Source organism: Adiantum capillus-veneris, chromosome 12, assembly GCF_014529385.1.
Source record: "Adiantum capillus-veneris isolate H3 chromosome 12, ASM1452938v2, whole genome shotgun sequence".
NCBI classification, from domain to species: Eukaryota; Viridiplantae; Streptophyta; class Polypodiopsida; order Polypodiales; family Pteridaceae; genus Adiantum; species Adiantum capillus-veneris.
In genome coordinates this window covers 46,272,427-46,397,605 of record NC_140942.1, presented here as the reverse complement: position 1 = coordinate 46,397,605, position 125,179 = coordinate 46,272,427, and the positions used below count along the sequence as shown (strand labels likewise).

General features: G+C 42.7%; 1 protein-coding gene across 1 annotated transcript; it reads right to left on the bottom strand.

Annotated features, from left to right (window-relative positions):
- Positions 1–5,619: 5,619 nt before the first annotated feature.
- LOC147445691 (uncharacterized) lies at positions 5,620–66,404 on the bottom strand. The gene is made up of 5 exons (XM_086525128.1): positions 66,282–66,404; positions 6,808–6,908; positions 6,685–6,721; positions 6,549–6,600; positions 5,620–6,462 (listed from the first exon to the last, which is right to left on the bottom strand). Exons 1-5 carry the CDS (start codon positions 66,353–66,355, stop codon positions 6,208–6,210), a joined length of 519 nt encoding a protein of 172 aa, XP_086381254.1. The 5' UTR covers positions 66,356–66,404; the 3' UTR covers positions 5,620–6,207.
- Positions 66,405–125,179: the final 58,775 nt, after the last annotated feature.

Below are 125,179 nucleotides of genomic sequence, written 5' to 3'. Positions count from 1 at the left end.
TTGAAGGGAGCCTTGATGAGTTCTCCTTTGTTTAAGAATTGTCCTCCTTTCAAAATTCTAAGTATGCAATCTTCAACCATGGACACTGGGAGATTAGCTAAATATACCCAAGTTTTGCTAAGGATTGGTGCCAAAAATGCTTTGTTGGGGAGGACCCCAAGCTGATGGTCCACACCAAAGGACTCCACTTCAATTTTTATAGCTGGTAAAAATGAAAATCTTTATGTACTTTAGACACCATTTCTAAAAGGTTAGAGTCACTGAGGAATTAGAGGTTGTTTTGAAATTCCTTGACGGCTTTCAAAGAAGCACTATCCCTGCAAAAGATGCCCCCCGTTTGAGGGATATCATGAGTAGTGGGGGCACTTATGAAATTTGGGTTGAGGCCATATAACTTCTTGAGAAAGTTGGATAATGCTGCCCTTGAGAAAGAGAACTCAGCCAACTCTTGGTGGTATTGCAAAGAAAGTATGGATAGTTGGGCAATGTATTGGGCAATCATAGCTACCCCATCCTTGTCTAAAGTTGCCTTTTTTATTGTTTTTATTAGTAGTCTAGATGCATAAGTCTGGAACATATCTCCTACTTAGATTAAAAACAAAAACATAAAATGATTTGGGAATAAATTAAGTCAAATGTTAACTTGAATCCCAATCAATTCATTGACATACTGGACTCAACCAATGCATAGACACCCAAGTACGTAGCATTAGGCACAGACTAGGAAAATGTACGCAAGTATTGAACTCCAAATCATAGCAAAATCAAGGAAACCAATGATCAAATCTAAACGTTCTAACCAAACAAACCAGTGAGCTAATGGACTCCAAGTGCTACCACATGTTTCAAATAAGTAAGGTAGACCCTAAGGAGCACAATAAACCTAAAAAAAACTCAAATGTAAAGGCTTTCACATTGAGCACAACAAATAACGATAAAAAATCTACCAAATTGAACATAAGTTGCATAGGGAGGTATCTATACTAACTCCCATCAGAAGGATCATGCAAAGGAAACTCAAAAATGCCTACTAGAACCCACCATAAAAACTCACAAAGCAATAAGAAAAATAATTGATGAGTGGTTTTCCACACTAAAAGAAGTCAAAACTACGATAAACACACTTACAATAGAGTGGACAAGCAAGAAAAGGCTTAGGTCCTTCAACAGTTGAGTACACTATCTCAATGGAGTTCCCAAGATGTAGCATAATTCAACTCTCACTTTTTGTATGGTGAAATGACAAAAGACAATTATATAATTTCAAATTTGGTATCTACATTTTGGGTTCCAAATATGACTCTAATCTTTGAGTTTAGGAAAAATGGGCCATTCTCAAAGAGAGACATCAATAGTTACAAAATGCAAGCTCATATCATGCTCAAAGGGACTCAATATATAATCTATAAGATACCTTAGAGTATGTCACTGGATACTTCCTATCCCAATCCACCAAAATTTAGTCAAACTAGAAAATTTATGATCCTGGTTTGGAGCTTCTTGCTATTATTGGAATCTTCCAACAGCGCCCCCCCCCCCCCCCCCCCCCTCTTTTCGCTCGTAACACATTTTTTTCCTTCCTTGATGTGATGGAAAGAAAATGCCTCAGCATTGTGTACTTGGAAGGAATGTAGATTTTGTGTATTTCCATGGCCTATTGTAGTCTCATAATTCGCTCCATCATTGTGTTGTGCATTTGAAGCGTTTCATGAGCTGCTGGAGGAGAGTGGACTTTTATGCACTATTTATCCTACAAATTTGGCTCTCAAGTCTTTTACTCAAGGTAGGAAAAAATGAGTTTCAAATCCAAAGAACCCCTTGTAGAAATCTTTCTCAAGAGTGACATGAATTGTGCATGCCAAAAGATCACACATGCAAAGAATCCATATAGTTATGTCATTGAAAAATCCCATGAGAATTATTGAGCACCTTCAAAAAAGGAGATCCATTGGGACTTGTGTTTTTTGAAAATGTGAGAGTCTCAATGTATGGCATAAACATCTTGTAGTTCTTTACCATCATCAAGGAAGCAAAATTTGGCATTCCCTATAATGTGTTGATAGCATCTATTTGATTGTGAATCATAAAGGTTTCTATGATCTCACATCTGACAAGATTTTGCAAAAATGAAAGTTGATGTTTGGGCCTAAAAGAATGTTTGTGAAGGTCTCCTCCACACCACAAGGAGCATATGAGAACTGCACAGTGAGATATCTTCATATACTTTCTTTGCCACTTTCTACCATTTTTTAATCTAATAATTTGCATCGCTTGCTCTGATAATCAACAAAATGTCCAATTTATTTTCCCTTCTATTGCCAAATTTATGATTTGGTAAGATCCAATCAATCTAATAAATCATTTAATGTAATAGCTCAACAAAGGTTCCCTGCAATAGACCAAAAAATGTCCCTACATATTTATGGTTTGGTAAGATCCAATTAATCTAATTAACAAACAAAATTAGTCATACATATTTTGTTGTGATCAAAATGCAAATTTGAGCATGAGTATCAATTTTCTCTTCTAACCAGCTTTGGAATGTTCACAAGCTGTTGAGACTCTTAGAAAATATTGGTGGATCTTTTTGAGCACAAAATGCCATGAAAATAATATTGCTATGGTATTTTTATTGCTTGAGAAGTCCTTTTAGCAAGGAATATGGGCAAGAACTACAAAATTCATACACAATCATTTTAAGATGAAGAATCTTTTAAAAGACCCAAGATAGTCTTTTTGGGATCCAAAGAAATGACCCTCAAAGCATGATTTATGTGCCTCAAGACTTCTGCAACAATTGTTCAAACTGTGTGTGTATGACTTGATGCTAGGGATGAGAGGGTAAGTCTAAAAGAGACCCTTTATTGTCACTCAAGCTCCAAAAAGGAGGAGTTAACCCTAGAAATTGGGAAAGTGGGTAACAAACCATAACACTGGCAAAAAGTGTATGCAAATCTATGTATCTCCTTTCTCTCTTCATGAAGACTCAATGGCACCATCTATTGACTTATTTATGTCTTTGTACGTGTGCAGATGTGTAAGTAGCCACGGTGTGATTTTGATATCTTCAAAAAACTCCTAGAGCTATGCAATCTTCCATCTTCTAACTATTACATATATGAAATCGTACAGCAACCCAATGAAAAAGTAGTTGTTTAGCCCAAAATGTTTCAAGCACAGCTAAATTATCATATTTATTTCCTCATATTCCACATCTAGCTGCTTTGAATGGCTACCTGATTTTCACAATCACATGCACTAAGAATGAGCTTAGGACTACAAAATTACAAAGGCCTTAAAGGAGAAGTGTATGTGTGTGTGTGTGTGTGTGTGTGTGTGTGTGTGTGTGTGAGAGAGAGAGAGAGAGAGAGAGAGAGTGTTCTTCATGTGTAACATGCATCTACAATAATATTTTGCTGATGTTTCCTAGTGTACAATTCAAAGGCAGTGTGTGCTTTTGTGAAACGGTTTTCTTACTTATGTCGTATCAAACTTGATGCTTTCTTTCTGAGGATTTTTTAAATGCTCAAAAGACCTAGGAGAGACAAGAGCCTTCCATTGAAGTCCGCATTCCTTCACAAAAGTTCATGCGTCCTTTGGTAGAGTATGCTTGAATGCAATCATTCTATTCATTTCAAGGATTTCATGAAGTATTGCTTGCAAATACTAACACACATAATATCTTTTTGGAAATCTTGCCTTCATTATTCAATACATAGATAGCATGTATTTCCTAGGGTTGTGATCAAAACCTTTGTTCAACATTCTTCTTGCCATGCTTATTTCCTCTCTCAAAAGGGAATCAAGTTTATTGAGGGCGTGATCCTTGATAATGGACACTCTTAACATTTCCAATGGCTTCTAGAAAATTTGTTTCGGGTAGGCATTGCAAACACCTTTGGCATATAATTTTTGACGTGGTTCATCTCTTATGCCCAATTCCTCCACTTTCAAGTGAGAATAGATTGTGAGATTGGCAATTTCATGGTTATGTTTACAATTAGTGCTAAACAAGTGTATGCAAAATTACAACTACCCCCTTGGATTGGTAATGCACTATGGGAAAATGCATAAAAGAAGTGTGATGGCAAAAGGTTGTCTTGGGCATCTCTCTAAATAAGCTTCATTTAAAAGAGCGCCCTTTTTTGTGAAGATAGTCTTGTTGGTGCTTTGCATGTAGCCATCCCTCCATGCTCGAAGAATTGCAAGTTATTGTTGTGTTGAGTGTTTAGTTACACACCAAACTATTTCTTATTTACTTCAAGTTGCAAACAAACTAGGGTCTTAAGTCTCTCAAACTTCTTTATGTCTTTGCATTTATTTTGCAAGTGAAGTTTTTCAAAAGTATTTGTGTTTGGTGGTCTCTACTCTTTATCAGATATATGCCTTTTTTCGCTTGAGCCAAATTTTAGATGTTCTGGATAGTTTGGAGATCTCATAATTTCCACACGTTTCATCAAATGGATACACACCATATTGGATTCTTAAAGTGTACTCTACATAAAAATCACTTCACTTAAGCTTTGACTTGAATGATCTCTCCCTTAAATTCAGATGGATAACACTGTTTTGCATTCTTCAACATAAATCACTTGATTTAAGCTTTGGCAATTGGATGTCCAAAGAAGCTAGCTTGGTTGGTTGAGTACTCCTCTGTGACCCAAGTCATGTGTTCGAGTGCGGCCAAATGACCTTGTGCTCACGGACGTCCTTCGCCCAAGGGGTCCACCTCGAACAAATATGTAAGTGTACAGGATTACATTTACAAAAGGATATTAAAATAGAAAATTAAACAAAAAATTACAGGTTTATAAAGGAAGAGGGTTCTTTTAATTCGTGGTGAAAGGTGTGTAAATACCTCTTGAATGCACATGCTATAGGTACTTTTGAAAGGTGAACCCCCCGAACTCCTTTGTATCATCACAAGCGAGAATGCTTCTATAGCTACAAAAAAAACTCCGATGGATACACATTGTTTTGGATTCTTGAAGAGTACTCGTACATAAATCACATCACTTAAGCTTTGACTCCGATGACTTCCCCCTTATAAAATATAAGGTTTACTTTTAATTCCTTTTTAGTCCCATACTTCCAATAGTGATCCTCATGGGTTTTCCTCGTTTGGAGATTTCCCATCAATAATAAATTATACATTTACTATTTAAAACAAGTGAAAGAATCACGGTGGCTTTCTAAAATAATTAGAACGCGATAAAATCATTAGGTTGAGTTTAAGTAGAATCAGTGTTCAAGAAAGGATTACCTCAGCTTAGCCTTGAGCCGGTTGAAAATGAAGACTACCTGGTTGCAAACCATAGTGAAGGGAAGAAAAATTGGTGAAATATGTGAGAAAATAGTTCAAAAATCTTCTTCGTGGGAAGGAAACTCAGTCGACGGCCACTTAATAAAAGAGACTTTCTTGAATATTGACTAGAATTAAGTTATAGAATGTAAAAAAAATCAAGCCGTGTAAGGCTGTGAAATGAAATGTGAAATTAAAAAAACTCATTAATATATATATGTGTGTGTATCCATAGAATCTACTAGAATTATGCAAGTTAAGTTTCACTTTAACATTCTAAAACAATAGAATGTAAGAAAAGTCAAGGCATGTCAGGATATGGAATGAAAGTGAAATAAACATTTATGGTAAATCTCCATCATGGCACTGAAAACAATGAAAGTCTCTCCAACCCAACACAACACTAAGGTTTCTTTCTTGTATACCAACAATTTTTGTGTAATGCAAAGGGTACAAGGTCCATCTTTTTCACACAAAGAGAGACACAACCTCACAAAGATCTAGATTTAGTATATTTGCTGGAGACTAGACTTAATCAATGGACGAAGCAACTTGGGTCTTAGCCTTACCATGATCCTCTCTTTTCCAGAAGAAACTATACTTCTAATTGAACTCAAGGGGTAGAGCACTGGATTAGTCCATCCACACCTCCACCATATGTGAGAGCAAAGTACCGTTTTTCTCATGTCTGTTGAAAGATTAGAGCCCCAACTTCCAAGAAACCGGACGAGTAGAAGCATCCATTGCTCAAAGCTAACTTGCAGAGCTAGCTTTGTTAGCGCTTGCTTGTCATGGACTTCACTCTCACATAGCGCTCTAAATTATTTCGCCGATAATGAACGCCCTCCATGTGCTACTGTCTGATGAGGCCCATGCAATTGTTTCATAAGATCATTGAGGCTTTGTTATGACTTCGCCAAAAATTGCAAGGGGATTACCGGAATCAAAAAATTATTGAACTCTAAGTTCACACTCTTAAAGTTCCCTGTTGCACCTGCCTGCTTTGCCCGGAGGAGGGCTGCTTTTTGAGCTTGATTTCTGGCATCTTTAGCATTCCCTGTTGCACCTGCCTGCTTTGCCCGGAGGAGGGCTGCTTTTTGAGCTTGATTTCTTGCATCTTTAGCATGCTTCTGTGCAGGCCACTTGCGCTTTCCAATCCTCTACAGAGAATTAGAAGACTCAAGTTTTCAACTAGATCTTCCGTAATGCTCAAGTAAATGTGACGTAAAAGCAGCAGGTCACTTACATCTGCCTTTCGGCCCAACGGTAACATTTCGACATCCAAGGAGCTTTGCATTCTGAAAAAAGAATTGGAATTTCAACAATCTAGACAGGAGCATGCCCTACTACCCAAAGCTTATATGACTCCGATTATAGTGTACCTTCTAGTCATGGAACCACCGGAAGATTGGATTGTATCTGTCATATCCAACATCAGAGACAAAAGCTTGTGAGATTGCAAGAGCTACCATAGAAAGATCCTCCTTCACAGCTGTCCAACTCACCTTTTTGGCTTAGACTCTCAATCTTATCAAGCCCAAATGATCCAGGCGCTTCCAAAGGAGCAGTTGTCATGTCCTGCTTGCTTGCATTGTTCTGTGTGAGCCTGGAGAAGTCCAGTCACAGACACAAAAAGTTAGAAGTGATTGCTTGCACACCATTGCAATTCTTCTGAAGTAGAATAAGACCATGTGAGAAGATTACTCTGTATTATTAATATCTCTTAGCTGAGCATGCATACAATTTATGACCACCTTTTTAGCATATACATATATATATATATATGGTCATACATATACATATATCTAGAAGAAACCAAAAAAGATGGTCAAAAGAGATAATTGGGCACCATGAATGCTAAACGCTTTTAGCCCAGGAAGCCTGCGTTCACCACACTTTTGTTTGGCATCTAATGGGCATGCGAAGCATATTTATCAGTTAGTTTATGAGATAGCTATGCCTTATGCATGCACGGTCACACGTGCACCAATTATTTGTCATTGTGTAACTATGCGAGTCATCTTGCAACTATCCCGATTGGCATAGTTGCACCAGTTATATCTTACTCATAACTGGTGCCTGCATTACCCCATCCATAGTCTTTTCGTGTATATTAAGTGAAAGTGGCATGATGTGGAAGCAAAGAGAGAGAGAGAGAGAGAGAGGAGCAAAGGAGCTGCAAGCCTCAAGGTCGCTGTCAAGCAGATCTGAGCACGAAGACCCTCACGGGAAGACTACTGATGCGATAGCTGTTTGCAAAGGGGTTCTCGCAAGGTGCATTTGCCTCTCGTATGTTTCCTGCCCGCAAAGCTGCTCTGCCCTGCCCACCAACTACTCTGCACTGCTCGCAACGTCCCTCACTTCTGCCCGTGAAGCTACTCCTCTGGTGTGCACTGTTTCAGCTTGCTGTTTCATGGCTGCCTATCAGGTGCTGCAGTCGAAGAGGCCGGCTTGAGGGTGCTGCTGCATTTCAGGCAGAGGTGCACCGAGGAGTTGTTTGGTTCTCTCTCTCTCACACAAACACACTCATTCACATTCACCCTCACCACAAGGGTTGCTGGCTGTGGTGGTGTGGGTTCGATCTTCACGTTTTATCTTCAGCAGTGCTCTAATGGTGATTGATAGATTGATCTCTCATATAGTGCTACTTGGATTTTGACATTGTCCTATTTGAGGACAGATGTCCAGTATCGAGATTTCTAGTGAAAATTGCCTTTCCAGATCTGTGAGAACCTTATAGACTGCCCTACATGCTTAGACCGATGAGATCTATATTTGGCAAACCTTTTATGTGCTCAGTGCAGCTCCAAACATCTGTGCCATCTATAAAGGTTGTATTATATCCACATATGATTGTGGTCACAAGTAGACCACATTGATGCTTTAGATGTCGTATCTTGCAAGGATCACCATGTGAAGAATTGTCCAAAAGGAAAATAAGTATGTCTAGGCTCAATTCAAAGTCATTTAGGCCCCACGCGACACTTATGAGTTGGTGGGTACCAAGAAATTAACTTTAAAAGAGGCGAAGTGGACACTTGGCGGCTCCAAATCCATTATGAGTTAGTGGGTACTAGGAAATTAACTCAAAAGAGGCAAAGTGGACACTTGGCAGCTCCAGAGCCATTCTGCTTGACAACTCAACTAGGACGCCCATTTTGAGAGAGGGGGTTGCCTTTCTCCTTCATTAAGTGCTCCACAGTGTGTGTGAGTAGTGGGTGCACGTTTCACAGCTTTAATGGAAAGCTTGCCTTCTCCCTTGTCTTATGTAGCACGATGATTCCACTCTCGTGCACCTCCCCCCCCCTTTGAATACAGAAACGTGATGCCCCGCTCAAGGGCTTTTCATCTGTATGTACAATTGTTTGGGTTCATGTGCGTTTGCCGAGGCAAGGCCTCTTGCACAGGTATTGGATTAGCTAATTGCTAATCCCCCGTAGGTACAGGTGAATTAGGAGAGATTTCACGCGAGAAATCTCGTCCAATTCAAAGGGCAAGTAGGCCTACAGGTGCACGAGCTCGAGGGCTTGCTACGGATGCAACCGACACGCAAAACGAAGCTTGAAACAATAAATTAAAGCCTGCTTTGTATTTTTGTAGGTTTAGGGTTTTGACCCTAATTGATCCCTAATACCCCCAAGAGCTTCGGGGAAGCTAGGGGATCACTCTATAGATGATCTGGTGCATTTTTGGGGCAGAAAACAGAGAATTCAGGATGCTGCCGATTCTTGCCAGGCATGGGAAAGTGCTCGAATGCACCAGGAAAGTCACCTTTTGCACGCGGATTTTGACTGTGAAGCCTCCTACTGCCATTATGGTGCCAAAATTGGGCAAGAGCACGTCATTTTCAGTCTGGTAAAAGCGGGATAGCTCGTAGGAATTTGTAGGTTTTCTCCAAGTCTAATCTAATAAGAATATAGAAATACCGAAAGGGACGCCGGTCTTTGGGGCCTACAAGGTGTCGCTATCTGCTTGGAAGCACTCTAGCTCCCAGGCCGTGTTTTGTTTGAAGTGTAATTTCTAGTCACAAGCTTATTCGTGAAGTTTCTCTGTGTTGTAACGTTCAAGTAAAGAATTGGATAAAAGCTCAAGTCTACCACCGTTTCATGGTTCCACCGTCGAATCAGAATCACTTTTTCCTTAAAAAGTGAGCCTTGGTTGCTTTGCGGCGAAGACACAGAGCAGAGGAACTTGGAATTACACCATGGCTGACAGGACAAACGATGCTAGGGAAGAGGGTTCCTCTTCACTAAACAGACAGGTTGTTCCTCCTCTAGTGTTTGAGCATGGCGAAAGTTCACGGCCACCCTTGTCCGTACCTTTTGTTGATTTGAATGCTCCACAAGGTCAAGGGTTTAACATTGGGCAACTAGGCGAGGATGCATTCAGGACACAGTTGGTTGTTGTTGTCAATGTGTTTTCTCAATTGGTGCAAATCCTAGGTTTATGGAATTTCTGCAAGCGCCACGAGTGTCACAGCAGACAAGGCAACTTTCTCATACAAGAGAGCATGTTGAGGCTCAAGCCCAAGTCTCTTATCCGTCTCAGCAAGGCAGGGAACACTCGCATGTTGCGGAATCAATTGGGACTCCAAGACAAATTCCTTCTATCCACGAACAAGTGGTTAGGACGCCGATTCCACAGGTTGTACCCGTTCAGCCAACCACCTTTTAGAGTCCAAATGTTGCATTAAATGGACAAGGAACTAGTTTCCAGGCTATGCAACAAGTTCTTCCACCACCCACAGTACATTGTCGGTATTTCGGGGGTGGATCTGTGTTTCAAAGCATGGCTGGTTATGCGCCTGGAAACCAACAATATATGCCAGGAACAATCTTTGGGGGTATGCACAACATGATGCAAAACCCCATGTATCGTAATATTGGCATGCAGCAAGGGTTTCGGCTCGCTCTTCAGGGAAAGTACCTCTAGGATCAACTCTTTCAAGCGTTGGTCCCGCTGCGTCTCTCGCTCTAGCTCCATAGCCGCCCGTGTGTTGAGCTTCGCGTGCTTACTCACACTCGAGCTAGTTGCCCTCTTTTCTTCTACCACTATGCGTTGAGCTTCGCGTGCTTTCTCATGCTCGAGCTCCAACTGTCCTCCGTTCTTCACGTTCTCTGTCCATGGTAGCGCGTTGAACCTCTTGTTGTAGAATCATCTCCATCATAGACTTGACATGGACTTGACCAAAGTCTCCATAGGGTTTGGTGCAATCCGCGACGTAGATGGGGATGGAGGATTTGGAAACCGTCCTCCTAGTGTAGGGACTTCTTCTCCGGTTCCACTCTTATCACCTTCACGCAAAGTATCCATTCCCTCTCCTGGTGATGACCATGCACTGAGTACTTGGATACTTGGGGTACTTAGGGTACTTGGGTATTGTAGAGTTTAGGGAGGGAATATTAGAGAGCCATCCATGGTGTTAACATGCCAATGACAATGTTAATTACACAATAGAGAGAGTAGAATGTAGATGCAAAACTATATTGATTGATTCAACTAAAGTATGTACAAAAGAGCTCATTATATAGGGCTAGGCTAAGGCATCTCATTTGGTATCACTGATGACATCATACAAAGGCTCCAAATCAGCCCAAGTTGCAAACTCGTGGGTGACCTTTCAGGACACTTTAGGAGTCCATTAACTAACTCCAGATGAGTCCACACCCTCTGGTAATGACCCCCATGGGTACCCACACCCTTGAGTACCTTTTCCACATGCTACCACATGGTTTTGTGCCACCTATGCATCCCAGTAGAATAGAGGAGATACACACCAACATAGGACAAAACCCAAAATTCCCAACAACCCTTCCCTTGGGATTTGGACTATGAAGAAACTGACATCTCTGGCACACTCTAATATCCAGGAGCAAAAGAACATCTCCAATCCAGGAGACCATCCCCAATCCAGAAGACAAACTACCCCTAATCCAAGAGACATTGAACAACTCCCCTCAAACAGATGTATAAAATTGAGACCAAGCTATCTCCAAACAAATACAATTGAAGGGGAAAGGCAAAACAAAAGCTAGAGAATGTCGTCGTAAACTAGAAGCCTGTTACAGCCTTCTTCTTCGTCTTCATCTTTGTCTTCTTCTGCCAAATAGACTTTGGGCCTTGGATTTTTGTTGGTGCTGTCTTTGTCCTTTTTGAAACACTTGGAAGGAAGATGACCCTTCTTCCTGCATATGTGCAAGTCTTCGATGCTAGACAGTCTTGTCCAATGTGCCCTTCTTTGCCATATTTGAAACAAGTTGTATTACTAGAACTATATGCAAAAGCTCCTCCCCCTGAAGTAACATTCCTCCCTTGCTTCTTCTCCTCGGACATTAAAGAGTTGATTACACCTTGGAAGTCTGGTGTTGAATCCTTCTCCATAATGATGGTCACTATCTGATCAAAGCTAGGCGGTAAGGCTGCTAGAAGAACTACAGGTTTGTCCTCCTCTTGTACTGAACTGTTGACATAAGCTAATTGTGTGGTCATGCTTTTAAGGCGATTGACCCAGCTTGCAATATCTTCGTTGGGTTCCATTTTTAATTTGTATAGATTCTTCTTTAAGCTCACTTTGCTCTTCTTTTTCCTAGCTCCAAAGTTTTTTTCTAGTGCTTCCCATGCAGTTGATGAGGTTTCACAATCATCAGTAAAGTATAGTGCAATCAGGGCCAGTTTGGGATGCCACAGGGCAATTTTGGCATGGCTAGCTTTTCCGACCAGCAGGCACATATGGCACTAGTGACTCAAAATGTCAATGGCCAAGGGACGTCGATGATCGCTATTACAGTGCCCATGTTGCACACAATTCCCAATGATAATTTGGGAGCACTGGAAAAGCCAAAAGCATACAAAGAAGGTGGTGCAATTGTGAAGCTTGATACTTTCAACGGCTTCGAGGATAAGACGAAAGCCCTCACTTTCCTCCAACAATTTGATAGTGCTTATGCACGGGGGGAATTTTACAGAAGCCTCCAAGGTCAGGAAAGTTTCCACTTTCTAGAAAGGCAAAGCACTTACATGCTGGATGACACTGTTGATGCAAGGGCAGGCACCCGCCACATGGGTATACTTCAAGCAAATGTTTACATCTGCGTGGCTGTCAAATGAATTCAAAGATGATATCACGATGGATTGGCACCAACTCACTGCGGCTACTTGTAAGGGCCTAGAGGAGTACAATTGGAGGTTCTGTCAAGCGTTGCTCTCAGTAACCTCCTACAGGTTTGTGCCACTGACAGAGCAGATTGAGAAGTATTGTTGTGGGCTTCCTAAAGGGCTTCGATACTACTGTACAAAGGCCAAGTAGAGGAGCTGTTAGAAAAAGGGATGATTCAACCTAGTTCTTCACCCTTTTGCTCCCCAGTGCTTCTAATGCACAAAAAGGATGGCTCTTGGCACATGTGTATTGATGTCACGTGCGCTCTTCACTTGCACCACGTAGACATGCTTCTGCCATAGTCTAGCATGAGTTTTAGAGTAGGACCTAGCCTCTAGCAAGACATGCATATCCAAGCTGGTCATAATTGCCTACCCTCTCTTGCACAGGACAGTTATCCCATCATGAGCATTTTCCAGAGCATAGAACCCTTTTTTCCAAAGTACACATTTTTTACTTATTTATTAATAAGTGACTTCTGTTGGAAAAGTAGGTAGGGCAAATTGCTAAGAAACTATAAAAGAAACCCATTGGGCACTTAGTAGAGGCAGAGGAGGCAGCAAAAGATGGTGCACCAAGTGTTGCACCTGGCAGGTAGCCTCTCTCTTAGAAATACCCCAACAGCACTAGCGTTTTTGGAGCCAGATTTCAGCCATCAGCGTTTTTGCAACAGTACCATCCCTTTAGCCTCGTCGCATCCCCGATTCCATTCCCAGAAGCAGATCCTTGCCGAAAATTTCATCGCAACAGATTTCAGTTTTCAGCCTTAGCGTTTTTCAGCCTTCACGTCGTCGTCGTCGTCGTCGTCGACATCGTCATCGTCATCGCAAGTCCCGGACTTGACGACCGCCCATCGTAGTCATCGTCATCGTCCCATCGTCATCATGGTCATTGCCACGACACAGTACCGTACTTTCAGCCCTTACATCAGCGCCAGTTCTTAGCCTTACAGATCAGCCAGCGTTTTCAGTGTTCAGCCCTTAGAACAGCAGTCGTCGTCGTCGTCGTCGTCGATGTCAGCACAATACCCGATCACAACAGATTCCCAACGATCTCAGTTTTCAGCCCTAGCGTTTTCAGATTTCAGCCCTAGCCTCGCATCATCGTTGTGTCCGTGATGGTCGTCGTCGTCGTCATCGACATCATCGTCTTCAACATAGACCATCAGCACCTCATCGTCGACATCATCGTCTTCGACATAGAACCTCAGTACCTATCATCAATAGCATCAATATCCATTAGCATCAGCATCTAAGCATTTAGTCATTGTATCAGAATTGTGCAAGAATAAAGAAAGTACTTGCTCTAGCAACAGAGCAAGGGGGCCCTTGAGGGTTGGGACCCAACATCCCTGTGTCGTCTCTTTTCTCTCTCTTGTCTCTCTCTTTCTTTCAAGTGAAGTAAAGTGTCCCTTGTGTTTGTGTGCGGAGTACTAGATCTGAGCAAAATCCTTATTCTCTTCCGCTACACCTGACAATTGAATACCGTGCACTGAATAAGAATATCATCAAGAACGGGTTTTCTATCCCAAGGATTGATGGTATTATTGATCGACTAGAGGGTTCTGCAATTTTAAGCAGGATAGACCTTAAGAGTGGATACCATCGGATTCGTATCATGCTAGAGGATGTGCACAAGACTGCAGTTAGGACGACATTTGGTTTGTATGAGTTCTTAGTGATGCCGTTCAGTCTTACAAATGCTCCTCCTATGTTCAATAGGATGATGGATCAGATCTTTCGTCCACATCAAAAGTTTGTTGGCACGTTCTTTGATGACATGATAGTCTATTCAAAGAATAAAGAGGAGCATTGGCGTCACCTAATCATTGTGTTCGAAGAGCTACGCAGTCACAGGTTACTTGTCAATCCTAAGAAAAGCAAATTCTTCTTGGAGGAGATCTACTTTCTTGGCCACATAGTGTCAAAGGATGGTGTTCGAATGGATCCTGCCAAGATTGAAGCAACTAAGACATGGCAGAATTTGAAGATTGTGCACGATGTCCGTAGCTTCTTGGGCTTACGCTCTTACTACAGAAGGTTTATAAGGAACTTTGTCGAGATTGCTTCACCCCTTCATGCTCTGCAAAAGAAAGAGGTCGCGTTCAAGTGGACACAAAAAAGAGATTTCAGCTTTTAATCTCTTAAAAGAAAAGATGACTTCGGATCCAGTAATTGTCTTACCAGATCTTAGGAAGTCATTTGTGGTCCAGTGTGATACGTGTGGCAATAGTATCCGGGCAGTGTTAATGCAAGGTGATCGGATAGTAGCTTCTGAGAGCAGAATCTTGCAAGGACCAGAAAATACTATGCAAATCTATGAGAAAGAGCTACTAGCCGTGATTAGCCGTGATTAGCCGTGATTCATGCACTTTCTAGTTGAAAGCACTACATGCTAGGTGCTGATTTTGTTGTCCAAACAGATCATCAGACCTTGCGATACTTCTTGACACAGTCAAGATTATCCGAAAAGCACATGCGATGGGCAAACATTCTCCCTAGGTTCCACTTTCAGATTATGCATGTGGAAGGCAAGAAGAATGTTGTGGCTGATGCGTTATCAAGAAAGCCACAAATTTCAGCTATGTCAATTTCTTATCATCAGAGCTTGAAGACATGAAGAAACAGAAAGTTACTGATGAAGATTTTGCAAGGATCTTTGAACAATTGCAAAATAGACAACACCATGAGCACTATCTCCTCAAGGACCGTTTTATGATAATGCATGGCAGACTATGTGTCACTAGGCCATTGCGACAAAAGGTTATTGTAGAAAGTCATGTCTCACCATATGCAGTGAAAGCAATCGAGACATTCTTTTATTGGCCTACTTTGAGGAGAAATGTGGATGCCTTTGTGCGAGCATGCGGGATTTGCCAAAAGGTTAAGTTTGACGGACAAAAGGCACCACGATTGTTACAGCCATTGCCTATTCTAGATAAGCCATGGGAAAGTATTGCTATGGATTTTATCTTTGATCTTCCAAGAACGCCGATGGGGAATGATGGTATATGGACCATTATTTGCAGGTTCAACAAGTAGGCCCATTTTATTGCTGTCAAAAAGAAGATAAAATCTGATCAGATGGCACGATTATTTATGTACAATGTTTTCAAGTACCATGGTATGCCTCAGTCTATTGTTAGTGATCGTGATCCTCGTATGGCGTGCCTGCTTTGGAGAGGCTTATTTAAAACATGGGCACCATGCTAAAGTTTTCCTCCTCATTTCATCCACAAGCTGATGGACACTCAGAAGAGGTTAATTCTATTGTCTTAGATCTACTGAAATACTATGTGTCAGATAATAAGGGCAAGTGGGAACAGTATCTACCCATGCTTGAGTATGCGCACAACAATACGTTGCATTCGTCAACAGGCAAGACACCTTTTGAGATTGTTGAGGGTGGCAAAAAGGTTCCTTCCATTTTGCACACAGACAAAATTTTCGAAGCAAATTGATATGTTGAGAATATGGATGAAATGTACTAGAAAGTCAAGCTTGCCTTGGAGAAAACTCAAGCAAAGCAAAAAAGGGCTACTAATTGTCACCGTCGTGAATTGTTATTTTCACCTAGTGATTGGGTCTCTTACGGTTTGAAAAGGCAAGGTTAAAGAAGATGAAGGGCAAGGAAAGGTTATTTCCCAAGCTCAGTCTGTGTTACTATGGGCCTTTTCAAGTACTTGACAAGATAAACGATGTTGCTTATAGGCTGAAATTGCCTGATACTTGGCTTTAAACACTCTGGTGCAGTTTGTTTTGGCAAATTTGTCTCCTGCTAGGCCCTAAGACATCAAATGCGTATGATTTTTGTTGATACAAAATTGCAATTTTCTCATCTAGATATCTCTTGTATATGTGTTTTTTTATGCCCATCATCGTCTAACCATGCACAATTGTCCTTTGAACTTGTTTTTTTGCATGTTTATCCCAAAAAATAACTTTTCAGAGATCACAAATGCAAACAAGCATACAAGCAAAACTCGATGAATATCTCTAGATCACAATCACATGTCCTATCTACAATTGCTCCTACTCATCATGTGGATTTTGTGATCTTGGATAAAAAACACTTTACTGCCACACACGACTAGTAAACACTTTTGGACACCCCCAACCACTCAAACACCAACACTATACTAATCTACCAAAAACTAACTACCGCGAAAGACCCAGCAAGACACATGCTCCCTAGAACCTCTCTAAGATCTCGAGAGTTTTTCTCTTGGATCCTATCTAAAGTAAAATAACAAACACTGGCAAACTAGAGGAGTTTTCACCTCATAGGACTAGTCTAAGATCACCTACCTAGGCTCTCATCCCTGACGGTGGTGCCAATGTTGTCGGGCAGATACATTGCTCGCAGTTGCTAGCAAATGAGAACTAGGCCAACAAACAAGATGTCAACCAAGGATGGATCTTGACCCATAGGTGCATGGAAACAAATAGATGGTGTCAACAATCACCTACTCAACCTTTTAGAGACAATCACTACCAAGGGAAATAATCTCAAAGCACACTATGTATACACAGCCACTACCTTACCTACGATGTCTATGGTCTCCAAAACATGACCTATTTTTTGTCAATTGTCACAAAACTCAAGGAGTAACCTCTACACACTAGAGGACACTATCCTAAATTCTCTAACCCAATTTACTACCTGCAAACACTTGGTGTGGAAAACGTGTATGAAGATAGACCAAAAATTAATGGTCATCAATTCTCAACGTACTTAGGCCTAAAGTGTAGTTTAACTCCTCATAAACACAATGATATAAGCAATCACAAACGATACACGGTTAGAGAGAAAACTCATTTTGAAGCTCAAGGAGATCTCTTCGCGAGCGAAGAGTAGTTTCCATGTGCACGTAGAGAGAGAAGAAGACATTTACTCTCTCACACAAAATACATAGTCATGGCACGCTTAGTTGAAGCCAAAAGTTGATAAAATTAAAATTTGTCCTCGGGTTATAAAAATGGCTTATATACCTCAACATTGGAGGTACTAACTCATCAAAATTACTCCTACTTTCTACCATGGGTTCCATTGATCTGCATATTTAATAATTACAACTTGAAACTCCATTGAGTCCCAAAAATAACTACAATTGAGTTGATAAAATTAAACAATACAAAAAATGGTGCAGCTTTCCTGTGTTCAGCTGTCAACACTTACCTGTGAGTTCAGCTAGTTCCTTGTGTAGCCTTGCTCTTGATACCGTAGATACCTGTACACAAGATCAGCACTTTTCCTCTTGGCCTTTTGAGTGATTAATTCAAAATTCTCTCAAGAATTTTTATTGAAATTCAAATTTTAAAAAACATTCAAAACCCTAGATCAAGAATTTGACAAATCAAAGCCTAATCCTTACAAGCTCTTTGAGAGTGATTCTGCAGTCTGTTTGGTTTCAACCAAGATATTTTTGGAGTCTTGGCAAGATAGCCTACAGGCTAAGTAGGGTCAAATTCTCACTAGACCTTGGGAATTTTTTGAGTCTAGTCACTTTCTGTTGGGGCTGTCTTTACCTAGTGAGTCTTTTGACACCCTATATGAAATGTTTTGACACTTTTGATGCCTACTGGTGAATCATAAGAAGTTGTTATTGGGCATTCAATTTTTTGGGTGATTGAGGGGCTTTTATCATCCAAATGAGTTAAGGAAGGTATATTTGGGGTCCTTGCACTGTTAGAATCAAATGTACCATCTGGTCCAATCTGGCACATATGGCAACTATCACGATAATTAGATTTTGTGGAATTTTAAACTTCTAACACTTCCAATGGCTTCCCAATCACTTGTGTATCTTTTGCACTTATGTGTCACTCCAATTTTTTATTTGGACCTGTCAAAAGTCAATTTAACTCAAGGCTTGGTCAATTAAGTAGTTTTGAAACTTTTCAATCTTTTACTTGTGGAAGGTGATTTGGCAAGTATGGAGTTTGGGTACTACTAGTATGCCTTGGCTATGAAAAAATGATAGGTGGCAGCAATCGTGGGTACTACCATTGGGTTTTTATTGAGAATGGTCACTTATTCTGGTTTCCTTACCTTTGGGCTTCCTTGTATACTTGAATTGATCACTTTTTGAATCTGTCCAAATTTTCAAGTCCGAATTGGTCATTGCAAAATTTGCTTTAACTCACAAACTGATGACTCGAATTTTAACCAAATTTCTAGATAGAGTGTATGCAAGCATACAAGCAAGAATTTCTCAATTCACACACTTTGTCTCCAGTTATGCACACTTCTTGCGAGTGTAGTCACTTTTGCCATCAAAAGTTGCAATATAGCATTCAAAAGAAACTTTGGCTCATCCAAGAAACACCAGAATGTAATGTTAACCTAACTACTACTCCTACAACTAAACTAATCAACAAAATACAAAATATAAAACAAAACAAAGTAAAATAATGATAGCAAGTAAATAATAATAGAATCCTTGAATCTAATCTCTACTTACAAAAACGCCTACCAAAAATAGCTTACAACAAGACCCAAAGCGCGGGCTAAATTCACAATACAAGGTAGCCACAGGAGAATGCACAGCTCTTTAGTCTACCTAAGAAATCATTAATCCTCACTGAATCTCTACCTAAAGATAAATGCAATGAAATGTAAAACTTGAAACGTGGTAAAGAAGAACATCATGCGACCTCCTCCACTAGTGTAAGTCCTATGTCCCCGCCAGAAACAACGATGCCAATGTTGCGGATCACCATGATTGGATGATGCAGCCTAGCAAGAACTCAAACCAACATAAATATGTCAATTCGAGGATATATCCAACCCCATTAATGCATGGAAACATCAAATGCAAAGCCACAATGGCAGTGCATTGAAAGAGGTGCCACTCTCAAGCAAGGAAGCAAACTAAGTGGAAATGCCTACGTCTCTCGTGCGGTCTAACTATACTCAATTGGTCATAAGAGGTCAATTGAAATCCAAATGACATGAAACTTGAGATTGGGGGTCTCTAGGCTATAGGCAATAGGTTTCCAACACCAAAACCTACAAAAGTAACAGCTGGATAGCTGAGGAACCGCAATCGTTTCACCTCTCAACATTACCAAAAATGATGAATGAGGGTCGTTTGACTCCTCTTAAGGCCTACTTACCTTTGTCCATGCTTAGTTTGCTGCTTGAACACCATCAACAACACAGAACAAGCATTTGACACACTAGGAAACCTAGAGCTAAAATCATTCATTGCGTCGTACACACTCTCGCTCTCTCTCTCTCTCTCACACACACACACACACACACACAAACATAGCACAAGCAACATGTACATGATTCCAAGAGCATGAGGAGGAAGCAACACATGAAGTTTCATTGGCAATGCTTACCTTACAAAGAGTAGTGTTGTGCAAGCATAGGTGTACTCTTCACTACTGAGCTCCGAAGTAAAAACAACTCCCATAATTACAAATTTTGCTTATATACCTAATGTGAGAAAATTGGGCTTTTTGGCTAGAAGGGATACTTATTTTAAAAATGTGATGGGCTCTTGCATCTAGCTCTTCATTAAGTACATAATGTTCAGAAATAATTAGACTCTTTTGATTGATGATTTTCAACGCCGGCTTAGGAAAAAATAAATAAGCACGGAAAAAGGTTTTGTTGGCCCATCCAAATAGTGTGATTGGTCTCCTTTGCTTCAACACGAGTGTCAACCATCACGTGAAATTTGATGTGGACATTGATTGCCGTCAATTTTGATTCCTAAGCTGACCACTGTATCCTTGTTGGCTTCCTTGAGCTCAATTTTATTTGCGACATATTTCATGTGACAGCTTGAGATACGTCAAATACTTCACAGCAATGACTTGTGCACCATATCCACAAGTGCGCTTTCCATTGATCCATCTCTAGATGGATATTGATTCATACATCCATATCTCCATGACAATATGACTTGATCTAAATTTCTTTGATAAGAGGAGATGTTGTTCCAGATGTCTAATTGGAGCAATGTTTTGTCATTCTTTGTGCTTCAGAAACCCCAACTTAGCTTCCTCCTTGGCACGGTCTTGATAGCTAGAGCTTTTTGCTTTTGTTCCTTTACTTGATGAATCTTGTTTAGCATGTTAGTAGTGAGAGGTAAATGGTATTTCTTCAATGTGTAGCCACTGATCCAACTAGACATCTCCTCTCATTTAATGCTGCATGTTTTACGACTTCACTATGATATTTCACTAGTCACAAATGGCCCATTACCTTGATTTTTAATTTTTTGGAGTGTTTGTTCAAGGTATAGACTAATACATAATCTCCTTTTGTAACTCCTTGTTGATCACATGCTGGTCACAAAACTTTTTCATTTGTAATTTTTGCGCATATATGGCTGCAACAGATTTAGTCGCAATTCATCTAACCTAGTCAATTGGACTTGTCTGACAATTATACTCTGTCTGACAATTCATTCTAGTCCATCCTAAATCATTCACTGCTCATAGTGTGGGAGCCAAAAGTTCTAAGGGCAATATGGCATTGATCCCAAACACCAAATTCAAGGTGTTGTACCAACTTTTTTTTGTATGCTACCCTATATACCCAAAGACTGAATGCAACTTTTGGTCATAGTTTTCTCTCAACATGTCTACAATTTGGTGACCACAATACATAAAACCTTGTTTGTGCTCTCTACTTGTCTATTTTCTTGAGAATGATATGGCATTGAATTCAAATGAATCATAAACCTTGCATAGAAAATCAATCATGTCATAAGGAAGTGCGTCCCTCGATCATTCACTATCTCAATAACGAACCCCATATCCTAGTAAAGATGTACTTGTCTAAGCGAACTATGTATCATTTTGGCATCATTTTGTTGTGTTTCTTTGCTTCTATCCACTTGGACACATTCTGTGCCCCTATGATGTATTGACTGTGTCCTATAAATAGGTGAGATAGTCCAACAAAGTCTATTCCACTTGACAAAGGCCCTACTTCGGTAATCGTTTGTTGCTTCTCCATAGGTGCTTGTGCATTGCAATTACACATCTTGCCTAGCATTCTGGTCCCCAGTACTATGTCGATCTTCTCACTCTCTATCTCTCTATCTCTATCTATTTCTCTTTATATACTCTGGCTTCAGTAGTAAGTGATAAATTCTATTTATCCGAATATATTTTATATTGCTATGCGCTCCCGTTTGTGACAGTACCCGCTAGGAGCTTGATGACGAGGAGATCCATTGCAATAGATCCGAGATCCATTGCAATAGATCCGAGATCTATTGGCTGCCCTCTAGCAGGACGTGGATGTCCAGGCCAGTCACAGCTGCATAGCCTCCCTTGCACAGTAGAGCATTTCAGCATATAGGCATTTACCGCGTGTGAACCACCTCTTGTCAGGCATTTAATTAATAAGTGACTGTTCAACTTCCAAATCGTGGGGACTTATTGGAGGCTGCCTGACCTAGCATTTGGCACCTATAAATGAAGTCCTTTGGGCGCTAGAGAAGGCAGAAGAGACAGAGGAAGAAGCAAGACCCACGATAGCTGATCAGCACACAGCCTCATCGTCGTCGTTGTCACAGTACCAAGCACCAACAATGCCAAGTACCCACAGTACCAAGCACCAAGTACCCGCAGTACCCAAACTTAGCCTCTCAAGTACCAAGCATCCACAGCAGTTTTTCTCAGCATCTACCGCAGTACCCTTTAGTATCTCAACAATACCAAGCATCTGCATCAAGTAACCATTAGCATCTCAGCATTTAGTCATTCTATCAACATTTGTGCAAGTAATAAAGTAAGTACTTTCTCTAGCAACAAAGCAAAGGGGCCCTCGAGGGTGGTTGGGACCCGACATGCGGTGTGTGTGTGTGTGTGTGTGTGTGTCTCTCTCTCTCTCTCTCTCTCTCTCTCTCTCTCTCTCTCTCTCTCTCTCTCTCTCTCTCTCTCTCTCTCTCTGCGTCTCTCTCATTCATTGTGTTCAATTCAGTTTCTCTTTTCAAGCGAAGTTAAGTAACCTTGTGTTTGTGCGGAGTACTAGATCCGAGCTAAATCCTTAAACCCTTCCGCCGCACCTGGCAAATCTATTGTCGAACATCAAAAGTGCCGCCCAAAAGAGATCGCAAACTTGGCCCACAACTGATACTGATAAGCTCACAAAAGGGCATAGGAATGACCAAATATGTTGGGCCACACTACCATCGGTGAAGACAGAACATGGAGATAGGAGTCGTCGGCACTCCAACAAAACTTCCTCGAATTGTCGTCATTGTCAGCTAAGCATCAGACAACGTATACTCCACCTCAAAACCTCATCGATGAAGTTGGATGATCAAACAAGTGGTTCTGGAGATATATCCCCCTCTGCCTATCAAAGCCAACTCCACATATGCACCAGAACATGCACCCGATCTGCTACATACGGGATGAACAAGAGTCAATTGAAACCAGGATTGAATCTTCCATTGTCATGTGCAACGGAAGTGTTTAAGGATTTAGCTTGGATCTAGTACTCCGCACACAAACACAAAGTTACTTTACTTCACTTGAAAGAACTGATCTGAACTGAATGAAAGAGAGAGACACAAGAGAGAGAAAAGAGACGACACCGAAAGTTGGGTCCCAAACCCTCAAGGTCCCCCTTGCTCTGTTGGCAGAGCAAGTACTTTCTTTATTTCTTGCACAAATGTTGATACAATGATGCTAAATGCTGATGATGTTGAGACGCCAATGGGTTCTTGAGGCTACTGATATTGGATATTGCTAATACTGGGGTACTGCGGGTATTGAAGGTACTGATGGGTACTGAGGGGTACTGGAGTACTGCAAGGTTCTATGTCGACGACGATGATAACGACGACGGAGGACGAGGTACTGATGGGTCTATGCCGACGACGATGACGAGGATTATTGCTTCACAAAGGTACAACTCCCAAGGGTCAAGCTCTCTCCCAGAATCTACGTCTAGATGCTCTCCAAAGTGAGGCCCCAAGGGTCCTTATAAACAGTACAAGAGATGCCCAAAAGCAAAGCCCAAAAAGCTCTAGTCCAAAAGCACTAAGTACCAAAAGCATCTGCTTTCAAAAAGCTTGCACAAATCAGCCGACGCAATTTGCGGGAATCCGTACAGGTTGCCACGTCATCATGTCAACGCAAATTACGGAAATTGCAACAGCTCTTATGCTTTTTGGTCTTTTAAGGTTTAGGTCCCTCGGCCGGTGTCAACAAGTTGGCAAAGGGTTAGGTTTTTCATTCCTAACCCCTTAGGCCCGTCAGCCACATCTTTTGGGTTCAGATCCTTAGCCCTTCGTCTTCTCAACCAATTCCTTCCAGTGGGGCATGCCATGTCACTAACTTGTGACATTTCCCTCTCCTGAAAGAATTGTAATCGCCCTCGATTACACCTGCAAAACCGCAAAAGGACAAAAATTGTCTTCAATATACACTGACTATATGCACCCATGCACTAGACTCCACAAATCCAACACTTTAACAAAGACATCGGTCACTCATCAAATCACATTTCTATCAAGGCTCTCAGACACAAATCATAATCATTGTAACATATTTAGCAATCACAACCAGACCGCACTCATCTTTTCACGGATGTCTTGATATACTAAATCTTGTTAATATGAGATTAATAGCCTTTCTTTTCACATTTCAAGCGAACCACGCCCATGACTATTTCCACAAGACAACAAACATGAGAAATTAGCGACTTTATTCAATCTAGGTAATCTGTGACAAAGGAGTGGAGTGGCTACCCTCTTGCGTATACCTTCATAAGTTCAAAATAGTCTGAACTCACGAATTATAAGAGGGAATAAAGCATTCATAAAACTATAAAAGCAAGGGACACAAGAAAAGAAAACAAAATGGGAAAAAAACAACCCTAAATCACTTTATTTGCTACGAAACAAAACTAGATAAAACAAAACATTATCAACTTAAAAATGTTTTTAGAAAAGGCATGCGCAAAATAAGTTGACGCAGCTCACTTGGCAAAAACTTAAAACAAGTACTCAACTTTAAACAAAAAAGGATAAGGCATCTTAAAACCTTATTCCTAGAAATCAAACTTCACACAACAACTTCTAAAGGAACAAATTCTTAAGTCCCTATGTAAAACAAATACGAAATCGAAAAATGGATACTACTACAAACCTACAAAGAAGAGGCTGCAAATAATCAAAGAAGTACAAAGATCCAGACTTGGCAATATGTGACCTCAACTTCGCTGCTTGTCCAAAACAGAAGGAATAAGATTAACACCTTTATCATGCATAGCTTGGACAACAGCTATGCTCACGACGTCGGTGCCCAAGAGTAGGTGCAGGTTTGTATAGAGATCCTTCATGCTTTGAACGTACTCTACAAAACCAACGAGCTGAGTTTTTATCACCCTCCAGAGGTGATGGGCATACTCAGCCATGATGAAGGCTAGCATTTGTCAAGCTAGAGTCAAAATACTAGAAGCGCTAGAGATCAAAACAACAAAATAGTGTGTTACTAAGTCAAACAATAAGTGGGCTTTTAAGCTACCCACTTTTATTGAATTTACTACTGATTATCTTGAACATTCCAAAGGAAGAAACATTAAAAATAAACTTACTACGATGCAAAAATGAGCGACTGTTTTTCATGATTCTTTTGAATGAGTATCCTTTCTCAACAAGGAAAGAAATAAGATGGCACGATTGAACAACTAAAGTAGATTTACTAGAACAAAGACAAGAAAATCTAAATAATTGAGAGCAAATGACACCGTACTTAGCTAAAAGAGAAATGTTCGAAGAAATATGAGACATACGGATGATATTTAGATTGGCATATTCTAGTTAAAGGCGCTTATCATAGACATCTACTTTTAATCCAAAGAGAGTCTGAAAAATCTTAAGGTCTAAAAAGGCACAACAATCACTATTTGTGCCTTTTTAATCCTTAAGGTCTTAAGGTCTAAAAAGACACAACAATCATTATTTGTGCCTTTTTAATCCTTAAGGTCTTAAGGTCTAAAAAGGCACAACAATCACTATTTGTGGTACAGTTAAGTTCACAAAACTCCTTAGGATAAATTCCTCCACCTATAGAACTCGAATTCAAGTACATAAAATCTTAAAAAGAAGGAACGTCAGGAACAAAAAGATCCTCTACAAAGCATCTTATATTGCATAAGTTGTGCAAAAATATTGGGTAAGTGTTAGCAAGGACAAGACGCTCCATAAAATCAAACGCATAAGTAAAAAGATAGAAATTAGCAAGAAAAACAGCACAATTGGAGCCCATAGGGATACCAATTGTTTGCTTGAAAAGAGAGTCACCGACGATTATATATAAATTGTCCAAAAGAAAATCTAACCAGGATATGATGTCAATGTCATTTACAATCCTGATTAATCTCTTTCTTCCTTTGTCTACATCGACATTCTTACTTTTTAACCATAAGAAGTCAAAGTTCAAGGCTGACTTTTCTACTAGCACTGCCTTGTACCTATCCTTCTCAAGCTTGTACGCAAAAACTTTTGAAACAAGAGACTTGACTCTGAATTTAAGGTCCTCCAAATTTAGCTTCGTATATAGCATTGTAAAGTCAAAAGTTTGGAGACATAAAGGAGAAGATTTCTCCTTAAATCTTCCTGAAGAATTCAAAAACTTTATAACAGGAATCACACCTACTGAATCATTAAAATCCAACTCGAATTGGTAGGTACGTCTGTTTTCTTTAGCAGATTTTTCCACAATTCATTTACGCTAGGTAAAATGGCTTTGAAACAATAGCTAAGCCATTTGGAAACCTCAGTCAAAGAGGTGTTACAAGAAGCAGCTATAAATCTAGGCTTTATAGGGTTCTTGTGGAACTTCCAAACGTATATAAAAAAGGTAATTTAGGCTGGCACTTGAAACCAAAAGACTTACAAAAGTCTTGATTTTTCAAGATAACCTCTTGCATCGAAAGATCACAACCATTGTACGTCTAAGAGTTTACTTCACCTAACAAGCATTATAAATAGAACTTTTTGCACGTAACAACAAAGTTATTAGAGCACTTATCTACGTAAGAGATTACAAAATCACAATGAATTTCCTAAGAGCATCACGATCAGAAGAAGCTATAAGCTATTCCTTCCTGAAGAAACGTTCCTAGAGTACGATGCTAAGTTCAAAGAAGCTTTCTTGAGGACTACAAACTTCCAATGGGTGAAAACATCTTGAACTCCTAAAGACTCCTCAAACTTTACTACGAAACTAGAAATTCCTTTCTCTATGGCTTTGAGAAGGGAAGAGTCATTCAAGAAAGGGAGCCTATATTTAGTACCTTCTGAGAAAAGGTCTTTCAAGGAATCCAAAGGAAGAATAGAACAATCGGCACTAACTACATGACCCAAAGCTCCATTTACGTAAAAAGAAAAGGCAATTTTATGAAAAGGGCAATCAATACTTGAGATTGCTAGCCTTTCTTGCTTTTTAAGATTACGACCGATGTCACTATAGTTGAAAGCTTTTCATTCGCAGTAGCATTCACTTTGTTTATCAGCATTGCACTCTCTCTCTCTCTAAAGGATCAAAAGGCTCTCCCTTCTATAAGTAAAAGGAACCCTTGAGCACAGTTCGGAGCACTCATCTTGAGCAATATCAACATTCACTTCCGCTGCACCTTACATTGGTATCAGAGCTTTTTGGCAGTGTTCTCTATCACTGAAGGAAAGGACCACTTTTTTCTTGTTTGATTGCACGTAATCCAAGTCCACTTGGGCGTGTCGATTCCTAATCGTGTTTTTGAAGAGTGACAGGTAACCCAAGAAAGAAGGGCTTGTCCAGCCTCCCCTTGTTCCTCTTTTCACTCATTGAGAGCGGACCTTGCACTTAGTGGTCGGCCAATCGACGTGAGGTGGGAAAAAGAAACTTCGGTGTGAGCGCAAGGCCGCCAAGGGGTGCGCCCGTAGGAAAGAGTCGAGCTCGGGTAAGAGAAAAGCCTTCTCAAACACCGATTGCAAGCTAAGAACCCAAGTCCCTCAAAAACCAAAGTACCCAAGATCTCAGTGTATGGTCATCACCCGAAGCGGAATGGATACTTTGCGTGAAGGTGATGAGAGTGGAGTTGGAGAAGAAGAAGTTTCTACACCAGGAGGATGGTTTCCCGATCCTCCCCTATCCCCATCTACGCCACGGATTGTACCAAATCCTAAGGAGGCTTTGGTCAAGTCGATGATGGACATGATGCTACAACAAGAGGCACTGCGCGTTGCAATGGATCGCGACCGCGAAGAAAGAAAGGCAGCCTTGGAGCGTGAGCATGAGCAAGCGCCCTTGGCGGCCAAAGAAAGAAAGGTGGCCTTGGAGCGTGAGCATGAGCAAGCATGCTTGGCGGCCGAAGAAAGAAAGGCAGCCATGGAACGCGAGTGTGAGCAAGCGCGCTTGGCGGCTGAAGAACGAAGGGCAACTATGAAGCTTGAGTGCGAGCAAGCGCGCGAAGCTCTACGCATAGCGGCCAAAGAGAAGCGAGCGGTTGATCCAGCCATACAGGTAAGCGATTTCAGTATTCAGCCCTTAGCCATTGCAGATTGATCCCTTAGCTTCGCAGATCTCACCTACCCACAGCAGATCCTCACCGTACCATCGAATCAGCCAGCGTTTTCAGTTTCAGTCCACTGTTTTCAGATTTCAGCATCGTCATCGCGTCGTCGCCATTGCCATCCTCGCCTGCACAGTGTCAATATTCAGAAGCAGATCAGAGTTTCTAGATTTCAGCATTTTAAGCCCTAGCGTTTTCATTTTTAGCCCGTCCTCATCGTCGTCGTCATTGTCGTCGACATCGTCGGCAAGTCCATTGCATCTAGACCATTGTACCAGATTTGTGCAATCTATAGCATAGACCTCTCTCGCCATAGAGAGGGGGGCCCTGGGAGGAGGGTTTGAGAACCATCTGGTGTCGTATTCTTCTCTCTCTCTCTCTCTCTCTCTCTCTCTCTCTCTCTCTCTCTCTCTCTCTCTCTCTCTCTCTCTCTCTCATTCTCAACACTTTCATTCACAGTAGCATTCACTTTGTTTGTGAGCATTGCACTCTCTCTCTAAAGGATCGGAAGGCTCTCCCTTCCGTAAGTAAAAGGAACCCTCGGAGCACTCATCTTGAGCAATATCAACATTCAATTCCGTTGCACCTTACACCCTTGGTTGGAAAGAAAGATTTGTTGATACCTATCTTTACCTCCCCTAACTTAGACAAAATTGGTTTAAGCTCTATTTTGAGATCTCAAGAAGCTTTGGATGCTCTCCCTCTTTGTGTCAGACAGCTATGGAACCATCCCGTCGTAGCTTTCAAATATTGTGAAAACTTTAGGACAAATGTTCATGAAGTTAAAAGCTTCTTGGGATTATGTTCGTACTATAGGCGGTTCATTCGAAAGTTTGCAGAGGTTGCTTCCCCTTTGCATATCTTGACACAGAAATGAGTCCCTTCGTGGGGACACACAAAAGTGACTGCCTTTCAGGAATTGAAACAGAATTTGACTACAAGACCAGTTTTTGACTTTGCCGGATTTGCAGAAGTCGTTTGAAGTATATTGTGATACTTGTGGTCGTAGTCTGGATGCGGTCTTAATGCAAGAAGGCCCATGTCATTGCCCATGAGAGCCAATTGTTTTCAAGGCCGAAATTGACAGTACAGATATGTAAGAAAGAGATTTTGGTGGCTATCCAAGCTCTTATTCAATGGCGACATTACCTACTCGGAGCCGATTTTACCGTTTTTCACAAATGATGGGAGTTTATGCTACTTCTTGTCATGGAAGCAGCTACGGAAAAGCAGATGCGGTGGGCAAACATCTTGTCACGGTTTACCTCCACATTGTCCATGTGCAGGGACAAAAGAAATAGGGGGCAAATACTTTGTCCCGAAAGCCGTTGGTTCTGGCTATTTCCGCGATACATCATAGGAACTCCAAGAATATGGTCGGTCAGTACGCCACAGGATAGATTTTGCAGATGTATTCAATTGAATACAGAAAGGGGAGATAGTAGCGGACTATTCCATTCGGGATGGCTACTTGATGAAGAAAACCATGTTGTACGTTACACAACCGTTGAGGAAAAAGGTTCTAACCGAATGCCATTGTCCGCCTTTTACGGGTCACCGCGGCATTGCTACCACCTTGAAAGGGGTAGAGAAATACTTTTTTTGGCCGAGACTCAAGAAGGATGTGGACGAGTTTGTGCGTAGTTGCTTGGTATGACAGAAGGTCAAGTTTGACAAGCATAAAGCACAGGGATTGTTACAGCCTTTGCCCATACCCACCCGCCCCTGGGAAAGTGTTACAATGGATTTCATCTCCCGAGAACACAGTGTGGGCACGATTGTTTATTGCCCAGGTCTTCATATTACATGGCATGCCTAAGACAATTGTCTCCGACAAGGGCCCCAGGTTCACGAGTTTGTTTCGGACGGCTATCTGGGAGAACATAGGCACGTGGTTGCAGTTCTCGTCATCGTTCCACCCGCAGACTGACGGGCATTCAGAGATTGCTAGTTCAGTGGTACTGGATCTGTTGAAGTCTTCTTTGTTAGATCAGAAGACTACTTGGGAAAGGTTTTTACCTTTGGTGGAATATGCCTACAGAAACACGATTAACTCTTTGATGGGGAAGGTGCCATTTGAGATTCTTGAATTTGCTACAAAGGTTCCACCCTTCCTTAGTGCGAAAGATAAGATTTTTCTTTGAAGCTGACCAGTTCACGAGGGACTCGGTCCGGAAGGCTTTGCAGAAATTTCAGGAAAGACAGAAAAAGGCAGAAGATCACCATAGTCGCGATTTGAAATTGAAGGAAAATGATTTGGTACCCTTACATTATGAGAAGGCACGCCCGAGAAAGCAAAAAAGGGAAAGGAGCGGCTTCTTTGAAAGCTTAGCATGAGATAGTGTGGACCTTTCCATATTTTCCGAAAAGATAAATGATGTCTCCTTTGGACTGAAGCTGCCAAAATACTTGGAGGATTCACAATGTTTTTCATGTGACTCTCTTGAAGCCTTTTGAAGGCGATGTGCCTGTTGATGAACAACCCAAAATGGACGAAATCGAGCAGATACTCGTTCCAAAACAGACATTGGCACCGAAAGAAAGAAAGAAGGTAAAGCGAACTGACGGTTCTTGGATTAATTCAAGACCTACTTCGCATTGGATGTGAAGCGAATGGAGGAGGAAGACCTAGCAGACATTCCTCGGAATGAGAATCTTTACCTTGAAGCTTTTGGTTTAGCATAGTCTATTCCAAATGGAACCCATAATTCAGCTTGGCCGGAGATCTGGTGCAGTGGGTTTGCACAAGAGGGGAGATACTCCACTCCTTTGTCAACAGATGCCTCGATTTTTGAATACTACAGTCACTGATATCTCTTTGAGCTTCAGGGATACTGAGAGCTGACAGTATTCTGCTGGATGACTTTATGAAATGGAATTCCGTAATATGAAACTGATTTGTTCTTGACTTGTTTTTAAGTGTAGGAATTGATAGACGAAATGACTGCAACATTTTGGTCTAAATGATCTCCAATAGAAATGGTTGCAATAGGGGTTAGTCAATCGGGCATCTATGAGGTCCCGACTGGATCTAGATGCGATTGCTAACTGCATTGCCGATAAATCATGCTCTAAGATCCAAATGAATGTTGATGTGATTTGTCGTGTGATGTCGTGTGATGTCCTGTGATGTCAAGTGATGTGACTGTCGCTTGGTACATGTGCTAGATGTGTGTTCCTAGTGCGTCGGTACTAACAGTCAGTGTCTGCAAAGGCAGTTTATGGCTTCTGTCTGTTTTGCAGGCGTAATCGAGGGCGATTACAATACTTTCAAGAGGAGGGTATGTCACAAAGTGATGACATGGCTGCCCGTGTGTACACACACACCTTGCACAAGCCGGAAGAAAATGCAGAGTCGCTGAGAATGCTGACGTGGCTGCCAGTCCCGGAAATCGCGGAATGCGGGACACACGTGGTAGGCTGTACGAACGTCCGCAGATTGCGGCACTTTTTGCGGGCTGTTTCAGCGGCAGATTTCGGCATGCTTTTTGGCTACGCATGTTGGGAGAAACAGAGAGCTTTTCTGCTTTATTTTTAAAAGCTAATTATGGACAGCTTTTTGGGACTTGCTTTATTTTTACAAGCAAGAGAGAGAAAGAGCCTTTGCTTTATTTGGGCTTTTGATTTTCAGCTTTTGGGGCTCTGCTTTTGGCATCCCTTGTACTCTTTAAATATGTGGGTAGGCCACTCACAACTCAGAGCATCTGGACGCAGAGTCTGAGTGTGAGCGTCTGCTCTTGTACTTTGAACACAGATTAATACAAAAAGAAATACCGAAAGGGGCGCCAGTCTTCGGGGCCAATATCTCTAGGCATGGAACTCCGTCGGGCCACTGCCAAATAAATTGTGAACTGTGAACTATTTTGAAGTGGTTATTTGGTGTTGTCGCGGTGGATTCTCGACTTGGAGTGTCCAAGTTTGTTACAGTGGTATCAGAGCACGGCCGATTTCTCTTCTACGGGAAATCGAATCCCTAATTTTTTTCTTGCGGCACCTATGGCTTCAGGCAAGGTCGACTCCCTTTGCATCCGGAGATGCGGGAAGGGATCACAACGAAGATTCAGGTAAGGAGTATGCCAAAGGATGGGTTGAGCAGCATCAAAAGGGCCAGCCCACGACCTTACTAAGAAAATGCTGAAAATAACTTATTAAAAAATAAGGTGCTAAGAGGTGGTTCACATGCGACAAAACACCTACATGCTAAAATGTTGTACTGTGCAAGAGAGGGTATGCAACAATGACTGGCCAAGACATGCACGTCCTGCTAGAGGCTCACAAGGTGCCAAGCTAGGTCCTAAGCTAAGACTCATGCTAGATTGTAGTAGAAACATGTCCACGTAGCGCAAGTGCAATACGCACGTGACAGCCCGGGAGAGTCCTCAAAGCACAGAGCACTGATATTACGTTTCCCCTCCTTGGAGGAGGAGGAGTTCTTGAAGAAGAGGCCAACCGTCAAAAAGACAGGTATTTTTCTCGGTGATAATCTCACCCTCTGGTAACCGGCTCGCATGAGAGAGGTGATGCCAGAGATTACAGCAACAAGGGAGAAGGGAAAGATTGCCTTCTACAGAGATGGTCAGGTGGTGATTGTAGAGCGACGCTCTACATGACAGTGTGAGACCTATGGGACCATACTGAAGATGGCAACCTGGAATTGTAATGGATCTTATAAGTTGGATGTGGGCGCCCTTGAGGATAGCTTTCGAGACAAGGACATTATATTCTTCTTGGAGACTCATCAGACCCCTAGACAGATGATGCCACATGTGACGGGATATAGTTGGGAGACAGCTTGCCGGACTCACACAAGATCTGAGCATGGGAGCAAAGGATCGGAGGGAGTAGCGGTATTATTCAGAGAGGAGCTACAGCCACTTCTAGACATTGTACGAAGAGACGATCGTGCTAGATACATATGGGTGAGGTTGAGGGCCGGCACAAACCGATTTTTTTACATTGCCATATGCTACTTTCCCCCTAGTACATCAGTCTATGTTGGGCCTAGAGGCAGTCACCTTTCTCTATCCTAGACAATGACATATGGGAGTTTTCCAAGGATGGTGACATCATCCTCCTAGGGGACTTCAATGCCCAGACGAGCAATGCTCAGATAGTCTTCTGACACTTCAGTGGAGATGCTTAGAGAGTTGGATGTAGGTGATTTGGGGCTTGATAGACATTCACAGCACACAGAGTATGGGAGACATCTCATGGAGATGGCGACTACACATGGTCTGGCGATACTTAATGGCCTACAGCGTTCACCTAGAGTGGCCGTTTTCACATGCTTTCCATACAAGCATGGGGCAAGCACAGTGGACTGTCATGGCACATCCGAGCTTCAACCCTTGCATTCAGGATTTCACACTAGGACCCAGACCAGTGGGTGTAGCAGTGGATCATGCTCTCTTGACACTTTTCGTCTCCTTTCAGTACAATACAGCCCAGGTGTCAAGAGGGAGGACCATAGTTACCCGGAACGTAGAACGGGAACGGCGACGGGACCCCCGCGGAACGCGGAAACAGCCAGGGGAACGGCACGGAACGGGAGGCATAAAAAACACCCAAAGCTCTACATGTTTGAAATTTGAATACAAGTAGTATTAGAGTCCTTTGACTCTAATACTCACAAAACACTCGATTTGAAGACCCCTAGGCCATGGATGATGCGAGAGGGAGAGGGAGAGACTCGAGAGGGAGGGAGAGGGGGAGAGCTTGAGAGAGAGAGAGAGAGAGAGAGAGAGAGAGAGAGGGAGAGAGCTTGAGAGAGTGAGAGGGGGAGAGCTTGAGACTCAAGAGTCGAGAGAGCTTAAGGCTTAAGCCTTAGACCTTGAAGGCATGTATATTTGCTTGAGAAGGGAATGGGTGTGAGGGGGTGCATTTTGAGTACTTGCACACTTTAAAAAACACCTAATGTTCACTACAAATTTGCAAAAAAATACCCATTTCTCCCTATTTTGAGAGTTGGCCGTTCCATTATCAAGTGGTCACCCGGAACGGCAAAACGTTCCGGGACGTTCCGGCCTTGCAGGGGGGAGGGAACGGCGTTCCGACGTTCCAGGGCCTAGGGAACGCGTTCCCCGGTAACTATGGGGAGGACACATACCCGCTACACATTTACACCGGAGACTGACTGTATTTATAGAGGAAATCTATAGTCGTCTATGTACAACAGCCAAGCCAAGACTCTCAGTGGAGGAGATCACCACTTTACTGACTAAGACATTGCATGATGCAGTAGCAAAGGCATACCCACACACTCATCCTGATTGGAGACGTCGTTCTGGGACCATGCCTCAGAACAATTGGTATGACGAGGAGTGTAGAGAGACGAGAGCACAGCTTGAAGAGCTGGCAAGGAGGAAGGAAATGCAACGAGCATTGGAGCAACTTCAAGCCTTGTCTATTGAGGAAACCAAGAGGATGACACAGAGGGTCAATGACTATCACAGACCACATGCCTAGAATCTGGAAAAACCTTACAAGGTCGGGCACGACCACAAAGAAGCCCTCACCCACAAGATCTAGATGGGGAAACCCAGGAGATGACCTCCAAAACTCTTAACACAGATTTGGAGCGCTCACCCAGGACCATTCGAAACTCGAGGTCACTTTAATAGGTATACAAGCAGCCCCACCCTCACCCTAGCGCTCTCATTCTACAAAGACTGAATGAGCAAACATTGGCGTTTTCTAACAGCCCTCTCTCTTGCTGGGGTTTTGGAGCAAGCCTCGCCCTCTAGGTCTGGTCCATTCCCTCAAAATCAAAGGCTGCTTCCCTCGAACATCCCCATCTCTTCCCCATTATCTCCTGCCCTTTCTGCTGCATTTGCAACCAAAGACCAAACGTTATCAAAAGAACTAAACTTTCCTGTTTAACTCTTCTCCCAACACTAAAGATGATGATAGCTTCAATTATAAGGGAGCTATGTGACACAAGTTGTGCTTTTTCAAGCTGGTTGCCACATGTCGTTTTGCTGAATGGCCAAGGCATGCAAAGAGTGCCATCTCTTTTTTTACAGGTAGATATCTATCTTGAAACCTGAGTTTTGCTAAAGCTACATCTAATGGACAACTTCGCTTCATAATTCACCATCACCTCAAATATTCCATTATTCAAAAGACCTGGGCAAAGCTTTAATCAAAAAAGAAAAGCTCCATACTAAACATCAATCTCGTTACAAAACAAAAGCTTGTGCTCGTTGCTGCTGCTCACACCCACGCTCGCCATCGCCATCGCTCCTATCCCCTTAGCTCCCCCTCGCGCTGCCCTGTCCCTGCCAGCGCCCCCCCTTCCCCGCCTCAGCCCCGGACTGCCCTGAGCTGTCCACCCACCCCTCACTCCCCCCTCCTCGCGCTGCCTGCAGCCTGCCCACATTCCCCCATCCCCACCTTGTGTCTCTTTCGGTGTTGGTTCACAAAGACACCAACTCGCTTCGCTCGCATCGACGCCCTCGAATCCCCTTCGCTCGCCTTCGCAGCAGCAGACACAGAAGGAGTCGTCTGCTCCGCCACACAGGGACTCCACTGAAGCCCCCTCGCCCGACCCCGCAAAACCCACCATCCGACTTGCTCTCTCGCCAATAGAGCAAGCGAGCTTAGAGGCAGAGGTGGCGCGCCTTCAGGCCACCTCTGTTATCTGCAAGATTCTCGGCACCAGACCCAGCAGAGGGGAAGTGCGTGATCTCCTTCAGGCCCACCTTCTCGCACATGTGAGCAAGATCTACTCCATGTTCGGCTTCTCGGATGTGGCTACTACCAGATAGAGTTTGAGACTCCCGAAATGGCGTCCAAATGTCCATCCAAGAAGTTCGAGCTCACTTTCGACAATGGCGTCACGACTTCAACCCAGCTACCGATGTTCTTGTCGAGGAGGCAGACCTTCCCATTTCGGTCTGCTTCCCCGGCTTGAGAAGAGAGTACCTTCCGCTCCTGTCCAGGATTGGCTCAGAGATTGGGACCGTCCTGGAGACACCTCATACGGCAACCTTTGTAGCTGCCAAGGCAGCTGCCATTTCCACAATACGTGTTTTGGTGCGGGACACCCACACCCTCCCGAAGGTCATTCTTCTACCTCGTGTGAGTGGTGGTTGGCTCCACCAGAGCGTAGAGTATTTGGGCCTTCCGAATCAGTGTTTCATTTGTCGCCAGATGGGCCATCTTGCAAAGGCCTGTCCACGGAGGAGGCCCCGACCTTCACCTTAGGCTCAGCCCCAGCCTACTAGGGCTGGCCAGCAGCAGCAGACAGTGTCACAGGGTACTTAGGCAGCCTCACCCTCCGAGCCTGGGGCTCACGCAGAGGAGGGCTTGCAGCAAGTTCGTGGTCGGTGTCCACAGGGGCCACCACGCCAGCCTGGCCCTCCGGGTGGTCACCAGGCTCCAGGCCCGCAGTAGTGGGTTCCCACAAGGAACCGTTTTGACCCTCTTCAACAAGACGAGATCCCCGCTCCTCCCTCCACCTCAGCCTTTCTTGCGTACCCCCCTTCAAGTGCAAACGTCTCCCTTTGCAGCAGTTCCTCGTGGACTTACAAGCTTCAACATTCGTCGTAGGTGGGACTTCTTCGCCTATGAGTTCACTCGGTTTCTTGGCAACCCTTCACCTGACTTTGAGGCAGCTTGCTTCAGAGTCCGTGTACTGTTCCTTGCAGCTAGGGGAATAGAGGCCCTGGACACAACAATTGGCTTCTCGTTTCCCCTAGGTGGCAGGGACCAGTCAAAGTGGACGCAGGACTCAGTGTTGGAGTGGCTGCAAGCACAGGCCCTCGAGTGCTCTCACCACATGGGAGACTTGGAGGTTACAAACCTAATACAGACTTTGTGGCCGTTGGCCAAATTCTCAGTGACACCTCCAGACTCGACAGGATGTAGACACATTGTGGTACACTTCTTTGTTGACACGCAGAGCCCACCATGCTATGTATACATACATGAGGACTCCTAGACAGAGGAGGTTGCCCTGCGCACAGCACGCTCTTCTTGGGCCTGGGCCAAACACTCTTTGCAGTCATGCCTATCTAGGGGACGCTCGGATGCGGACTATTCCCCATCCAAGCCAGCCTCCAAGATAGCGCGGTTAGATGCTGCTGCAGCATCAGTTCTTTCTCGTTCCCCATGAGGATTGTCTCATGGAACGTGCAAGGGTTAGGTGGGCCCCAGTTTTAGCGCCGGTGGGGTCGATTGCGTCAGAAGCTTCAGTGATGCCTTGTGGGCGGCGAGATTGATATTCTTATGCTGCAGGAGCATCATCTTTGTGAGAGCCGCATTAGACGTTGTGGTCATCTTTTGCGTGGACGATATGAGACATTTTGGTCAGCTGCATTTGGACCTGGTGGTATCTAGGGAGGGGTATGTATGACTATTGTGGACTCTTGGCAACAGGCCATTGTGGACAGAGGCATTATTGTGTCTGGCAAGGCTCAGTGGATTACTTTGCAGGTTCAAAGCCGCCTCTTGGGCTTCCTGAACATCTATGCGCCCAATGTGGCAAGTGCATGTGCTGAGTTTTGGTCTCACATTGTAGAGTCTCTGCCGCATGCAAAGCAATGGTGCATTGGGGGTGACTTCAACATGTTGGAGGACCCCTCTGACAGGACTGGAGGTAGCCATGCTACTGTGCACGGGGTTGGGTTGGCAGGTTGGGAGAGGCTATGTATGACTTTGAGGGTTTCAGATGTTTGGCAGCACTCTGGCTTTGTGAAGCCCCCAGACAGCTTGGCCTTCTCTCGCTCAGACCGCAAAGTGGGAGTAGTGAATCTATCTAGGATAGATCGCTTTTACGCCAGTGACCGCTTCTGTGACTTGGGTGGGTCAGTTAGCATTCTGGCTGGGACATCTTTTTCGGACCATGCACCAGTGATCCTCACTGTGACAGATAGACAGAGGAAGGGGAGCAAGATGTTGCGCATCCCTGAGAGGATCTTGTTGGATTCACAGCTTAGAGAAAGAGTGGCAGCTGTTTGGGCAGAGAGCTTGGACACGCAAGACTCTCCTGCTGACAGAGTGGCCTCTAGACTTGCTCAGCTTAGTCGACTCTTTCTTCAGGAGTCTATACCTCGTCTAGCTGCAGCGAGAGAGGAGGAGCGGCCTCTCCGATGGGGCGTTGCTTCCTAGCACAGGATGCAGGAGCAACACCACCGAGACAGTCCTTGGTTGGAGAAGCAGTTGCAACAGGCTTGCCAGGAGCTTGCCAGCATAGAGGAGAGGCGTCATGAGTTTGCTTTCCATTGACAGGCATCTAAGTGGACCCAGGTTGGGTGACAGAGTGCCGGGGCCGTTCTTTGAGACACTGGGACACTAACATGCGCATGCCAGTGTCAGCCAATTGAGGAGGCCTGATGGTCAGTTGCTTCAAAGCTACAGGACATGCGTGCAGTTGCTACTGCCTTTTACCGTGACCTGTTGTCAGCAGAGCGTCAGGATGCTTGCAGAGAGCAAGTTTGGGCAAAGAAGCCTTGTCTTGTGACTGAGGAGATGCACCAGAGGCTTGAGCTGCCTCTTCAACTAGAGGACCTCCATGTGGCCCTCAGCACTTCCCCGTGGTAGATGTCTCGCTGAGAATGGTTTGACTCCTAGTTTTTTCCTTGAGTACTGGGACCTGCTTTGCTCATACCTCTGCAATGCTTTTCAGTACATCTTGCACATAGGAGAGATGCCTGACAGCATGAGTGAGGGCTTGATCTACCTCATTTCCAAGGAGGGTGGCTCCTTGAATGAGATTCGGCAGTGGCGGCCAATCACCATCCTCAACTCAGTCTACAAAATTCTAGCCAAGGCTCTTAGCTTGAGGATTCAGCCACATCTAGAGAGCATTATACATGGGACACGGATAGGTTTTGTCAAGGAGTGCAATATCCTTGACAACGTCTTCAATTTTTGGGAGGCATCTGCCCTCGCGCGCCTCCGTGGTGAGGATCTGGTGATACTTCTTTTCGATTTTGAGAAGGCCTATGATAGAGTTGACTGGGATTTTCTGGAAGGCACTCTACACAGGATGGGCTTCTCAGATGCTTGGATCATAGGTGTGTCAACTCTCTACAGACGTGCACACAGTCAGGTGCTTTTGGTAGGAGGTAGAGGAGACCGTTTCATGCTCACACGTTTGTCAGACAAGGCTGCTCTCTTGGCCCCTTCCTCTTTCTGTTCTATGCTGAGGCGATGAGTAGATTTTTGGTTTCACAGCAGGTTGGTCTACGTGGCTTAGCGCTCTCTATTCGGAGCGATGAGCTACTGGATGTTGAGTTTGTAGAAGACTCAGCTTTGTATGTCACGTGACACATCCAACCCTACGTGTCTGTGGACAAGCTACAACATAACAGAGTTCAGTCAGTCTAGATTAGAAGTGATCTGGCACTTTTTGTGAGTCTATTCGTAGACCGTGCATGCCCAGTCACTTAGTGTAGATGCATATCCTCTGGTTGCACACAGCATGATCATCAGTATTCCCATCAAAATCCATCAGATTCCATCAAGAGAATTTTCCACTGCATTTAGCCTATTTTCCCTATTTTTGACATTTTTCACTTATTAATTTAAGTGACTTTCCAACAAAAGTAGGTAGGGCAATTTGGGTAAGAAAATATATAAGCAAACCAAAGTTAGCACTAAATGGCAGATGAGCAAGGAGAACAGCAGGCTTCGGCGACGACACGTTCCTCCCTCTCTCAACAAGACTCGCCAGGATCCCCTTGGCGTTTTCCCTCAAGACCTAGCGTTTTGCATCCTCACCAGCAGCCCACTTTTGGCCTTGGCGTTTTCAGCAAATGCTGGACCGCAGCCCCACCCTTACACCTAGCGTTTCCAGATCTTCCCATCGTCAGCTATCACCTAGCGTTTTCAGCCCAAAACGCAGCAGACCCATCAGCGTTTTTCAGCCCAAAACGCAGCAGACCAATCAGCATTTTTCAGCCCAAAACGCAGCAGTAAATCAGCGATTTTATCAGGCTACTGCAGCGTTTTTCAGCAGCATAAAAACAGCCTCGAAATCAGCGTTTCATCTCGCAGCAGATTTCAGCATTGAGCGTTTTTCGACAGCAGTCAGAAGATGTCAGATTTCAGCCCTTAGGTCAGTGTCACCATCCTCGTCGTCGTCACCGACATAGCCTCGAGTTGCATCAGTCCATGCCTCATCATTGTACCCATTTGTGCAATCATAAGTAGACCACTCTCGCCGACGAGAGTGGGGCCTTCGGAGGAGGGTTTTACAACGTCTCTGGTTTCGTATCTCTCTTATCTCTCAGTCTCATACACTTGCACGCACAGTGTCCACTCACTTTGTTTGTGATCATAGCGCTCTCCATTAAGAACGGAAGGCTCTCCCTTCCATAAGAACTAAAAGGAACCTTGAGCAAATATGGATCACTCATCTTAAGAAAGAACAACATTCATTCCGTTGCACCTTACATTGGTATCAGAACTTTGGCAGTGTTCTGTATCACTCAAGGAAAGAACCACAAGAATTTTTTTGCTTGTGGTGGTCGCACGAACCCAATTTCGCTTGGGCGTGTCGATTCCTAATCGTGTTTTTGAAGAGTGACAGGAATCCCAAGAAAGAAGGGCTTGTCTAGCCTCCCCTTGTGTCTCTTTTCACTCATTGAGAGCGGACCGTGCACTTACCGGCCGGCCAATCGACGTGAGGTGGGAAAAAACAACCTTGGTGTGAACGCAAGGCCGCCAAGGGGTGCGCCCGCTGAAAAGGAGTAGAACTCGGGTGAAGAGAAAATCCTTCTCAAACACGGTTTGCAAGCGAAAGAAACCCTCAAGAACCTCAAGACCCCCAAGAACCCAAGTTCCTCGTGAACTTAAGAACCAAAGATCATAGTGCATGGTCGTCACCCGAAGCGGAATGGATACTTCGCATACAGGTGATGAGCATGAGAGAGGCGACGAAGAATTTTCCCCACCAGGAGATTTTTTCGACCCTCCCCCTTCGCCATCTATGCCACCAAGTGTACCAAACCCTATGGAGGCAATGGTCAAGCAGATGATGGATATGATGGCCAAACAAGAAGAGACTCGCATGAACATGATGGCCCAACAACAAGAAGCTAATCGCAATGCGTTGGCACAACAAGAAGCAAATCGCCTTGCTTTAGAAGGCGAGCACGACGAACGAAAAGAAAGAAAAGAACAAAGAAAGGAGGAAGAGGCAGCACGAAGCTCGGCCTTGGAGGCCGAGCGTGCAGCTCAAAGCGCGGCCTTGGAGGCCGAGCGTGAGGCTCAACGAGAACTACGCACTCAAGAATTGATTCGACAAGTACTTGCCTCGAAATCCGAACCAACCAAAGATCGTGGGAGTTCCTCAAGTGGCGCAAGCCACAATGCGGATTCCAACAACCCAGTCACAGAGAAGTTGACTTTAAGTAAGTATGATGGTAAGATGGATGCTGCGGTTATTCATTCTTGGTTACATCAATTTAATGCTTATTTTGCGACAACTAAGAAGACAGGAAATAGCAAAGTTTTGACGGCAGCCATGTACCTTGCCAGTGATGCCATTAATTGGTACCACGCATGGCAAGAGGCAAAGCTAGCCGCACACCTAGAGGAATCCGACGAACTCACGCCCCTTTCCTTCAATTGGGTTGATTTCCAAGACAAGCTCAAAGCGCGGTTTATGCCACCTCAGTACCTTGCACGTTTCAAGGACAATTGGCGCGCTCTCAAGCAAAATGGTATGCCGGTTATGTCTTTTTCTAATCGTGTTTTGCAGCTAGGTACCCAATTACGCAAGTCGGATGATGAACGCAAAGAGGCATTCCTTTATGGATTGGACGAGTATATCAAGTACGATGTCGAGGTGCTCGATCCAATCGATCTCAACAAGGCAGTAGCGATTGCTCTCGCACAGGAGATGAAGCACAACAAGGGAAAGCCTAAGGAGAACAAGACGTCCACAAGTACCTCGTAGACTTCTCAGAACCCTCAGAACGGTAAGAATGGTAAGAATGGTGACTCTTCTAACCAATCTTCCAACAATCTCTCAGAAAAGAATTCTTCCAATGAATCTAAGGGTAAGGCTAACACAATTGCTAAACCTAATCTTACTCCATATGAAAAGGTAGCACAAGGAATTGTAGGAGGATATATCACGTCGGAAGAGCAAAGCACTTATTCTAAGGAAGGTCGTTTTCATTGTCACATTAAGGGTCACATAAAAAGAACATGTCCTAAGCTTGAATCGAATGAATCTAAAGAATCCACAGAACCCACTTCCTCTGTCCATGCAATTAATGATATCACGAGTGTGCCCCAAGTTTCTCATGACCCTCCCATTGATGATTCTCTCATTAAATGTTATGGTCATATGACGGGGCAGCGTTTTGTCATATTGTTTGACCCAGGTAGTATGCATGATGTGATCAGTCCCTTTTTTACTTTTTACTTTCTTGGGCTAGAGCCGGCAAGCCAGCAAGAAACTGCCTTTGCTTCGCGTGCATGCAAACGAGTCAAAGACAAGTTATCTTGCGGACTTGCCGACAAGGGGAAAAGCGCCTCCATGCGTATCGTGGCATATCAACGGGGAATGGAAGCAAGTTTCCCCCTCGGGGAGAAAAAGTCTTTTCATTCCATGTTAGTCAGTCCATGTTCCCTTGTTAGTCACGCCACCCGAGGGTAACGTCGGGAAATCACCAAACGAATTCAGTGATGCACTTAAGGACCAAGACTGAGAGAGAGGGCCCTCTCTTGTTGAGGAGCCCGCCTAGAAGTTAGTCAGAGATCTCCTATCGAGGTCTCTGGCTTTGTTCTCGGTATGGACGCTCTCATCACGGAGGAGTGCCTTGATGTGTTGTTTGCATGATGTGATCAGTCCCTCTCCTGTTGAGAGAGCCCGCCTAGAGGTTAGTCAGAGATCTCCTATTGAGGTCTCTGGCTTTGTTCCCTGTATGGACGCTCTCATCACGGAGGAGTGCCTTGATGTGTTGTTTGCAATTCAAAAAGCTGCCTTCACTAGAAGATTTGTTGTCTCTCCTCTCTCAGGATGTGATATGATTTTGGGCATTCGATGGTTTCGTGATGCTAACCCTCTCATTAATTGAGAGGCTAACACTTTCACTCTCAATGCCAAAAGTGATTCTCCCATTGTCATTTTGTTAGGTGCAACGGAATGAATGTTTGCGCTTTGGAGTGCTCCGAACTGTGCTCAAGGTTCCTTTTCGTTCTTATGGAAGGGAGAGCCTTACGTTCTTAATGAGAGAATGCTATGATCACAAACAAAGTGAATGGACACTGTGCGTGCAAGTGTATGAGACTGAGAGATAGAGAGAGAAGAGAAATACGACACCAGAGACATTGTAGAACCCTCCTCCGAAGGCCCCACTCTCGTCGGCGAGAGTGGTCTACTTTTGATTGCACAATCTGGTAGAAATGGTATGCATGAGACTGATGCAAGTCTAGGCTATGTCGACGATGACGACGGTGATGGCGAAGTCGACCTAAGGGCTGAAATCTACAATCTTTCTACTGCTGTCCAAAAACGCTATAGGCTGAAATCTGCGAATGTTCTATCTGCTGAATTTTGACTCTATGTCGATGACGACGATGCGACGACGGCGCGCTGAAAACGCAGATGCTGATATCTGCGTTTCCCGAGCTGAAACTGTAAACCTGGCGGAAACTAACCGTGCGGCAAGGAACTGCTCTGCGGGAAGGTGAGATCTGCGAGGGGTTGGGACTTGATCTGCGGGTACTAACTACTGAAAACTGAAAACGCTGATGTTCCTTGACTTTCCGTCGCGAGGGTGTGTGGCAGATGCAAAAACGCTAGGGCTGAAAATCTGTGCTTCTGTCGCCGTGGCTCTGCAAATGTAAAAACGCTAGGCTGATCTGAGGTGCTGCTGTTGCCGGGATCTGCAAAGGCAAAACACTGGCTGATCTGAGGTGAAAATGCTACGTGATGCCGGATCTGCAAAACGCTAGGTCTCTTGGGGGGGGGGGGTCTGCTGAGAAGTTTCCTGTGAGCGTGGAGCTCCTGCTGCCTCTTCTGCCATTTAGTGCTAACTTGGGTTTGCTTATATATTTTCTTAGCAAAATTGCCCTACCTACTTTCCAACAAAAGTCACTTAAAAATAATAAGTGAAAAATGTCAACAATAGGTAAAATAGGCTAAATGCACGAGAAAATTCCCCTGATGGAATCTGATGGATTCTGGTGGGAATACTGATGATCATGCTGTGTGCAACCAGAAGATATGTATCTATACTAAGTGACTGGGCATGCACGGTCTACGAATAGACTCACAAAAGTGCCAGATCACTTCTAAATCTAGACTGACTTGACTGACTGAACCCTGGTCATGCTGTAGCTTGTCCACGGACACATAGGGTTGGATGTGTCACGTGACACATTCATGGAGAGAACATTGTTCATTCTCCATCTCTCATTGCTAATATGCATGACAAGATTGAACGGATTCATGAGAAGGAGACTCTCTCAGTCTCTTTCTCCAAATCATGACACACAGGATTTGCATGATTGTGAGCAGCATGATGATTTGATTGACGATGATCACGATGATGATTTGAATGATAAAGACAAGCATGATGATTTGCATGATCAAGATGTGATTTCCCACAAGCATGATGAGTTGCATGAAGATGATGTGATTGTTCACAAGGATGATGTGTTAGTTGATACTTTCTCTAGTGAAGCTAACCTCATTGCACATTCGATCAGTCACGAAGACCCGATCTTGGCTCTCGACCCTAGGTCCAAAGAACCCTCACAGCAAGTATTATGTGTTCACATGATTGATACGCACGCATTGTTCGAGTGTTTCATTCGTGACCGTTTCCTGTATTTTAGTAAACATCTTTATGTGATCCCTTTTCCTAGGCATGACATATTGTATGTTGAGCATGTTTCTCTCATTGATGAGCACAAATGTATGTGGATTTTTCATGAAAAGTTGAAAAGTATGTATGTAAGGAAGTCACATTCCATGTCTCTTCTTTGGCATGACACATTCGTAGAACGAGCACATGAAAGTATGAGCACCAAGTATTGGCAATTCCGTTGTGAATTACCACAGTTGATTGCTCTAGATCATAAGAGAAAGATTCAATTCATTGTTTGCGTGTATGTGGTGAACGGTTTGGCATTCCGTCTATTGGTTCATTTACATTGCATGCACGGTCTTTAGAGAAGACAAGATTTTTTCCACTCACTTTACATGGAATGGGTATGTTCATGGTTTTGTGTTGGAAATGATTTCAGGAATTTTCAGCCATGGAGATTCTTAAAGAAGGAAGAAGCACGACTCTAGACGAAGTTGAAGCATCAAAGGAGCCACAGAAGACTTTGTGTCGCTTTCGGCGTGGCCCAAAGAAGCAAGCGTTGCAGACCTTTATGAAGTTCAAGTACCGCACGACCCACACATCAGAGTGGGCCGGCGAAGAGTCCCTTCCAGGATTCCGGATGCTATTGGCGATCTCCCTCGACGCCATACAGTTCGGTACCAGTACCTCACTTTGAAAAGGAGGGGATGTCACGTGACACATCCAACTCTATGTGTCCGTGGACAAGCTACAACATAACAGGGTTCAATCAGTCCAGTCAATCTAGATTAGAAGTGATCTGACACTTTTTGTGAGTCTATTCGTAGACCGTGCATGCCCAGTCACTTAGTGTAGATGCGTGTCCTCTGGTTGCACACAGCATGATCATCCGTATTCCCATCAGAATCCATCAGATTCCATCAAGGAAATTTTCCAGTGCATTTAGCCTATTTTCCCTATTTTTGACATTCTTCACTTATTAATTTAAGTGACTTTCCAACAAAAGTAGGTAGGGCAATTTGGGTAAGAAAATATATAAGCAAACCAAAGTTAGCACTAAATGGCAGATGAGCAAGGAGAACAGCAGGCTTCGGCGACAGGTTCCCCCCTCTCTCAACAAGACTCGCCAGGATCCCCTTGGCAATTTCCCTCAAGACCTAGCGTTTTGCATCCTCGCCAGCAGCCCACTTTTGGCCTTGGCGTTTTCAACAAATGCTGGACCACAGCCCCACCCTTACACCTAGCGTTTCCAGATCTTCCCATCGTTAGCAGTCACCTAGCGTTTTCAGCCCAAAACGCAGCAGACCCATCAGCGTTTTTCAGCCCAAAATGCAGCAGACCAATCAGCGTTTTTCAGCCCAAAAACGCAGCAGCAAATCAGCGATGTTATCAGGCTACTGCAGCGTTTTTCAGCATCATAAAAACAACCTCGAAATCAGCATTTCATCTCGCAGCAGATTTCAGCATTGAGCGTTTTTGGACAGCAGTCAGAAGATGTCAGATTTCAGCCCTTAGGTCAGTGTCGCCATCTCCGTCGTCGTCACCGACATGGCCTCGAGTTGCATCAGTCCATGCATCATCATTGTACCCATTTGTGCAATCATAAGTAGACCACTCTCGCCGACGAGAGTGGGGCCTTCGGAGGAGGGTTTTACGTCTCTGGTGTCGTATCTCTCTTCTCTCTATCTCTCAGTCTCATACACTTGCACGCACAGTGTACACTCACTTTGTTCGTGATCATAACACTCTCCATTAAGAACGGAAGGCTCTCCCTTCCATAAGAACTAAAAGGAACCTTGAGCAAATATGGACCACTCATCTTGAGAAAGAACAACATTCATTCCGCTGCACCTTACATTGTACTTGGAGGGCCAGGAGGCCAACCTGCACAGGTGTGAGCAAGCTCTTGAGATGTTTTGTTGTGCATCAAGCGCACTGATCAACTGGAGGAAGAAAGTGGCTTTCTCGGTTGGCAGTGCTCCTATGCTTGATTGGCTGTCAGGTGAGGGTTTTAGATGGATCCCCCAGGGACTACAGTTCGATACTTGGGCTGTCAGGTTGGTTTAGACTTGTCTCCTGAGCAGCAGATTGCTCCTCTCCTCCTGTCCATCAAGAGAAAGTTGTTGCATTGGAGCTCGGCTCGACTTTCTTTGGCAGGCAGAGTTTATAGTGGCCAGCCAGGTGTTGTCGGCTATGTGGTACATTACATCTTGCTGGATCTTTTCGAGCTCCTGCATCAGCCAGGTAGAGAGACAGATCAGGAACTTTCTTTGGACAGGGCGCGACACTTAGATAGCCAGGGCCAAAGTAGCTTGGCAGGTCATTACTCTACCTTGTTCTCAGGGGGGGTTGGGGATCATAGACCCAGCACAGCAGAGCAAAGCCCTTCTTGGGAAATTTGTTGTCAAAGGAGTGCTTCCAGGGAAGGAGCCCTGGAAGGAGTTTTTGCTTCAGCGGCTTAGAGCTAGAGTGCCTCAGGCAGGAGGCCCCTTGAGACCTTCCATCAGATGGATTTTCACAGAGATGCGCAGAGTTGGTCTGAGCAGGAGACTGGAGGATCGTTTTGCTGTGAGCCTGCTTCACTCCTTGGAGCAGCTGCAGAGAGGCCTAGAGTAGCACAAGCCCTCTTGCACAGAGGAGTGTCTGACACGGCCCCTTGTTTGGAACCCATGTCAGCACTCAGAGAGGCCACTTGGTAGTAGGCCTCATGTTTCTTTGGGTCCCATGGCAGAGGGTCCAGCATACACTCTAGGTGACTGGCGGCAGTTCTCAGAGGTTTGTCAGAGGAGCTTCAAAGCATCCAGGTACATGGCATGAGAGGGGTGCAGAGCATGTGTCACGACATCAAAGAGGCAGTACCAACTGAGTGGCTTACACCTCTAGAGTCAGCAGTGCCCAGATGGATGGGGGCCTTCACGCGACTAGAGGTCCTCATCGCAGTTCGGGCTTGCTCAGAGACTGAGCTACAGGGCGAGGGTCGATTACACAGAGTCTCAGTAGAGGCCCCACAGGTTGCAATGTTGTTTTCAGAGGATTTGAGTAGTGGGCATCTGCGGGAGGACTTGTGTCATAGATCCTAACCCAGCAGCTCTTGAGACAGGCCATTGGAGGCTGTGGGCGTGGGAGAGCTGTCCACTGGCACGAGTGCAGTGGCTCCTGGAGAGTGGTTTCTCTTCAGCCGACCATCCAGGGGTCCCTTTCTTTCAATACATTGTTCGACTGGGACATCACATACTAGTAGCACGGAGAGAGGCTCGTCCTGCAACAGCACCTCATTGGCAAGAGGAGGGTCTCACAGTTGAGTTCTTGTCAGCCTTTTGGGCGAGGTTGTAAGGCCAGACAACCGCGGCGAGTCACTCTGTTTCAGTGACTAGTTGCACATAGAGCTATCGCAGTGGGGAACTCGCTAGAACATAGTAGCCTTCCGGCAGCATGCGCAGCTTGTGACCATCCTTTGGAGAGTCAGCGTCACTGTCTGTGGGACTACCCCATAGTATAGCAGGTTTGGCTTCGGGTCCTTCGGTTGATGCCAGCTCTTTCCACAGCACGACACTACACTTGGGGGGCAGCTGCTAGGTCCACTCTCACGGGCCCTGCACTACAATTTGAGCTATCCTCCACTAGCAGGAGGATAGTGATACAGGGTGGTCGTCCTACACTCCAGTCTGCTACAGAGCTTACTCCACAGGAGTGGTACGGTGAGAGAGAGGTGTGTTGGGAGCTCGTAGGTGGACGGACACTCTGGTTCTGTTGGGTTAAAGGCTTAAATAACCCCTTTTGTACATTTTTAAAGTCGCTTATAATAAAAGTGGGAAAAACCAAAAGTCACTCATTGAGTTTTCCACAAAAACGTGAGCTCTCTCTCTCTCTCTCCCTGCTTCGATCTCTAGCGCTAGCTCTCTGCTGCTCTGTGCCTCCTGCTTCTTGTCCCAATCTTGCACTACATCACGACGCGCACCTATCGGTACCTTCTGCTTCGCGCTTTCAACTGGTATCAGAGCCCTAGGGTTTCAAAACAACCCTGTGCAATCTGTTGGACAACAAGTTAAATTTTCTCTCCCGCGTTCAATTTCGCTTCCATCGCGAAGCCCCTTGCTTCAGAGGTCGAAAAGGTCACCAAAACTGCCAAAATAGTCCAGAACATGCAGTTTTTAGGTCAAAACTGGTGATTTACAACATATTACAGGTCAAAACAGCAATACGCAGGTGTACCAAAGTTGTGGGACCACATGTATTGATGTTTGTCGCGACAAATTGAGTGAAAAGCTAAGTACAGGTGCTTGAAATTGCACTTTTCAGCTGAAATTTCAGATTTGGAAAGTTTCATATAAAGAAATTGTGGTCTATCGTATGCAAAGTCTTGTGGTTGCTCCTATTTGCTGAAATTTTCAGCCTATTGCATCTCTCTTGTATACACACTTGTGGTTGAATTAAAATGGCTTCTTCCTCTTCCGCATCTGACACTAAAAGTTTGATGGAAATCAAACGGTTCGATGGTCAAGGCTTCGACCTTTGACAAGAACGCATGCAAGGTATCCTTTTCTTAAAGGATTGTGAAGATGCATTGGAAAAGAATAAGCCGCCACGTTTGTCTGACGAAGAGTGGGCCAGGTTGAATAAGAAGGCTATGGCCTACATCAAAATGGCTATCAATGATCACATTTTGACGGACATCCAGCGTTTGGACTCTGCTTATGCAATATGGCAAAAGCTAAAGTCCAATTATGAAAACACCACGCCTGTGAACCAAGTGCATTTGATGCGAAAGTTGGTGAATATGCAGCTTGATGACTCAAAGTCAGCTATTGAGCATTGGAGTGCTTTCACAGGTGTGTTGAGTCTGTTGCATGACAATGGGCTTCAGCAATTTGATGATAAGCTGAAAGATATTTTCTTGCTTATGACATGGCCAGATACTTGGGAAACCTTGGTTGTCTCCTTGAGCAACAGTCCCACCCTCACTTATGACGGTGTGAGAGGGTCTATTCTCAATGAAGAGATTACACGCAAGTCTAGTGGAGAAGGTGGCAGTTCTGCCTACAATGCAAGAGGTAGAAATCAAAAGCGTGTTGCAGGTAACAGGACTCAAAATTGAAGCAAGAGCTAACAAAGGATAAGGATGTCACTTGTTATCAATGTGGCTGAAAGGGTCACAAGAAACCCGATTGCAGGTATTTCAAGAAAGAGCAAGAAAGGAAGAAGGAAACGCAAGATAAAAAGAAGAAACCAGCAGGTGATTCCTCCAGGGATGCTGAGAATACACATGTATCCTCTAGTGTGGTCATTGAGGAGTTGTCAGACATTGAGGAAATTTTGGTTGCGGCTTCATGCCCCTCAGATTTGGTGATAGCTAATGCAGAAGACATGCTTATCTCGAAGAAAGATGTCATTGATGCATTGCTTAGTGCTAATGATGGCCTATCCCAGTCTTGGATAGTGAATTCTGGTGCTTCATTCCATGTGACTCCATCTTTGGAGTGTTTTGCTATATATGCTGCAGGCAATTATGGCAAGGTGTACCTTGGTGATAATTTTGCTTGCAATATTGAGGGAATGGGTACTATGCGTTTGGCTCTTAACAATGGTCAAGAGCTTGTGTTGAATGATGTCAGGTTTGTACTAGGCATTAAGAAAAGTTTGCTATCTGTTGGCCAGTTAGATGCACATGGTTATACGACCATTTTTGTTGGGGGTTCATGGAAGTTGCTCAAGGGCTCTATGCTTGTTGCAAAAGGGTCTAAAAGAGGTACTTTGTACTATCTTCCATGCAAAGCTTTGCCTGGCAAGTTTCTTGTTGTTGCTGAAGTTGCTTCACACACGGAATTGTGGCATAAGAGACTTGGCCATATGAGGCAAAAGGGTATTGATGTGCTTTCCTTTCTGAAGAGGGTTGATGTAAAAGGCAAAAATTTGGATTTTTGTAACGATTGTCTTTATGGAAAGCAAAAGAAATCTTCTTATTACTCTGGTGTCTCTCGCAAAGGTAATCCTCTTGATCTTATTCACTCCGATGTATGCACTATGCATGTTAAGTCTTTTGGTGGTGCATTAATTTTGTTACATTTCATTGATGATTGTACTAGGTAAGGATAGGTGCATTTGTTGAAAAGTAAGAGTGAGACTTTAAATGCTTTTAAGAAGTTTCATGCTTTTGTCACTACGCAAAAGAGTACTAAGCTTAAATGTCTCACATCTGATAATGGAGGAGAGTATATATGTATCTGCTGAATTTCAGCGTTTTTGTGATGAAAATGAGATTCAAAGGGAGTTGACAGCTCCTTATAATCCGTCTTCTAATAGTGTGGCTGAGAGGTATAATCGTACTTTATGCGAGAGAGTGCGTTGCATGTTGTCCACCGCTAATCTTTCCCAAGAGTTTTGGGGGCAAGCATTGAAAACTGCAGTTCATATGTGCAATCGCTCTCCTAATAGTACGCTGAAAAATGACATTCCAGAGGAGGTTTAGTATGGCAAGCCTGCCTCTTATGATCATTTGAGAGTATTTGGCTGCGAAGCTTTTGTTCTTGTACGCAATGACTTGAGAACAAAGCTTGATATGAAGTCCATTAAAGGAGTCTTCCTACGTTATGGGGAAGAAGGTGAAATGAGCTATAGTGTGGTTACCACAATTTAGAAAGGTAACACGTAGCCGAGATGTATCAATGAGGCAAAATTGCTTAAGAATGCTACAAAATCTGATGCTGACAAGAAAACAGTCAGATTTCAGCCTTCCGTGCTACCCATTGATATTGAAAAAGAGCCTCATGATGCATTACCGCAAGCTGAAATTGATAATCAGTCAGTTAACCTTGAGCCAGAAGAGGTAGGACATGATATTGATGCTCCTAATGAGGATGGACAGCCACCTGGATTGGTTAAAAATGATTTTCAGCAACATGATAGAGTTGAAAATGAGTTGCCTTATGATGTAGAACCGTTGCCTAAGAATGTAGATCACTGGGTATATAGGCCAACTCGTTTGAGAAGGCAACCACAGAGATTTAATCCCTCTTTGCATCATGTAATGTTGACAGATGAGGGTGAACCTCTTACTTATAAAGAGGCTAAGTCATGTGAGTCAAGCAGTAAGTGGGAGCTTGCAATGCAAGAGGAAATGAGATCCTTGTATGCAAATGATACTTGGGATCTTGTGCCATTGCCTAAAGGGAGAAGGGCTAACAAACTTGGACACTCCAAGTCAAGAATCAACCGCGACAGCACCAAATAACCACTTCAAAACAAGTCACAGATCACAATAGATGTACACTGGCTCGGCGGAGTTCCGTGCCTAGAGATATTGGCCAAAAAGACTGGCGCCCCTTTCGGTATTTCTTTTTGTATTAATCAATCATCAAAGTACAAGAGAGCGGTTAGGGTTTCACTCTCAGACTCTGCGTCCAGATGCTCTGAGAAGTGAGACCCTCACCACTAATTTAAAGATTACAAGGGATGCCCAAAAGCAGAACCCCAAAAGCTTCAAAATCAAAAGCCCTGAAAGCAAAAGCAAACTCTCTCTCTCTCTCTCTCTCTCTCTCTCTCTCAATGAGAGCAATAAAAAGCAATTATGCTTTTCTGGCCAAAAGCTGAGATTTGCGTCGCTCAAAAATATCCCAACAAAAAAAAAAAAAAAATGACCTCCGTGATTTCCGGAAATTAGGGTTTGTGGCAGAAATTAGGGTTTGCAGGTTTTTTTAGGGTTTCTGGCAGAAATTAGGGTTTCTGTTGTCCGCCACATCATCACTTTGTGACATACCCCCCTCTTGAAAGCATTGTAATCGATCGCGATTACGCCTGCAAAACCGACAAAAGCCATAAACCGTCTTAGCAGACACTGATTGTTAGTACCTACGTACTAGGGACACACATCTAGCATATGTACCAAATCGACAGTCACATAACCAGACATCACAGGACATCACATGACATTCAACATTCATTCGGATCTTAGACCATGATTTATCGGCAATGTAGCTAGCAATCACATCTAGGTCCAATTGGGACCTCATCAATGTCCGATTGACTAACCCCTATTGCAACCATGTCTATTCGAGATCAAGTAGACCAAAATGCTGCAGTCATTTCGTCTATCAGTTCCTGTACTCACAAGAAGTCAAGAACAAATCAGTATCATAATCAGGAATTCCATTTCATAAAGTCATCCAGCAAAATACTGTCAGCTCTCAGTATCCCTGAAGCTCAAAGAGACATCAGTGACTTTAGTATCAAAATCAAGGCATCTGTTGACAAAGGAGCGGAGTAACTCCCCTCTTGTGCATCCCACTGCACCAGATCTTCGGCCAAGCTGAATTTCTGGGTTCCGTTTGGAGTAGACTATGCTAAATGAAACCGGCCTGTTCAATCCAAAAAGGACGGTAGACTTTACTTCAAACCTTGATTTAGCTTTCACCCATTATTAGTCGTCTATTTTACCTGTACTTTCAAGACACAACAAAGGGGAGAGGGATACAGGCTGCTAGATTGCACCTATATGAGTAGACCGACACCAGATTGGCCCCTAACTTAGGCGCCCCTTTCAGTATTTCTTTATTGTTCAAAAGAGGGAATAAACGTTGTGGATCCCTACAAGCTGCCCCGCACAAACTCGGCTGAATTTCCACTGTTCCAACCCGATTTCGGCAACATTACTATACTAGAACCCTTCACAGTCAGTATTCCCACGCATTGACTGACTTTCCCGACGCATACGGGCACTTTGCAAAACCTGGCGAGAATCTGCAGCACGCTGAATTCTCTGTTTTCAGCCCTGAAAATGCGCCAGATCGCCTGTACAACGGTCCCCTTGCGTCCCCGAACCTCCAGGGGGTATTAGGGTCCGTTTAGGGCCAAAACCCTAAACCTGCAAAAATACACTGCAGGCTGTAATTTACTGTTTCGGGCTCCGTTTCGCGTGCCGGTCGCATCCGTAGCAAGTCCTCGAGCTCCCGCACCTGTAGGGCTACTTGCCCTTTGAATCGGACGAGATTTCTGGCGTGAAACCTCTCCGAATTCACCTGTACCTGCGGGGGATTAGCCGCTAGCTAATCCAGTACCTGTGCAAGAGGCTCTTGCCTCGGCAATCGCGCATGAACCCACACAACTGTACATTGGTCAAATGAAAAGCCCACTAGTGGGGCATAACATACTGCCAAAGGGGAGAGAGAGGGCAGTGCGTAGCGTGCAGGGCATCACTCCGGCACAGCACTGTGCATAAGAGGGAAAGCAAGCACTCCATAGCTCTTAACCTGTGACAAATTCTGAAAATCAGCCTCTCCCAGCTTAAAAATCAGCGCCCAATTTTCTGCATGAGGAAAGTGCACAGAATTGTGCCACTTGGCACATTTACAAGCATTTTCCCGTTTCGGGGTTGCCGCCTAAAAATCTCCCAACCGGTTGCCCAGTTGACTTCACGGCAGAGTAAGAAAATGTTCTCCTTGTCATTCCAGAGGTAATGACGCAAACACATTTTCAGGTCCCAAAATAGCAGTTCCCTAAATTTTAGGAGATGCTGCCATTGTATCTTTCTAGGTCATCCGACCCTCTTTGTACATTATGGCCACATCCAGAACTGAAATGTAGCCTCTGTAGCAAAGGATTCGCTTTGGCTAGTCAATGACCCCACTTTGGCTAACCATAGTCTTTGTCCAACCTTAGTGCTCTCTTGCCCTCAGGCCTGGACTCCTCTGGACAGTTCCACACTAGCTATGCAATGCAGGGCAGTTAGATTTCCCGAGGGGTGTTTCCAAAAAGTGAAAGTTAATAGATATTAAGAAAGAAATCAACAAAAAGGATAGATAGTAGTCACACGCTGGTGACACTAAACCCTGTACGGAGGCTTATTTGGTGGGCTACTGCCTGGCACCAAATCTATCGCATGGTCCTCGGGTCTCTCTGGCGGTAATTGAGACGGTAATGAATCGGAAAAACAGTCACTGTAGTGTTGTAAAAACATTGACCTTTCTTTATCTAGCACAGATAAATTTGATTCATCACAATCTGACACTTCACGTGCAAAAACCAAGTACGCAGAAAGATGCTTTTTCTTTACAGAAGTAATAGCAGAAGCTGATACAGTGGGAATAGACTCCCCTTTAAGCTTTACATCCAGAATGTGAGTCTTTCCCCTGCTCTGTACAGTGATCTTTTTGCTGTAGGCATCCATGATTTCCTGTACACGAAACAACCAAGGAATACCTAACAACACATCACATCCGTCCAATGGCATGATGTAAAATTCTTCAGCATCTACATAGGACTGGATATGTAGACGCAACTTTCCAATGATGGGTGTCACAGCCTCTGTATGGCCAGGACATGCCAAACCTGCCTCTGCTATATACCCCATCTCTTCAGGTCTGGCCACAACAGTATTTTTCAATCTGTTCTGTCAATGGCACAAACCTATAGGAAGTTACTGGAAGTAGAGCTTTCCAAAAATTCCGATTGTAATTATCCAGATTCTTGCAAGTAGCAGCATTAAGCTGGTGCCATTCTATCATGACATCTGCTTCAAAGTCATCAGATAACCATGCTGCTGCAAAAATCTGCTTGAAGTAAATCCATGTGGACGGAGCTTGCCCTTGAAGCAATAAAGTTGTCCACCATTGTCCTGCATTCCCTGTCAAGAAAGTGGCTGCCTTGCGGACCTTTGAAGCCTCTGTAAAGTTTCCCCCTGCACAGGCCTTGTCAAACTGCTAGAGGAATGAGAGAGCCTTCATCTTGTCATCAAACCCTGTAAAGGTCGTGAATGACACACCTTTGCCACCTTCTTTGTACGGAGTTGGCCTCTCCAGCGGCGTCAAATTGTCATATGGAAGTGACTGAAACATGGGAACACTGTTAGGGTTCATTTGTGTTCTCTGACCGCAATTAAGTTGACCTGGAAACGCCATATTTGGCTGCTGATTTGTAATTCCAGCCATACCAAAATTTGCTTGTGGCATCCCAAATTGGCCCTGAGTGCTCTGAAACCCTGGTAGCATGCCCGTGACACCATACATGGGGTTAGGCATCATCGTTTGAGCACTCCCGAACACTATTCCTGGAGTGTAAAACTGATTTCCAGGTGCATGACCAGCCATGCTCTGGAATACCGATCCACCTCCAAAATAGCCAGGGTGTACTGAAGGTGGTGGAAAGACCTGTTGCATAGCCTGTAGGTTGCTTCCCTGCCCATTAGAACCAGCTATAGGCTGCTGAAAGGTGGCGGGCTGAACTGGTATAGCTTGAAATACTGGCATCTCAGTCACTTGTTCTTGCACCTTAGGCACAGGTTGTGGAGACTACATGTTCTCCGTCAAGTGTACAGTTGTTTCCATTGACTGTGCAGTATGAATCACCTGTGCTCGAGCCTTAACAGGCTTTTGAATATGATCCAGTGACCCAACTGGCTGAGACGGAACAGGAGGTTGCAGAAAGGCTAAAAACCTCGGATTCTGCATTACTTGCGTGAACATAGCCACAGCAGTAGCCAATTGGGTCCTGAATATATCATCCTCCGTCTGTGGTGGTCTTGAGGACTCACCCGCTTCATGTGTCTGTTGACCCTGTGAAGAGGAAACCTCTTCAGTCACATCATCTGGTCTGTCAGCCATAATTGCTATTCCCTGTGTCTGGTCTATGATCCCCCGTGTCTTCAAGCCTAATGACCAAGGCTCACTTCTATGGGAAAAAGTGATTTAATCTCGTCGATGGAACCATGAAACCGGCCTGTTCAATCCAAAAAGGGCGGTAGAGTTTACTTCAAACCTTGATTTAGCTTTCACCCATTATTAGTCGTCTATTTTACCTGTACTTTCAAGACACAACAAAGGGGAGAGGGATACAGGCTGCTAGATTGCACCTATATGAGTAGACCGACACCAGATTGGCCCCTAACTTAGGCGCCCCTTTCAGTATTTCTTTATTGTTCAAAAGAGGGAATAAACGTTGTGGATCCCTACAAGCTGCCCCGCACAAACTCGGCTGAATTTCCACTGTTCCAACCCGATTTCGGCAACATTACTATACTAGAACCCTTCACAGTCAGTATTCCCACGCATTGACTGACTTTCCCGACGCATACGGGCACTTTGCAAAACCTGGCGAGAATCTGCAGCACGCTGAATTCTCTGTTTTCAGCCCTGAAAATGCGCCAGATCGCCTGTACAACGGTCCCCTTGCGTCCCCGAACCTCCAGGGGGTATTAGGGTCCGTTTAGGGCCAAAACCCTAAACCTGCAAAAATACACTGCAGGCTGTAATTTACTGTTTCGGGCTCCGTTTCGCGTGCCGGTCGCATCCGTAGCAAGTCCTCGAGCTCCCGCACCTGTAGGGCTACTTGCCCTTTGAATCGGACGAGATTTCTGGCGTGAAACCTCTCCGAATTCACCTGTACCTGCGGGGGATTAGCCGCTAGCTAATCCAGTACCTGTGCAAGAGGCTCTTGCCTCGGCAATCGCGCATGAACCCACACAACTGTACATTGGTCAAATGAAAAGCCCACTAGTGGGGCATAACATACTGCCAAAGGGGAGAGAGAGGGCAGTGCGTAGCGTGCAGGGCATCACTCCGGCACCGCACTGTGCATAAGAGGGAAAGCAAGCACTCCATAGCTCTTAACCTGTGACAAATTCTGAAAATCAGCCTCTCCCAGCTTAAAAATCAGCGCCCAATTTTCTGCATGAGGAAAGTGCACAGAATTGTGCCACTTGGCACATTTACAAGCATTTTCCCGTTTCGGGGTTGCCGCCTAAAAATCTCCCAACCGGTTGCCCAGTTGACTTCACGGCAGAGTAAGAAAATGTTCTCCTTGTCATTCCAGAGGTAATGACGCAAACACATTTTCAGGTCCCAAAATAGCAGTTCCCTAAATTTTAGGAGATGCTGCCATTGTATCTTTCTAGGTCATCCGACCCTCTTTGTACATTATGGCCACATCCAGAACTGAAATGTAGCCTCTGTAGCAAAGGATTCGCTTTGGCTAGTCAATGACCCCACTTTGGCTAACCATAGTCTTTGTCCAACCTTAGTGCTCTCTTGCCCTCAAGCCTGGACTCCCTCTGGACAGTTCCACACTAGCTATGCAATGCAGGGCAGTTAGATTTCCCGAGGGGTGTTTCCAAAAAGTGAAAGTAAATAGATATTCAGAAAGAAATCAACAAAAAGAATAGATAGTAGTCACACGCTGGTGACACTAAACCAAAAATCGAGGTAAAGTTTCACAATCCGAGGAGTATCTGCTAGGTCCTCCTCCTCCGTCCACTTCGCATCAAATGCAGGAAAGTTCTTGAACTTAACCAAGAACCGCCTTCAGACTTTACCTTTCTTCATATCCGTATGTGCCAAAATCTGATCAAGAACAAGGGTCTCCTCGTTTTCTTCCACTTCGGGTTGCTCATCAGGCTCCCCATCATCAGGCACATCACCCTTAATAGGTTTCAAGAGACTCACATGCAATGCATTGTGAATCCTCCAAGTATCTGGCAGTTTCAATCGGAAGGAGACATCATTTATCTTGTCAGTGATCTAGAAAGGTCCGTAGTATACTAAGCTTTGGAAAAAGCCTCTCCTTTCCCTTTTTCTTTCGTAGGCGTGCCTTCTCAAAACGTAAGAGCACCCAATCATCCTCCTTCAATTTCAAGTCGCGACGATGGCGATCCGCTGCCTTTTTCTGTCGTTCTTGGGACTCCTGCAAAGTCTCATGAACCTTGGCAAAAGCCGTATCCAAATCTCGCGAATATTCATCCGCTTCAAATATCTAATCTTTTGTACTCCGGAAGGATGGAACCTTCGCAGCACTTTCCACAATCTCAAATGGTGTCTTCCCCGTCGAAGAGTGTATCGTGTTACTGTAGGCAAATTCCACCAAAGGTAAGTTCTTTTCCCATTGAGTCTTCTGATCCGAGATACAAGACTTCAATAAATCTAAAACCACTGAATTGGCAATCTCAGATTGCCCGTTAGTCTGCAAGTAGAACGATGACGAGAACTGCAACCGCGTGCCAATGTTCTCCCAAATTGCCTTCCAAAACAAACTCATAAATCTGGGGTCTCTGTCGAAGACAATCGTCTCAGACGTGCCATGTAATCGGAAAATCATCGTGATCATTCTGTGTTCTCGGGAGATCAAAAATGAAATCCATTTCAATATTTTCCCAGGGGTGGGTGGGTATGGGTAAAGGCTGTAACAATCCCTATGCCTTATGCCTGTCAAACTTGACCTTCTGGCATACTGCGCACAGCTTTTCCACATCCTTTTTGAGTCTCGGCCAAAAGAAGTATCTCTCTACCCACTTCATAGTAGTAGCAATGCCGCGGTGACTCCTAAAAGGTGGACAGTGGCATTCAGTTATAACCTTTTCCCTCAACGGCTGTGTAATGCACAACATAGTCTTTCTCATCAAGTAGCCTTCCCGAAGGGAGTATCGAGCTACTGTCTCCCCATCCCATATCCATGTGAAAAATATCTGCAAAATCTGTATACCGATCGACCATATCCTTGAAGCTCCTATGATGTATCGCGGAAATAGCCAGAACCAACGGTTTCCGAGACAAAGCATCTGCCACCACATTCTTCTGTCCATGCACATGGACAATCTGGAAGTGAAACTGTGACAAGATGTTCGCCCACCACATCTGCTTTTCCAAAAGCTGCTTCTGTGGCAAGAAGCAGCGTTAACTCTGATGGTCTGTAAAGACAGTAAAATCCGCTCCGAGTAGGTAATGCCGCCACTGAGTAAGAGCATGGATAACCACCAAAAGCTCTTTCTCATAAATCTGTGCTGTCATCTCCGGCCTAGAGAACAATCGGCTCTCGTAAGCAATGACATGGCCTTCTTGCATCAAGACCGCACCCAGACTACGACCATAAGCATCACAAAATACTTCAAATGACTTCTGCAAGTCCGGCAAAGTCAAATCTGGTCCTGTAGTCAATTTCTCTTTCAATGTTTGAAAGGCAGTCACCTTTGTGGATCCCCACAAGAAAGGGACTCCTTTCTGTATCAAGATATGCAAAGGGGAAGCAACCTCTGCAAACTTTCGAATGAACCGTCAGTAGTACGAACACAGTCCCAAGAAGCTTTCAACTTCATGGACATTCTTCAATTCGGGCCAATCACAGATAGTGTCTATCTTGGCCGGATGCATTTGCACTCCTGTTGCTGAGACAACGTGTCCCCAAAAAAAATTGTATCTCTGAAGCATATGATCTCTGTGGTCCGCTTCATTCTTGGAGAAAACAATGATATCATCAAAGAAAGTGCCAACAAATAGCCTCTACTCTTGAAAAATCCTGTCCATCATCCAATTAAATGTCGCAGGAGCATTGGTTAAGCCAAAAGGCATCACCAAAAACTCAAATAACCCAAAAGTTGTCTGAAAGGCTGTCTTGTAGACGTCTCTCGGCGCAATTCGGATCTGATGATATCCACTCTTCAAGTCAATCCTGCTAAAGCACGAGGATCAATGTAACCTGTCGAGTATATCATCGATCCTAGGAATCGAAAATTTGTTCTTGATGGTGATTTCGTTGAGAGCGCTATAATCAATGCACATTCTCCAAGATCCATCTTTCTTCAAATCCAACAACAGTGGAGAGCAATACGGTGAAGTATTATGCTGGACAAGACCCTTTTCCAAGAGGTCTTTCACTGGGTTCATAATCTTTTCATTCTGTACTCGGCTCACACGGTAAGGTGGCCGGTTCTGTGGCGTGCTTCCAAGTATCAGATCAATGGTTTGATCTTCGGGCCCTCTGAAAAGCAATCGGCATGAGTGTGGAGAAAAATCTTGGCGTTCTTTTGATCAGGTCAAAACATATTCAACCTTTATCCATCGTTCAGTTCTCTCCCAAAAGAATGAGTAAGAAACTGAAATTCACCAAGTACAATCTCTAAGCTCTTCATTTATCAAAGTCGCTTTCTCGGCCCGGTAGTCAGCCACGGCATAGTTCTTGTGGTACCAAGGGATCCTGAGTAGAACGTCACTCGCGTGCCCTGAACACCCCTGTCATTGCCAACGAGGTTTGCCACTGCTCGGTGTAATGGCAACATCCCATCCTGGTGCCAGTCGAACTACCTCCGCCTGTGGCGTCAGTCTGTCGGGCGTAATTCCAAATCGAGCCGCCAATTCCAAGTGAAAAGAAGTTGGCCTTGGCTCCTTCAAAAGAGCTTCCTGATCCCTCACTTTGCCCCAAAAGCGGTAAATTTTGTACTTTCATTCATTATATTTGGTGCAGGTTCCACGCCATGTGGTACCAGTTTTGTTTTTCTATCTGCCTTTTCTGCCACATTCCTCAGCTGCTCTCGAACTCTCAGGCCTGTCGTCGTCTTTATCATTTTGTTCTTTCTGTGCCTTTTTAGGGCACTTCGCGGAGATATGTCCATGTTCCCCGCATCCAAAGCACTTCCCCTCTCTGATGAAGCGAGCTCTCTCCTCAGGAGTAAGCTTGGGTCGTGCATCCTTTTTCTCTGGGTTGCTCTTTTTCTTTCTACTTTCATTCCCAGAAGTTTGTTTGGCTAGTTGTGTCATGGCATCATCTGTGGGGTAGGTCAGACTGCAAGAGTGAATGGCAAAGCCCGGCTTCGCATGACCCATCAACTCCTGAATAGAAGCTGACTTCTGTTCCAAGCAATGATCTCAGATCTCTATAGGTAGACCCAAGGTAAACCGCTCAATCTGTTCTCTGAACGAGATCTTCTTGAATGAAGAGGCGGGTAGAAAACAGCTCCAAAATCTTTCACAGTAAGCATTGATTGTATCTTTCTTGGTCATCCGAAGATGGTTCCAAGCAACTCATATATCTCGTTCATATTCTTGCGTCAACCAAGAAGAAATAAAAAGCTTCTTAAATTTCAGCCATTTAACTGGCGCAGTCTTGTTTAAAGGAAGTGTGGACCACCAAGTACGAGCATTCCCCTTAGAGTAAGAGGCAGCTCTCCGAATCTTAGAGTGCTCTGAATAGCGTTCTCCCACGAAAGCGATGTCAAACTGTTGTATAAAAGACAAAGCCTTCGAAGCATGTGAGTATCTTGAAAAAGTATCAAACTTGATCGAGTGGCCACCTTCCTTAAACTCTCGGACTTTTTTACTTTTATCTTCGAGAAAGTCATACTGGTTAGCTTTGTAAAAAAATTCTTCTTGTTCGCATAAAAGTTTCCGTCATCGGAATCTGAGCTGTCTGTAGACGAGTCCTCAGTAGAACTGTCAGTCTCTGGCGAGATGTAGCCTTCTTTGCCTTTTTCTTTCCCTTTCCGAAGCTTTGTTTCTTGCTTCGCTTTTTACCTTTTCTGTCTTCTTCGCTCGAATATGAAGAGCTAGAAGAACTGTCAGATGAAGAAGAAGAAGAAGAAGAAGAAGAAGAACTGGGTACTCCTTCAAATCGAACACGCTTCTTCCGTTTCTTTGCCTTGTCAAAATTCGACTGACGACCCAAATATCCCGGGAAGTCAGTGCTTTTCTTCTGCTTTTTGCCATGCTTTTTGGCTTTCTTTTGCGGTCAAAAAGCTGAGCAATCCGCGCACCAACCACCTCTTCTATTTCCTTCTCTAAATATTTCTTGTGAGCAGAAGGTTTCTTGAGAGTGGGTGTAGTGGTTTTCTGCCACTGCTCATACACTTCTTGAAAAGAAGTCTCGCTCATATATTTTGCAAATTTTGGGTCCTTCGCAAAATTGAGCATCATCTTCGTTGCATCGCCGATCAACTGGCGACGCTCCATCTCTCCCCGCTCCGCTTGAGTAGGCCGAGGCGGGCCATACTCTGCCGGAATCTTCGTTGTGATCCCTGCTCGCATCTCCAGATGCAGAGGGAGTCGACTGATCCTTGCGTGAAGCCATAGGTGCCGCGGAAAAAAAATTGAGGATCGGATTTCTTGTAGAAGAGAAATCGGCCATGCTCTGATACCATTGTAACAAACTTGGACACTCCAAGTCAAGAATCAACCGCGACAGCACCAAATAACCACTTCAAAACAAGTTACAGATCACAATAGATGTACGTTGGCTCAGCAGAGTTCCGTGCCTAGAGATATTGGCCCCAAAGACTGGCGCCCCTTTTGGTATTTCTTTTTGTATTAATCAATCATCAAAGTACAAGAGAGCGGTTAGGGTTTCACTCTTAAACTCTGCGTCCAGTTGCTCTGAGAAGTGAGGCCCTCACCACTGATTTAAAGATTACAAGGGATGCCCAAAAGCAGAGCCCCAAAAGCTTCAAAATCAAAAGCCCTGAAAGCAAAAGCGAATTCTCTCTCTCTCTCTCTCTCTCTCTCTCTCTCTCTCTCTCTCTCTCAATGAGAGCAATAAAAAGCAATTATGCTTTTCTGCCTAAAAGCTGAGATTTGCGTCGCGCAAAAATATCCCAACCAAAAAAAAAAAAAAAGACCTCCGCGATTTCCGGCGATTAGGATTTGTGGCAAAAATTAGGGTTTGCAGGTTTTTTAGGGTTTCTGGCAAAAATTAGGGTTTTTGTTGTCCGCCACGTCATCACTTTGTGACAAGGGCTCTTCCTAACAAATGGGTATACAAGATTAAGATTGTGGATGAAAAACCAAAGTACAAGGCAAGATTGGTTGCAAAAGGATATGCACAGAAGGAAGGAATTGATTTTCAAGATATCTTTTCTCCTGTTGTAAAGCTTACAACTTTACGTGTCCTTTTTGCTCCCGTGGCGGTGCTTGATTTAGAATTGAAACAAATGGATGTAAAGACGACGGTTTTGCACGGTGACATTGAAGAGGACATATACATGAAACAACCTGTAGGTTTTGTAGTTCCTACACGCGAGGAACTTGTATGCAAACAGAAAAGGGCTCTGTATGGTTTGAGACAATCATCACGGCAGTGGTATAAGAGGTTTGACACTTTTATGCTATCTCAAGGCCTTAAACGCAACCATGCAGGTCATTGTTTGCATACGAAAAGGTCCCATCATTCTTGTTCTCTATGTTGATGACATGCTGCTTGCCAGGAAACATAAGACTAGTCTTGATGCTCTAAAACGTAAGCTAAATTCAGCATTTGCTATGAAGGATTTAGATGATGCAGAGCATATTTTGGGCATGCGTATTAAAAGAAATAGAAAGCTGAAATTGTTGTTTTTATCTCAAGAAAGGTACATTGCAAAAGTACTTGACAGATCTAATATGGTTGATGCTAAGCCTCTTGGAATACCTTTACCTCCATACACTAAGGTTAGCAAAGCAGATTGCCCAAAGAATGAGGTGGCATTGAAAGCAATGAAGGGAATCCCATATGCATCAGCTTGTGGTTCTCTTATGTATGCTATGGTTTCCACTCGTCCCGCCATTGCTTATGCAGTGGGAGTTGTTAGTCGATACATGTCGAATCCTGGCAAAGCGCATTGGGAAGCTGTCAAATGCATTTTGAGATATTTGAAAGGTACACAATCAAAGTGTATTTGTTATGGAAAAAGTGATTCAAAGTTGCAGGGATATCGTGATGCAGACATGGCAGGTGACATGGATACCAGGAAATCTACCAATGGATATGTATTTGCCATTGCTGGTGGTGCAGTCTCTTGGTGTTCTAAGTTGCAAAAAATTGTGGCATTGAGTACTACTGAAGCTGAATATATTTCAACCACAGAGGCTTCAAAGGAGGCCATTTGGTTGGGCAGACTTGCAAAAGAACTTGGCATGCCTACTCATACACCCGTATTGGGTTGTGATAGCCAGAGTGCTGTCTATTTAGCCAAAAATGCCACGTTGCATGCACGTACCAAACACATAGATATGCGGTACCGCTTCATACATCAAGTATTGGAGGATGGTCTAGTCACCTTGACTAAGATCCATACACAGGATAACCCTGCAGATGTTCTCACCAAGAGTCTTGCTAAGAGTCAGCTGGTGGGAGTTGGTTAACTTAAAGGCATCATTTATGCCTTTAAGTGGGAGGTTGTTGGGTTAAAGGCCTAAATAACCCCTTTTTGTACATTTTTATACTTTGTCCAGGTTCAACCTGGACACTTTTTTTTTAAGTCACTTATAATAAAAGTGGAAAAACCCAAAACTCACTCATTAAGTTTTCCCCAAAAACGTGAGCTCTCTCTCTCTCCCTGCTTCAATCTCTAGTGCTAGCTCTCTGCTGCTCTGTGCCTCCTGCTTCTTGCCCCAATCTCGCACTGCATCGCGACGCGCTCCTACCGGTATCTTCTGCTTCGCGCTTTCAAGTTCATTTGGCGGGCCCGCTGCTTCCGCATCTTTGAGGCTAGCCTTGTGCCACCAGCAGAGACTGTTCGAGATTTTTGGTTGGTGTTGATCCACACTCTTAGGGGACAGTTCTAGAGACTTCAGGGCAGCTCCGATCGCATGCGGGAGGGTAGAGAGACGTTCCTTCGACTCTGGCGCCCCGGGCCTTTCTTCACCATGGTCCGGGCTGAGCTCAGATGGCACTACCGTCCACCTTTGTGGCTTTTCCCTCCTCCCATCTCCTGATTTAGCCCTCATTGTACATATGCTGTTTTTTCATTGGGAGAGTCTCCCCTTATGCTTGTTGTAGCCCTCTCTAGTAGAGGTGGTTGTAGCCCTATGGGCGGTTTTACTAACTAATAGAAGGATCTTTTTCTCGGAAAAAAAAAACATCAATCTCGTTTAACATCCATATCATTTACTAGACTCTCTGAAGAATTGCGGCTCACAGTAAGGAGACAAGACTCCAGAGACTAGAGATCATGCTGTACATGTGTGCAAAAAGGCAAACACAACATTGGAATCTTTGACTCTTGAAATATAATTTTTGTAAAGCCGGAAACTCAAGGCCACCCATCAAGTAGCAAGGAGGTATAGCAAGCACATAAGTAATAAGTTTTTCATCCAAACAACTGACAAGCTCCAATGCATATTACATTTTCCACTTGACCACGTTGAAGACTACACACATGTGCTTGTGGTTTTTCTCATCGCTATATTAAGGCTAATGTTCAATATCGGCGTGCTTGCCTGCGTGTAACCGGCAGAGCCGGTCACAGCGCCTTTTGGGGGGGCAGCATATATCACCAGCAGGCTGCCATCTGTTTGCAAGTGCATGCATGTAGCATAGAGGAAAGACAAGTGTCTCGGAAGGCAGAGGTCTCGGGTTTGGGGAGTGTGCGTCAAAAATGCATTGACTATTTGGTCAATTGCTGCCAGCCAATTGTAGTTGACTGACAACCTTCTCTGGCTGCTTTTCCACAAGGTCAACCAGGCCGATATTTGACTAAAACCCTATATTAACCATGCGCATGGCTGAACAAACAAGTGCCACAAAAATCAGACAAGAGCCCTGCACCTTGACCATAATACAACATCTCCTCCAAAATGTACCATGTACTAGCTAGAACCCAGACCATCCACCAAGAGCCATGCATAGGCGTCCCATGATCATCACAATATAGGGTGGACTAGAACAGCATCAGTTACCATGACAAGATCTTCCATCAACAGCCAAGAGCTTTGGCAACGAGCCATGCATGAGTATTTCCCATGACAACCATCTCTCTCTCTCTCTCTCTCTCTCTCTCTCTCTCTCTCGTACTCACGTGCTGGATTTAGCTGGCCGTTGACGCAGTGCAGGACGCACATGCTCGCTAGATTTCGCCTTTACGCTTGCCATGCCGAACTTCTAACTAGAGTGCTTCGTTAGCTGCATTTGTAACATTAAAGAAGAACATAAATTAATTGAGAATGAGAATGAACTATATATATTAATGAAACTGTTTGATGTTTATAATGCAAGTACTCATGTAAAATGACTCTCTCTCTTTGGAACTCACATGCTAGATTTAGCTGGCCATTGACGCATTGCAAGACAGACATGCTCGCTAGAATTCTCTTTTTTGCTTGCCATGTCGAACTTCTAACTAGAGTGCTTCGTTAGTTGCATTGACACGATCTGGCAACCATTTGTTGGTTTAAGAACATTAAAGAAGAACATAAATGAATTGAGAATGGAACTATATATATTAATGAAATTGTTTGATGTTTATAATGCAAGTAGTCATGTAAAATGACTCAAAGAATTAATATAATTTAAAAGCCAAGGACAAATTTAAGCATGGTGTTCTCTACTCTGTTTAGATTGTTGTCAATGCGCTACGAATGTGGTTAACGAGGCAGTTTAGTTATAGTGCGAGGACGAATGTAGAAACATTGGATTATATCATATTGTTAGTAGTTTTTGCTTGCTTAGGGGAGTGTGGTGAAAGAGAGAAAAGAATAAGATTTTAGGAATTGGATGGGGGGGAGAGAGAGAGAGAGAGAGAGAGAGAGAGAGAGAGAGAGCTTGTCCTTAGCATAAGTGTGCTATCCTTAGTAAATTGCAATCTTTCAACAACCCCCCAATAGGGCCTGAATGCATATTTTGATAGACCACTTTTGGCGTGTACAAAGTAGCGTTTATATGCATGGTCATATGTACAAAAGATGTAAATACATGCATTTGAGAGCTTTGCAAAGTGGTTTCAAGTTCGGAAAAAGGTGCAACGTGTGCACATTGTAAATATATATATGCGAGCTTGCGTGTCGGCAGTTGAGCATACGTACATGCCTGGATAGGATATCAGGGCCTTGGATATGGTTCTAGGTGGCTTATTTTGGCTCTATATAATGTGTTTGAGCTTTCTAAAATGTAAATAATGCAAGTGACAAGTGTGGGTACTCTCATCCCGCTCGAGAAGTTTGACACATGCGGTAACTGTCTATTTGCGGCGCCTGATCTGCGCTGATACGTGCATCGCCCTAGAAGTGGTCAAAAATGGAATGTGGGGATGTGGAAATGTGCTTTGGGTATCGAGGATCAAGCGTACGAAATTTGGTGAATTTTGGAGTTCGTTTGGGGTTTTTCCTGCGAAAAATGCCCGCCAAGGGTCAAAACTGGCCAAAACTGGGCCAAAAAAGGTCAAAAAAGGTGTGAAAAGGCATCAAAGTGCCACATCAATGATGCTGTCGTGAGTGCTTGGGCTGAAGGAGCATTTTGGAAGCCAAGTTTCGGCACTTTCACCTCTCTGTGTGGGGAAGGAAGCAGGGTTCCTACAGGTGGTCTAGTGCAGTCCCGTTGCGTTCCCGTCCTGTTTTCGAGTGTATGGAGGAGTGAATGAGAGCTTTATCTCTTCAATTTTGCACTTGAGAGTCTATGGAAGTTCTGAGGTTTCCATGGATGTGTGTGTGCAAGGAATTGAGGGAAGAAGGTGCGGCTTTCTGCAAGACTATGTGACCCTATTTCGGTGCTATTAGGGTTGGCGCTACTCTAAAGAGTCCAACAGAGTGGAGTTTGGTGAAGGCTTTGCAATGGTTTGAGAGTGGCCTTTTGTGTCTGGAGTTTTTGATGGTTTTTCTTGTATATTTTGGTCACCATCAAGCGTGATTTCCAATGTTGATCACCTCGACTCACCTTGTAGTGTCTACGGGCAGGCAAGGGCTTGTAGGTCGAGGCGTTTGGAGTTTGAATTGAGCTTGTGGGTAGAATTTTTAGGGAGCTTTTGAGTGGTGGTGATTGAGGTGAGGAACTTAAGTAAATTCCTTGTATTGTGTTGAGTTTTCTGGGTGTGTGAGTGTGTGCACGACATCTTTTGCTCCATCATCCTTTGGCGATCCCGCTGGGGAGCGAAAATTTGCCGGTTGTGCACCCAGGTGAAGCAGTTTTGTTGTGAAGTTCGAGCTTCATTGAAGAAAAGTGGTGGTTTGGTTGAGGTGCAAGACTTCAACTTTTGTGGAGTTACTCACGCAAGGGAGAAGCGACTCCGAAGAAATGGCTTATAGTCAGCCAGTGTTCACAGGGAAGGAGGATGTGAAGGACTGGATTGCGGATTTCGAGTGGCATACGCTTGGTATGCACATTGTGAATGACGAAGCCAAGCTTCATGTATTTCCTCTTGCGCTCAAAGGAGAAGCTCGGGAGTGGTTTGAAGGTTTAAAGGAAGAAAAAAAGCAAACATGGGAGCAGGTGAAGCTAGCAATTTTTGACAGGTTTGGAAAGAAACTAACCGCAACAGAAGCAACAACAAAATTGAGAGGTTTGCAGCAAGATGTTCATGCTAACTTTAAAGAGTTTTTGCAACACTTCAAAGGGCTTTGGGTTCAATTAGAGGCGGCATCCCAAGTACCTCCAGGGGATTTCTTTAAAGTACGTCAGTTTATGGATTGTCTCCATCCAAGTGTAAGGGAGAAGGTTGATCAAGATGAGCCTGCTATATTTGAAAGAGCTGTGGAAATTGCCGAGGCCAAGAGCAAGAAGATCAAGAGAAGGTGGGAGCAAGGCCTGACACATACTGAGCCAGTTGTGGTGCAACCAATGGTCCCTATGACAACAGATCATAGAGTGGAGCGAGTGGTTCAAGGTCCTGATCCTGTTACGGCCCGGGTTCTACATGATCTTGCCGGTCAGTTGTTGCAAGAATTAAGAATTAACATAATGAATAGAAACCAAAGAGAAGAACGGCCAGCTGGGAGAGGTAGGGGACGAAGGCTACAAGGAAGATGCTACATTTGTGATGAAGAGGGTCACTACGCCCCTGATTGTCCTGAACCACCAAGAGAGAGAGAGGAGGGATATAGCCCCTATATGGACGTGGTCGAGGAAGAATAGAAGAGAATCATCAAGAACGGGTACTAGAAGCACCGCCGCCACAACAACCACCACAACTATTGCCTGGAAATGGAGAAGGTAGGGCTATCAACATCATTACCCTTGAGCATCAAGATGTGGATGTTTGGCCAATAAGAGAGCTAGGCATGATAGGGAGAAAGAGACAGAAGAAGAGAGGGAAACAAGAGCAAGAAAAGGAAAGGCTAAGATAGAAGACAAAACCAGAAAGTAGCAAGAGGCGGCGAAGAAGGAAAATTGGTCCAAAGGACTACCTCCTTGGCCAAGGTGTTGAAGACTATGATATTGTCGACGACATACGAAATCAAAAGGCAAATATATCTTTTGGTCAATTGGTGGCTTTGAACGCTAAATTGAGGAGGCAGTGGACCAAGTGTGTGAGTACGCGGCTTCCTTCCAAGAAGGAAAAGCATCAAAGCATGGTGTCATCTTTGAGGGTTGGTCACCCAGTGGATATGGTGCCAATAGTTGAAGCTATGCTGGGAAAGAAGACGAAAGTGCAAGCATATGTGGATGGTGGTGCCCAGGTGTGTGTCATGACCGAGGCTATCATGAAAGAAGCAGGTGTCAAGATGTCAGTGAATGCTTCGACCCGTATGAGGATGGCCAACCACAAAAAGGCAAGGTGTCTTGGAATAGCTGAAGATGTGAAGATAAAAGTCTTGGGGATTGAGTGCTTGGTTGATTGCTACGTGATGCAAGCGGGTGAGAATGCTTATCCGATCATTTTAGGGAGGCCATGGCTTATAACCCTTGGTGCTAAGCAAGATTGGGGCACAGGCTTGGTCACCATCCCCGACAAAGAGAAAGGAAGGACCATTGTCTACAACATGAAGACACACGAGAGCCGTACACAGCCCCTATTGGAGATGCAAGATACAAATTCGACAGAAACTACGTCATACGATAGTGATGCATCATCTACGACATCAGAAGAAAGTTTAGAGGAAGGCTTGATGCAATTATGTCCTGATCTTTTTGGGATAAGTGTTGAAAAGGAAGCACCGATGCATGATGTGAAGGTCAAGGAGGAGAAGGATAGTCCAAAAGCAATTGTAGAGCTTGCCAAAGTGAATGTAAGGAGCATGCTAGGAGAGGACTTGACAGAAAAAGAAAAAAAGGAGTATGAAGACATGTTCAAGGAATTTCCAAAGCTATTCGACACTGAATATACAGAGTTGCAAGGAGCTAAAGGAGTCGAGCATAGAATCAATCTAAAAGAAGGTGCCAAGCCAAAGGTTCAAAAGCTTAGGAGATTGGGGGTCATTCATGAGAAGGCACTTCATGAAGAGGTGACGAAGCTTTTGGAAGCAGATTTCATCTTTCGAGTGGAGGAGTCCGAATGGGTCTCTCCAGTTGTTATTGTGCCCAAGAAGAACGGAAGATTTAGGATATGTGTTGATTTCAAACCTTTGAATGCTGCCACAAAAAGGAATCATTATCCACTACCCTTTTTAGTTGAAATCCTCAATCAGGTTGCAGGTCATGAACGTTACTCAATCATGGATGGATTTTCTGGCTACTTTCAGATCTTGATAGCGATTGAAGATCGATTGAAGACGACCTTCATTACTCCTTGGGGTTGTTTTGCCTACAAAAGAATGCCTTTTGGGCTGGTTAATGCATATGCTACCTTCCAATGTCATGCCAAGGGTAGGACTAGACGGGCATGGCACGGGCAATGTGCCAGACACACATGCAGTAAAGGGGTCTATATATGGAAGAGGGCCAGGGGCCTATATATAGGATGGTTGGGAGGTTATTCGCATGTCTGTCTACCCGCTGGTCTTACATTGGTATCAGAGCTCAGGGAAGGAGAAGGAGAAAGGGGAAAAGGGGAGGGCATGGAAGCATGAAGCATGGATTCTCTCTCTCTCTCTCTCTCTCTCTCTCTCTCTCTCTCTCTCTCTCTCTCTCTCTCTCTCTCTCTCTCTCTCTCTCTCTCTCTCTCTCTCTGTGCGTCCGTTCATGGAAGCTTTGGCATGAAGGGGTGAGCAACATGCAAGATTGTGGAGCTTATTTGTGCATGGAATTGCATGCGCTTGCATGGCTCTTGCATGGAAGCCGAAGAAGAAACACCATGTGCTGATGTCCCAAGTCGGGGAAGAAGCCGAAGCTTCTGGTCTGTGTGCAGTCCCTCTAAGCTGGGAAGGAGACCAATTTTGAGATGCTCAAAAACGCGCCGGCTTGGGCTTGATAGAAGCACCTTGGCAAGCTAGGGAATTTTCGTTGCTGCAGTGCATCCAGAATCTACTCATAGCACGAGCTCTCATCGCACAAGCTGCCGATTGTCTGCACAGGTCAATTACTGTTGTTTTTCACACCTTGGCCAATTTCAAAACATTATTTGGCCATTTAAATTGTTTAAGGGCATGTGCCCACACCGGCCTATGCTCGTTCAAGACAAGCTACCAGGGAAAATCTCTCTTGGAGGGAGTTAATTTCGGCAAGTACAAGGCCTTGGCAGAGCGCAGGTGGCACGTCACTACACCAAGTCGGAGAAAAATTGCAGAGATTTTCAAAACAAACAAATAATCATGGCCATGGTTCTCAGAGATTGAGCGAGATATGCCCGCCATGATGGTGCCATATTCTCGACAAGCACGAGTGTGGTCGATGATGAATTGCAGAAGTTCGACATGTGATACCACACTCTCACCGATTCAAGGACCGCGGAATGGGGTAACAAGGTTACAAGAAGGTCGTGGTTTTAAGGATTTTCCACGACCGCGAGCATGCAAGGGCATGCAAGACCGCCCTAACTGTGGCATGCCAAGATGATGATGTGGATAATATTCGTCTCTGACCTTCAAAGACAAGGTATGACTATTTGTTGCACTTTTCTTGTTTGATTCATTCTCCGTGTGTAGCTGTTAAATGTATGCTCAAGCACGGTCACTTGGTCTTCAGCCTGTTGATCTGATCATTGAGCAAGGCTCATTAAGTGCGTACGGAAAGAGTAGGCAAGGCCTATAGTTTGTCATGCAAACTATCTTTCATTGGCACATCAGGCAAAAGTGCTCGGCATGGCCGACCATTTATCACAGCCTGCATAACAGATAGGAGTCTCTTTGTTTTCAGTAATCAAGTTACGCAGGTATGCATCTAAGTATTTTTCTACTTTTCAATAAAAGGTACAATTGGACATGGTCCATTATCTGTGCATGGTCGACACTGCTGACTCTGTTCGTTATGACATCTGTCGTCAATAGCATTTATTGGCAATGAGGCCGGACATAGTTATTTGAAGCATGGCTTCTCTTGAGTACCTTGATAGAGCACGCTCGTCAAAGGTTACATTTTGCTTCAAAGGCAAGGCCAAGGGCCCATTTTTCAAGTATCTCAAGGAGATAGGCATGGCTAATTTCAGTTGTAATCACTCGACAAGGTCGATTCTTTCCGTCATGCTATCTGTATCTCACCAGCAACATCAGTTGGCTATCAGCAAGGCTTCAATTTATGTGACACAGGGCTTCAATTTTTGCATCTTGCATTGAGATTCCCCACGTTCGGCATATGCTATGAGCATACAAACTTGGGAAGGATTTGGCAATATGCTTGCAGGTTATTTCATTACGTGACAGAAGGGCGTATATGATACATGGGACATATATGTACATACGACAGCTCCCACCCGTGTAGCAGATATGGCTATGAGCCATTTTTACGTGAGTTTTTGTTTCTTCCACGGAATCTCGAGCCAACTGGTTACAACAACGACCAGGTTAGCCAATTTTATGTTCTTTTTATTTTTCCATGTTTACACCTTTGATTGGAAACTACTGTTTTTGTGCAAAGCAAAGTGCTTTGACGATTTTACATGAAGCAAGGCTTCTCCCTTGTGCCAAAGAACTGCTCAATGACTTGTCATCAAGAGCCGTGGCACACAAGTTTGAAAAAACTGACAAAATAAGGAATATCACCTCACAAAATTCCTATCAGTTTAGATTGTGCAAGGCATTTATGGTTTGGGCTCTTACGTTGAGGCCATCACTTTTGCCAAGGGCTTAAGATTATGTATGCACGGCATGCTAGCTAGGTGGAATCACTTCTACCACCTCAGGAAACACGCTTCCGCTATAACACCAGACCCTTTGTCAAGGACAAGATACGTTCTGGATTGTTTTTGGGTTGCTGTAAAAAACAACAACACTTAAAAAAACCTAAAACTTGGACTTAATTCAAAGGCAAAGTGCTATCATTAAGTCACACTGGTGTAGTCACAACCACATACATGGTAGGTGGGTCAGTCTGTGACTTGTTTGTGTTTTTCTGTTACCTCCCTCGATGAGAGAGTCGTAGCAGAAACTTGTTGCATGCTTATAGGATAAGCTGCACGTTAGGCATAAGTGCACAAGAGCATGGCAATCACCTATATAGGTCATAGTTGTTTAAGAAAAGTTCCTCAGCCCAGCATGCTCTTCTTCTCTCTCGCTCTCTCTCTTTAAGGGAATCATGAAAATCTTCTAAGAAGCTTTTGATACGTGTTATGCTCGTCCGTCAGCCTGAGCCAAGGTGCTCTAACTCTCAGCTAGCACGTGGCTAAGATGCTACTCAAATTAGTCTTCATCGGTTCGTCGAACACTAATTTGCACAAGGGCTATGAGCCACATAGGCTAAGAGCCTTGTCAGGCCAAGGGTAAGACCCAACTATTGGCATTCTTTGGGTGATTGTTTTCAAGAGTGAATAGATCTACCCAGGGAAGTATACATCGACGTTAAGGGACAAGCAAGGGTCTTGTCATTCAGGATGTTTACAGTGTCATTTTTGCACTACATGTTTTCAATGCGACACTCAAGTTGAGTTTTTGATAAATCTTCAACTCACAACAGCTGATCTCTACAAGGAAGTATAGATGTAGCAATCAGTTGAGACAGTATGGATGTCCACAAGAGCTAGGTAGTTCACTTCTATGGATTTCTTGCTCTCTCTATAGCACTACGGAGTGTCTATGGACATCTTGTTTGGGGTACGACCCGGAGGGTGCCTGCTAAATTACCCCATAGGCATTGAGGATCACAGTTTGATCTCTCACAGTTAAACTTTCAAGGAAAGAATTCCGCAATCTACCACACGGTAGCGGACGAATTCAACTTTCGAGTTGATTCCAATCATTATGTACACGGTTAACTCTGTTGGTTACCGTTGCCTGCTAGTTGAGTAGTTTCTACAGAGGGTCTTACCAAGGGGTTTGACTACGTAGATGTTAACCAAAGGGGTTGGATTGCGCAGGCAACACCCACGGTTTCCAGTGCAAGTTGTATAAATATGCTTGAATGTTTCAAAGCCGTGCCAAGGGCATGATGGAACAGAGTATTTTGGACCGTAGCGTCCACTATACCTTATGCTGTTACGAACCTAGTTGTAGGGTTCGATTTGGCACATGTTGTTACATGGGATACAACATGGTCTAGGAACTCAAGGAGTTCAGTTTAGCCCGTGTGTAGCATGATAATGAGGGTCCCTCTCACTCTTGTCACGGAGTGTTTGCAGTTACTTCCACACACAAGTACCAGCTCGTACTTGATGGATGTCGCTTTTCTTGATATCCTTGTTTGAGACATATTCCACATGTGAATAATATGAGTCTCTTGGACTGACACTGGCGCCAACTTTTTACCAATGTGTCGCGACGAAGTCCCTAGGTGCTGGGCGTATCCATTGGTTTCGACCATTTTACACACACAATATCAGGAGCAATTTCAGTGGCCAGAAATTGTCGGATACTAAGTACAAACTTGTTACGATTACAAGTGCTATGAAACCACCTTCATGGAGGGTCGTTTCTACCTATAGCTAAGTATGCTATGTACGTGAGAATGTCTCATGGTTGGTACCTAGGTGTGACTAGGTTGTCACATTCTGTTATGGTCCAACTTTTGTTGCAAAATATGCTATATTCATGAGAATGTCTCATGGTTGGTGCCTAGGTGTGATTGGGTTGTCACATTCTGTTATGGTCCAAAGTCTCGTCATGGAATTGCGGTTCGGATATGTTTGTGTTAAATGCATGCACACTAGGTGTTATGGGCCCTAGTGTTTTTCACACATTTATTCGGAGCGGCATGCAAATTCATGGACATTATTGTCCGACTTTTTACACTGATAGTGCAATCTCTCTTGCAGATTTAGTATGAGTTTACACCCTGCCGTACAAGGTGATGGCTGAGTATCGGTGTTCGTGATTGGCTGCTTGAAACTCCAATCTGCTTTCAACCTCGTTGGTTGTTTACATTCCATATTGAGTATATGGCTGGATACTCAATGATTGTGTCATAGTTTGTTGTCAGTCAAGGGCGACTGTCTGTAAGTGGTTGGGGGAAAGCACCTCACTCTTACTGTTGCTATTCATCCCGCGTAGGATGGGCAGCTTACAAGCATTCTATTTAGTACTAAAGGATATGCAAAGTGCATACGTTAGTAAACCACGCTACAGGATATGCTAAGTGCAAGAACTAGATCGGTTACCTTTCTAGTTTGGAGTTTGCTTCATATGATGAAAGGCATGTTACGGCTAGTTTTAGTCTTTGCCTGTAATTCTCAAGTTATCAACCTTACTCATCAGCTTGGATGAGGTTGACTATTGGCAAGAAACCACAGCAAGTCAAGGACTTGGTTGCTGCTGATGAGTAGGTCAGCATAGTACTTTCATGGAAAGATGAGCCGAGGTTATATTGCACATTCTAGTACCTTCAGAAAGTTTGAACCCTGGGTATGCATTTAAACACCTCTTAGTTGTGATAACTCGTTTAGCATTCTCAAGTGAGTTCTAAATGGATCCTTCACGCTCTTTTGATTATGAGTCGGTTAACCAAGATGGTTGCACAGGGACAACAATGTACAAAATCAAGATGTTACTCTTGATTTCATTGAACCTCCCAATGAACCGGGTTCCGATTCAATGAACCGCTGGATCCATGAGGGATGCCACGGTGGAAAACATTAGTGTTCTTATGAAGATACCACCACTTGTGTTTTCGAGGACGAAAATGCTTCTCCAAGGGGGGAGTAATGTCATGCCAAGGGTAGGACTAGACGGGAACGGCCTGGGCAATGTGCGAGACACACATGCAGTAAAGGGGTCTATATATGGAAGAGGGCCAGGGGCCTATATATAGGATGGTTGGGAGGTTATTCGCATGTTTGTCTACCCGCTAGTCTTACATCCAAGGATGGATGAATAGAGTGTTTGGTCCTTACTTGGGTAAGTTCATTCGCGTTTTCATGGATGACATTGGGTGTTATAGCTCAAGGGTTACACATTTGAAGAAGCTGAGGTTGAGTTTTGAAAGGCTTCAACAAGAGGGTGGGCAACTCAACCCAAAGAAGTGTAAATTTGCTCATGCCAGAGTCCATTTGCTAGGACATGTGGTTTCTCAAAATGAAATAGAAGCTGACCCAGAGAAAGTTAAGGCTTTATTGCTTATGAATCCACCTAGCAACACAAAGGATTTGGCATCATTTGTGCATAAGCTCAGGTACTTGTCACATTTTTTCTGGATGCTATGTCAGTATGTGTATCCTCTCCAGAAATTGAGTCAAAGAGATCAAGGGTTTGAATGGAATAAAGACCTGCAACAGGCTTTTGATGGCATCAAGGAGGTATTGTGTGCTTTACCAATAGTGAGTCCTCCTGACTTGCAGTCCATTTTTTATGTATCTATGTTGAGCCAGCAGAGGATCACACCCACATTTTTGCTCACACTCATCATTTTGTAACCATTGATTGTAATAAATGTCTTTCCGACATTAATTTTGATTAGAGCCATTCATTAAGTAACGGGACTCAATTGAGTTTCTAGCTTGTAATCCCGAAGTAATTTCACTTGCTGATGTAATTAGTTAGAGATGTTCTCACCTCCAAGGCTGAGGTATATAAGCCAAAGTTTTTGTAACCTAAAGGAGGCAGATTATTAATCAAAGTGAGTTTTTTGGAGCGCCGTGACTGTGTCTGAGAGAGAGAGAGAGAGAGAGAGAGAGAGAGAGAGAGAGAGAGAGAGAGAGAGAGAGAGAGAGAGAGAGAGAGAGAGAGAGAGAGAGAGAGAGTCTTATCTACTTGCTACGCGAGCTACGGAGCCGCCATTGGAGAAGTGACACCGCCATTGTGCTAGCAACGACGAGAGCTATGCACAGATACCAAGAGTGCGCGCTATCGGCTTCTATGTGTGGTAAGTTCCTACGAGCTTCGGTGTGAGTTTTCTTCCAACTCGTGTGTCGGAATGGAGCGTGCAGCATATCTATAGAACCACAACGAGTAGAGCTACACATTAGTACCATCGGGGTCAAGTTTCGATCACCTGTATTTTTCGGCCTGTCTTCATACACTGAGGCGGTCCGGGGCAGGCAACAAGAAGAGTGGCCTCTAGACACCCTTCAAGGCTCCCGTGCTGCTCAATGGGACTGGGGCACAACACAACACAAACCAAAACAACAAACCCACAGCCAAATCCCAACTACACAAGGGGCACCACCTAGTTTAAGAGTGAACTAGGACGCAAAAGAGGAGAATCGTTAGAGCAACCCACAAACAAGCAAGGAATTTACACTAACCCTAACACCAATGGAACACTCTTACACACTAAAACACGATAGAGAGAGAGAGAGAGAGAGAGAGAGAGAGAGAGAGAGAGAGAGAGAGAGAGAGAGAGAGAGAGAGAGAGAGAGATAGTGCTCGGGCTGCTTTGAAACGTATCGGCAATGATCAAGCAAACACAACTATATATTTAAGAAAGAGAGAGAAAGGGGGAGGGGGTGCTTGTTGCATTAATACCTTCTTACGAATCTGTCATGACAAATCAAAGTAAGATTAGTATTTGTTCAACATAGCTTGCGTAAATTTCACCACAACACATCACAAGAAAAGCCACCCCAATCACTGTCTTAAGGCCAGGGGAGTCCTCTCCACCCTGTCGCCCTCTTACAGTATGTGGGATTTATGGCTAGATTGATGACAACACCAGAGACAAGCTATCAAGAACTTAACAAAAAACACCAAGACACTTACGCATCATTGTTGTCCATTACTTCACGTTGGAAGGGAGACAAAATATCCAAGCTTAGTCCAAATCCACCCTCCTTGATTCAGCAAATGTTGGGCTTACACTAGTAGGAGAAATGATAGATTTCCTACTCTCAATTGAATGATCACTCTCTCTCTTACAATGGCATAGAGTTCCCTTGCTAATCCCCTATTACAACACATGCACATGCATAAGACAATGAGCTTCCACTCAAGAGCTCCTTCTAGAGAGGTTGAGCTTGGCTTCTCAAGCTATAGCATAGTGCTCTTGCTTAAGGCTCCCCCTCTTTTGTGCTAGCTACACCCTCCTTTTATAGCAATTTTGAAGGCTAGGGTTACTCCTCTAACCATGGTTGGGTTAGATTTTCAGCAATTTATCTAATTTCTTTTGCTTGGAATTTTCAAGAAGTTGGTGGGGAAAGAGAGAGGAGAGAAATGGAGGTGATAGGACTTTTCATAGTGGGTTAGTGTTAGTAGAGTTAGTTATTAATTTACAAATGGAATTGGATATTTACAATGGGAGTATCCATGTAGGATACAAATAAGGAAGAAAACTCTTAAGAGGTAAGAAAAGGTGGATTTCTTACAAGGTTGATGCTCCAAGTGTCTTGAGTAGGGCCAATTTTGACGCTTGTTGACGGTCCACTAGCTTTGACGGTACATTTTTTCTCCACTCTTGACCTTCCTTGAGAGACAAGGTAATTGAAGCTGAGTAATCAACCACCATGATGCTGTCTTTTAAGAGAAGAGGCTGAATTTTGTGGTTTTTTTGATAGATATGGGTAATTTGGAGGAGGAAAAATGAGACTAGGTGGTCAATTTTGGAATGGAATTGTGTGTGGGAGGTATGAGTTCACCATGGTTTCTCTTATTCTTCAAGGTTGAGGAGAAGGTGAGTAGTGTGCAGAGAGGAGTGGTGAGAGAGATGGGGATGATGAGTGGAGAAGTGTGTGTGAAAGAGGAAAATGATAAAGTGGAAGAGAGAGTGTGGCTGCATAGCATGGGAAAACTGGGGTCCACTAAAAAAATCATAGCTCACAGCTCGTAGCTCAAAAAAATATGAAAAAATTTGAGGCAAAAGTTCAGCCCACGAGCTACAACTTTTGTTTGTATCACCTTTTCAAATTCGGAGAGCAAGTGAACTTTAAAAATTCAGCAAAACCGACCGTTTTTTTCCACTGCAAGGTCCTTGTGGGGTCCTTCTTTGGATGATTCTTTTGAATACCTCCAAGAGTGAGCCCTCCATAGTGCATGTATGCATGCCACCTACCCTTTAACTTATTTGGTAGGTCTATAATTGAAGATATTGTTGAGATTAGGATATAAGTGAATAGTACAACTAAGAAAATCAAATATTGAGGGGTCTAAAAAATATGTACATGTCAAATATAAATAATATAAGTGGAAAAAATATAAAGGGGTCAAAAGAAATCTCTCTCATTATGAGGCTACCATAAAAAGATAAATATTTTTGGTGTTCTAATTTTTTAGAAAAAAACAAAATAGATGTAGGAAGGGAAAAATCAAAATAGTGAAAAAATATACACATAAATAAAACTAGTTTTTTTGGATTTTTGTTGGGGTGGAGTTACACCAAATATAAGAGAAGCTTACATGAAAATATTTCTATATGGAATAAAGAGTATGAAAAATGGTAAGAAAAAATTGTGGTAATGGTGAGGCAATGTACAGAGTATAAATAACACACACCTAGGTAGAAATATTTAAATAAATACCAAAATAATTATGAAAAAATCTTTTATTTAGGCCCTATATATAAAGAAATATTTACATACGCATGGGCCATAATATACTTATATTTTTTTATTTTTTTATTTTTTATTTTTTGGCTCAACTAGCCCAATGATTAGCTAATTGAGGGTTTTTTAAGAAGATATGGGAAAAGTCCCGTGACTCACGCACGCCTATGTACAGTGAAATGGTAGGGATAGCCACAGCGTTTGGGTGATTTTGGTAGGGTGAGGTAACTCACTGTGGTAATTACAAAGAGCCGAAAAACGGCTATCATTAGCCCTCCCCCTGGATGATGGTATATTCATGTACCATCATAGAGCATCTTTTCCAAAGAGAGTGCTTCAGAGTCCTTGACAAGATCTTCATTGTTTGGCCCCTCGGAATTTTGGCTAGAGTTACACTCATGCTTCATGTAACAATACTTACATGAGACAGTGGCCTTTTGACAGATCTTTGGTAGATCCTTTGGTAGAAGGCGGCTCAAATAGGGCTTCAAGCGATACCCGTTTACTTTCCTGGAGTGCTCTTTACCATTCAAGTCCATAAGCTGATAGTAACTTGAATTGAAAGCCTTCTTGACTATGTATGGCCCTTGCCATCTAGTTTCAAACTTGGCATCAAAACGATTATCGAGTCGATTGTCATACCTTAGCACCAGATCTCCTTCATTGATGCCTTTGTCCTTTAGTTTCTTGTCAAGCTTCTCCTTCGCCTGCGTAGCTTTCCTCTTGTAGCACTCGTATGCTGCCTCTCTTTTCCACTCAAGCTCAGCTAAGGTAAGAAGTCGATCCATCCATGCTTCTTGATCATCTTGTGCTGATTTGCCATGAAGTCGCATTGTTGGAATGTTTAGTTCAATTGGCTGTAAAGCCTCTTGACCATAGACCAAGTGAAATGGTGTGAACTCCGTGGCTTCTCTATATGTGGTTCGATATGCCCACAAGGCACCATCCAAGAAGTCATCCCATAATTTTGTCTTGTTTTGCACCATCTTTCTAATGATTCCTGCAATGACACCATTAGCCTTCTCCACCAAACCATTTGACTGTGGGTAGTATGGTGTGCTATGACGATGTAGAATGTGAAGCTCTTCACAAACTTCTGTGAGCAAGCCCTTCCTAAACCCTGGACCATTATCAGAAACAATCTCCAAAGGTGTGCCAAATCTGCAACAAATGTGATTGTACACAAACTTGCTAACTGTCCTCTCATTCACTCTTGCCACACTTTGAGCTTCCACCCACCTAGTCATATAGTCTACAGCCACTAGAATGTAGAGTTTACCATTTTTTGTCCTACGCAGAGGACCCATAGCATCAATGCCCCACTTTTCAAAGGGTCCATTTGCAAGCACGATTTGCCTTGGACCATAAATCAATCTTCTATTCCCATTTACCTGACAATTGTGACAACTTTTACACCAATGTTGGACATCCACTTGTAGACTTGGCCAAACATACCCCGCAAGCAAAATCTTCTTCACAGTTAATTCTTGGGAAAAATGACCACCACATGCCTCTTCATGCAAACCTTTTAGAATGGCTAGAATTTCCGCAATAGTTGGTACTCTTCTGCACACTTTATCCTTCCCTCTTTGATAGAGGGAGCCTTCTAGGAAGAGATACATGCTTGCCTTCTTCATGAGTCTCCTCTTTTGAGCTTTTGTGAAGTCTGGTGGAAACTCACCCTCCAAAATGTAGCCAATGATGGGAGCCAATGACTCCAATCCCTGGTACCTCGGTTGCTTCACAGCAGCCGCCACCATGATGACCTGCACTTCTTTATTTACACATGCAAGGGCTTGTTGTGCAAGTAAATCAGCATCTTCATTTTGTTTCCTAGGAATATGATATAATTGCACCTCCTCAAATTGATTAAATAGCCTACGAATGGCATGAACTTTTGTCCTTAAGCTTTCATTCTTGCATGCCCAAATGCCTAAAATCTGTTTAACAATGAGAAGTGCATCTCCTTTTACCATGAGATGTTGTATCCCTTGGCCAATGCACATCTTCAAACCATGAAGTAGAGTGTCATATTCTGCTTCATTGTTGCTAGCTGAACTTGGTAGATTGAACTTCTCTTTCGTGACCACCTCTCCACTTGGGTTGAGCAACACTAGCCCTCCCCCTGCTTTTCCTGTGGCTCAACGAAAAGCTCCATCAAAGAACAAGGTAAAAGCATTAGGAATACTTTTTGGTGGTGGCAATGGTAGGGTCTTTACTTCAGGCACCGTAATCTCCTTTTCGTGCACCCTATAAGTGAGAATCCCTGCCAATTGTGCACGCACACTATCTTCTACCTTGAAAGAGTATTGAAACTCTTGCAACTCCATAATCCACTTTGAGATCCTAGTACTAAGATTCATTTGAGATGACACCCAAGGGAACAAATTTTCTGCAGTGAGAATTACAAAAGGTTTTGGTAGCAGGTAGGATCTAAACTTTCTCACCGCAAACATGAGAGAAAGCATCATGAGTTCTGCTTGTGTGTAGTCTCTCTCCAAAGCATTCATGACCCTACTAGCAAAGTAGATGGGTCGCATCCTTGTACTGTGGGGATCTTGTTGTAGCAACACAGCACCAATTGTTTCTTTCCCAGCACTAGAGCTAACAAAGAATGTGTACTCCCAACAAAGAGGCATGAGTGTTGGTAGCTCTGACAAAATGACTTTAATGTTACAAAAGTACTCTTCAAGCTCATCAGACCATGCAAATTCTACTTGTTGTGTCAACTTTTGCAAAGGATGAAGCAACTCCGAAGCTAAGTGAATAAAGCGTGACATATACTTCACTTTTTGAATGAATGATATGACCTCTTTGAGATTCTTGGGTGAGGGGAGCTCAATAAGAGCCTTTGCCTTTGAAGGATCCACCTCAATGCCTTTATAGGAAACCTTGTGACCAAGCAAGATCACTTCATCCTCAGCTATGTGACACTTGTCGGGGTTGAGTTGACGTCCCATGTCATAGAGCTTCTTTAAACCTTCTTCTACCCTTTGTAGATGCAATGATTTTGAGCTATAAATGCAAAAATCATCAATAAAAACCCTAATGGACTTTCCAAAGAATGCTTGAAACACCATGTTCATGAAGCGTTGGAAAGTTGCAGGAGCATTTGTCAGGCCAAATGGCATGACTCTAAAAGCATAACAACCCCAAGGAGTGATAAAGGTTGTTTTCAATTGATCCTCCAATGCGATACCTATTTGAAAGTAACCCGAGTAGCCATCACACACAGTGTACTTCTCATGACCAGCTACTTCATTTAGTATCTCATCCTGAAATGGGAGGGGAAAGTGATCTCTTTTTGTTGCCTCATTAAGTGGATGATAATCCACACACACCCTCCACTTGCCGTTTTTCTTAGGAGTGACAACAATGGGAGAGACCCACTCTGAATTCTCCACTGGATAAATGAAACCTGCTGCTAGAAGCTTTCTTACCTCCTTGAGTAGAGCCTGCTCCTTAATGACTCCTAGCCTTCGTAGCTTTTGAGCTTTAGGTGTGGCTTCAGACTTTAACTCAATCTTGTGTTGAAAAACATCTACCCCACGCACGTCGGTGTATTCTTTAGCAAAAATCCTAGGAAACTTCCTTAGCACACATTTGAACTCCTCTCTTTCATCCTTTGTAAGTGTTGTTGATAGCATACCTTCCAGCATCCCTTCATCTTGAACACCTTCGTTCTCTTGAGGACCTACCTCCTCCAAGCCTTGACAAGAGGTCTCTTGGTTGCTTGGCTTAAACCTTACCCCCATGACTTCGATGGAAGACTCCTCTTCAGTAATGCTGCCGCTACTTTCTTCTTCTGAAGTGCTATCGGTCCAACCTTCTTCCGTCTCACTTTGAGATGATTCTTCATGGAGCTCCTCTTGGCGTTGCTCCTTCATGTCAAAGACAACCTTCTTATGATTGTCATTCCTGCAAATTAATTTCCCACTCTCCCAATCCTGCAAAGCTCGCATTTTCATTAGCCATGGTCTTCCTAGGATAAATGGATAACCACTTCCCTTGGTCGACATAACATAAAAATCCACCGCTTTCTTAATGCCAAAGGCCTCTACAAAGACATTTTTACAAATGCCTACACACCTAGCCTTGCTATTGTTTGCCATTTTCACTTTGATTTCAGGTGTCTCATGGATGTGCATGCCTAGTCTTTGCATGAGCCCTTCTGTCATGATGCAAATTTGTGCACCCCCATCCACTAGACCTTTCCTAACCAATCTTCCTTTTATGTAACAATCTAGCACAGGTGTAATATCCTCGTTCATTTCAGCATGTGCAATTTTTACAACAGGAAAACTCTCTTTTACCTTTCTCCTAGTGCTAACTGCCTTTGTTAAATCCCTCCTAACTTGTGGGCATAATGCAAGAAACTAAGGCCATGAGATATCAGGACCCTTACCTCGCATGTCTTCCAACAGGTTGTATGGAGCCATACCATGTCCAAGAGGGAAGTCTTGGAGATTGATACGACGTCGAGTCCTCTTAGCTTCCTTGGTCTCCTTTGCCTTCTTGCCTTGTCCATGGTCACTCTGTGATGGGACACCCTCTTTCTCTTTACCTTTTCCTCGGCCACGCTTAATGCCATTTGCTTCCATGTCAACCTCATTTGAGTTTGTCACCTCTACCACATACACATTTGGATCTGGCAAAGGTGGAACTCCTTCTACCCCTTGTGGAGGTGGTCTTGCTCCATTTGGCCTTTGTATAAGCCGTGGTTGCTGACAAGTTCCTTCACCTGCATTCATCACTGGGTAATTCAAGTTAGGTCTCCCTGGCTCCCCACGGGGCCAAGGACAATTATACATACCATGTCCAGACTCTCCGCAATTCCAACATTGCAAGACTCTCCTAGTTCGTGGCTCTCTCTCGTCTGACTTCTTTGCTTGTCCCTTTGGACCTACAGCTTGTGCAAGGTGAATTGACAGGCTACTTAAAGATTCATTTAACTTCTCAATCACTTCAGCCATTACCTCAGGAAGCTCCCTAGATGTTGATGCTTGTGACTTACCTTTGGGTCTAAGACCTTCTATTGGAACCTCTCCCCTTAAGCACTTGAGTTTCCTATACTTCTCAGCAGCCCTAGTTTCCGCTGCATCAAAAGTAGCAGGTGCACCCGCCTCAACTTCTGCCTTAAGGTCAGGAAAGAGTCCGGCTATGAACCTCTCTTTCTTTAGAAATTCTGCACCATCACCAGGGTTAGCAACATTTCGTATCCATAGAGCCCAAAGACGTAGAAACTCTTGCTTGTATAAGTAGTAGTCATCTAAGTCTTTTTGCTTATGAGAAACAATGTCTTGCCATAGTTTTTGAGTGTTTTGGGGATCAAAGAAGTATCTCTTAAAACGATTCAAAACTTCTGTGTAATTCCCCTTAACTTCCTCAGGCAAAGAGTCAAACCAAGTACTAGCATCTTTCCTAAGGACCACCTCAAACATTTCTACACGTTCTTGATCTGTTACTATCCTCTTGATACGGCAAGACATCTTGAAATTTGCTAAAAATAATTCTGCATCCTCTCCAGGCTCTCCAAAGAAAAGAGGATATCCAGACATTTGGCGTTGGCTCTCCATTATTATGAAAGATTACAACACGAGTTACAATAAGGGATACAATAGAGATTTAGAACCACTCGCCTGCAAATGAAGAAGTAAGAAAATACCACTCTAGGTTTTCTTCTTCAGCTATCCAAGCTTCAATGAGGTCTCGATTTGTTTGATCAAAACAAAAAGGTAGACTATTGATGAGCTCTAAGAAGGGTTGAAATTCTTCAAAGCTAAGGCGATAAACAGAAATATCTAGAACTTCATTTTCTGGATCCAAAAGAGCAACCACGTCCCAAGTGATAAATTGCACTTGCTCTACAATTCCCAATGCACAAGCGGTTTGTATAAAAACTAGATCTTCATGCTCGTCGAAGGCCGTGAGAAAGTAGCAATTGACTAGGAGCTCCTTTCCTTCGAGTTCCACACAGTCGGAGTGAGGCAACCTTCTCACAATTTCATAAAGAACATCCTCATCAAGTCCAATCAAGTTTGCAAGATTTAAAGACTCCACTTGTGCTACAAAATTCCTGGACAAAAACTCCTTAGGATTATGGTTAAATCATTCAAAAGCATAAAGAGATTTACAATGTCTCTATGAACAAAGTGTCATAGAAAGTAGAGAAGGATGAGAATTTATACAAATTTGCAATCTTCTCTATGCTCTCTTTATTAAGACAAGCTCTGAATAGCTCTCTATCTCCTTTGTTGAAAGCGAAAGGAAGACTATTAATAAGACGCAAATGAGGGAAAAATTCACCAAATGTGAGTCTATGAAGCATGAACTCTGGCCGCAAGTTTCCTGAAGAGTCTTCCTCAATGGTGAAATGCACTCGCCAAACGCCAAATTTCACTCTATTTACCAATCTTAGGGCACACACTAGTTGGATGAATGCGCGGTCTTCCTTAGTGCCCAACAACAAGAGGAAAATGGAATCCACGCGTAGGACCTTCCGTCTTAACGTCACCACCCTCTTGTTATGAGGGAGACGCCTTACTACTTGCTCCTGCAACTCAATTGGTAATAGAGCTAGATCTCTAAGGATTGAACTTTCACTGCACACACATTCCCAGTTAGAACAAATGATCGTTTTTTTGTTTCTTGTAACAACTTGGACAAAGAAAAAACAAACATACACACTATTTTGCCGGGCTGCACTTCATTTTAAAATAAAATGAACACATGTACATCAAAAGAAGTGTGGTAGTTGATGAGAGGTAGAATGACAGGGTTTGGTGATGCAAGAATTTCTCCTACTCTTTAGGCACCAAACATGAACACCATTCGTTGTTGAAAATGGATCTTTCTACTAATTGCAACGTTTATTCTAATGTGTGGAGTGAAATGGAAGGGAAAAACCTCTATTCCTGGGCCATTATCCATGGTCTATGCATGACCTAATGCTTAAAACAAAACAAAAATATAGACGTCCAAACTAAGGTTGTACCTAATGAGAGGCAAAATAAAAGGATTTACTGAAGCGTTTATCTAGGCCAACCTAAGAGGACCTAAAATTCTACAAATGACACGTTGAAATTGCAACTTAGTACTAACAATTATGTGTACCTTTTGCCTTGCAATGGGAATGAAGGGATCATACAAATTTTCGTGATTCACGCAAACTACTTGACTATGCTAAAGGTTGATTCTACACAAAAATACACAAGCCGTTCCTCCGTGGGGGCACCAATTTGAGGCGGTCCGGGGCAGGCAACAAGAAGAGTGGCCTCTAGACACCCTTCAAGGCTCCCGTGCTGCTCAATGGGGCTGGGGCACAACACAACACAAACCAAAACAACAAACCCACAGCCAAATCCCAACTACACAAGGGGCACCACCTAGTTTAAGAGCGAACTAGGACGCAAAAGAGGAGAATCGTTAGAGCAACCCACAAACAAGCAAGGAATTTACACTAACCCTAACACCAATGGAACACTCTTACACACTAAAACACGATAGAGAGAGAGAGAGAGAGAGAGAGAGAGAGAGAGAGAGAGAGAGAGAGAGAGAGTGCTCGGGCTGCTTTGAAACGTATCGGCAATGATCAAGCAAACACAACGATATATTTAAGAAAGAGAGAAAAAGGGGGAGGGGGTGCTTGTTGCATTAATACCTTCTTACGAATCTGTCATGACAAATCAAAGTGAGATTAGTATTTGTTCAACATAGCTTGCGTAAATTTCACCACAACACATCACAAGAAAAGCCACCCCAATCACTGTCTTAAGGCCAGGGGAGTCCTCTCCACCCTGTCGCCCTCTTACAGTATGTGGGATTTATGGCTAGATTGATGACAACACCAGAGACAAGCTATCAAGAACTTAACAAAAAACACCAAGACACTTACGCATCATTGTTGTCCATTACTTCACGTTGGAAGGGAGACAAAATATCCAAGCTTAGTCCAAATCCACCCTCCTTGATTCAGCAAATGTTGGGCTTACAATAGTAGGAGAAATGATAGATTTCCTACTCTCAATTGAATGATCACTCTCTCTCTTACAATGGCATAGAGTTCCCTTGCTAATCCCCTATTACAACACATGCACATGCATAAGACAATGAGCTTCCACTCAAGAGCTCCTTCTAGAGAGGTTGAGCTTGGCTTCTCAAGCTATAGCATAGTGCTCTTGCTTATGGCTCCCCCTCTTTTGTGCTAGCTACACCCTCCTTTTATAGCAATTTTGAAGGCTAGGGTTACTCCTCTAACCATGGTTGGGTTAGATTTTCAGCAATTTATCTAATTTCTTTTGCTTGGAATTTTCAAGAAGTTGGTGGGGAAAGAGAGAGGAGAGAAATGGAGGTGATAGGACTTTTCATAGTGGGTTAGTGTTAGTAGAGTTAGTTATTAATTTACAAATGGAATTGGATATTTACAATGGGAGTATCCATGTAGGATACAAATAAGGAAGAAAACTCTTAAGAGGTAAGAAAAGGTGGATTTCTTACAAGGTTGATGCTCCAAGTGTCTTGAGTAGGGCCAATTTTGACGCTTGTTGACGGTCCACTAGCTTTGACGGTACATTTTTTCTCCACTCTTGACCTTCCTTGAGAGACAAGGTAATTGAAGCTGAGTAATCAACCACCATGATGCTGTCTTTTAAGAGAAGAGGCTGAATTTTGTGGTTTTTTTTATAGATATGGGTAATTTGGAGGAGGAAAAATGAGACTAGGTGGTCAATTTTGGAATGGAATTGTGTGTGGGAGGTATGAGTTCACCATGGTTTCTCTTATTCTTCAAGGTTGAGGAGAAGGTGAGTAGTGTGCAGAGAGGAGTGGTGAGAGAGATGGGGATGATGAGTGGAGAAGTGTGTGTGAAAGAGGAAAATGATAAAGTGGAAGAGAGAGTGTGGCTGCATAGCATGGGAAAACTGGGGTCCACTAAAAAAATCATAGCTCACAGCTCGTAGCTCAAAAAAATATGAAAAAATTTGAGGCAAAAGTTCAGCCCACGAGCTACAACTTTTGTTTGTATCACCTTTTCAAATTCGGAGAGCAAGTGAACTTTAAAAATTCAGCAAAACCGACCGTTTTTTTCCACTGCAAGGTCCTTGTGGGGTCCTTCTTTGGATGATTCTTTTGAATACCTCCAAGAGTGAGCCCTCCATAGTGCATGTATGCATGCCACCTACCCTTTAACTTATTTGGTAGGTCTATAATTGAAGATATTGTTGAGATTAGGATATAAGTGAATAGTACAACTAAGAAAATCAAATATTGAGGGGTCTAAAAAATATGTACATGTCAAATATAAATAATATAAGTGGAAAAAATATAAAGGGGTCAAAAGAAATCTCTCTCATTATGAGGCTACCATAAAAAGATAAATATTTTTGGTGTTCTAATTTTTTAGAAAAAAACAAAATAGATGTAGGAAGGGAAAAATCAAAATAGTGAAAAAATATACACATAAATAAAACTAGTTTTTTTGGATTTTTGTTGGGGTGGAGTTACACCAAATATAAGAGAAGCTTACATGAAAATATTTCTATATGGAATAAAGAGTATGAAAAATGGTAAGAAAAAATTGTGGTAATGGTGAGGCAATGTACAGAGTATAAATAACACACACCTAGGTAGAAATATTTAAATAAATACCAAAATAATTATGAAAAAATCTTTTATTTAGGCCCTATATATAAAGAAATATTTACATACGCATGGGCCATAATATACTTATATTTTTTTATTTTTTTATTTTTTATTTTTTGGCTCAACTAGCCCAATGATTAGCTAATTGAGGGTTTTTTAAGAAGATATGGGAAAAGTCTCGTGACTCACGCACGCCTATGTACAGTGAAATGGTAGGGATAGCCACAGCGTTTGGGTGATTTTGGTAGGGTGAGGTAACTCACTGTGGTAATTACAAAGAGCCGAAAAACGGCTATCAACGCGTTTACCGCACGGAGTGGTTATAGGTTGATTTTGCAGTTCAAGTCTTTAGGGTGTTGTTCTTACCTAGTGTATAGACTTCCCCTTGAGTTTGAGATCGATTCAATGATTCTTGATCCTGTTTTGTATAGCATTCGTTCGTAGTACGGATTTCAGTCACTTGCGTATTTTAGAACTTAGATTTGATTTCCTTAGTAGTGATTGTCATTAGAAGGTCGAGTAGGTGATTTGACACCCACCTAGTTGTTTCCATGCGCCTGCGGGTCAAGCTCCGTCCTCGTCTGACAAATTCTGTTGTTGGTTGAGTTCTCGCTATTTAGCTTCCACTAGCGGCGTAACTGCCTTAACATTTGGCGCAGCTGCTGGGGATCGAACCCGGGTCACCCGCGTGACAGGTAGGGATACTTACCACTATACTATAACTACTCAGCCTACCTCATCTACTTGGTGGATGCACCAAAGGAGATTCGAGAGGATGCAACCTTCTGCCCGGTGCCAAGAGTCAGAAACTGGAAAGAGCATGGCAGGATTGCAGAAAAGAAGCCAAATTGGCTTAATTATCCCAGGATGCCAGGACCAAAAGCAGGAGAGAGAATAGGTAAAGCCTACATGGTGAAAACCCTAACGGGCACCATCAAGCTCTTTACTGGCTCTTCTGACCTTTCATGTCAGATGCTCAAGAAAATCTGCAGGACTCTCTTAGCTTGCATTGAAGTGTTCGCACCAGATAAAGCCACGACCTCGAGTCTACTATCGACGACCGACACAGTGACTGATATGATGTACGATCTTTCATTGCAGCCTTCTCCAAAAGTGTTACACCTCCTATACCAAAGGATTATGTTTTTGCCTAGCTTCCACATGCAAACATTCGAAGAAGCTTTCTACACCGGCTTTTTCACCCACGAAAGCAAAATATTTGGCCCAACCTTGACCATCGGCAACCTACGATACGAATCACATTTGCAGATGCTCAAGACGACAGGACTTTATTGACCAAGCATAAAAGTCATGTCAGGGACGACATGAACGCGGAGGGGGGGAGTGTTGAGCCAACAGAGGATCACACCCACATTTTTGCTCACACTCATCATTTTGTAACCATTGATTGTAATAAATGTCTTTCCGACATTAATTTTGATTAGAGCCATTCATTAAGTAACGGGACTCAATTGAGTTTCCAGCTTGTAATCCCGAAGTAATTTCACTTGCTGATGTAATTAGTTAGAGATGTTCTCACCTCCAAGGCTGAGGTATATAAGCCAAAGCTTTTGTAACCTAAAGGAGGCAGATTATTAATCAAAGTGAGTTTTTTGGAGCGCCGTGACTGTGTCTGAGAGAGAGAGAGAGAGAGAGAGAGAGAGAGAGAGAGAGAGAGAGAGAGAGAGAGAAAGAGAGTGAGAGTCTTATCTACTTGCTACGCGAGCTACGGAGCCGCCATTGGAGAAGCGACACCGCCATTGTGTTAGCAACGGCGAGAGCTACACACAGATACCAAGAGTGCGCGCTATCAGCTTCTATGTGTGGTAAGTTCCTACGAGCTTCGGTGTGAGTTTTCTTCCAACTCGTGTGTCGGAATGGAGCGTGCAGCATATCTATAGAACCACAACGAGTAGAGCTACACATTAGTACCATCGGGGTCAAGTTTCGATCACATGTATTTTTCGGCCTGTCTTCATACGCGTTTACTGCACGGAGTGGTTATAGGTTGATTTTGCAGTTCAAGTCTTTAGGGTGTTGTTCTTACCTAGTGTATACACTTCCCCTTGAGTTTGAGATCGATTCAATGATTCTTGATCCTGTTTCGTATAGCATTCGTTCGTAGTACGGATTTCAGTCACTTGCGTATTTTAGAACTTAGATTTGATTTCCTTAGTAGTGATTGTCATTAGAAGGTCGAGTAGGTGATTTGACACCCACCTAGTTGTTTCCATGCGCCTGCGGGTCAAGCTCCGTCCTCGTCTGACAAATTCTGTTGTTGGTTGAGTTCTCGCTATTTAGCTTCCGCTAGCGGCGTAACCGCCTTAACAGGCATCCAAGCTTAGTTACAAGAACTTGGCGAGAGTAACGCTCAAATTCAAGCAGGGCAACCCCTAATCTTGGGACCGGCGTTGCAAAATCTTCAACGTCAAATTCAAGAGCTTCAAGAGAAAAGCACACATCAAGCACAAGCTGCAAGATCTAGCTATTCTCAACAACATAAGAAGGAGCCGAAGGTCAACATGCCCGAAAAATTTGATGGGACTAGATCAAAGTTTAGAGGTTTTCTCCAACAAGTGTGTCTCTTCATTCAATGCAACAAGAGCGTTATCCAGATGATGCCTCTCAAGTAGGCCTTATTGGGACCCTCCTCTCGGGTACGGCCCTCTCTTGGTTTTCTCCCTTACTTGAAAAAGAATCTCCTCTTCTTCATGACGTTGAAGCTTTTGTGCGGGAGTTCTCTGCAACCTTTGGGGATACTAGAGCAAGGGTTGCTGGAACCAAACTTAGAAATCTCCGCCAAGGATCAAGACCTGCATCCGTCTATGCATCTAAATTTCAACAGCTCACTTGTGATCTAACTTGGCATGAGGAATATTTCATTAGCCAATTTCAGTGGGGATTAAAGGATGACGTAAAAGATCTTTTATTGACTATGCAAAAGGTTCACACACTAAGCGAGTTCATCTCTCAAGCAGTAGAATGTGATAATCAACTATTTGAGAGGAGACAAGAGAGGCGTCTTGGGGCCCCATTGTGACCCCAAACAGAAGTGACACATAATGGCTACACACCTCAACAGGGCCATGAATCAATCATTGAGCCCATGCAAATTGATTCAGCACGGTTTCAACCTCTCTCAGCCCAAGAGAAGCAAAGGCGACGGATTAATGGCTTATGTATGTATTGTGGAGAGAAAGGGCACATAGTTCAACAGTCTCCAAGGAAGAGAAGGATGAAGGTTCATGGTGCAATGGCCTCAACGTGTTCGAAAAACATGGACGTCCAACCCCAATAGAGACCGACCGGTTAGACAAAAGACAAGAAAAAAAAAAGTCTCTTTCTTCCCTCTGATTCCACTTCAAGTTTTATGCTACCGGTCAAGATCCATATGCCGGGTAGGCACATGGATTGTGAAGCATTACTAGATTCAGGCGCAACGGCGTGCTTCATGGACAAAGAATTTGCAAAAGAACAAGGCATACCACTTGTGGAGAAATCTAATCCAGCAACTGAAGAAGTCATTGATGGTCGTCCCCTCGCTTCAGGGGATGTCACGTATGAAACTCACCCCATAGAAGTAACATTGCAGGAGCATGTTTCAAGAATAGCATTCAATATTATACAAAGCCCAAGCAGTCCAATTGTTATTGGGCTATCGTGGCTTGAATTACATAATCCTGACATCGATTGTAGGGCTCAGAGAATTGAACCACGAGAAGTCCAAAAGAAGAAGGGAAGGCATAATAGGCCTATACATCTTGGAGCCATGGTCTTCATGCGTGCAACCAAAAAGTATCCAACTTTCCTGATATTTGCAACACCAACCGACACGTCGACAACAAAAATCATGGAGGCATTGCCACGTCAATATCAAGATTACAATGATGTTTTTGAGAAGAAGAATGCAGACCTTTTACTGGAGCATCGCCCTATGATTGTGCTATAGAGCTTCAGGAGGGAACCCAACCCCCTTTTGGCCCAATATACAAGCTATCTCAAGATGAATTGGTAGAATTACGGAAAAATATTGACGAGAATCTTGCTAAGGGGTTCATATGGCATTCAAAGTCCCCAGCAAAAGTTCCAATACTCTTTGTAAAAAAGAAGGACGGAACTCTCCGGATGTGCGTGGATTATAGGGGCCTAAACAAGATCACCGTCAAGAATCGCTATCCCCTTCCCTTGATCCCAAAGCTTCTTGAGCGCCTTGGCAAGGCAAGAATATTTACAAAAATAGATCTTCGTGGTGCTTACAACCTAGTCAGAATCAAAGAAGGTGATGAATGGAAGACAGCCTTTTGGACAAGGTATGGCCACTTTGAATATACCATCATGCCATTTGGTCTCACAAATGCCCCAGCTATTTTTCAATATTTAATGAACGATATCTTTCGAGAGTATTTGGATTATTTTGTGGTAATATATTTGGATGATAACTTGATATTTTCCAAGGATCAAGAAGAGCATGAGCACCATGTACGATTAGTGCTTGAAAAGCTTCGTGCATCAAGGTTATATGCAAAGTTGGAGAAGTGCTCTTTTCATCAATCTAAGGTGGAATTTCTTGGTTATGTAATTTCTGAAAAGGGAATCTCCATGGATCCATAGAAGGTTCAAACCATCCTTGATTGGGAGACACCCACCTCGGTAAGAGATGTTCAATGTTTCCTTGGATTTGCAAAAATTATCGTATCTTTATACAGGGATACTCCAAGGTGGTTACAGCACTCAAAAGGTTGACAGGCCGTAATAAGTTTGTATGGGACTCAGAGTCCGTGAAAGGATTTCAGACTCTCAAGCAAGCTTTCATGACCACACCCATTCTAATTCATGAAGATCCTACAAATCCTTTCATCCTAGAAACAGACGCTTCAGATTTTTCCCTTGGCACTATTCTATCCCAAGTAGGAGAGGATGGTCGAGTACATCCAGTGACTTTTCATTCTCGCAAGTTCTCAGCTACAGAAATCAATTATGAAATCCATGACAAAGAGCTCTTAGCAATCATCGACTCCTTCAACACTTGGCGTCACCTACTTGAAGGAGCTCCTCATAAGATCGCTGTCTATACATATCACAAGAATTTGGAATACTTCATGACATCCCACATCTTGAATCGTCGCCAAGCCAGGTGGAGTGGTATCCTATCAAGGTTTTATTTTCTTATCTCTTATAGACCTGGCCGTCAACAGGCTAAGCCAGATGCCTTATCAAGAAAATCCTACCTTGCACCTAGAGAAGGCGACGTAGCATTTGATCAACAAAAGTCAGTGATTTTGAAACCTGAGCAGCTTAAGATAAACTCCACCATGAGACAAGCTCCTGAAGATTCTACTTTTCTTTCTAAGGTGAAGACGCAAATTGCCAAAGACCCACTTGCTCAAAATATTAGACAACTACAAGGACAAGAGTTATGAGGACTTTCAAGAAATTGATGGACTAATTTACTATAAGGGTCTTCTCTATATTCCACCAAGACCAACACGCTTGGAGGTACTTCAGCAACGGCACGATCTTCCATCAGCAGGGCAATTTGGGGTTAATAAGACAATTGAGCTTGTCTCTCGTGACTTTTGGTGGCCTCAAATGTGGAAGCTTGTCAAGGAGTATGTAGGCACTTGTGACACTTGCAATCGATCAAAGGCCCCTCGTCATTGTCCTCATGGGTTACTCCATCCCTTGCCCATTCCAACCAAACCATGGTCATCCATCTCCATGGATTTCATTGTAGAGCTACCCTTGTCACAAGGATTTGACTCCATTTTAGTAGTCGTGGATCGGTTCACAAAAATGGCACACTTCATTCCAACCACTAAAACCATCACCAGCGAAGGTACGACCAAACTCTTTCTACAGCATATCTATCGTTATCATGGATTACCGGATGACATAGTTTCTGATCGAGGCCCACAATTCATCTCTAGCTTTTGGAAAAGCTTATTCAAGCTACTCGGAGTACAAATCAACCTCTCCTCAGCCAATCACCCACAAAGTGATGGACAAACAGAGAGAGTAAATCAAGTTTTGAAACAGTATCTCCACTTTACTATCAATTATCACCAAGATAATTGGGTCGAGCTCCTATCGCTAGCAGAATTCTCCTATAATAACAATTTTCATGCCTCCACCAGTCTCACTCCATTCTTTGCTAATTATGGTCAACATCCCAAACAGGATATCCACAGACACTATCAAGTCAAGAATCTAGTTGCTATTCATCTTACACAACAATTATCTACAATTCACAAAGAACTTACAGTTCATATCAAAGAAGTTCAATCCAAGTAAAAGGAAAGTGCAGATCTCCATCGCATGCAACATCCAAAATACAAAGAAGAGGATAAAGTGTGGCTCCTCCGATGTGATTTGCATTCATCTCGTCCCTGTCAAAAGCTTGATTATCGAAGGCTTGGCTCGTTTAAAATTATCCGTCAAGTCAATCCAGTCACCTATAGACTCCGATCGCCCTCATCCATGAAAGTCCATCCGGTTTTTCATGTCTTAGTCCTAGAACCTTGTCACACATCTAAGATCCCAGGAAGAGCCCTACAACCACCTCCTCCGGTTGAGATTCAAGGACATGACGAATATGAGGTCGAGAAAGTCCTAGATTCTCGAGTTTCGCGTGGCATGTTACAGTATTTGGTGCATTGGAAAGGCTATGATGTTAGTGAATGAACCTGGGAACCAGCACACAATCTACATCAGCATCTCTCAAAGTCCAAGAGTTCCATCAACAACATCCATGGAAGCCCAACTCAAGGAACACCATTGCTCCTCGTGGAACTCGTCACTAGAGGAGGGGGTAATGTCATGGATGCTTGGGAGTCAGTCACTGCCTGCATCATGGCCTACATCATCGCTAGAAGGCTCTAGAAGAATCTAGAAGGATCTAGAAGGTTCTAGAAGTTCTAAAAGTATCAAGGAGATTCTAGAAGTTTCTAGAAGCATGGAGAAGATTCCGAAAGAATCTAGAAGTTTCTCAAAAGCTCTAAAAAGTTGAAGAAGGATCTAGAAGGTTCTAGAAGAACTAGAAGAATCAAGAAGTTTCTAGAATCTTGGAGAAGATTCTGAAAGAATCTAAAAGTTTCTGGAAAGCTCTAGAAAGTTGAAGAAGGATTCAGAAGGTTCTAAAAGAACTAGAAGGATCAAGAAGGTTCTAGAAGATTCTAACCTCCTCAAGAAGAACCTAGAAAGTCCTAACCTCCTCAAGTAACCTCCTCAAGCACTAGTATAAATAGGGTTTTTGGGCCACAAGCCTCTCAGTCTTGCCAACACCAGTTGTGAGGCTCCTATGAGGAAATCCCTCTTCTAGTTCTTATGTTCAAGTCTTGTCCTTGCAATCAAGCCTTGTCTTGTACTCAAGTCATGTAATTCAAGTCTTGTATCTAGCTCTCTTAATAAAGTATTAAGTCTTATAATCAATATTAAGCTTATCATCAAGTCAAAGTTCTTGTACATTGTGAGCGCCTCCTCTTGCTCTCTTTTAGCTCTATACGCGCTCATAACACTTGGGAAGATATTTGATGCTCCTGAGTATAGTAGAGATCTTAAAGAATCTTTTCCAAAGATCAAGGAAAGCAAAGGCTGCTATTGATAAGCACAGACAAGCCTTGACCTTCAAAGAAAATGATTGGGTATTGCTCAAGTTTCCAAAAGCACACCTAAGTCAAACTATGGGCAAGGGAACACAAGGACACCCAACGACTCACCAAAAATATAATGTTAAGTTAGCAAACAAATATTATGGCCCATTCTAAATTCTTCAACCTATCAATGAATCAGCTTACAAATTAAGGTTACCAAGTACCTGGCTCATTCATAACGACTTTCATGTGCACCTCTTGAACCCTTATAAGGGAGATCCACCCAAAGAACTAGTAATTGAAGAACCTCCCAAGTTTGAGGGTTCAGAAGAGATCTTGTGTGCGCATCTATCGCATGTGTCAAAGCAAGGGACTTGCCGTACACTGTTTGTGAGCCACAAATGACCGCAAGCACACAACCAGATTAATCTAGCAAGCGCAAGAGAGCAAGGGTGTGTCACTCACCGCCTTGCACTCGCCCTCGTGGAGGATTCCTTTCCGCGAAGAAGAGAGAGCTACCACGAAGAAGAGGGAGAAGAGGGAGCTACCGCCGTGCTACGCTCAACCACCTCGCCGTGAAGAAGCAAGGGTGTGTCACTCACCGCCCTGCACTCGCCCTCGTGGAGGATTCCTTGCCGCAAAGAAGAGGGAGCTACCGCCGTGCTACGCTCAATCACCTCGCCGCCGTCGTGCCATCGCAATGCTTGATCACACACTCTCTCTCTCACGCATACACACACACACAAGGAGATAAAGAAGAAGATAGAGATGGAGCAAGAGCACTCTTCAATTGCAAAAATAAAAGAATAAGTGATTTTTAGGTTTAGGTGACTTTTATATGAGCTTGCCCATTCACACTTGGATGCCCATGCTTAGCCAACTAACTCTTGAATGTTCCAGTTAGAGTGCGCCTCTCATTGGTGACCACTCTTACCATTTTCCTAGTGGACCGACAAGCCTGACCCATGACTACTAGAAGTGGATGTCGGTGGTTAACATGCCCCCCTTCCTGATGTAGATTCCCCCTCGGAATATAACAATGCAGCATCGGGATCCACGTATAGCAAAAGAAAAACAACATTGTGAAAGGTCAAAGGCAACATGTGCAAGTGTGCAATAAGTGAGATGCATACATGATATTCTAGGAAATGCAAAAAATAAATAAATCATGAATTGTAACATTGCCAACTAGAACAAGCGTAGTACCTAAATAAAATGCAATTGAGTTAAGATCTATTAGGTTGACTCTAAGAGAATTACACAAGGGCTAGGGCTAAAGTAAGTACTAGATCAACCAACGTTAATTAAAAAATGTCGACTAAAGAGTAGTTAACCCTAGGAATGCTCGTCAGGGTCTAAAGACTAGTGATCTTGTCACTTATACCAATTAAGTGTGATTAACATAAAATACAAGGAATTTTGTGCTATTTGCTTTCTCTTTTCTCTTTTTTTTGTTGTTGTTATAGTTGCTACAAGTAGCTAGGGGACTCGAGGTTTCAAATACCAGCTTGAGCATAAACTAGCCGGGAGACTCAAGGTCTCAAATACCAGCTTAACACATGGACTTCCACAACACAAGTTACACTTAGGTGGAATAAGCTAGAAAAAACTATATCCTCATAGCCTAAAACATTACTAAAGTTACTACAATTAATAGACTACTAGGAATTAAAGTCAAAATTAAGTGGCCTAGTTTAGCGTAAGGTCCTGATACATACTTAAAGCCAACTAATAAACCAAACTCAAAGAGAAGAACAAGGTACTAGAAGTTTGAAAAAATTATAGCATCTAAACTGGCAATGTCACAATTTCATAAATTTTATGCATTGTTAGAAACTCAAATGACAAGATGCAAATATGTAACTATGGAAAGCATAGATAAAAGGAAGTAGTACACCTGATATAATGGAGAACATCCGTTGTAACATGTAAACATCCATTGTCGTTGTCCTTCAAAGGCATCCTTATGTAGTCACACCACCAAACATCCACCTTCCAGAGGCACATCAGTGGGAAAAAAGAACTTTGCTAATCACTAAACTCTAAAACAGAAACACTCCTATCGTATTAATCCTACCTACCCTCCATCACTCGAGTGATGAGGATCAAAGTAAGTGGAGGTTGGAGATCTCGATCGATAGCTCCAAGGCTAAACTGCCATCCTCATCATCAAGGTAGGTGTAATCTCCAAGGCTAAACTGCCATCCTCATCATCAAGGTAGGTGTAATCCTCTTCGGTAAGGCCATGTGTCTCGTCTGTCCAATCACCATTATCGTCCTCGTCCTCTTCCGTGCAGAATAGTATTAGAAATGTCACGAGACGTGCATACTCAGTCTGGGCAAAAGGGTAAACTTGGGCAATTGGGCAAACTTCCTCGATAGAATAGGGATCCGTCGTAGTCAAGAGGCGGACCAGCCACTCTAACTCCTCAACATTTCTCTCACAAGCGAGTGTTCCAACCGAATCCCGTTAAGAGGAAATATGAAGATAACATAAATGCATTACTTGGGACAGGTAACGAGAATATTCGTAAGAATCAGCCATGTCTGTGAACACAAATAGAGGATGGTTAGGTGTTTGATGACATAGGTTTCTATTTCAGTGTACCTAATGTGACATGTGTAGGTCTGGGTCAATGATTTTGACTAGTATTGTGCACACTCGTTTGCTAATTGCTCTTGCTCTTTACTTTTTTTTTTAAAACTAGGGTGGTTAGTTACTATATATCTATATATATACAATCCCTAAAATCGGAAAGCTCAAGGATCAAGGAAAGAAGGGTAAGAGGGAAATAATTCAATAGGCTGACGTGAATGAAGACTCCCCCCCTTCCTTGGGCAGATCATACTTTAAAAAGATGTCATCACCTTTTGGAACCAATTAATCCAATTGGTGATAGGTGAGGATTTTATCTTAATACTTCTCTATTACCCTGGGTGCCTCATTGAGTTGCAAGGGTGGTAAGGTACTCTCCCATGAATGAACTTGAAGTAGTGCATTAGGTAATAATTGAACAATGGGAGGTGTCAAATCTTTTGTACCTTCATGGAGGCTGCCTATGGTAGGTGGAGGTTGTGTAGAAGCATTTACCTCTATGGATGCATTACATGAGGAGCTAGAATCTTCATGGAACTCCCTCTTTCCCGAGCTAAGCCAAATAGATTGGTTTTGCCTTGGAACCCAAACTAGCTCTGGAATAGTTTTGTAGCATTCTGTGATGTTTTCCTTCCCATGGTCTTCCATCAGCTTTGGAATCACAAGGTTTGACTCACATGGTTTCGTAGTGGATAGGGAAGGACACAATTTACGTTTAGGTACCCAAATTCGATCATTTCCATCATAGTAGCCTTGGGCTTCTAATAGTTGTTTGGGAATACAACATGATTTGGTTTTCAACTTCTTAACCTAAGTGGATGCCTCCTTTGAGGTTTCCTTTGTGAATTAACTTGAACCATAGGGGGTCCGATAACGGTACCTTGGGGACCCATTGATATGTACCCTTAGTCAGATCAGGTGGAGCCTTTGATGTAGCACTGTTTGTCGTAGCCATGGAAGTTGAAGCTTTAGAGGGTTGTGCTATTGGAAAGGTTGTTGTGACTTTGGATTGGAAATATTTTGTTGTTTTTGTGTTATGAAGAGGTGAGATTTCAGGTGTTACTCCTTGAGTCGTAGGGCCATGATTTGGTTTCTACGTCGTGATACTCCCGGTCTCCCAATCGATATACATTCGACTTGCATACATCCATTTGCACCCCAGGTTTAAATTACCCTCCAAGTACCAGCAGTCATGACCAAAAAGCTTTGAACCATGGTTCCATTGTCATAATAACAGGAGTGTGTAGGATTCCAAAGACAATGGTCTTCTTCTTATTGACACCCTTGATTTGGATGGTGCTTGTGGATAGGGGTGGTTTTTTTAGCTAACACCAAACTCCATAGGATAAGAAATTATGTTGAGCTCCTATATTCAATAATGCGTTATATAGTACTCTCCCATAGAGGCTATTTAGTTCACTTGGATATCATAGAGGTGGCTCAGATTCCAATGAATCATCATTAGTGTCTTCAAAAAACGCTTCCGTGATTCCCACATTAGCCTCTTATTGGCGGCTAAGACGTTGTTGTCTTTCTCGAGCCTCAACTCTTGCTTGGATCTTTTTAAGCTCTACCTGTTTTTTGGCTGCTTTCTTTTGATGGATGGTTTGTAACTCTTCCTGGCTTAGAGGATCATGGTACCTTTTGAATGTACTCCCATTGAGGAATCCAATGGTTTCAACTCCATCTAGAGTCTCCACACAAATGGTACCTTGCAGGGTAATTTCACACACTCGATATGGCTCTTTTCTCGCATATTTCAACTTTTTCTTTTTGTTATGCACTCCATAAATAAGAATGTTATCACCAACATTGATATCTTTGTTCTTTAGATGACGGTCAAACCATTTCTTCCTTCTATTTTTCTCCACAAGTGCATTTTGCACAGCCAATTGTCTTTCTTCATCTAACCTACACTCAACTAAAGGGTTACCATCCCAACCTTCTTGTGAAGCTACGCGCACACTAGGAATTACAAACTCCCATGGCATAACTGCTTCTTGGCCATATACCATTTTGAATGGTGTACAATTGATAGCCACTTTGTAAGAAGTACGATAAGCCCATAGAGCTGATGTAAGCTTTAAATCCCAATATGTTCGATGAGCCTCAACTGTCTTTGTCAAAATGGAGATGGGAGTTTTGTTGGTAGTCTCAGCCTGGCCATTTGTTTGTAGATAATAAGGTGTAGGCTTGTGGTGGGATATCATGAAGTCTGATGTGAGTTCTTTATCACTTCATTTGTAAAATGGGTTTTATTGTCACTCACAAGTTCAAAGGGGCATCCAAAACATGTGATAATGTTCTCAAAGAGAAAATTAGATGTTGTCTTTGCATCTTTTCGTGTTGCTTTTGCTTCAGTCCTTTTGGTCACATAGTCGGTAGCTACAATGATATTTTGTGACTGAGTGTTACGAGCAACCGGACTAATCGGACCTACAAAGTCTAAGTCCCACTTTTCAAATGGTTGGGCTACCTTGATGGGATGTAGAGGCATCTTATCCTTCCTTTGTGGCGTCTTAAAACATTGGCATTCATCACATCCCTTCGCAAAAAGTGATGCATCCTTGAATAAGGTAGGCCACCAATAGCCCGATTGCAACACCTTTCTAGCTGTTAGTTCCCCTTAGAAATGTCCTCTGGCTATACCTATGAGGGCTTCTTGTAGTATGTATAAATACTCATCCTCACGGGCACAACATCTAAGAATATCTTCCTTCCTAGCCTGTAGAGAGTTCCTGCAATCAGAGCATAAGGTTCACATCTTTTAACAGTTTTTGAGCTATGTCCTTACGAAGCTCTTTGGGTGGAAAACCATTAACTAGAAAGTTCACAAACTTCTCACTCCGTTCAGGCATGGTCTTGACTAGAAATAAGGAAGTATCGGGCAATTTATCATCGACTCCAGTAGGGGCTTCATGTGAGACAAATGATCCGCCATGACATGTCTTTTACTAGGTCTCACCACAATGGTAAAATTTAACTCAAGGAGAATTAACAACCATCGTGTAATTCTTCCCGTGGAACAAGGTTTATTTACTAGATACAACAAGGATTGATGGTCCACATAGAAAACAAACTTGTTGGCAAGAAGGTAGTAGTGAAATTTCTTCACTGCGTAAATCATAGCTAAACCTTCCCACTCTGTAGTGGTGTAGTTTCTCTCGGCATCATTCAATTGGCGACTTGAAAAGCTAATGGGCTAGTCCAATAAATGTTCTTCTAGTTGAGCTAGAACACACCCAATAGAAAAGTTTGATGCATCAATATGCACATGGAAAATTATATTACAATCGAGCACTCGTAGAATGGAAGCGCTTGTCAAGGTCTTTTTCAATGACTCATAAGCATGGTCACACTCCACGGTCCAGTGGAACTCAATAAGAAGCTTGTACAAAGGACGAGCTATCTCGACAAAGTTTAAAATAAATCTTCGGTAATAACCAAAATGGCCTATGAACCTTTGAACTCCTTTATAGTTTGTAGGTGGTGGAAATTGAGCAATGGATTTAATTTTTCTCTGATCTGTGGAAATCCCATTTTTGGACACTATATGCCCCAAAATGACTCCATGTTTAATCCAAATTTGGCATTTGAAAGGGTTTAAGGAGATGCGATACAATCTGCACTTCTCAAACACTTTTTGTAAGCATGATAGATGTTCTTTCCAAGAGGAATAAACAAAACTCCCTCAAATATTCTCTAAAAGCAGTGTTCATTAATCTTTGAAAGGTAGCAGGGGCATTGGTTAAGCCAAAAGCCATAATACAAAATGCGAACACTCCAAATTCGGTTATAAAAGCCGTTTTAACTTGCTCCTCTAGTGCAATTGTGATTCGATTGTATCCAGAGTACCCATCTAAAAAGCTATAAGCTTCCTTTCCTGCAAATCTTTCAAGCACATGTTCTGAATATGGCAAGGGGTAATGGTCCCTCCTAGTGGTAGCATTGACCTTCTTGAGATCGACGCACACTCTAAGTTTCCCATTCTTTTTTGGCACAATCACTATTGGAGAAACCCATTATGAGTGCTCAATAGGGTATATGAATCCGCATTTCACAAGTTTTCAATCTCTTCTTGAACGATCTTTGCATATTTAGGATTCATTGGGTAGGGTCGTTGCTGAACTGGTTTAGCCATGCTATTCATGGGGATTGTGTGTTGCACAACGGAAGGTGGAACACCTTTCATATCATGATATGTCCAAGCAAATATATCCCTGAATTCCTTGAGAATTTCTTTAAGTACACACTCCTTAGCTTCTGTCAGATCTTGGGCAATGAAAACAAGTTTGAACTCTTCTCCTGGGTCTGCTAACTCTATTTCCTTAACTATCACTGGACCTCATAAACTCCATTGCTTCCATCGATAGGTTTTCTTTGAGCCTTTGTATACAGAACCTTACGTTCCTCTGTGGTGTAGGATTTGAAATGTTCAGGTGTGCAGGGTGTAAGTCTGTGGGGTCTTGTTGTTCAGTGGAGTGTGATTTCACTTCTGATTCCTTTTGTTGTTAAGCTAACTCTCGATTTTGTCGTCTCCTTATGGTATGGCTCAACTTTGGCTTCGCGATAGCCTCTAGTTGTGCGATGTCAATGGGTTGTGGACTACACCACATAACGCTTTGAAGGTATTCACCCCAGTTATCTACCAACTTCCGATGAGCATCACGTGCCCCTATATAATTAAGCCATTCTACGATAGATTTCTTTTCATTTATTATAACACGTACATTTTCTTGATATCGTCGCATATTATATCTCTTACTCTTCTTGTCTAATTTTTGATTATGGCCGATCTCTAGTGAAGAGTCACTAGATGAATTGCTACTTGTGTCTTCTTCTCCCTTGGATAGATTGTCATCTAGGATACCACTAGGCCTTGAATGGTTTGTCCCCACAATTGCATTAAGATTTAACTCCGATTCTTCATCCTCAGAGTCAATTTCAATTGATGATTCTGACTCCAAATTGTGTGGGCTATAGTCTTGCGAGACACTACTAGTTCCAATACCAGTCAAACCTTCATCTTGTAGGTCATTAGAAGATATATGCATTGCTTCTAGCATATTTAAGGATACGAGTGGTGGAATTTCATCTCCCTCAGGTGTTACCCAGGTCATTCCCTTGTTTTCACAAGTATCTATGGTTGCTACTAAGTGGAACCAATCCACATTTTCCTACTCAGTCATCCCAGGTAGTACATCCATATAAGGAGAATCTTTCCCAACATTAGTGTCCACTTTACATGTGTAACAATACTACAACGGGGCCGAGTGAACTGTGGTGTCAGATCTATGATCAATTATAAATCTGTCTCCTAGAGGATGTGCTCGACTAGTTACAAGATCCACTCGAATGACAAAATCTTGGAATTGCAAGTAGACATGGTTTTTAGACCAGTCATGCACCATTTTTGCTTCCCTCATGAAAGGACGTCCTAAGATCATATCAGATGCCATAGTGTGCTTGGAGAAATCCATAACAATGAAGGTATTTCTTATTTTATGTCCAAAGACCTTGATCTTGAGATCTTCTAGCATCCCAATAGGTAAAACAATAGACCCATTGGCCATCTTTACTACTATGGTTGTGGTCCCAAGGTGAGGTCTTCCCATAGTTTCCCAACAATTTTTAGTCACAATGCTAATCCGAGTGCCACCATCAAGGATTCCCTTCACAGTTAATCCCTTGGTAGTGATTGGTATGGTTGCATTGGATTCATCGCCCTCAAAGTATTGTCCCAACTTGTTAATATGTATTTATACAACTAGATTGGGTTGTGGATCTAAGTGTTCCTCCTCTATTGGCATCTCCCTAGCTCCATCCATCTGTGCAAATTGTGGTAGCCCTTGGTAGTGATTGGTATGGTTGCATTGGATTCATCGCCCTCAAAGTATCGTCCCAACTTGTTAACATGTATTTCTACAACTAGATTGGGTTGTGGATCTAAGTGTTCCTCCTCTATTGGCATCTCCCTAGCTCCATCCATCTGTGCAAATTGTGGATCTAAGTGTTCCTCCTCTATTGGGTTGTGGATCTAAGTGTTCCTCCTCTATTGGCATCTCCCTAGCTCCATCTCCCTAGATTGGGTTGTGGATCTAAGTGTTCCTCCTCTATTGGCATCTCCCTAGCTCCATCCATCTGTGCAAATTGTGGTAGCCCACTGACCTTCAGTTCTCCATTGAGGAAAGCTCGAAGAGCTAAGGATAGCTCAGGGTCTCCATATATTTTGGACATGATGGTGGTTCGTACTTCTGAAGCCATGAAATCCATCAATTTGGTAATATTTAATGGCACCTTTTGGGCTTCAGTCCCTTGATGTGGGGAAGATGGGATCTCCATTTCTTTGATAGGGTTAGGTAGTCCCTCTGTAAACATTCTTTCCAACAAAAAGTGAGTATGCCCACTTTCCCATGACTTTCAGTCACTTTCTTCTTGGATGACACTAGGTATGGCTAGGGGTCTATGGACTTTGTGAGGTTGTTGTTGCGTAGGGAACAATGTGTCTGTAATCTGGATCTGCCTAGGTGTTGGTTCTAGATCCCTTTGGGTATCTTCTATCAAACTCCTTAATTGCTTGACTCGCTCAATCTCCTCTGTAGGGTTTGAATAAGTTCCTGTCATGACGATCTTCCTTATTGGTTTCTTTCTTAGTGGTCGTTTTGGTCTTCATGGTTTCACCTGAATCAGAATCCTCTTCAATGTCACTCATATATACGGGGTCGTCTGACAGAGCATTTAGCTGTGCAGGATGTGCCAACAGATTATGTAGATGCAGAGGTACAACAACAGTTCTCTAGTGAGACACATCAGGTGTTGTCAGAGTTTGTGCAGGCAGAGGTAGAGCATATCTTCTCCCTAGAGACACAGAGAGAGATGACATACATGGAGTTCTTTGATATGTTCATGTTAGAGGCTGATGAGTTGGTTTCAAGACACACAATTTTGCGTATGGGTGAGTGGGACGTAGCCATCCTAGTGTCAGTGTTGACACATCCATACGTGATGGGTCGTCTTGATGATGTAGTGATTATATATAGCACAGGGGAGGTGAGTACAACTAGGTTTGCGCAAATTTTGTCAGCATTTGAACTTCTCATGTTCGACTTGTTAGTGTCGAGGCTCGACCTAGTAGTTGCAGTGGGAGCATTTGCAGCAGGGATTGTCCATTGTATGGTGACTGACGCTAGCATGATGGATGTGGAGTTTTGCAGACAATAGAAGAGTTGTCTGCAATTTACATGTAGGCTCTAGTGTGGGTACACAGGCTCGCGTACCACCAGAGCCGATACGATTGCATGTAGATCGACTGAACGAGCCAATAAGCGTAGGTTGAGAGAGTTTCTCACCTGTTTTATTGTGCATACTAGTAGTTTAGCTAGTAGGACCCACTTATTGACACATTTTCCTTTAAGTGGGATAATGTTGGGGTACATGTGCATTGCCTTTCCCGGCCACCCAGACGATGGGCACCCGCCCTCTAACACCACTTATTCTTCTCCATATATCAAGAATAAGGAGCTGCTCATTTGTTACCCACACACTGTTTACTCTCTCCTTCTCCCCTTCCCACAAGCACACTTAAATAAGGAGCTTTTGTTTGATGTTTCTAAATGGTGTACTTAATGTGCTACCAAGTATGGACTAAAGCGAGTTTGAAGGCACACTCGAATGGATAGTTTCCAACCCCTACAAAACAAGCATTACAAATTTACACATGGGAGGTCTATGACCCATGATAGTGATTACGATGGACGTGTCTAATAATTCACACATGTAGTCAGCTAATAACGGGGGAATCAAAGGTGTTTGCATCTGAAAGGTCATGATTTTCACACTTGAAGACTTAATGTATAAACAAACTCCTATCCTTGCACCAATTGGGTGCGAAGAGAATGGGAGAGTTGGAATTTATTGTAAGGTCTTTATGAATTCTACCTTCAATCTTACATATGCCTAGATGCACCATGGCTACTGGAGTTGAATAACTTATTGAGAGAATGGGAGGGTTGGAATTTATTGTAAGGTTTTTATCAATTCTACCTTCAAGTCTTCTATAGGCCAACATGCACCCTTGCTACCTGATTTGAATTATTTATTGTAAGGTTTTTATGAATTCTACCTTCAGTCTTACATAGGCCTACATGCACCCTTGCTACCCGAGTTGAATTATTTGTACTCATTCATGCTTTTACCCTAAGATCATCCTGATGCCACCATTTTTATTCCCCCTTGTCAGAGAATCTTATTCTTCTTTTAGATTTAGCAAAACTTTAACATATGAAAGGAGAGATTTTTCTTTAAACCAAACACAAGAGGAGACTATAGGTTGTGCTGGCCTGATTTCATTACATAATTACACATTAAAATCCTAAAATTTTACATATAATTCATAGAGAATACCACAATTAATATTGACAACTCTATGAGGATCGGATTTTCTTGGAGCCGGTCCCCCCTTCAAAATGTATTTGTATTATAATTCTCTCTCGAAGAGAGCTTTGATTACAACACAACTTGTGCTCTAGTGGAACTTTCCTTGAAGCAAGAAGATGGTGATCTTCAAGATTCCATGGTATAACCCTCCTTCCCAAGCCCTAAACACCCCAACAGAGAGAAAAAACTACATGATAAGCGATAGCAAGGGTGAAAGAAGTAGTTTTCAAGCAAGAGAAATTGATTCTGTAAACGCTTAAGGGAAAGCTCTTAGCATAAATTATCATATTAGAGCAGTAAAGATGAAGTCACTTGCTTGGATTTGCATCCATAGCCAAGTTCTTGAGCATGATGGTCTCCTCTTGAGGTCCCGAGAGAGAGAGAGAGAGAGAGAGAGAGAGAGAGAGAGAGAGAGAGAGAGAGAGAGAGAGAGAGAGAGAGAGAGAGAGAGAGAGAGAGAGAGAGAGAGAGATTGCTTTGCCAACTTGGGCACTTGAGAGTGTGTGTGAGAGGAGCAAGAGAGCAAAAATCCAACGAGACCTTCCTTATATGCTCATGCAAATTTGCAACTAGTCTTCAATGGGAATGCTACCACTTGGCCAATGAGAAGTGAACACTCAATGTGAAATTAATGCATGCTCATACACTTGTCCACGTTGCTATGCATGAAAAAACTCACCTCCCCTTCTCTAGGACTTGTCCTGGCAAGTGTACACACCACACACACTTGTTGAGTTCACACAAAGCAAGTATGTGCTACTTTGGACATGTGGTCTAGCCAAGCTTAGTAAGGAAGGACTAAAGTCAACTTTCTAAATGAGGAAGGGCTGATCTAACCTTAGTCTTTAGCTTTTCCCTTTCATTTATTAAAAACCATAAACTTACTCTTTAATTAATTAGCTGGGGTGCAAGATCTTTTACACAAACCTTGGAGGCTTATGAAGCTGACCCGAGCTACAACCTACATGCTAATGCAGGACCTGATATATTAGAATGAACTTTGGTAAAAATTGAACTCACACTTGGGCTTTAAAGCTTCACCTCCTAAGCAAAACCTTAATACAATGATTTGGAGGTGCCACCAAGCTGCTTCCAAAACCTGCTAAATTTAGACAATTTATGGCAATTTAAAAATTTACCCTAAGTCTTTCCAGACTTCATACTTGGAGTCTGAAGGATGCGTGCGCGGGGTTTCTATTTTTTGACACTTTATCCTTCATCACTTGATACCCCAAGTGCACTCTTGCAATTGATTATAAGCAATATGCATGGATCATATACCTACTTGGGTAGCAAGTTCCATTTTGGATTGGGATTGTTTGAAACCATGGGTATCGGAATGCTTTTGCTTTCAATGATGAGCTTGAAATAAGAATCAAAGCTTTCTTTTGCACCTTCACTACTAGTCCCCTTGCCTTCACCTCAGTCACATGCAAGTATTACATTTTCTTCACCATCTTGTTGGTGCATATTTTCTTACCATGACTGCCTCCAAGCACATGAATAGCATCCTTCAATAGGTAACTTGCTCAATCAACTCCTTTAAATGAAAATTGTACTTTCAGGATCTCTTTCCTTGCCCTCTATGATCACCCTTTTTGTAATTTTCTTGTCACCAAAACTTGATAGATCCTCTACCATCTTAGTCACATCTTGCAATTAATACACCTCAAGAGATGACTTTAAATGAAAATTGTACTCTCAGGATCTCTTTCCTTGCCCTCTATGATCACCCTTTTTGTAATTTTCTTGTCACCAAAACTTGATAGATCCTCTACCATCTTAGTCACATCTTGCAATTAATACACCTCAAGAAATGACTTTCAAGAAGCTCGTCATGAACCTATCTGCTCTGTTGCAGTTGTGCATGTGGTGCCACTCCTACTAGTACTCAAATTCTCGGCTCGATTTGGGTCCATGTAGGCTTGTTCTGTAAAACTGTCTCCTAGCAGATTTTTGTATTGATTAACAGAAATTTTGCTGCTCGTACTAGCTTAATCTGCATTCACATGTGAGTTGTGCCCCTGTTCGTTCGATTGGAAACTAATTTCCACTGCTACACTTGCACCTGCTCGGTTCTTGGGTGAATTTTTTTTGAAATTTATTTGCGCCTCTACTGCTTCGAATTGATCGTTTTGCTTGCTTTTTTGGCTGATCTGATTCGCTTTGCTCGGTGTAATTTTTTTGGTTGTTCTTTTAGCTTTTCTGACGCTTTTTGACTTTTTCTAACTATTTTTGGCACTTTCTGGCTTTTTCTACACTTACGACGACTTCCTTTTTATTTTTCTTGATTTCTTGTGAAACTTTGAATTTTCTAATTTTTTGGGTATTTTTATGATTTTTTATTTTTTTGGGGAAAGTTTTGATTTTCAGGAATTTTTCTAGAATTTTTTGAAGGTTTCATGATTTTTTCGATCAATTTTGGATTTTTTAATTAATTTTTTGTGACTTTTTATGGGTTTTAAAATTATTTTTATGTGAATTTTTGGTGAATTTTTTTATTTTTTTAATGATTTTCTATGTGTTTTTTCTTTGGTGTTGTTTTTCTATTTTTTACTGATTTTTTAGACCCTTTTTTTAAATTTTTGTCTCTCTTTTTTTAAAAAAAATTATTTATTGTTTTTAAGTTTTTTTTAATAGATATTTTGTGATTTTTAAATCCCTTTTTTGATCTTTTAATTGAATTTTTTATTTTTAAATTCTTTTTTGTGATTCATTTGATTTTTTATCTTTTATATATATATATATATATAATTAAATCCCTTTTTTTCTTTGTTTTATTTTTTGATTTGCTTTGTCTCTTTTTTTTTTTGGTTGGTTTTTTTGAATAAACTAAATTGAAAAAAAATAAAAAAATAAAATAAAAAGTTTTTGTTACCTGGACCTACCTGGCGTAAACGGCGGACTTGACAATGAGGAGCAGAGTGTGCACGTGCAAGCTGTGAGTGCACGTGGGAGAGAGTTGAGAGAGAGAGAGAGAGAGAGAGAGAGAGAGAGAGAGAGAGAGAGAGAGAGAGAGAGTGTAAGACAAAGAGAGAGAGTGGGAGAAGAGAGAGAGAGAGAGAGTGTACTGTGTATGTGTGAGAGTTAGAGAGACAAAAAGTTAAGAGGGAGGAGAGAGTTAGTGGATGGCAGTGTGTGTGTGTGTGTGATGGGTGGTGTTCACCCGGAGAGAAGAAGAAGAAGAGAAGAATTTTATTGTCGGCGATAATTACCCCAGTAGATTGTAAAGATCTATCCACCGGAAGTTTATGCGCCGCAAGGCACGGGAAAAGACCGGGTCAACACTTGAGATTCGCTTTTTTTCTTTTTTCTTTTTTTTGTTTTTTTTCTTTTTAAAAAAAAATCGTCCGAAAATGCCAAAAATAGGTCAAAAATTAGCCGAAACTCCAAAAAATCCCAAAATTTGCCAAAAATCGTTTAAAAATCCCAAAATTTGTCCAAAATTTCTAGAAACCTTAGATAATCATCATAATTCACAACCAAATATTTTTGGTACGCAAAAGCACACCAAAAATAGCAAATTTTATAAACAATGCAATTTACGACACAATCATCAACCCGGCCCTCGAAAATAGTAAAATGCTTAAAAATCGACCACGGAGGGCACAACTGCAAACAAAATGATGTTTAAATATGCACACACAAAATAGCTCGTAAAGATCGCAAAATATTAAATTTTTATGGAATTAACCAAAAATTAATGTAAAAATTAACAAAAAATTACCAAAAAAATTACAAAAATTATCCAAAAATACCCAAAAAATTTCTACTAATTCTCCACACCTGGGGGAATAGTGCAGCCAAATAAAATTGCAAAAAGCACCTCAATTCAATTGCCAAAGAATTTAATCAATAAAATCAAGAATAGGCAATTAAACCGGCAAAATTACCGACAAAATTAGGTCAAAATTTGACGCAATTGAATTGTGTAAATCCCTGTTTTGAGCACAAAAATGCAGCAATTAACCATTACACACATCAACTATGCAATCAAAACATTGAATTAACCATGTAAATTTAACACTTTTTAGACACACACACACACACACACACACACACACACTAATAAAATTGGCAGATTTTACCAATCTTTAGGTGCGCACACAAAAGGGTTAAACTTGTCGGATTTGCAATATAACTTCAAAAATCATTAGTTGGGCATGAGCACAACACAAATCAATCATCACAGTTGAAAAATCATAACGCACACATTGATTTTTAGGTGTACAAACATGGGCAAAATGGTGCACACACCCCTAAAATTAGGCATACACACACTCAATTAGAATGCACACACACTTAATTTTAGTACACACACAATTGAAATTGACCATCCAAGCATGCAATTAACTCAATTAAGCACCCAATTAGATCCACAATCACCAATTAGCAATTGAAACTTGTCAAATTCATATGGCACCAAATCTTAAGAATTTCGGCATTACGACGGCATGAAAATGAATAATCGCAAAATTTTCAATCCATAACATCAACATAGCATAGCATTACATAGCATAGCATTACATTGCATCAACATAGCATCATGATGGGATCTCTACACAATTTTACACATCTCTAGATTCTAAGGAGGTTGAGAATACCACCTTAATTACCTTCCTTTGAAGATCAATTGAATGGTCGAATGCTCCAATCCTTCATAGCAAGTTAGTAAGTTACCAAAAATTAGTGAAATTAGCAAGGGGTTAGTGTGAAATTAGAGTGTGTAAACACACAATTGGCAAGATATGGTGACAAACTAGGGAATTATGAACACATGGCTTCATGCACACACATCCAAAATCCAAAAATACATAAACACACAAGTGAAATTAGTGAGAAGGAACGCATTCGATTATGCCACAATTACACTAGTGTAGGCCAGCGGCGCCAAATGTTGGGGGATCCATCGTTGCAATAGCTCCAATGACCAACAAAATTGTCAATACGGAGGGATGAGCTACCTGGCTAGGGCATGGAAACACTCACACGGTTAGTGAGCTAATCATGACAACACAAATGGTTAACTCTACGAGGTGAGCTTCTCGGCCTATGGAGGAGCTAAGCCACAATGAAGGGCAATATCCATATCCACTTCTCTTCACCTCCAATCAATCCAATCACACACATTATGATTGCAAGACGCACACAACACTAATCCTATCATGCAACACACTAATCGCAAGCACATACACATAGATCTATCGAGCACCAAACTCCAATCAAACCTATATACACACACAAGCAAGAGATGTTAATCACACAAGATAAGAGAGGGATTAACCACTAATTAGTTAAGATCTAGTTAATCTAAGCATCCTAGGCAATCATAAGAAGCATGAGAGAGGCATAGTGAGAGAGAATGAATCATTGATGAGTGTTAATCAAGTCTCATGAGCAAGGAGAAGCTCAAGGACTCCATAGCCACACACCTGAAGAGCTCTCACCGAAGAGTGCTCTCAATAAATGAGCTTGAGAACCCTAATTTCATTTACACACTGCCTTATGTACCTAGGGTAAAAATGTGCAATGTCCGGGCGTCCAAGGCTCGGGGGGTTCACTATGTGTAAAACTACCATATCACGTGCGTTCAAGACATGTTTGTAAAACCCCTTATCTGTGAATTTTGTTAAGGATATAATGTTCCCATTTCTTTCAAAATCTGTAAGTTTTTTTCAAATTTGAAAAAATGATGCCCTTCTGTATATATATTTCTGTAAGTTTCAAGAACTTTAGACCATCCTAGATCCAAAAATGGGTAATTAGGAAATACATCATAGATAAAGATCCGAGAGATCACGTAGCGGCTTTTAGAAGAGTTATTAAAGCAGAGGAAATTTTTGATTTTGCAACATAATTTGCGGGATTTGGACTGACTTTGGAAGATGACGCGGCTACATGGTTCGACTCAGTGGAAAGACGTGATTTTGAGACTCTTGACGAGCTGTTTGAGGAATTTATCAAAGAATTCTTGCAGAAAGGCATAGATCACAATACGGTCTTGCAAATTCACATATTCAAACAAAAAGAGGGTGAATCAATACGCAAAGTGGTATTACGGCTCAAGAGATACATCAAGTTTTGTCCACAAGCTAAACTACCTATGCATGCATGGTTGATGCCGATCTTTATCTAGGGAATGAGACATGTAGGTCTTTAGAAGGATCTGCATATGATAAGGAGCTTGATTCTAAACGAATTGATCAAAGAAGCTCTTTATCTGGTGGATAACTGTGAGGAATATAAAGAAAAGGACTGTAAAAGTCAAGAGGACGACACATCCTCTCAGCACACTGATTCACAGATGAGTGAGTCCATTGCTAAACCAGTGGCACCTATTGATCAAGAAACATTTAATAACAAAATGATCAAGAGGTTAGCTCCTCTTGTAAATTCTGATCCGAGGGAGCTTAAGTGGTGTGAAATTGAGAGGAAATGGACAAATCATATGAGGGAAGAGTGTTACTATGGCATGGAATATGCTAGGGAGAGGTATGTACAACCTATTCCAGTAGCACATCCTCCACCTAGATACGCTATGGGGAAGGCACCAAGTCCAGTAGGAGTTTCAAGACCACAACCTATCTTAGGACAACAACCTACAATGCCAAGTGCTAGAATGCATGTAGAAATGAGATACATGCTGATGATGGAAGCATCTAATAAACAAGCGATAATGCCAACTACAATGTATTATAACAACCAAAGTGGGTACTGCTCTTCGAAGCGACGGAAGATGAGAGAAACACATGGAATGGTGAGGCCAGTACAACCTCCACCTCCTGCGTTTTGAACTGAAGAAAGAAGGTATGAGATGGACAAAAGGACATTGTGGTACTTGTGAATAGAGGCTTAGCTAGGTCAGAGCCTGTTTATAGCCAAGAGGAAATGCAAGAAGAAGCTCCTCAACCACATATAAATTTTCACAAAAGCCGTGACAATCACTTGGTCAAACAATGTCCTCAGACGGAGATCACACAAGTAAATGCCTATTTCTAGATTGTGGCATCATTCACTTGATCCTCGACTATCCAAAAAACCCAAACTGAGTCAAAAGAACACAACGAATGTCTCAAGAATCGTTCAACTACCTAGTAGCTCAAAAAATGAAAACGTCATACCAGTTAGGTAGTTACAAGGTCGCAAGCTCAAAAGGAAGCTGAGGAGAAGCAAGAGAGAGAGAAAATGGAAATTGACGCGAGTCCAGAGACGGGTGAAATAAAGGCCAACGCACCTATTAAAAAACCCAAGAGCAAACAGAATAGTTGGAAAGCTAGAAAGGCTAGGATGAAAGCACATAGGGAACAAGAGCAAAAATCCCTAGCTAAGGAGCTCACCCAAGCTAAAGAGAAGATAAGACAACATGAGGAAAGTGTTGCACCTTCTCTTACGCAGAAATCTCAACCTCCAGAAGAACCATCCATAGATGAAAAACCGAGAAGTGCTAGTTCAGGAGGGTTGATGTTTGTTGAAAAGGTTAATGAGCCATTAGATGCCCTCTTTAAAGCCTATGAAACACGTCTCAAAAACAACCAAACCCAAGAACAGTGGTGGATGACATATCCATAGGCGGAACTAGAAAAGAATAGGCTTAAAATGTGCCAAAAAATGATTCAAACAGTCTAAGCTTTACTAGAACCTCCAGTTGGAAAACCTGAGGGTGTGATCTTTGTCCCACCTACACCAGTAATCCCACCAAACCAAGAACAAAAAGAGCTAGATTCTAGTCATGGGCATAGACCAAATCTCAAGGACACAACATTAGAACCAACGATAGTGTTGAATACCACAGATAACTCTTCCAAGGGATTTCACATAGCTATACATGAAAGTTGTAAATAAATAAGTGGTCTTTACGAATTGTGGAAACAAGTTAGAGAGGCCAATGAAGAAAGTGAGATAGCAGACGAGTAAACTAGATAGGTGATGGAAGGGGAGCGTGTCTTCCACCAATAGAGGAAATTGAGACTGGATCTCAAATGAATCTAGAGGTGGAATCATATTGGGGAGACAAAGAATCTGTACAGTCTATGGATAGTCAACCCCATTCTCTAAGAACACTACCGTCCTATACGGGAGAGCACAAGGCCAAGTCAGATGTTGTTGCAGTCCTATCACAGAGGCTGTCTTCCAATAAGGTCATCGATTCAAAAGGGCTAATAGACATTTTGTCGACACCAATCAACTGCACGATAACCTTAGCCGAGTTTCTGAGAATACGACCAAACATGTGGGCCCTACTATGGGAAAATGCCTAGAGAAATTTGGTGTTAGAAAACCAATGAGTCAAATCGAGGAAGGGATCAGAGAGCTGGATATGCCTCAGTTAAATACTAGACCAGTACTATTGAACAAAGTAGGGGAGTACTATGAGGGAGAAGATGGGAACACCACTCTTCCTGTGGAATTCCAAGGTGTAAAAACCATGGAAATCTTTAACACTGAAGCCGGTGTTTTTGTCGCAACAAAAGAGGTCTAGAAAAATGGGAAAAACTAGTAGTGAGGGCTACCAGGATGACACTGCAACTTGTAGACAGACTGCCCCTAGGACTACTAGAAAAAGTAGTTGTAACTTCTTATGGAATTGAATATGAGCAAACCTTTTCTATTGTTGACTTCGGCAAGAAGAACAATTATGATATCATTCTAGGAAGACCATTCATGCGACAATTGAAAATGGTCCAAGATTTGGGTTATGACCATATCAACCCAAGATATATGGAGACCACAACAAGGATAAACTTGAAGGACCATAGCTATAGGGATGTGATGAGAGCACCTATGGAGGAGTTTGATTCTGCTACTGCAGCAGGATCAGAACTCCTAGAATGGTTGGGTGAGCCTAAAGAACTGTGGATATGTGGAGCTTTGCAATGCGAAAGCTTAAAGCAAGAGGAATGAATCCTCTCGCTATGATGTCGTTCCTTACTTTGCAGTGAGTGTAATCCAAGAAAAAAAAGACGAAGAAAAAAGATGAGTTTTATGACTCCGTAGAACACTTGCAGCTTTAAGAAGTAGGTGATAAGAACAAAACTTTAACTAATGCATGGTTTTATGATTGTCCAGATCAAAGACCCAAGAACCAATGTCATCGCTACAAAAATAAAGTGCATCAAAAGTGGATTCCAAAATTCTCAGTGGAAACACAACTGCAACAAGCATCCTTATACGTGGCTCCTATACATGAAGAAAAAACTCAGCCAACAAGAAGATAGTCATGTCAACAAGCTATCAACGCTCTAATCAAGTGGATAGAAAAGCCCTCTTGAAAACAACAATCCAAGAGCAAACAGACATTAACTTTCCATAACCAGCCAAACCACAAAGGAAAAATGCTACAATGTAACCTTGCTGAGGATAGCAGTGACAATGACGATTATTATGACATCCCTTACCAAAAACTTAGGTCATCACCCTCACTAGAAGCTTTTGTAGCAACCAAGGAACGCCAAAAGAAAAGAACAACAAGTCTGAGCCAAAAAGTTTGACAAATCTGGATATCAAAGAGCCAGCTCGACCAAAAGCAGGTATGGATCAAGAAGACAAAGATCTATGATGAAAAATCACAAGATCTAATGCCAAAAGGAAAACAATCAAAGTCTGCCAGAACGGCTACAAAAATCATAGAGCCATTAGCTTTCACAAATCAGCTTTGGGTTCCAAAAAAGTTGATTCAAGCACAGAGAGGTGGAGTTTATTTGGATTCCAAAACAAAAAAAGCATCAACTCCCAAAGTTTGAATCTCATCCCCAACCAAGAGTACAAGGGACTCACACAAAGACAAGACAGATCCCAAAGAAGTCTCTTCAAACACAAATGAATCAGGGACAAGTATGGGTTTCCAAACAAGTAGCATCAATGAAATAGCTAGTAATCTCACGAAGAAGTGGGTCCCAAAGGAAACCAATAAAACTATTGTTACTGCACCGTCACTTGAATTCTTTCCATTCCTCCTTCAATTACAATACAGTTAGACAAGAGTAAGTTGCTCACTTCAAGCCAGAACCCACTACTGAGAAACAATGCCAAATACAAAAACCAACCATAAGGCTAAACTGGATTCCAAAGAAGCATCGAACAGATAAGTAAGCCTTCAAAAAATCTCTACAACCTTCCATCAAGTGAACGACACAGGAGCTTCAAAGATCAACACATTGCAAAAGAATAGGAAGCCTTGCCAGCAAATGCCAATAAGCAATTTTCTTATACCCATATCTTCACAGTCTAAATATTTTCCATGCATTGACTGTATATGCATCATAGGTCTACATTACAAGGCATGCAAGCATTGGCACATTTTTGATTGCCCAAGCATAGCACATACCTAGATCTTTATACTGTAAATCTTCTATCTTGTATGTGACTTAATGAAGCCTAACAAACAAAAGGGACTAACAATATTGACAAGAACAAAAGGGACTAACAATATTGACAAGAACAAAAGGGGCAAAAATGACAGATCAATCATCTATCGTGATAGATGTCTGCCAAAGTAACCAAGGGTTAAGCCAAATTCTGGTCATCATCATTAGTTCTTCATATAATTTTCAACCCAAAGGTGCCAGAGATACCCATCAGTCATTCTCGACACTGACATCCAAAAAAGTGCCAAATAATAGTCCAAATCAAGCCAAACATTTTAAGAAGGCTATGAATAGAGAACACAAGCTAAGTTTTTTTTTTAAAAAAAGTCTTAACCCTTAGCCAAAGCTGCTATTTTTTCAAATCTAACATCATGATAGCCATCTACATACCCTGTACATCATGTATATGAATTTTGGGGACAAATGGACCATGAAAACTCTTAGATGGTCATCTATCATGAAAGATGTCGGATAAGGCCCTTTTGATTATAGTTACTAACTTGGGGAATTAATTGGGTTTTTTCAGGCTTTAATTAAGTAATGTATCAAGTAGAAGCAGTTTAATGATTTACACAACACACAAAAGCTAACAGTGGCAAATGCGACTTAGGTCACCTTGATGTAGGAACAAAGGAGTCACCAATGAAGAAGATCAGACACAAATGATCGACAAACCAACCTTCATAGGGTTACATATCTTGTTCATGATGAGGGAAATTGAATGTTGGACATGGGTTTTCAACGTCAAATAAGACAAATTACCTCCCAGATTTGGCATGACAGACAGACTTGGTATTGGAGTGAATATTAGGAGAAACTTGGACTCAATTTTGGGCCCTGTAAGAAACGCCAACTCAGCATAGAGAGAGGTAATTATGGAAAATATAAAAGTAATTTTTGGGAATTCTATTTCTCGCAGTAGATACATAAAAGTTTGCTCCCGCACTTAAAATGCATGCTCGTACAAAATGCTTTTCGAGAGCCCAAATTAAGTGTACACAAAAATCCATGTCATGAATCTTAATGAGTGATGTGATGTGTGATGAGAGAAAACACATAAGAGATGTTTTTAGAATACAACAAGAATACCACGGATGCATTTGGAACGTTCAAAAACCTTAGGATAGCACTTTAAAACGCTGAAATCTAACGTCTCTAGCTCAAGATATAGCATTTTTAAGCCTAGGGCCTCATTAGGACAGAACCAAGCGAATAGAGCCCTTGACACCCCTCAAGAGACTCAATTCACTTAATCCTAGCCTCATGAGGCTATAAGCTTAACATGTTATATCTTGAGCTAGAGACATCAGATTTCAGTGTTTTAAAGTGCTATACTAAGGTTTTTTGACGTTTCAAATGCATTCCTAAGGCTTAAAAATGCTATATCTTAAGCTTAGGGCCTCATGAGGTTAGAAAAAAGAAAATAGAGACCCAAGAGACCCCTCAAGGGCCTCTATTTTCTTAGTTCTGACCTCATGAGGCTCTAAACTTAATACGCTATATCTTGAGCTAGAGGCGTCAGATTTTAGCGTTTTAAAGTGTTATACTAAGGTTTTTGGACGTTTCGGATGCATCCTAAAGCTTAAAAATGCTATATCTTAAGCTTAGGGCCTCATGAGGTTAGAACCAAGCAAATAGAGACCCAAGAGACCCCTCAAGGGCCTCTATTTGCTTGGTTCGGACCTCATGAGGATCTACGCTTAATATACTATATCTTGAGCTAGAGACGTCAGATTTCAGTGTTTTAAAGTGCTATGCTAAGGTTTTTGGACGTTTTGGATGCATCCTAAGGCTTAAAAATGCTATTCCTCAAGGGCCTCTATTCGCTTGGTTCTGACCTTATGAGGATCTAAGCTTAATATGCTATACCTTGAGCTAGAGACGTCAAATTTCAGCGTTTTAAAGTGCTATGCTAAGATTTTTGGACATTTCGGATGCATCCTAAGGGTTAAAAATGCTATGTCTTAAGCTTAGGGCCTCATGAGGCCAGAACCAAGTGAATAGAGACCCAAGAGACCCCTCAAGGGCCTGTATTTGCTTGGTTTTGACCCCTTCATAGTCTTAAATAGTGCCTATCAATCGCTATCAAGTACGATTTGTTCGGATCTGAATTGCAAGTACTTCATAAAAAGATGATTGATTCTTGTGCGCGATGCACACGTATAAGTACTTCACTTTATAGGATAGCAACAACGGATCATAAAAAGGAGTTCGGTGCTTGTGCAAGATGTCACTATCAAGGACCTTACTTTTCTGGTGATATTAACAATTTCACCAAAATGGTTTCCATGGACATTTTCAAAATGAGAAAAAAGGCTTTTTCAACGTTACGTTAGCCTTCTCACTATTGGCTGAGGAGAATTCTCTCACTAGAGCTAAAAGGCCAGAAAGTGAGTCCATTTCTTTCTTAATGGAAGTTGAGGGTTTTGCCAGACAATTTGTACTAAATTCTTACAAAGTTGCCAATGGTTCACAAGATCTAAAAGCCAATCATTCAATTCTACAAATTGTAGAAGTTGTTTCTGAAAATGAGAAAAACACAAAATTGATAGATGTTCGTCACTAATTATACTTTTTTCCTAAATCATGTGAAGACTATGTACAACAAAGTGGACGAATAGGATGAGCTCGTGCAAAGGCTACAACCTAAACTTTCTTTACATCACAAAACAACAACAAAGACCACACCAACATCCACAACCAGGCCATGTCAAGGACGACATGAATTCGAAGGGGGGGAGTGTTGACCGTTGGGTCAACAACACGACATAACTCAATTTTTGTACCCAAGTCTTCTTCTTTGGCGAGTTATGAAATGATGCAAATTATGGCTATAAACACCATTTTTGTAAAATGTGTAGTTAGTCTAGTTGCAGAAGCCGAGGTACGATGGCACTTCCAAATTGTAAATACCAAGCCATTTTACCCCTGCAACTCTATTTTAGGTTTAACCTATGGTAGCCTTGGTATATAAGATACCTAGGCCATTTTGTGAGAAGAAATTTTATCATAATCTAAGTTTTCACCTACCGTCGACTGTGTGTGAGAGACGAAGAGAAAGAGCGTGAGCTTCATCCTGACGCAGCTCCCCGGTCGTTCATCACATTGGAGATCTGACTGTACCATCGTGATAGGCTCGGTGAGAGATACGGATCGATGCCAAGCATTCCTCGCTGAACGGAGCACGCGTGCCGACACATCTACAAGACATTTGTGGTCGTAAGTGTATCAAACAATGTCTATTTTCTGCTTGCAAGTAGTCATTAGAATTGTGGCGACATAAGCTATGCATAGGTACTCATAGATTTCAGCTTTGGGCACTTCCAAATCCGGCTTTGTCTTCATACGTGTTTTTTGCAAATGGTTTTGAGTGCAGAGGCCTTAGGACAGGTGTATCCTAGTGAGGGGATTGCGTTCCTTAAGTTTTGTATGATTTTGGCAAGGTTTGGCGAGTTTCCTTCCATTTGTGTGTATGTGGGTTGGGTGGTGTAGTTGAGAGTAGTGAGATTCTTGAATGTGGTTTAGTTTGCCTTCTAGAGTGGTGTATCTATGGGATGGTCTCAGCCTGACAAGATAAAGAGATTGCCTCCGTGCACCTATCATGTCGTCTGTGTCCTTGATTGACATTATGTTGATTTAGGTTGTGTTGCATGCACTTTATGGGTGGTGTGATTCGCTCCCGCAACACCAATTAAAGAGTATTGGCAAGCTGTGAAGTGGATACTTAGGTATCTAAAGGGGACAACCACAAATGCTTTGTATTTTGGAGGCATTGACATTTTCTTGCAAGGGTATGCTGATGCACATATGGCAGGTGACTAAGATACTTGAAGAAGCACTACTGGCTATGTCTTCACAGTTGGAGGCACAACAATAAGTTGGGATTCAAAGCTACCCAAAGTGGTCACCCTTTCTACCACGAAAGCATAATATGTAGCAATGATGGAGGCAAGCAAAGAAATTATATGTCTTCACAGATTCTTGGAGGAGTTTGGATACAAGCAAGACAATTGTGTCTTGTGTAGTGATAGTCAAAGCACCATTCATCTTGCAAAGAATTCAGCCTTTCACTCAAGGAAAAAACACATCAAGGTGAGATACCAATTCATATATACTCTTTTGAAAGAGGAACAACTAAAGCTAGGAAAGGTGCACACAAGTGAGAATTCTGTAGAAAGATTTACAAAGGTGGTCAACAAGGAGAAGTTGAGATTTTGCTCATCTTCAATTGGCATTCAAGGATAAGAAGCCAGGATGGAAAGCACTCACAAGTTTGGTGTGGAGATCAGTCTCCAAGTGGGAGATTGTTAAGTATGGAGCGTGATTTACTCCTTGTAACTTTTAGTCTCAAAAATGCACATTTGTAAGGCCCCCATTATGAGGAGAAGCCATTGTGTGTAAGGAAAAGCACTTGTCAAAAAACCAAAAATTCACTTTTCTTTTTGCCAAAATATTATGATCGGACAACGAAAAGTGGTCAAAAAATGGCCATTCGATTGACCGGTTGGTCGGTAGTCAATGGCCGGTCGGCAGAAGTCTTTGGCCAATGGACAATGGCTGATTTCTAAGCGGACTTTTCTTCTCAAGGGCGGCCACACATGGGTGCATGGGAGAATTCAACTCGGACTTGTCTACACAAGGGTGGCTGCATGCCTACCTCTCATGAGAGAGGGCAGTCCTTTTGGCCTATAAAAGGAGGCCTCTTCTACACACAAACGGCATTGTGAAGTTAATGAAGCAAGGTGTATGTGAGGTGGTGAGAGTGAAGCAAGGTGGAAGCCATCCTTTGATGAAGCAAGGTGTATGTGAGGTGGTGAGAGTGATGCAAGGTGGGAGCTCCATTCAGGGTATAATCGTTTTGTAAGCTACTTCTAGTTTGAAGTGCTAAAGCCATTGAGTGGCTGCTTTCCCATGGATGTAGCCCACATTAGGTGAACCACGTATATCATGCTCTGTGTCTGTCTGTCTGTCTCTCTCTCTCTCATATCTCTCGTGTGTGAAAATTATCTCTCTCCATTAAGTAAACTACTATAATATCTACTTAGATACGCTCTATTTCCTAGCAAGTTGTGCACATATTCCAAACATATGGTGCAAGCACAAAAGCCACAAACACTTACATGATCACAAGTTATGTCAATTTCAGCATCAATGGGGGTGTCCTCACTGTGAGGAAACCCCAAATCACCTAGTGTCTTTTTGCCTCCATCTTCACTTTGAGCTATATTTCCCTCTTTACATCCACATTGTGGCTCTGTAGTAAACTCTGCATTTCACTGTCAGCATCATGAAGCTTCTATCTCATAGAAACCACAACTTGGCTAACCCTAACATTGCTTGCTTTCAAAACCCTCGCAGCTTTGAGCTCCTCTCTTGCGTTGACGAGATGTTGTTTAGCATCTTGCAGTTGTTTTGTGAGATGATCATTGACAACCTTAATATGTTGCAAATCCTCAAGGGAAAAATATGACAGTCTTTTTTCCCCTTGATGAGAGTAATGTGGAGAGAGAGGGGTGTCGCCTTGGTAGCTTTGTCAATATTCGTGGCTACTCGGCCCAATTAGTCCTCCTCCATTTTTGTAGACGCCTCCTAGGTGTTTTGACATGAACAATGGGAATTACCCATCCTCCACTTTTTGAAATGGGACTTGTAGTATCCTTTTTCTCAAAGGTCCTAAAAATGATGGATAGCAAACTTGTTCCAATTGAACTACATGGATAAACCGCTGTCACTCTGAATTCTTTTACAAACCCCTTGGCAAATCCAGAGTTGATCTCCATGTTGGTTAGGGCCTTCTGGTACACCCTATAATGCAATTCCATAACCTGGCCATACATATTGTTATGTATAGAACTGTATTTAATGCAATATTGCAATGAACACAAGCATAGATACTAGCTTCAATTGCTATTGAGTACAAGGTCACAACTATGGGTAATTCTTGCAACAATGTCAATAGGAGAATCATCAATAAAATATAATTAGAAACAAAAAATATCTTACCTCATCTTAAAGAATCATGTGAGTCTAGTGCATATGAACATCACATCGAGTAAAATCCACCATGACCATTAGGCGGATAATGATGTCCTTGACAAAATAACTGGTGCTATAGTGAAAGTATAAACAATGATTGAGTGGAATTAATTCCACCATAGTGGCACGTCATGCATGCAAGTGCAAGCATTAGATTGATAAGCCTTGGCTACAATGATAGTCTCAATAGTTTGAGCAGATACAATCATTGTAAAGCAAGAGAGCATTCCAAAGCAAGAGATAACTCCAAATTAAAGGTTAAAAACACAAAAGTTGAAATTGTCTAACCTTGCGGCCCCATCCGGTGCTAGTTGGGTCAAAATCCAAAAGCACATGCTCAGTTGAGAGTGAATTTTAGTTTGGTTTTTCTTGAATTAGGCTCATAGCTGTGGATTT

Bases quoted from the DNA above. Each gene is read 5' to 3' on its own strand.
- LOC147445691 (XM_086525128.1), bottom strand. From the start codon at position 66,355: ATGGCAAGCGTAAAGGCGAAATCTAGCGAGCATGTGCGTCCTGCACTG. The intron at 6,909-66,281 runs GTGAGTACGAGA...GGACTTCTCCAG, and splicing joins CGGCCAGCTAAATCCAGCAC to GCTCACACAGAACAATGCAA. The intron at 6,601-6,684 runs GTACACTATAAT...TTCTTTTTTCAG, and splicing joins GGTGGTTCCATGACTAGAAG to AATGCAAAGCTCCTTGGATG.